Source organism: Seriola dumerili, unplaced genomic scaffold (assembly GCF_002260705.1).
Source record: "Seriola dumerili isolate Sdu_G_001 unplaced genomic scaffold, Sdu_1.0 BDQW01000110.1, whole genome shotgun sequence".
Classification (NCBI taxonomy): Eukaryota; Metazoa; Chordata; class Actinopteri; order Carangiformes; family Carangidae; genus Seriola; species Seriola dumerili.
Window position 1 is genome coordinate 12,467,463 of NW_019174365.1, and position 138,744 is coordinate 12,606,206.

At 43.3% G+C, this 138,744-nt stretch overlaps 13 protein-coding genes across 20 annotated transcripts in view; 4 read left to right on the forward strand and 9 right to left on the reverse strand.

The window, feature by feature from the left end:
* The first annotated feature begins 9,128 nt into the window (after nt 1-9,128).
* lrp12 (LDL receptor related protein 12) lies at nt 9,129-18,783 on the forward strand. Its single transcript, XM_022747208.1, has 11 exons — nt 9,129-10,041; nt 10,484-10,540; nt 10,645-10,780; nt 11,290-11,492; nt 11,841-12,088; nt 12,501-12,650; nt 12,736-12,957; nt 13,489-13,755; nt 13,912-14,114; nt 14,207-14,339; nt 14,898-18,783. Exons 1-11 carry the CDS (start codon nt 9,975-9,977, stop codon nt 15,837-15,839), a joined length of 2,628 nt encoding a protein of 875 aa, XP_022602929.1. The 5' UTR covers nt 9,129-9,974; the 3' UTR covers nt 15,840-18,783.
* A 1,094-nt stretch (nt 18,784-19,877) lies between these two features.
* Nucleotides 19,878-55,157, reverse strand: LOC111223508 (regulating synaptic membrane exocytosis protein 2-like). 3 transcript variants are annotated; one of them, XM_022747688.1, is made up of 30 exons: nt 54,948-55,157; nt 54,481-54,641; nt 51,578-51,788; nt 50,618-50,787; nt 48,649-48,829; nt 47,939-48,173; nt 47,560-47,841; nt 42,763-42,827; nt 40,253-40,372; nt 40,069-40,168; nt 39,576-39,699; nt 39,049-39,095; nt 38,826-38,914; nt 37,281-37,411; nt 36,870-37,041; nt 36,583-36,742; nt 36,358-36,381; nt 34,813-34,881; nt 34,338-34,473; nt 31,191-31,358; nt 30,107-30,216; nt 25,652-25,674; nt 25,463-25,560; nt 24,298-24,438; nt 23,832-24,016; nt 23,378-23,513; nt 23,035-23,147; nt 22,324-22,425; nt 21,229-21,368; nt 19,878-20,553 (listed from the first exon to the last, which is right to left on the reverse strand). In XM_022747688.1, exons 2-30 carry the CDS (start codon nt 54,624-54,626, stop codon nt 20,365-20,367), a joined length of 3,867 nt encoding a protein of 1,288 aa, XP_022603409.1. In that variant the 5' UTR covers nt 54,627-54,641; nt 54,948-55,157; the 3' UTR covers nt 19,878-20,364. The 3 variants fall into 3 exon arrangements, with proteins under 3 accessions (XP_022603409.1, XP_022603410.1, XP_022603411.1); XM_022747689.1 differs by lacking the exon at nt 36,358-36,381; XM_022747690.1 differs by lacking the exon at nt 24,298-24,438.
* A 2,634-nt stretch (nt 55,158-57,791) lies between these two features.
* Nucleotides 57,792-60,640, forward strand: LOC111223138 (zinc finger protein 835-like). The gene is made up of 4 exons (XM_022747165.1): nt 57,792-57,954; nt 58,819-58,835; nt 59,010-59,138; nt 59,421-60,640. The coding sequence occupies exons 1-4, from the start codon at nt 57,792-57,794 to the stop codon at nt 60,486-60,488; spliced, it is 1,377 nt and encodes a 458-aa protein (XP_022602886.1). The 3' UTR covers nt 60,489-60,640.
* Nucleotides 60,641-63,018: 2,378 nt separating this feature from the next.
* Nucleotides 63,019-68,072, reverse strand: LOC111223139 (zinc finger protein 3 homolog). Its single transcript, XM_022747166.1, has 4 exons — nt 67,999-68,072; nt 66,714-66,941; nt 64,331-66,007; nt 63,019-63,077 (listed from the first exon to the last, which is right to left on the reverse strand). Exons 1-4 carry the CDS (start codon nt 68,060-68,062, stop codon nt 63,019-63,021), a joined length of 2,028 nt encoding a protein of 675 aa, XP_022602887.1. The 5' UTR covers nt 68,063-68,072.
* A 2,406-nt stretch (nt 68,073-70,478) lies between these two features.
* LOC111223140 lies at nt 70,479-77,198 on the forward strand. Its single transcript, XM_022747168.1, has 8 exons — nt 70,479-70,590; nt 71,570-71,632; nt 73,456-73,540; nt 73,659-73,884; nt 75,081-75,131; nt 75,751-75,849; nt 75,943-75,999; nt 77,193-77,198. The coding sequence occupies exons 1-8, from the start codon at nt 70,479-70,481 to the stop codon at nt 77,196-77,198; spliced, it is 699 nt and encodes a 232-aa protein (XP_022602889.1).
* On the forward strand, nt 77,177-80,966 carry jtb (jumping translocation breakpoint). Of its 2 annotated transcripts, none has more exons than XM_022747439.1 (6): nt 77,177-77,348; nt 78,113-78,369; nt 78,602-78,642; nt 78,824-78,909; nt 78,993-79,072; nt 79,893-80,966. In XM_022747439.1, exons 2-6 carry the CDS (start codon nt 78,281-78,283, stop codon nt 80,047-80,049), a joined length of 453 nt encoding a protein of 150 aa, XP_022603160.1. In that variant the 5' UTR covers nt 77,177-77,348; nt 78,113-78,280; the 3' UTR covers nt 80,050-80,966. The 2 variants fall into 2 exon arrangements, with proteins under 2 accessions (XP_022603160.1, XP_022603161.1); XM_022747440.1 differs by having other exon boundaries at nt 78,827-78,909.
* Nucleotides 80,967-81,053: 87 nt separating this feature from the next.
* On the reverse strand, nt 81,054-86,842 carry glmp (glycosylated lysosomal membrane protein). 2 transcript variants are annotated; one of them, XM_022747427.1, is made up of 7 exons: nt 86,739-86,842; nt 85,678-85,842; nt 85,161-85,259; nt 83,061-83,225; nt 82,657-82,875; nt 81,967-82,235; nt 81,054-81,880 (listed from the first exon to the last, which is right to left on the reverse strand). In XM_022747427.1, exons 1-7 carry the CDS (start codon nt 86,829-86,831, stop codon nt 81,706-81,708), a joined length of 1,185 nt encoding a protein of 394 aa, XP_022603148.1. In that variant the 5' UTR covers nt 86,832-86,842; the 3' UTR covers nt 81,054-81,705. The 2 variants fall into 2 exon arrangements, with proteins under 2 accessions (XP_022603148.1, XP_022603149.1); XM_022747428.1 differs by having other exon boundaries at nt 81,761-81,880; nt 82,023-82,235.
* A 931-nt stretch (nt 86,843-87,773) lies between these two features.
* cct3 (chaperonin containing TCP1 subunit 3) lies at nt 87,774-93,639 on the reverse strand. Its single transcript, XM_022747415.1, has 14 exons — nt 93,550-93,639; nt 92,580-92,641; nt 92,068-92,118; nt 91,742-91,804; nt 91,562-91,658; nt 91,137-91,254; nt 90,406-90,592; nt 90,169-90,318; nt 89,953-90,085; nt 89,528-89,609; nt 88,942-89,122; nt 88,474-88,719; nt 88,122-88,253; nt 87,774-88,030 (listed from the first exon to the last, which is right to left on the reverse strand). The coding sequence occupies exons 1-14, from the start codon at nt 93,575-93,577 to the stop codon at nt 87,938-87,940; spliced, it is 1,623 nt and encodes a 540-aa protein (XP_022603136.1). The 5' UTR covers nt 93,578-93,639; the 3' UTR covers nt 87,774-87,937.
* Nucleotides 93,640-94,350: 711 nt separating this feature from the next.
* Nucleotides 94,351-101,217, reverse strand: LOC111223318 (protein disulfide-isomerase A3-like). 2 transcript variants are annotated; one of them, XM_022747417.1, is made up of 13 exons: nt 100,965-101,217; nt 100,273-100,351; nt 99,936-100,053; nt 99,752-99,859; nt 99,519-99,648; nt 98,755-98,868; nt 98,486-98,611; nt 98,215-98,397; nt 97,952-98,060; nt 97,680-97,808; nt 97,061-97,140; nt 95,997-96,054; nt 94,351-95,908 (listed from the first exon to the last, which is right to left on the reverse strand). In XM_022747417.1, the coding sequence occupies exons 1-13, from the start codon at nt 101,126-101,128 to the stop codon at nt 95,819-95,821; spliced, it is 1,488 nt and encodes a 495-aa protein (XP_022603138.1). In that variant the 5' UTR covers nt 101,129-101,217; the 3' UTR covers nt 94,351-95,818. The 2 variants fall into 2 exon arrangements, with proteins under 2 accessions (XP_022603138.1, XP_022603139.1); XM_022747418.1 differs by lacking the exons at nt 94,351-95,908; nt 95,997-96,054 and adding an exon at nt 96,637-96,802.
* A 703-nt stretch (nt 101,218-101,920) lies between these two features.
* LOC111223302 (GON-4-like protein) lies at nt 101,921-116,382 on the reverse strand. Of its 2 annotated transcripts, XM_022747401.1 has the most exons (26): nt 116,147-116,382; nt 114,443-114,699; nt 113,689-113,924; nt 113,187-113,261; nt 113,017-113,067; nt 112,836-112,889; nt 112,347-112,442; nt 112,141-112,233; nt 111,428-111,589; nt 110,603-110,813; nt 110,412-110,513; nt 110,013-110,053; nt 109,771-109,886; nt 109,492-109,678; nt 109,023-109,109; nt 108,743-108,920; nt 107,773-107,923; nt 107,489-107,636; nt 107,293-107,409; nt 105,879-106,775; nt 105,452-105,547; nt 105,043-105,249; nt 104,818-104,961; nt 103,975-104,237; nt 103,582-103,684; nt 101,921-103,495 (listed from the first exon to the last, which is right to left on the reverse strand). In XM_022747401.1, exons 2-26 carry the CDS (start codon nt 114,672-114,674, stop codon nt 103,382-103,384), a joined length of 4,161 nt encoding a protein of 1,386 aa, XP_022603122.1. In that variant the 5' UTR covers nt 114,675-114,699; nt 116,147-116,382; the 3' UTR covers nt 101,921-103,381. The 2 variants fall into 2 exon arrangements, with proteins under 2 accessions (XP_022603122.1, XP_022603121.1); XM_022747400.1 differs by having other exon boundaries at nt 104,818-105,249.
* Nucleotides 116,383-117,215: 833 nt separating this feature from the next.
* On the reverse strand, nt 117,216-118,584 carry LOC111223333 (C2 calcium-dependent domain-containing protein 4C-like). Its single transcript, XM_022747438.1, has 2 exons — nt 118,120-118,584; nt 117,216-117,906 (listed from the first exon to the last, which is right to left on the reverse strand). Exon 2 carries the CDS (start codon nt 117,893-117,895, stop codon nt 117,269-117,271), a length of 627 nt encoding a protein of 208 aa, XP_022603159.1. The 5' UTR covers nt 117,896-117,906; nt 118,120-118,584; the 3' UTR covers nt 117,216-117,268.
* Nucleotides 118,585-118,659: 75 nt separating this feature from the next.
* Nucleotides 118,660-130,928, reverse strand: ints3 (integrator complex subunit 3). Of its 2 annotated transcripts, XM_022747403.1 has the most exons (29): nt 130,617-130,928; nt 129,943-130,026; nt 129,498-129,581; nt 129,302-129,415; nt 128,788-128,872; nt 128,608-128,674; nt 128,203-128,344; nt 127,996-128,125; nt 127,357-127,454; nt 126,695-126,886; nt 126,523-126,610; nt 125,766-125,845; nt 125,291-125,382; nt 125,100-125,206; nt 124,455-124,574; nt 123,895-124,024; nt 123,675-123,729; nt 123,475-123,578; nt 122,770-122,934; nt 122,339-122,492; nt 122,146-122,214; nt 121,686-121,761; nt 121,482-121,595; nt 121,209-121,257; nt 120,928-121,095; nt 120,252-120,352; nt 120,085-120,157; nt 119,847-120,003; nt 118,660-119,730 (listed from the first exon to the last, which is right to left on the reverse strand). In XM_022747403.1, the coding sequence occupies exons 1-29, from the start codon at nt 130,698-130,700 to the stop codon at nt 119,653-119,655; spliced, it is 3,060 nt and encodes a 1,019-aa protein (XP_022603124.1). In that variant the 5' UTR covers nt 130,701-130,928; the 3' UTR covers nt 118,660-119,652. The 2 variants fall into 2 exon arrangements, with proteins under 2 accessions (XP_022603124.1, XP_022603125.1); XM_022747404.1 differs by lacking the exon at nt 129,943-130,026.
* Nucleotides 130,929-131,584: 656 nt separating this feature from the next.
* npr1 (natriuretic peptide receptor 1) overlaps nt 131,585-138,744 on the reverse strand; it is a 30,084-nt gene continuing 22,924 nt past the window's right edge. The window contains exons 13-22 of the mRNA XM_022747402.1: nt 137,985-138,056; nt 137,083-137,242; nt 135,973-136,128; nt 134,330-134,498; nt 133,903-134,049; nt 133,689-133,812; nt 133,411-133,479; nt 132,913-133,087; nt 132,726-132,824; nt 131,585-132,012 (exon numbers count right to left, since the gene is read on the reverse strand). Coding sequence (XP_022603123.1) covers nt 131,870-132,012; nt 132,726-132,824; nt 132,913-133,087; nt 133,411-133,479; nt 133,689-133,812; nt 133,903-134,049; nt 134,330-134,498; nt 135,973-136,128; nt 137,083-137,242; nt 137,985-138,056 — 1,314 coding nt within the window. The 3' untranslated portion in view covers nt 131,585-131,869. The remainder of the gene's footprint in view (nt 132,013-132,725; nt 132,825-132,912; nt 133,088-133,410; nt 133,480-133,688; nt 133,813-133,902; nt 134,050-134,329; nt 134,499-135,972; nt 136,129-137,082; nt 137,243-137,984; nt 138,057-138,744) is intronic.

The window sequence follows — 138,744 nt, forward strand, 5'->3', positions numbered from 1 at the left end:
ACATTTGCACTTTTAGTGCATCCCACAATGGGGGGTGATTAGTGAAACGACATTTATGTATGTAGTATTTTGTTATGATGACGTAAAGTCAGACACAGTCTACTTCCTGTAGCACCACTGAATTTAGTTTGCCCAAGTCACAGCAGCAGGTTGTTCACACAGCTCACTGCAGTGTTACCTTCAGACTGTTTTAAAAACCGGTTCACCCAGACACCTGTTGTTCACTTCAGTCTGTTCACACCTGACATTATAGGTTCAGGTGTGTGAGGGTAAAGGTCACACAGTGAACACCTGCTGGGGCAACACTTACACAGTTTTTATTTATTTATGGTTCATCCTCTCCTCCTCCTCTTCCTCTTCCTCTCTCTGCTCCTCGTCCTTGTCTACCTCTGACAGCTCAGTTTCTACGAGTGGACACCAACAGCAGAAAGCAGTAAAACACTTTAGTTTGTTATTGTAACAGAAGTCATGTTCAGGTCATATTTTATCCTGTAGATTTCTTGTCTTTTCATCCTCCTGTAACATGGTGATCCTGGTTTTTTATTCTCACATATGACAGCTGTGAGGTCACTGACGCTACAGGAAGTAAACTGTGAGATTTGGCTTCAGTCTTTTTAAACTCCACCCTGCAATCAGCAGCTCAATCAGGTCAGAGTTATAACACTGTTATGATAATGTTCCAATATTCAAAGCTGGTGCTGTGATGCCTTTTACTGCAGCAGCAATTTGTCAGAGGGACTTTGACTTGTAGTGTTGATTCTTTCACTGAAGGAACAGATCAGAGAACCTCCTCCACTGGTAATAAATTCACTCCTCTGTGTCTCTGCAGGACAAGCATGAACAACCTCAACACTGAGGAAGATGGAGGTGAAGTCAGAGGAGGAGGCGGACGAGGATGGTGGACATTCTCCCTCTCTCTGGCAGCGACAGGTGGAGCTGTGGGTGTAGCTGCTCTCTGTAAGTGAAACCCAGCAGCTCTCAGGACTTTGTCGTCATCCCTTACCTGCTCAGATTGATGCTGACTTTAAAGGCCAAGAGTAAAACCAGTGTAAACCTTGCGGGTGTGCCGCCTGACGACCCATCTTTACCTACAGATTATTTACTGTGGAAGAAGCTGTGCCATCAATATATCATATAAATAATTGTACTATCAAAGAGCAAGTTTGTGACTCAAGTTCTTACTAAAATCAAAAGTGTTGAAACGATTATAAAAAACAGTTCAGAGCGTTAACCAGCTCAGTATCTGACCTGAAGCCGTCTAGTGACCCGTCTGCTGCTCTGTGGATTCTGGAGGCCTGCTACAGTATCCATGCCAGACCAGCTGACCCAGGATTATTTGTAGGCATCTTGTCCTCTATATCAGATTTATACTTCTGATTTTCTTTCAGATTTGCATTTTCAGCTCTGTGGTGGCTGTATGCAAATCAGAGCCTCCACCCTGTTTAAAAAACAAGTCTCTTCCTCTGTGTGCTGGACTGAACAGATCATGTCACCCATGGTTTAATGTTAGGGTCAATCTTAACTTGCTGACAGGGAATTATCATGTCCGTACAGACAGGACACCACCACAGGACTCTTTAAACATGTCCCAGTCATAGTGGTCAAAACTCTCCTGCCAGCATAGCACAGATTCTTCTGTCTCTGTGCTTTCTCTCTCCTTCAAACCGACTTATATCTGGGCAGTAAATTCACACAGTGATGATCCACTGAACCCAGCGGGGGCAGTGGGAGTGCTTTATAAGCATCTTTATCTGACCTGTACCAAAGATCTGATGTCTTATCCCGCCTGGTTGGGGACATATTGATAAAATTTTGAAAGTGTCTTTGGTTAAATGGTTAAAATCAGCCAGTATGAAGTTTGGTGCTCCAAGTGAAACTGACTACAGTTTCTGCACTACATCAAATATTGTGCTGGAGGCCTTGGGGTGGATGTACACAATGTACAAAAATGTTAAAATACCATCAGAAGTTCAACATCTGGCGCACAAATGGGTTCTCAGTCACATAGCTGAGTATCGTTTGTCAAGATATAAGCAAATCCCACCATCTTGAGTTTTCCCCCTCATCTCAGCCTTTTGATCCAGATGGAGTGGTGCTCAAACAAGTATTAACACAGTAAAAAAAAGTATGAAAACACTGACACTAGGACGCTAGACTCTCACTGACAGTCGCTACATGCACAAATGCACAACCAAAGGGGGTTTACCTTTGGCATTGGACTGGTTTTCACTAAACCTGTGGATTGTAGTTCTTATAAAGAAACTGACCTGTCTGCTTCCTGTTCTGTCTCATAGTGTGGAGGCTGTAACAATATAAAATCATTGACTCTAAATAGGGACCAGATGTGGGTTCTCATTCTCCTCGGTTTCTCCTGTTCTCTCTCTTGTAGTGTGGAAGATGTACCAGTCGAAGAAGAAGGAGGTGGAGGAGCTGGAGGTGACGGTCAGGATTTATCGCGACTACATCGAGCAGGATCAGCAGGAGAAGCTGACAGAGGTGGAGAACCTGCTGGTGGAACGACAGCATGTGTTCTGCAGTTACAGAAAGCTGTATTCAAAACGCCAACAGCTGGAAGATCAGATCCTGCAGAAAGCGTCGGCATTAGAAAGTCTGATTCCTGACATGAGTAAAACTGTGAAGAGGATCTTCAGTGAAGATTGCCACTGTGGTTCCTCTCTGACCTACATCTGGACCAGAGACAAGAGGAAGAATGGGCGGTTGATGTGGGAGGAGATGAAGAAGTGGAGGAGCATGTTGGAGAACAATGGAAGGTCCTGAGGTAAATATTTAACCTGTGTTCCCAGTTCTGTGTTCTCCAGAGTCAGATGAGGACATTGATATCATCCTTACCTGAAACCTCTTCATGAAACCCTCATAACACCTTTTTGAACCAACCCTGGAACTCCCTCAAAACCTCCTGGAACCTTGTGAATCACACTCAGCTCTCCTCAGTGATCCCAAGAACCTCCTAAAGGATCCATAGAGCCTCCTTAACAACACAAGGAACCTGTCACTGGCACAAAGAACTCCCTTAAAGAAACATAGAAGTCCCTCAACTCTCTTACAACTTCTCAGTGATCTTGAGGATTCCTGGAACCTCTTCAAGGACTCACAGATCTTCCTCAAGGCCCCCTAGAACCACCTCAAAGACTCCCCTCTCAAGGACTCTTCAAACCTTTTCAAGGACTCATGAAGTCTCCTAAAGGATGGAACCTCATCAGTGACAGGAGACAGAGTTGTTGGGAAACTTATTACAGTCATTTCCTCTTTATCCAGATGTCAGGTCAGATGTTTCGTGTACATCACTGGACACACGACATGGAATCACTTGAAATCAGAATCAGGGCTGTAAAGGTCAGATGCCCTGTTCACACCGAATACCTAACGTGTCTTCAGTGATCCGATCACTTGTGATCAGATCTCACTTCCTCGTTTTTAACCAACTCGACAGACTGGTCCGTCGTCAATCTGTGCGAGTGTGTGTGTGTGAGAGAGAGAGCTGTCTACAGAGGACGACTGTTTTTAGTTTCACTTTATATCAAAGACACGTTTACATTTGTCAAACCTGGACTGAACAAGTGGACTCTGGTGAGTGTTTAAAACTGTTTGAGTTGTGAATTTGAAATGAAGTAAAATTAATTGAAATTGTCAAAAACATGTTTTGTGAAGTCACAGTGACCTTGAACATTGACCTTTGACCACCAAATTCTAATTTGTTCATCTTTGACTCCAAGTGAATGTTTGTGCCAAATTTGAAGAAATTCTCTCAAAGCGTTACTGAGATATCACGTTCACAACAATGAGATGGACAACCTGAAAACATGAAGCCTCCACCCACAGCTGTCACCAGAGCAGAGACACAATTGTGACACAGTAACACAGATGTTGTCATGTCCAAGAAGAAACGTTATTGAATTCTGTGTTACATTTTTTGCCATGGTCTTGCTTGATATTATTTTGATACTTAGTCTTTGCCTTTGTCCTGCATCTTTGTTGGTTTTCCTCGAAAGAGTGTTTTTGTGTTCTACAGTTTTTCCTCTCTGTGAGTGATTTTTATTTTGGTACTTTGTTATTAAAATATTGTTAATTTTGTACTTTGTCTCGGAGTCGTGCATTTGGGTTCAAGTCCTAGTTCAGTTGTGATAGATGTCTGATAGGGTAAAATATGAAGTGATGACAACAGAAAACCACATAGCAGCAGAATCAGTACTTTAACTTTTGACCCTTATTGTACAATTTACTGAAAATCCGTTTACTGCAACGGGAGTTTGTCAGTAGGACTTTAACTTGTGGTAATTGATTCTTTTACTGAAGGAAACAACCGGACAACCTCCTCTGCACTGGTCTGACTTCTTTATAATTTGTTTGGTAATAGTGTCACTCTTCTGTGTCTCTGCAGGACAAACATGAACAACTTCAACATTGAGGGAAATGGGGGTAGACGAAGAGGCAACGGAGGAGGAGGAGGAGGAGGAGGAGGAGGAGGAGGAGGAGGAAGAAGAAGAAGAAGAAGAAGAAGAAGAAGTTTTACCCCGTCCTGGCAGGTGGAGCTGTATGTTTAGCAGGTTTCTGTAAGTAAAACCCAGCATCTGTGAGAAATGTTAAAAATAATTACATTGCAAGAGAGTGTTGTTTTTATATTATGATGATTACTGCTGCTATGCATTAGGGGGCGCTAGGATGAAACTCAAGGCAGTCACGCACACATAGGGAGACACCAGAAGAACAGGATGTCATGTGACCACCTCAGCTGCTTGAAGTAAACAATAACTTCTAACATGGCGAAGTGGCGGGTACATGAAAAGGGAGAGTAGGTTTTTCTCCAGGTGCGGACAGATAAGAAGAAGGAGGCACTGTGCCAAGAGGCTGGGACCAGCCTGTGCACCAACGAAGGGAGAGCTGAGTCTAAACCATGGCCTCTCCCCAGCTTTTCACCAATCAGATAGTTACAAAAATATATACAAAACTCTGTGTAACTGCTAAGATAGTCATTCTCTTCTGGGATGTTGGCCACAGCTAACTGCTTGCAGACTATGGTTTTTAGATCGGAGGAGATCCATGTACATGCTGATTTTGATTCTCTAATAGCAAATAAATATTGGTTTTAACTGATGACTTCGACTGGAGAACTCTTATTGCAAATAAACGAATGCGCTGACACAGCTCTCAGGACTTTGTTTCACCTTCACAGATTGATGTAAATAAAAATGGATGACACGGCTTCCAAAAGTGAAGCTAAAACATCATGATTGCCCCCTGGTCGCTGGCTTCAGTATAGATCATGAACTCCTCCCCCTCTATGTTAGGGGATGGGACATGGGGCCAAACTAAAAAAAAACAAATTACACATTAAAACTTTTTTTCCCACAGATGGTTTCTGTCATTCAAGGTCGTTCTTATCACACTGATGTTCAAGTGTTAATTTAACTGATTACTTTGCTTTACATGAGTTACTTGATGCTATAAAACAGGAGTGTGACATCATGATTAATCACCCACTGTGGGTGTATGGGCGGGACATCGATACCATATATCTCCACCCCCTGATCATTACTGAGCAGACTGGCTCCAAATGACGTCACTAGAATGGGATGGCAGTGCTCGTCTCTGGGATATTTTGGCTTCATGTTTGTACAGTGGGAGGAAGAGGAGATGTCATCCATCTTTATCAACAGTCACTGGTTTCAACATGATAAAATTCTGCATTTACAGGTATAAATTCTGTATAAATGCACCTTTAGATATGAATATAACCTGCAGCCTCACGCAGTGACCCTTCATTAAATAATTTAATCAATAATATAAATAATAAGAACCTGAGTTAGAACCTGAAATACCTTCCAGTGCCAGTTAAAACCTATTGCTGTGTTGGAACACGTTAGAACCTGAAAAGGTTTTGGAATGTACCTGTAGTGACTCGGCACCCATTAGAACCCGTGTGATCAGTCTGAGAACAAAATCTCTCAAAGCAGAGAAGTCAGAGAAAATAAACATGATGTTGGTTCTTCTTCTCATCAGAACGTAGATTTACTTTCCAGGTGACCGGCAGAAGGTTGCCCTAAACCTGTGGACTGTGGTTCTAAGAAACTGTTCTGTCTCATAGTGTGGAGGCTGTAACAATATAAAATCATTGACTCTAAAAAGGGACCAGATGTGGGTTCTCATTCTCCTGGGTTCTTCCTGTTCTCTCTCTTGTAGTGTGGAAGATCTACCAGTCGGTGATGAAGGTGGAGAAGCTGGAGGGGGCAGTCAAGATTCATCAGGACTACATCGAGCAGGATCAGCAGGAGAAGCTGACAGAGGTGGAGAACCTGCTGGTGGAACGACAGCATGTGTTCTGCAGTTACAGAAAGCTGTATTCAAAACGCCAACAGCTGGAAGATCAGATCCTGCAGAAAGCGTCGGCATTAGAAAGTCTGATTCCTGACATGAGTAAAACTGTGAAGAGGATCTTCAGTGAAGATTGCCACTGTGGTTCCTCTCTGACCTACATCTGGACCAGAGACAAGAGGAAGAATGGGCGGTTGATGTGGGAGGAGATGAAGAAGTGGAGGAGCATGTTGGAGAACAATGGAAGGTCCTGAGGTAAATATTTAACCTGTGTTCCCAGTTCTGTGTTCTCCAGAGTCAGATAAGGACATTGACAGTGACGTGCAGTCAGGTGAGGCAGGTGAGGCACTGCCTCACCTGCCATCATGGAAAGAAAAAAAAAGTAAAAAGAAAAAAAATTAATTAAATTGTTATATGTATACAGTGATTATACTATAAAGTTATTTTCCATTTAACTTCACCAGTTTTAGATTATTTTTATTCAAAATCGCTGAATTTGACATTTACCGTTCAAATACTGAGAAGAGACTTGCGGTGAGGCAGCAGCCAGCTGAGCCTCACCATGGATTGCGCAATGACTCGGCTAACTGCTGGCCTGCTGTGCAGTGAGACCGTATTGCTATCTCTCTGTATGTCGCTATTAAAATGTTCAAACACTTTTGCTATATGAATTATATTATAAATTTCCATAGTTTAGTTAGCTGAGGTATATAATGTACAGTGTATTTTATCAACAACTGTATGTGTGTACGTGTTTCTTGTGCTGAGCAATCATAAAACGGCTGCGAAGACGCACTGGGTGAGGCACGCAGTTCTCCTGCCTCATGGTAGAGGGCGCTAGTGATGAAGTCAGTGCCTCACCAGCCATGAACCTCACCGCACGTCACTGGACATTGATATCATCCTTACCTGAAACCTCTTCATGAAACCCTCATAACACCTTTTTGAACCAACCCTGGAACTCCCTCAAAACCTCCTGATCCTTGTGAATCATATTCACCTCAAAGACTCCCCTCTCAAGGACTCTTCAAACCTATTCAAGGACTCATGAAGTCTCCTAAAGGATGGAACCTCATCAGTGACAGGAGACAGAGTTGTTGGGAAACTTATTACAGTCATTTCCTCTTTATCCAGATGTCAGGTCAGATGTTTCGTGTACATCACTGGACACACGACATGGAATCACTTGAAATCAGAATCAGGGCTGTAAAGGTCAGATGCCCTGTTCACACCTAACACCTAACGTGTCTTCAGTGATCCAATCGCAGGCGGTCAGCTCTAAGTACGTCAGTTCCCACCTGGCTTCAAAATGCGTCTACAGTGACCACTTGTGATCAGATCTCACTTCCTTGCTTTATATGCAAATAAACACCTATGTGTTTTGTTTTTCGTTTTTAACCAACTCGACAGACTGGTCCGTCGTCAATCTGTGCGAGTGCGAGTGTGTGTGTGTGTGTGTGTGAGAGAGAGAGAGAGAGAGAGAGAGAAAAGAAAGTGGTCAGATGTTAACACCAGGTCTGAACAGGGCCTCCAGGTGTGGTCAGATCAGGTAGAAACACATCTTTAGAATCAGTTCTTATTCTGCTGCATGTGGACCATTTGTTATGGTGGTAGGGGGTGGAGGGGTCGACCTAACTGCAGCAGATGGTGTGTGTGTGTGTAGTTGGGAGGGTTGTGGGGGTTTTGTGGGAAGTGGGGTGTTGGAACAATAGGACAGCTGAACACTGAAACGACAGATGTGCATATTGTTATTAAAACATCGCATGACTGGTTCACATGTTCAATTCACACATCTGAACATGTCCTGGGTCACACATGGATGTCTGGAAGTCATCAGGAAGTCATTGAAAAACTTGTGTTCAGTGTGGTCACAGTCTGTCTCCGACCACCTCCAGAGGTGGTTTGGCCAATTGCATCACAATTCATTCTCAGTGCATTTAGAGTGCACTTACACCTGTACCTTCACGTGGTCATGTGCTATAAACCAACTGCAATCTAATCACCAAAAACACATTTTAATTGGGGGGGGGGGGGGGGGGGGGGTAAACAGGGTGTCACATGACTCAGAACACTGTGGCTTTTGTTATCAGTGTGCTAGGCTAAAATATTGTACTGTTTTACAAATATAAAAAGAACAGAGAACATACCTTGTGTTTGTAATGGTTAAAAAACAACACTTCTGAGCTGAGTTACAATTCAAATAAAGATTTTACACAAACGTCTTCTGGATCACGTTGGTGTAATGTTTGATCTGTGCTGTGAAAATCAATCTGTAAATCTGTGAGAACACGAAAAGATTAGTGAGTAAGTATTCATAAATATCACAGATGATATAAATACAGAATTTATTCTTAGTCTGGATGTTTACAAACATATCTTAACTTGTTTTGTCCAAAACTCAAAAATATTATATTTACTGTCATGTAAGTAAATATTCACTTTATTTCAATGTAGGCCAAAAGCCAAGTCTCCAAATGATTAATCGATAATTAAAATAGTTGCTGATTAATTTTCTGTTGATTGACTAATCAATTATCAGATATCGATTAGATGTCAACAGTGTTTCCAGTGATGTGTGATTGTGATTATATCCTCTGAAACATCTCTTCTATCGTTAAACGTGAAGACCAAACAGTTGAAAAACAAAGATTAAATGTTGATGACAAGTTCATTGCGTCACATAGGGGGCGGGATTACGTGCGCACACACACACACACACACACACACACACACTCTCTCTCTCTCTCTCTCTCTCTCTCTCTCTCTCTCTCTCTCTTTCTGCTGCCTGCGGACTGTTGTTGTTCAGCCCGACACGAAGCTAACAGCTAACACTGACTGTGAAGATGTCGTCAGACCGACACACGGAACGACGCTTGCGCCGCTAACCTCTCACCTGGTTGTCTTAGTTAACTCGGGTTAGCTCTGATAAACCCGGTTTAGCTCTGGGTTAGCTGTCCCGCTCCGGGCTTTATGTCCTTGCTGTTGTGGAGGAGGACGGGCTAGCTCGTCGCTTAGCCCCGTTAGCATGTTCCAGCTAATTGTCCAGTGTTATTAATGTTGGTATCGCTAGCCGAGCTCTGGCTGTTAGCTTCTGGTTAGTGTAATTCTATGGAAGTAGCAGGTTAGATGGGGAGCTAGCCTCTCTTTATTTAATCCTGTTAGCTGCTGGTTGTTGTGGTTAGCTAACTTGTTAGCCTATGTGTTGTTATTTTACATATCCCGGGCTGTTTCCATCATGTGTTGCCGTGTACAGACCACAGAGCTTGTTCCTGTGGCAAAATGTCGCGTTAATGCTTCGGTTCTTTTAGCTAACAGAGCTAAAGTTAGCTGTTGCTAGCGGGAGTCAGATGTCTTTGTTTCCATCTGCAGCTGTTAGTTTATGATGTGAGAGCAGGTTAACTCTGTTAGCTTAGTTAGTAGGTAGACTATAGTAGATAGGACAGTTTGTTCAGGGTTTTACTGTTTGTGAGTGTGGCAGATGCTAAGCTAACAGAAAAATCAGTAACACAGGCCTCAGATCAGTGTTTAGTTTATTATATTTCAGAGTTGTATCTAATGTATGGCTGATATGCAGCTGTCAGTGCACTGACCATCATCATCGCCATCACTAAAGGCCGGCAGCAGGTGGAAATATCAGGGTTACTATGGCCCTCACATCAGGCTGCAGGCAGAGCTGCTCAGCGTGTGTCGTCTACCTGCTTATACTGTCAGGTTAGTTTACTCACTCTGAATCAACTGTTACAAACCTGGACTCTGGTGTGGAGCTGCAACGATTAGTTGAATATATGTGTGTGTCTGTGTGTCATTATAATGCTATATATAACTAGTCATTGCAGCTCTAAATCTGGTTTAATCAACCACATTTTTACTGTGTGAACACTCTGTTAATGACAATTAAATTGCAGTTCTTGTGTATGATGTTGAATAATTCAGTTTATTATTGTAACCAGGTGACTGAACTCTAGTTTAAAAACTGCAGTGGTTCTTTTAAGCTGGTTGGTCAGTTTTTTCTTAATAAATTAGACACAATAGGATGTCAATGAATGTGGTATTTTAATAACACTGTATGTCCCTGTAAATAAAACAGCTTTTAGCTTCAGTGAGCAGTGATATGTAGCATCAGCTGTTAACCATGTGTGTACTCACTCCCCAGGATGCATTGCTGCATCTCAAAGGAACGACAACGTCTATGTATCAGGAATCTCTAGCGGTGAGGTCACGACCACACTGACGACACATCAGAGACACATGAAACACAACCATCAGCACAAACTAAACGTGCAGTCAGACTAACAGCTGTCTCTGTGTGTGCAGCTTGCAGCGACGTCGCAGAGCTCCTGCGGGCGTCCAGTGGTATCATCACCAGCCCTGGCTGGCCCTTCCAGTATCCGGCCAAACTGAACTGCAGCTGGAACATCAGAGCCCGACCCGGAGACACCATCACCATCAGGTAACATGCACATGGGTTTTTTCCATGGTTACATACATGGTCCTCACACCACGTCCACACCAGTCAGCATAAATATTAAAAAGTCATTTTTTACCAAGAACAACCATTGGATGGAGGTGGAGGTTTGTTGTTGTTGACAAAACAGAAAAGATAAATATGGTTTCAGAGAAACTGAGGAGAGGTCACAGTGTTCAGAACCACCCGGAGGAGAAGTCACAGAGTTCAGAACCAGCCAGAGCAGAGGTCACAGGGTTCAGAAACAACCAGAGCAGAGGTCACAGGATTCAGAATCAGCCAGAGGAGAAGTCACAGGGTTCAGAACCAACCAGAGGAGGGGTCACAGGGTTCAGAACCAATCAGAGTAGAGGTCAGAGGGTTCAGAACCAACCAGAGGAGGGGTCACAGGGTTCAGAACCAATCAGAGTAGAGGTCAGAGGGTTCAGAACCAGCCACATGGTCACAGGGTTCCGACCTAGGCTTGACTTGTCTCCACCTCTGTCCTCCGGTAGTTTCCAGGACTTTGAGCTGCAGGGTTCCCATCGTTGCTCCTCAGACTGGATGTCCATCAGCAGCTACAGGAGCCTTGATGGACTGCGGGTTTGTGGGTCCTCCCTGCCGCCACCCTACATCTCGTCTCAGGATCACGTCTGGATCCACTTCCACTCTGATGACAGTCTGACAGGAAAAGGCTTTAGACTGTCGTACATCACTGGTGAGGATGCAGGACTTCCAGGTCCTCTAAATCTAACAGCTTTACTGTGGGAGTTTCAGGTTCCTGATGCTGATCCACAGAGTTCTCAGTGGTTCTCAGAGTAATCAGCAGAGCTGGCACCTCCTCAGGCTGTTACATAACAGTTGTTGACAGAGCAGACGCCGGCGGTGGGATGATGTAACTCTGGATTAGAAGTTGATGTAAACACTCTCAGCTGATCCATCAAACCTGATCTTCTACTGACGTAGACGACTGGTGAAGGATAGAGGGCAAAAACATCATCAGTTTTAGTGAACTGTTATCACATTACCAGTCGTCTAATGAATAACAAATATCACTTTGGTACAGGTAAACCAGAGGCATCCAGCTGTGACGTAGACCAGTTCCACTGCTCTAATGGGAAGTGCATCCCAGACTGGTGGCGCTGTAACTCCATGGATGAGTGTGGTGACAATTCAGATGAGGAGCTGTGTGTGGACTCTCCCTTCTCCTTCCAGCCCTGCAGCCTGAACCAGTTCCCATGTCTGTCCCGCTACACCCGCATCTACACCTGCCTTCCACACAGCCTGCGGTGCGACGGGAGCATCGACTGCCAGGTAACTAAGAGGTTCAATTGCCTTGACCTGGTCCTAGCACCAAACATGACCCTGTGTCACAGTAGCTGATGGCAGCAGTCCTGGGCTCAGATCAGTGAGTGTCTTTATTCAGTCTGTCGTTGAGTCGAGAGTTAGCTAAACATCTGAGTCATCACAGTCCTGTAAACTGCAGCAGGTGCAGAAAGTTGGATATGTATTGTGATGTGAAAAAAGTTTTCACCAGATGACTTGAATACCTGTTTTTGGTCAACATCACTTTGAATCCACAGCTGGTTAGAGTCCCTCAGTGACCTCAGCCAGAGAAATGGACTTCACTGTCCACTAGTATTCTCAGGCTGGGTCAGCCGTGGTGGTAACAGTTTCAACATCATGTACATGTTGATATCGTTGTGTATATGTGATTTTTCTCCAGGATCTTGGTGATGAGATTGACTGTGATGTTCCCACTTGTGGAGAATGGTTGAGGAACTTCTACGGCTCCTTCAGCTCTCCAAACTACCCCGACTTCTACCCTCCAGGAAGTAACTGCACCTGGCTGATCGACACCGGAGATCACAGAAAGGTAACCTCCACCCTCAGCTTGATGACACATTCCTACCTAAATCACTCTTGAGGTTTAACTGACTCCCTCCATTTTGGTCCTGCAGGTCATTCTGAGGTTCACTGACTTTAAACTGGATGGGACGGGTTACGGTGACTACGTGAAGGTCTATGACGGTCTAGAGGAGAACCCTCGCCGTCTCCTCAGGGTGCTGACTGCCTTTGACTCAAGAGCGCCGGTTGCTGTGGTTTCATCATCTGGTCAGCTCCGAGTTCACTTCTATGCGGACAAGATCAACGCTGCCAGAGGATTCAACGTCACCTACCAGGTGTGTTTGATTTGTTAACCCTGATTAACCTGTCACTGTATTTTGGAGGTGGACAACCTGCTCAGTCTGTCTTTATGGTTCTTCATGAATTTCTAAGATCAGTGGATTCTGATAAAACCTGTTTTTATAGCTCCCTCTGTATTTTTTGGTGACCAGGTCCTGTTAAACGTAGGTCTACCATTGTTTTTGACCTGTGTCATGGTTCTTTATGTTGTTGTTTTTTTGTTTGTTTTTGTTTTTGGTTTTTTTTGGTATTTTATGCCTCTATTTGATAGCAACAGCAGAGAGAGAAGAGAAATGTGAGGAAAGAGATTAGGACCAGCAGCAAACAGTCTCAGGGTTTTTGTGGTAGGCACCCTAACTACTGGGCTATTGGGTCGCCCCCATAGTTCTTTTATTTGTAATCTGGATGGTTTCTGTGGTTCTGTTTTTAATATAAGTTGGATCTATTTAACCTTTACTTGCGGTTCTTAATAAATTGTTAATGTGGATGGGTTCTGTTTAACCTATCTCTTTCTCCATGTTCTTAAGGTGGATGGGTTCTGCCTGCCCTGGGAGGTTCCCTGTGGGGGGAACTGGGGCTGTTACACTGAGCAGCAGCGGTGTGATGGATACTGGCACTGCCCCAACGGTCGGGATGAGGTGAATTGTTCCTCGTGTCAGGAGGACGAGTTCCCCTGCTCCAGAAACGGAGCGTGTTACCCTCGATCGGACCGATGCAACTATCAGAACCGCTGCCCCAATGGTTCTGATGAAAAGAACTGCTTTTTCTGCCAGCCTGGGAACTTCCACTGCAAGGTACCAAAACCAGAACCAAGGAAAGAAACAATGTTCAGGGACCAAAACAGAGACCAGAACAGGAAGCAGTCTCTGAGCTGAGCTTCAGATGAAACATGTACTTTCTGTCATTTAACATCAGTTTGACCTCTGACCTCTAACCTCTACCCTCTGCAGAATAATCGCTGTGTGTTTGAGTCGTGGGTCTGTGATGCTCAGGACGACTGTGGTGATGGTAGCGATGAGGAGAGTTGTCCTGTCATTGTTCCCACCAGAGTCATTACTGCCGCTGTTATCGGCAGCCTCATCTGTGGCCTCCTTTTGGTCATCGCCCTCGGCTGCACCTGTAAACTCTACTCACTGCGCATGTTCGAACGCAGGTGAGGATGGAGGGACACCTATGTCCTCAGAGACCTTTATCTGTTACCTCTGATGGCTCTGATGATTCCAGCTCTGTGATTGGTCATTGCAGGTCTTTTGAGACCCAGCTGTCCAGAGTGGAGGCGGAACTACTGAGGCGGGAAGCCCCACCCTCTTATGGTCAGCTCATCGCCCAGGGACTGATCCCACCTGTGGAGGATTTCCCAGTGTGCTCTGGGAGCCAGGTAGTGACACAAAGTCTTTCTCTCTGCAGACTTAAACAGTGGTTTTGAATGTTAAAGACAGATAACTCCTGTCTCCTTCCACCTTCAGTTAGTCCCCTGTCTTTTGTAATGTTTGTCTGAATTCATTTACTCAGTGTTGCGTTGTGTTTGGGTGATTTAACCACCAGTCACACATGCATTTATAACATAACTGTAACTCTAATTTCACTAAAACAACCTTTTCTCCTTGAACTTATTGCAACAGTGGAGGAAAACACTCCTTCTGTGTAGTTCTGTTTCCGTCCTACAGGTACTCTCATTGGACGGTCTGTGATCTATGTCTTTGACCCAAACACTGTATCTAGAATGAACGACTTTACTGTGTACTTAAAGATGGCAGTGAAGCAAGGGTGGTCTATCACATGTGGAGTTTCTGCCTCACTCAGACTCCATCTCCAAAATGTCTCCTTCATGTTGTGGACAGTTGTTGATGTATTACTCCACCACTGCTCTCTGCTGGGACACTGGATGATGTGGTCTGATGATTTTATTTTCATTCTGCTGTCTCTCTGTCCTCAGGCATCTGTCCTGGAAAACCTCCGTCTGGCTGTCCGTTCTCAGCTTGGTTTTACCTCCCTCAGACTCCCTTCCTCCAGTCGTCATAGCAACCTGTGGCGCCGACTCTTCACCTTCTCGCGGTCACGACGGTCCGGTTCTTTGGCTCTGGTCTCTGCAGACCTGGAGGACAGTGCTGGCACTGGGAGCACTGGGAGTTCTGGTTCAGACCTACTCTCTCCGGACTCTGACGACACAGATACAGAGGGGGAGCGGGGGAGGGAGCGAGGCGTGGGCGCAATGGGTGGGCCTGTTGCCCCGCTCCCCCAGAAAACCCCACCTTCCACTGCTGTGGAGGCTGTCGTATCAGTGACGACGTCTGCAACCTCTATGACCCCAACACCAGGCCGAGATCGATGCCGCGACCGGCCCAGGGATGCCCCGCCCCCTTCCAGCCCCATCACCATGGCAACATCCAATCCAGATCCTGAATGTCACAGTGATGCCTCAGAGCTCCAGGCCCTGCCCACCTCTGCCTTGCATCGTCTGGCCCAGAACCTGCACCGTCTTGCGAGGAACCTGACCAGAACCAGTCAGAACCAGCAGAACCAGACCTGGACCAATCACAGCCCACTCCGCCAACTGGAGACAGGAAGAAGCGGGCCCGAAGCTGCAGAGCGACGAGGGAGCAGAGATGAAGAAGAAGATGTGGAGCTTCTGATCCCTGTGTCCGACTCTGACTCTTCCTCATTGATCAGTGATGTCCAACAACCACTGCTGGAGCCACACCCCTCCTCCACTGCAGGCCACGCACCCCGCCATCACAGAGGAAACAGTGGTCGAGGAGGGCGGGATGGCCCATGTGAACACTGCGGGATGGTCCACACAGCACAGATCCCAGATGCCTGTCTGGAGGCCACGGGCAAGACAGAGAGCAGTGACGATGAGCTGCTGCTGCTCTGCTAACAGGCTAACCTGCAGGGCTTACATGCTAACCGACACACTAATAGTACGAATACTACCCTGACCCAACATCTAAAGTTAGCTAACATGCTAGCTGACACGACTTACACTGTTAAGACTATCCTGCCCCTACACCTCCAGTTAGCTAACATGCTAACTGACTGGCTAACAATAATACTGCCCTGGCCCCTACATTTCAAATTTTAGACAGCTAGCCAACATGCTAAGACTTCAGAGTAGACAACTGCTAGCCAACATGCTACCACTTCAGACTGGACGACTGCTAGCCAACATGCTAACACTTAAGACTAGACAACAGTTAGCCAACATGCTAACACTTTATGCTGGGCGACAGCTAGCCAACATGCTAACACTTCAGACTGGACAACAGCTAGCCAACATGCTAACACTTCCGACTGGACAACAGTTCGCTGTAATTTAAAACCTGTTAGCATGTTAGTTGGACTAAAAGTTAGTGCTCAGCAGGTTTTGGCCTTGAGTTATGTAGGAGATAACCAATCAGAGACTGAGGGGAGTGATGTCACTGATTGGATACTGATGTTGGTATGAAAACTCTCCCATGTTGTTCCCCTGGTCCGTCCCTTAAAATGCTCCCCTCCTCCTCGCAGGCGGACGTCCTGCTCGTTGGTACGACTTCCTGAACAATGACTGGTACGACTACAAACTGAGTCCTGACTGAGCAAAGTGAAGATTCCCTGATCATTGATCCAGGAACCTTGTCTGCCTCTGAACTGTCGATGTGCTGGACTCCTGCCCCCCTTTAAAGGAAATGCTTAGAATAACATCATATGACCGATGGAGGTAGCCAAAGATAGTTGCCAGGTGCTACTACACCGAGGTGATTCCCCCCCCAGGTGTAGTAGTTGTGAGTTTAACTACAGGTCTCACTTTGTGCTGTTCTTACCTAAACTGAATTTCATCGCTCTTCTCTGAGCTACATCTCTCTTCCTCCTCCTCCTCCCGAAGTGGTCATCTCTCTGAGCTGGATCACTGTCCTCAGTCTGTCTCTTGGTGGTCCCTCTTCTCTTTTCTCCATGCTCTGTTCTGTCCCTGTTCTCTGACTCCTCAACTTCATCTGTCCTCTTAATAACTTTATAAAAAATCAAACTGGTCCTGAGGAGGGCCAGGCTCTGAAACCATCATCAGATAGGTGAGGTTTTTTTACTCTGTGAAATTATGATTTTCGTTTTTATCCTATTTTGTGATGAAACCACGTTCACATGACACCGCATGACATCACAGCTGGATCTGCCTCACGCTTTCTATTCAGAGTAGTGGCTGGTAAAAGGCTCAGCATCGTACATTTCACAAACCACTCATTTCACTGTTGTTAAGCTTGACCTACAGATACGGTCTGAGCCAGTTAGTCTGAGACCACTGCCTCACCTCAGTGACGTTACTTGTCTGAGGACGAACATTGACATTGATCACACTGACCTGTGAGAAGGCTCATGGCCTAAAGAGGGGGAGTGTTGTCCAGGGTGGAGTCTCATTCTGCAGCAGTGCAGGTGTTGACTGATCACTATCAGATGTCACTGAACGTGGGCAGGAATTATAAATACTAGATTTGCAGGAATTACTCAATCCTGCTCTGAAATTCTAGACCTGGTTCTCAGTCCAGAGCACATGAAATCCAGACTCATGAGGGTTTAAGACTCAAAAATCTCAACTCAATGGTTCTTCTGAGCTTTCACTCGTTTTAACCCTGAGATACTGACACTGTAATGTACCATACATATATATACCACACTATATAATTTTGTTCAGTTTCCATTGAAGAGCGTTGAGGAGGTACAGGATGAGATGAACATTAGTCAATCAGGTGAATCAATACTTGATCACTATAGCAATTGCTAAGCAACCACCTGCAGATGTCAGTGAGCACCTTCCTGCTGACGGCTCCACACCTGATTATTGATCAGCTACAGCTTTGAAAAATCATGTGGTGCGTTTCAGATGTCATGATCAGCTGGAGCTCAAAGATATACATGTACTACAAACTAGAAAATCTACTACATGTTCTGGTTTAACATCCTGTCCCCTCTTCTGTATTAGTTCATGAAGAACATCACAAATGTAATTTTCACTAATCAGTCCTATACTTTATAAAACATTTCAAACCACATCATTGGTACCACTGACACTATTGATATCAGTGAGCTGGTCCCACAGACAGCTGATGTTGGCGTTAGCTGGGCTACCTCTATCAGTCATGTGATCCTGTTCATGTCAATTGTAGCGGTCCCTGCAGTCTTCTGTGCTGTCGGTTCAGGTTCCTATTTGGTTCCCCCTGTTGTTTGATGTTTCTACCTGTTCAGGTTTTTGACTGGTTCTAAAGGGAAGGCAAGGATCTAGATTGACTGTTCTCCAAGACAGAGGTCTAGAGCTGTTGGTTGTACAGGTCCAGGAGTTTTCTTGATCCTGTTACAGAGAACGTTCTAGATCTGATGATCTTAAAATAATCGAGATTATTCCATAAAGAGAGGACGTTTTTATGTTTGAAAAGTCAAAGGTCACGACTTGTTTACATTTATTATTCAACATAAATGAGTCAAAGTTATAATAGACTTTGGAGGAGTCTGGATGAAGGATCAGAACCAGAACAACAGAACCAGATCCAGTCTGGACTCTGAGGTCCTCACCCTCCCCCTCCTCCCTTCTCAGACTGAAGCCATTCAAACTGACCTGTCTGTATTTATGATCTTTGTTACAGTTTTTGGTACTCAGATCTCAGCTGACCTCGTGTGAGTGTGACTGTGTATATTTATTATTATTATTATTAATATGACTGTGTTATTATTGTTACTTTGCTGTTGTGTAGTTGTTTTTCTGACCTGCATGATTCAAGTTGTTTGGTGTTAGTTTTTCTTTGAGTCTGTAAAGTTAAAACTGTTAAACTGCACTAAGATTAAAAGTTCACATTAAAGTCTTGACTCTCTTTTCTACTTGATTTTTATTTTCTGTCACATTTTATTTTTAGTTTTACTTAAATGTGAACAGTGACCTCATATAATGACAGAGATCTGCTTTCCTCTGCTAGTACAGACATGACCTGATCAGGTCTTGTTTGTGCTCCAGATCCTCTGAAGGACATGCGGTGAGTTTAAAGTGTTTTGCCCTAAATCAGTTTTTCAAATCAAGTTTTTGCTCATAATTATTTGTTTGGTCATTACATCCCAAACAGCATTGTTTGTTGTTGCGCCACCATTAGGTGAAGTGTTGGACCTGCAGTCGAGTCTCATCATTCTGACTGAACTGAGCAGAGAAACTGTCAAAATAAAATGAAGGAAGAAAAATGTGTTTGGTAAATTACAAAATAAATGTGATTCATGTGAACCTGGTCTTGAGAGCAATACTCGTGGAACTTCATAGAGCTGGAATGTTGTTGGTGGTGCTAGAACCTTTAAGAATTGGCATTATCTGAGATACCAACAGAACCTAACAACCCCGTCATGTCAGTGATACCAGCAGAATTTAAAATACTGCAATCGTAGTGACACCAGCAGAACCTTTATAGAACCAGATTCATGTCACTTATACCAACAGGACCCTGCAGACCTTAAAATGGCAGTGGAATTAGTAGAACCTTGTTGTACTGAAGTCATGTTACTGACACAAGTAGAACCTTATAGAACCAGAGCTGTGTCAATAATACAAATAAAATGTGAGTTGTCTTAGCGGAACTAGTAGAACCTTACAGCACCAGTCATGTCAAAATGAAGGATGAGATAAAACCTTATAGATCAATCAGTTGTGTCAGTGACACTAGAAAAGCCTTATAGAACCAGAAGAACCCTATAGAACTGTAGATGGGTAAAAGTTACCTGCAGAACCTTTAAGGACCAGCATCATATCCATGGCACTGGTAGAAGCTTATAGAACTGGACATATCAGCTTAATCAGTAGAAGCTTATAGAACCAGAGTCATGACAGTGATACCAGTAGAACCTTATTTGACTAGCGCTGTACAAGGAGAACCAGTCATGCAGAACACATCTTCAGAGAACAACTGAGCGTTGGATCTTTTTTATTTTTCAGGCGATGTTCTCATGTTCTTTAAATTTTTCACAGTTGATGTTTTTTATGTTCTAATCTTTTAATCGTTCCATGCAAAAACATAAAGAACCAGACCTTCGTGTTCCTGCATCTCCATGTAAACTCATGCTTCAAACAGTCACATGACTCCTGAGGAGCTGCTGTGATTGGCTGGCAGCTGGAGGTCACATAGCCTCTCCTGTCTTTTCTTTTCCGAGCATCCTTTGCTGCGTAGCTCTACCCTCAGTGAGAGGGTCTTTTTCCGTGTCACCGTCAGAGGGCGGGGCCTCCCTACTCCTCCTAGTGACATCATCATGACACTGTTACATCATTGCTGTGATGTCATCATGCAGCATGCAACAGCATAGGAGGATCATGGGACTTCTTTCAGCCCCGCCCGGCAACAACTTGTCCCCTCCTCCTCCCTCTTGGCCCATTACTATGATGGTAAAGTCAGTCCCACCTCTTGACACTACGACTTGCCGCCCTCCGTTTCTTTATTGGTCAGTGGGGCCAAGGCAGGGTCCACCAATGAGGTGGCAGGAAACAGTTTAAACCAACCAATCACCATGTTTGATAGGTCCAGGTCATCCAATAGAATCTGAGCGGCGCCCATGAAGGATTTATGATCCATCCGACCGTAGTCCCCCCACACGATGATCTACAGACAGGTAGACAGGTAGGTTAGAACCTTCTGTTCCACACTGGGACAACACCACGACACAGACACTCAAAACTGTGGAAACATGGCAGACACCACAAGACTCAGAGAAAACAGAAATTACTACAATAAAACGACTCCATCTGCTGACGAAGATCATGTGATCAAAAGAGTCGCTACAGGACAACTACTAAATGGACATGGCAGTTACATTGTGAGATTTAAGACACTTGAACAATTATTTGATCGGATAACAACAGAGGTCACTGCTGCTGGAGGAGCAGATCCTTAAGATCCTGGGAGTTTGAAGGTTCTGCACAGTATCTTAGTTCTTCTGTACAGAGACCTCAGATGTTGAACCTGGAGTCTGATTTAGCCACTCTCCCAGTATGTGGGAGCCCCTGATGCTCCTGTTACCGCTGTGACCACTTTGGACTTTACATTCCACATTTGCTCCAGTTGTTCTACTGCTCATCAACCACCATGATGTCTGATTGGTTAGTCAGCAGCTGTTTGTCAGTCTGGAACTTGAAGTCCCACAGGATCTCAGCTCTGTTGTTCTCAACCTCTTTTGATGGTGTGTCCCTACAGGACTTGGAGACTTCACACACACACACACACTACACACACACACACACACACACACTACACACACATAGTACACTATGTATTCACCTGCAGGACTTTCCCCTCTGGATTCTCCTCAAACTGGAGCTGCTGTTGATAAAGAGGGTCGAGTGTTTTTCTCGCCAGACGAGTTCTCCTCTTCAACACACACTTCCCGTTGTCCATCAGATACACCTTCACGTAGGGAGCTACACAGCAACACAGACACACACGTTTAGTTTGGGAGAAGTGTGAACAGGTGAAACCAGGATCAGTTGGTTCTACACTTCGACTCGGAAGGAATCAAAGTCTGTTTGTGTGTCAAGTGGTTTTATCTTCAGAGGATCAGTTCTCTGTAAGCTCTCTCTCTCTCTCATGTGTTTAAGGATACATTTCTGATGTTTTGATGTCTAGCCTGCTATCATTATGTGTTCGAACTGCAGCTCATAACTCATCCACCAGGTGCTGCTGTTAATCTCATTATCTGCCTGAACTCATGTAGCTAATGGATGGAGTGGTTTTGTGGTACTGATTAATTCCAGTCTGCTGCTCGTTTATGTTCATGTAAAGATGTTCATGTCGTTCTTCTCTCATGTGATTTATATGAAATCTGCTGAAGACATAAGCCTACAAACTGATCTGATTACAGCTGATGTGACGACAGAGACAATACTGATTAAATCTGTTGGTAACACTTTATCTGAACCCCCAACTTCCTGTTTACCATTCATAGTCACTGTAGTTATAAACACATGTGTATATATATAGTTAACATATTCCTCTGTAACTGATAAAGACATACATAATAATAATAATAATAACAATAATAATGATAATATCATTTGGCATCTAAATGATATGACAGAAGAAATCGGGCAAATGTAAGTGTTTATAAACAGTATCAAAGCTGCCTGTTAATGATGTTAGTGATGTCAGTCACCTGTCATAAACACTTCATATGAGGAGTTTAAGTTAGAATATATTAAGCTCTTATACTATAATTATGTAGTGATATAAACTGTTTATGAATGAGTTACGTTCAGTTTATAGATTAAACTCTATCCAACAGTGTAGTACAGTACTCTACAGTACAGTATGGTAGTGTGTATTAGTGTGTAATATACCGCTATTACAGTAATGTGTAGTTTGGTGTAGTATTTTCACCTGGAGTGTTCTTGTTGCCTTGTTTACCCACAAGCCCCCGGGCTCGAATCACCTCCACATCCAGGCGCTCCTTTCTGTACACCATCCCGATCTGGATGTCACCTGATCAACAAACAGCCAATCAAAGGAGCTAGTGTTAGATGATGTCACAGATGACAGATAGTTTCCTCAGGTGTTTCATTGTGTTACTGATTAAAAATAAAAACAGTTCAGTGTCTCAGACCAATCACAGTCTTGATCTGTCAATTCCAACCAATCAGAGAGGAGCATTGGTGTCAGCTGGTAAAGTATAAATGAATACAAAAGGTACGTATAAATACTGATGTATAAATGTCACTATTATGAATATAAATGTTGTATGGAATGTAAACACTGAAATATATACTGGATTAAGTATAAATGTAAAAACTGATGTATCAGTATAAACCCTACATAATCACTGATGTATGCATGTAACCACAACATTTAAATGATCAAATAAATAAAACACTAATGTACAATTGTTACCACCAATATATGAATACTGATTTTACTAATGCTAATATTTAAACATAAACACTGATGCAACAATCGATGGGAAAAGTCCAACACTCAGCCGACCAATTGTGTAACTTCATCACTCACTCACATTATTTTGGAAATTGAATAATGATAAATAAATATAAGTAATAAATATAAACAGATTTGAATAACGTTTTGATTGGTCGTTACCCATGGGGGGCGTGGCCAGAGTCTGTCGTCCAGCCAGCTGGGCGGGGCCTAATCCCTCTAGGAAGCCAGTGAACTGTTGGTCTGATGCCAATTTCACTCCTGGAAATATCAAACTGAAGTGACGAGAGTGAGGAAAAAAAAATCAATAAATATAATTACAGAGAGAAAACGTAATTATTATACAGAGAAAAAAATTTATATTAAAGACAAATTACTACAGATGTCTTACAGCAGATTAAAAATAAATAGATGAATAAATAAATAAAGGAGAACCAGAGCAGTGAAAAGAGGAATGACACATTTAAAAGAGGAGTGACAGGTTAGAAAGAGGAGTTATTCATACGCTCCAGGTTTGGGGTCCTCGGCGTCGGGGTCACGACTCGGCTGTCGAGTAAAACGAGATTTAAACTCAACAGCCAAACCGGTTTCTACACTCCTTTGGACAGGAAGTCTGATCACCTTTTTCTTCTTCTCCTCCTCTGGATGGATAGAGAGAAGATGATTTTAATACAAGTCCATCAACACTGAGTATCTGCAGTTACTTCATCCTGCCTGCAGAGGGCAACAGAGAATTGTGTGAGTTGGTTTGTTGCAGTGGCTGCAGTTATGATTGTTGGTGCTCATTGTAGGACAATCTACTCTCTAACCGAACTCCTCAGTACTTATAATGCTGAACTGTATCTATTAGATTTCCAAGCGTATAGATTGCACCAGGAACATCAAAGCTCTGTGCTGTGAATGAAAACATTTTGTGTTTTTGAAGTTTAAAACAAGGTAGTCGGTGGTTTCACACTTACCCTCAGGGTTGAGCTGGGAGGCGCTCTGACTCTTCTTTCCCAGTCCGACCATTCCCATCATCCTCGCTCCAAAGCTCGAGCGTCTTTTCTTCTCATCGTCATCATCATCGTTTCTCCCCAGCGAACAGATTTCTCCACCGACACTTGAGGACTTTGTGAGAGGAGCTCCAGATGCTGGCGCCGGCCTGCAGGAGGTGAAAGAAGCAACCATACCTGTCAATCACCTGGAGGGGGAGGGGCATGAACAGACCTGTTACTCACTTGAGGGCGAGGGCCATAGACAACCGCACCTGTCAGGTACCTGATGGTGAGTTGCAAACACACACCTGTCAATCATTTAAGGTGGAGTGGGGCATAAAGGTAGGGGGAATAGATCACAGTAGTTCACAGAGGAAGTGGCTGGCGTTATACTGTTGCTATGACGACTTGTCTGACCCCTGTCGCAGCTCATTGGTTGGTCTCTTACTTTGGAGGCTCAGGCTGCTCCTCCACCTCCTCTCCCTCCTCCACTGATTCGGTCTTCTGCAACGAGGCTCCGCCTTCTGCTGCTACTTCCTGTGTTCCCGCCACCAACTCCACTGATTGGCCTTCTAGAGCCTCAGCCCGACTGTCTCAGCCAATGAGAGGATAGCACAGGAGCATGCGGACAGAAACGTGCAGCAAGAGACAGAATGATGAAGAGTAATGTATGCTAACATGCAAATTTAAAGAAACATGCTAACATAAACAGCATGTTGAAGTAACATGCATGATAATTTAAACACGAAACGCAGACATAAACATAAATAACACAAATCAATATGTTTAGAGGGAGACATGCAAGTAACATTCATCAGTGTTTAGTTATGAAGGGATAAAGAGAGACAACATGCAACAAAGACCAAACTGAAGTGTGGACGTTGTGGTTATATAGTTTATACTTATAGTTAACCATTAGGTCACCAGGACACTCAGGTCATTCCTTTTTTAACATAAATTTATTCATAAATATGCATTATGTCTCTATCAAGGAAGTATTAAAGGTATTATAACAAAATTTCGATGCATACAACCAAACTGGTATTAACCTACCCAGTTTAACCAGCCTTGACTGGGATAGTTTGTCTTTAGCAAACTACACTACTGTTGCTATATCCTGACATGTTGTGGTTGTCATGACTACATGGTGAGCCAGTTGAAAAGGTTGAAAACTCAGTAGCTCCCTCTTTCCTCACTTCTGCTGTCATGTTTACACTGGAGGCGGCGACCTCTTGTCGCCTGAAAGCATCTTAACCCTTGTTTACTGTTATTGTTATTATTATTATTTCAGCCATTTTATGCCTGTCACACACCCAACAGTGGAGCTGACAGGAGGCAACAGGAAAGAAACGGCCAGCAACATGTGGCAAAAGTTTGCATCTGGCCGGGACCCTGCAGTTTGTTGTTGGTGCTTTAACCTTTAGGGTCCTCAGAGGTTGGTTTTTTATTTTTTCAGAAGTATTCAGCAGCTTTGTGTGCATTATAAAACAATCTGTATTATTTTTATTTCATTTTTCTTTGCTGAATAACATAGACTGACAAACTAACAGTACAACAGGACAAGAGGGCATATCAACAAAATAAGCTGCTCTGTTATTGGTTCCTGGTCTCACCTGATTCTGCGGATAGATCGAGTGTCGGAGGCATTAGACATGGCCGATACATCACTGACATCACTGTCTGATGATTTAAAGGACAGGCTGTCCCTCATCTGGACAGACAGAGGACAGGTGAGCAGGTGTGTGACATCATCAGCGGTATCTGTACAGTATTGTGTAATATGTTGATGATATGTTGTTCACCTTCGATGGATCCTTCATCACAGCTGCAAAGACAGAACAGCAGAGTAAGTTTATCACAACACTCATAGTGTGTCATAGTTTCAGGTTTCAGATCAGTGATGTCACCGTTTTGAACAGTGATGCCACTGAATCCTGTGGTGATGTGTTTCAATATATTTAGATTCTCAGTTTTTGCTCAGGTACAAAAAATTCTCTTATAAAAGTGACATCAAAACATTTCTGTCCTGAACAACAGGCTGACCTAATGACAACTGATAACTTCACGTTCCTGACATCACAGAGAGTAATGACCAAACAGAAAGATCAACCAACAGTAGAGCAGAGTTTCAGCTTCACTCTCTGCTTCACATTCAAACTGACTCTGAAGACATCTGTGAAAAAACAACTGAATTGAAAGAAAAACAGAAAACATTTGCTGACCAGATGAAAATCACCTGCAACAAGCCAAAACAGGCACTTTAGTCGAAGTGGAAATTAAGTTTCAATTCAAAACAGTGGCTCAGATAGAAAATAAAAAAAGAGATAAAGTCAGGACCTCTACCTTCTCTGCTCAGTGGTAACACCTCCCCTTCACATGACAACGATGGACAGATAGATGATGGATGGATGTAAAACGAAAGAAGAAATTCAACCAAACAAGAAATGATTCACAAACAATACACTTCACACAAACCAGGACAGGAGAGAGGAAAGGATGAATAGATGGAGGGATGGGACAGATGGGTAAAACAATGTATGGATGAGGGCTGGGTATCAAACAACAGGCTTAAGTTTGGTTACATGAGTCGAGTCTACAATGACAATGCCCATTTAACAGTAATAAATCCGACATTAAAAGAGGCAGTAGGGGCGTCGCGTGGCGCAGTGGGTTACGCAGGCGCCCCATATATAGAGGCTACAGTCCTCGCTGCAGCTGGCCCCCGGATCGACTCCCGCTTCGGACGGCCCTTTCCTGCGTGTCATTCCCCCTCTCTCTGCCTCCCCATTTCCTGTCTCTCTACTGTCCTGTCCATTAAAGGCACAAAAGCCCAAAAAAAAAAAAAAAAAAAAAGGCAGTAATTTAGCATAAACCTGCAGAAATGCAACATCTATCTTCATCCACAGTCAGTATGTTTTATATCTACACTACATATATCTTGTCTTTATGCAGATGATCCACAGTTGTATCTTCCTGTCAACTCTACTGACATCAGCAGTCTGACTAAAGGACTTCTTAGAAGTGTTGGATGACTTGTAATTTTTCCATTTTAATCACTCACACACTAATATCACTATCATTATGTTTCAATTAAAAAAACACTAAATTCTCTGCACTTTGTACAAAATGCAGCTGCAAAGCTTTAAATGATTCCAGTTTACTATCCCATCATTGGGTTCCAGCTGCTCCAATAATACAGTTCAGTTCACTTATAAAGGATATTTTATTGACTCCAAGCAAAACTTCTGACCTCTTGAGGTGAAACATGCAAGGCTGCCCACTCACATCGACTCGACCGAAAAATCCCCTTTTGCAACTGTGTATTTATGCAAAATCCTCACCTAAACTGTGAAACATTAGCTAAAACACACCCTTTTATACTGCCTTTAACTGACCTGTATGAGTTATATATCTTTTACAATACTGAATTATTTTTATTTTTTTATGTAATTCATCCCAAACTACTTTTTATTCTTGCTTTTTGTTAAAATTATCACATTCTTTAATTTAGCTCTTTGTAACCATGTTCAGAAAAGCATTTTACAAATAGAGTTAATGTGTTAATAAGTTATTATTATTATTATTATCATTATTATTATTATTATTATCATACCCCAGCCCTTGGACATATGGATGGATAAAAGTAAAATCAAACCAACAAGTAACGAGTCACACAGACCAGGAGAGGAAGGTTTGGAAGAATAACTGCATGAACCAATGAACAGCAGGATGGATGTCTGACTAAATGTGTATATGAATTAAAAGTGGCACAGACCAGAAATTCAAACCAACTCTAACTACTGCACTTCCTCTAATCAACATCTCTCAGGCGACAAACATGTCACTTTCTCTACGAGCTACCTGTCTGCCCCTAGGTGGGTGTGGCTAACAGCTGGTACATTACCGTTGGCAGTTTTTTTCTGCTGGTCCTCCCATGTGACCTCTACATTACGACAGACAGAGAGAGGTGATTGGTCAGACTACAGCAGCACTCTGAACACTCACTCTGTTCAGGTGATCCATCTGACACTAAACCAGTTAAACCGTCAGGGGTCAAATCCCAGTACTCAACAACACCGGATCAGTTTACGAGCTGACAAGGATCACTTGAACGCACCATCAGATCAAGCTGAGACTGACTTGCCTTTTCTGGTCCCTCCAGGTGTCGCTGAACGTCTGTCTGGCTCTGACACGCACAGGTGTGATGACATCAGCATGATGTAACCAAGATGAACACATGAATGAATGAACAATGATGATGAGGACTGAGATATCCAAATGTGACTGCAGAATTATCAGCTGGACTGATCTAGTTGACAGACTGGTTCATCACTATACACACCAAACTTGTGATGTACACACCTGGAGTCTGAGGGGGCGGGCCTGGTGAGGGGGCAGGTGAGGGGGCAGGGGTAGGTGTGGGGGCAGGTGTTGGAGCAGGTGTAGGGGGAGGGTCTGGTTGAAGAGGTGGCTGTGATTGGACTACAGGAGCTGGCGGTGGGGCTGGAGCAGTTGTTGCAGCTGGGGGTGGGGCTGCAGCAGGTGCTGGGGGCAGGACTTTGACTTGGACCGGAAGTGGGGGAGGGGATGCCACAGATGCAGGTGCAGTTACAGGCGCAGGTACGGGTGCAGGCACAGGTGCGGGTACAGGTGCAGGTGCACGTGCAGGGGCAGGGGCAGGGGCAGGGGCAGGGGCNTGCAGCAGGTGCTGGGGGCAGGACTTTGACTTGGACCGGAAGTGGGGGAGGGGATGCCACAGATGCAGGTGCAGTTACAGGCGCAGGTACGGGTGCAGGCACAGGTGCGGGTACAGGTGCAGGTGCACGTGCAGGGGCAGGGGCAGGGGCAGGGGCAGGGGCAAGGGCAGGGGCAGGGGCAGGTGCAGGTGCAGGTGCAGGGGCAGGGGCAGGGGGTTGGTGAGGTTGGATGGGTCCAGGAGGAGGCGGGGCTTGGATTCGTATAAGAGGAGGTGGTTGGTGATTGACAGGGGGAGGGGCTTGTTTGTGGGTAGTGGGAGGGACTAGAGCTGCAGTTGGTGCTCCTGTGGTGGGCGTTGCCAAAACTGATGGACAGTGAAAGATTAAATAGAAAATGAAAAAGAAAAGATGATGAAAAATGAATGAAAACAGACAGTGAGGTGAAGAATGATGACCTGTTTCAACAGCTAACCAATCACATGGCACAATCCCTGAGAGGGCCCTGATCTCTCTAATCCTTCTTTCTAAAGTTGTTACTTTAATAGGGTTCTGGACTTGCTCCCAATCTGTCAACCCATCTAGGATGAGTTTGTCTAGTAGCAAAACTAACAACAATTGCCAACGACAACATAGCTCCCAAGGTCATGGAGCTACTCAAAACCCTCTACCACATTAAAGTGGTGATTCTTGGAGGGATCCCCCAGGAGGAGCAGGAGGATTTGGTTAATAAAAATCATGTATGTGCTACTTTTCTTAGCCAGCTAACCATCAGGACCAGGATCTCTTAAAGTGGCTAAAAATAGGTGACTGTATGAAAAGAGATCAGGTAGTGGGATGCAGCCAGGAGGACAATGATGGAAGTGGAGTTTAAAGTAGACAGAGATAAGATATCCTGGGACAGAAACCTGGACCTGCTGGAGGGACTACATCTACCAGCATGCCAGAGGATCACATAAGAGACACATAATGTGATGAATAAGTAGAATATTCCTTAAACAAATCCCAACCTGTTACCTCCAGTCAATAGTTTGATATCAGATCAGTACATGACTACAAATACTATAAAGTCTTACAGAGAAGCAAGGCTGTTCTAGTTCTATGCTGAAGGAACTAAGAGCAGGTGAACTGTTACACACAGATCGCAGATCTCTGTACCTGTTTGCACAATGTCAGAGGGTTCTCCTCCATCTGAAAGACACAACTCACTGTTAGACCACTACAACCACCAGGGAGCCATCTCTTTCCGTCTTTATGCCGAGGATACACAGTTATATGTCACAGTAAACCCCAATAGACTGTCCACCATAATAGACAAAATCCTCATCATTTGCCCTAACACTCTGCATTAAGATTTTACTTGTTACCTTTAGAGCAGTTTGCCGCTCCTGACTGTTTCATTATAAACCTGAGGTTGTAAGGTAGAAACCTGTTCACCTGTCAGACTGAAGAGGACCAAGCTTTTACTGATAAACCCTGAAAAACCTGCCCAATGAACTCAGTAGCTGTCTGGTTGGTTGGAGATATCACCTGACAAGTAACTAATATCTCTAACAGACATACTTCTGTCCAGAGCTCCTTTGGGCGGGACAGCAGGCAACTGGCGTCCTCGGCGGCTGCAGACCGGCGTTCCTGATGGACTCGTCTGGGTAGATCCGCCTCGAGGGTTAGCCCTGTTGGACAAAGACAGAAATCAAACTACCAACCTGACAGGAGGGAAGTAAGGTCAAAGGTCAGAGGTCAAAGTGGTTGTAGTCATTAGTAATGTAAGATTAAGGCTTTTATTTATGTAGGTTTGTGCTGGACCATGCTACACTGTTTGCTGCAGGTGAGTGGCTATAACATACTCTGTGGCCCTGAGAGGTGTCTCCATGGTTACAGGGACTGATTTGATGAGCAGGGTATTTGGCACAAAGAATCTGCACTGTTCTCCATGTCTTGTCCATTTAGCTGATGAAGAACCAGGACTGATTTAAGTCAGTCAGAACTGTGAGCCATGTTGTCCTGTTGCTGCAGTTTCAGGCTGAATTCAAAACGTCCAGACTTCTCTGAGCCTGCAAACTCACAGAGTGACAGTCATGTTCCCACAAATGCACAAATTAATTTCCACTTCCTGCTCTGACCACTTCTTTTAATTAATTTCCATGGAAACAATTCAGGTCAAAAGGAAGAGAGACCGTCTGCAGGGGCTCAGTCTTTAAGTCTGCAGGTCTAGATTCAGCCTGACTTCACTGCAGGACAACGACCTGACTACAAAAGTTTAGTCTAGTCTAATCTCTTCAGAGACTCATGCAGTGTAACAACAAACAAGCAACCAACAAATAAACAACAAACACCAGCATGCTGTTAAAAAAACATGAATAGGAGCAAGAAACAAAAATAATATGAAGGTGAACATGTGCAAAAGAAAAGATTAATTCAACCCAACAGAAAAGAAATCATGTGACTGAGAATCGAAGACAATGACAGGTTTTCAGTGGTGTGATGTCACTGTGAGCCAACCAGGAAGTAGGACGAGGGGTTAAGACACAAGGGGTGTGGCCAGTCTTCAGACTGACGTCATGCCTCTCTTTGAGGATAAAAAAAACCACAGTTGGCAAACACCATGGAGACGGAGGTGGTTTCTGATCGATCAGTTGTCGGTCACCTGGTAAGGGCAGGTGAGGAGGGGGCAGAGCGTCTGGGCCTCAGGTGGACAGAGTCAGCTCGGTCCGTGGAGTGCGAGCGTGTGTAGACGGGTCGGTCCACCATCGCTCGCTGGTCAGCTGACCGAGAGCGACTATAGTAATCCCGCCGGTCCATCCCCCGACTATACCTGCACATCACCATGACAACCATCACCCACCGTCACCATGACAACCACTGCACCTGCAAGACGGGTTAATTAGTCACATCTCTGTGAGAATCAGGCTGCTGTCAGCAGATCAGCTGGTTGTACTGTACCTGAGGAGGGTTAGGGTAAACAGGAAGTGTAAGGCATTGAAGGCTGGAAATCAAAAACCCAAGAAGAAGAAAACTGAACACTACATTTCCCATCATCCATGGTCATCATCCTAGGGTGAACAGTGTGAGGTCAGCAGCATGTTCCCCTGAGAATAAATTGTAGTTACAATGACACCCTCACAGAGCTGTTCTTTAGACCAGACCATCTTCTAGACGAACCAGGTCTTTGATCCTGTAAGGGATCTTTGAGTTGAGTTACTGAGCCTAGCTCAGATGGAGATACCACCAGAACTCTGGTCTCAGTTACAAACTGGACACACTGTGTCCTCTTGATATCAAGAGTTTGGACTACAGATAAACCCAGAGAGCAGATTTGAACTTGGTGTACTCTGGACTGAGAAAGAACTGTAGGTTGGATGGAGGGGCGGAGGAGGAGGAGGTGACACTGAAAAACTACATTTACACCTGAAAACTGTCTGTCAGTCAAGTTACCTCAGCAGTTCTTCGTCGTAGGCGTCAGGTTCGTAGGGGAAGTCTGGGATGAAGTCCTGACTGAAGAACAGAAAGACGTCACAACTCTAGAACATAATGAACTTAAAAACTTTATCCTCTACACTACATTACCCATAAACCCCGAGGCTCACCTGTAGTCCTCACAGCTCCCATTCATCATGTGGTTTGTCCAGGGAGTGTGGTTCGGACCATTAAAATATCTAACGTGTGGAGACGAGAATGTGATGACTTATCCAACAATTACTGCAACTGATGACACTGATGATAGGTACTACTACCACCACCACCACTACTACTACTGCTACTACTACAATTCTTCATCCAGAAGCTGCATTACCTGTCATGAGAATCAAGAGAGTTGGCAACAGACATTCTCCTCAGTGATCTCCTGAATACACAGAAACAGACAGTCAAAAACAACTGTACTACAAACTGTGTACAACCAGGAATAGAACCTGGATTCAAACCAGCACTATAACCAATACAAGCAGTATTACTCCAACAAGTAGCCGTAGTATAAACAATGATGAAACTATAACCTGCATCATTACCTGTACTAATACCTGAATGACTTGAACTACACACAGTACTGAAACCAGTGCCAAGACTAGAAGTACAACTAGGAATGCAACCAGGACTAAAACTAGTACCATATCCAGTAATCAAACCACTACTACAAGCATTACTAACCAGTATTACATCCTGTAGTAGTAGAATAGCCAGTACTGAAAACCAGTACTAAAACCTGTACTTTGATCAGGTCTACAACCAGCACTAGTACCAGTATGACCATTACTAAAACCAGCAGTACAACCAGAACTAAAACTACTGCTGTGTCTCTGTTCATGTTCTGCAACATGCAGTGAACTACAGGTACCTGGATGGTTCACTCAAAACAAACAGTTGAGTGAAAACGACTCACCCCCAATGGTCGCCATCTCGGCTACATAGCAGAAGGCTAGGGGCCACCAACGTGTTTTCAAACTAAACAGTGAGTGTATTTTTGTACACAGTGTACTACATGTCAGTATAATGTGTACACAGCATACTACATGTGAGTGTACTCACTGTATTTGAGACACAGCACTGGAGAACAACTAGCACTAAACGGTATTACGAGTACTAAAACCAGCAGTACTACCAATATTAGTAGTAATTGTATAACAAGTGCTATAACTAGTATACAATGTATACGACAAGTACTAGACTTGTACTAAAACCAGTTCTACAACAGAACTACAACCAGTCCTAGAACCAGAACTACAACACAACACCTAGTCCTGACCTGGGACCTGGTTCATACCTGGGTCAGACCAGTTCATACAGTCTTTGCTGCATATTGTTTGATTGGTCCTGCTGTAGCAAAGGGGCGGGGTTTATCTTACAGATGTATCTGATACTGACTCCCTGCTGCGATCTGATAAGATGATATTCTCCTTGCACACATTATCATACAGTGTCCTACAGTGGCTGTGTGCTGGTTGGCTGATGTCCAGGTGACCCAGGTCAGGTGTTGTGCTGTGTGTTGCCATGGTTACCTGTTCAGGCTGCTGTACTGGCCGGCATCAGAGTATGCTCGGCTCAGTTTGGAGCCTCGCAACAGCCGCACGGCATCTTCCCGGTACAACGGGTACAGAGGGTTGCCACTGGCAACCACAGGTTGCAGGTCAGCAAAGGTCAAAAGAGATCAGTGGGCAAAGAGGGTCAGAGATCAGCAGAGGTCAGAGTGGTCAGAGAGGTCAGAGGTCAGGGTCAGGAGGTGAGTAAAATGAAGACCTTTCAGAAGGCTGATTGGATGCCTGGACACTATCAGGTAAATCAATTCAAATGCATAAAGTTTTTTCACGTTTCAGTCAAACTGGAAGAAACACATTTAAACCCAATAATAAAGTCCCTGTCAGGTCCCAGTAACCTAATCTCATTTCATCCTCTCATTGGTCCCCTCTGGTCTCATCTCAGTTTATCATCTTATTTAATCTCTTTTATATCTGGTTTTACCTACACCTATCTCCTCTCACCTCGTCTCCTCTAACTTCTTCTGGTCTCATTTGATTTTACATATAATCTAATATCTACTCATTGCATATTCTCATCTCATTTCCTTTCACTCAATATCATATTGTCTTATTTCATTGCATCGTTGTTTTATTTTTATATTAACTCGTTACGGTCTCTCACCTCAACCTCATGTCATCTGGTCGTCTGGTGTTTTCTCTCATTCTTATCTCAATTCATATCATCCTAATCTCTCCCCATCTCTCATTATCATAAATTATATATACTATATATATTATATTAAACACACTCACACAGAATGCGCTCAGTAGCGGCTGGTTACCTGTGAGGAGGCGGTTGGCTCGGTGACCGAGACCTCATCCTGACCATATCCGATCGAGAGCAGTGATTGGACGACATCACCTGCTCCGGCACTGAGAGGGTGGAACTGTGGAAGTCTCGCCCGTTCTGTCTGTAGTCTGCACACAAAGAAACAGAGCGGGAGCTCAACCATCAACCCTGACTGAGTGCTTTGCAGGACCCAGTCAGACCAGCTTTTATCACAGTCAAACTTCAGGGTGAAGTCAGTTAATTTCAGCAGAAACACCATGAGCACTTTTATTATCCAGGAGAACACTGAGAACACTGATCAGATCATTAAAGGTAATATTTTAAATGGGAATTTAAAGTGACAGTTCTAAAACTAGCTCTGTTTCACCAGGACATGCAAATGAATTTCACTTTGATGTCGTCTGTTCAGACTGGGCTTTAACAATAAGCTGCAGGTGTTGCAGTGTATGATGGGACATGAAGTTCACCTGAAATCACCCCGATGCCGTCTTCACAGTCGTAATCTGAAAACTCACTGTCACTGATCCTCTGAGACCCTGCAGAAAGAACGAAAGGTAGAGATACACAGAGACACAGAGAGAGAGAGAGAGAGAGAGGATGTTTAAGCCTGTAAGCAGCTCCTCTGTAATCCTCTACAGGAAGGTCAACTAATCTGACACAGAAACAGAAACAGTACAAGGAGATAAGAAACAACTGAGTTTACACATCAACATTAAAAGGACAGATACACACATTTCACTTGAGTTTACCCCTCAGACTCCCCTGAAACCTTTCAGAGATCCTTTGGACCACATCAAGGACTACTGAAATACCCCTAACCACTTCTAGGACCTTTTAAGAACTACTGGACTGGAGCTACTTAAAGATTGGTGAAATGGCAACAAGCACCTTCAGAACTCCTAACAAGGATTCCTAGATCCCCAACCAAGACCACTGACTTTAAATAGTCCCTTCGATACCATCTACCTCTCAAATATCCACATGAACGCCTACAAGACACATGGAAACCCCTATGGATTATTGGGGAATTTAGAATTAAAAAAAACTGGGCCACTTCAAGGATTACAGACCCCTGACACTGATTTCTAGAATCCCAACAAGGACCTGTGAAACTCAGTAGTCGCTTGGATCCTCTCAAGGACCTCTGAAGTCCATATAAATCCTTCTGAAGGACTCAAGCCCCCTTAAAGATGGTTACGGTCTGAATTTCCATCAGTCTTTCTGAGAACACTGGCCCACCTTAAAAACTACTACTTCTAGAAACTTTTAAGAACTTCTGACATTGCATTTGTAGGGTTTCTGCATGCACATCAATCTCTCAAACCCCCTGGTGTTGTCTTGGAGACAGCTGGAATACTTGGACCCTAAGACCTCTAGGATACTGTCAGTCATCTGCAAAACCGCCACAATGATCTCTCCAATGAACATCTCCAAGACACTTATAAAGTTTCTAAAAGATTTGTGAAAATCTAAAATGAAACACTGGGAACCTCTCAAGCACATCCAGAAGCTCAATACAAAAAATCTGGAGGCCCCATCAAGAACCACTGAGACCTTACTAAGGAACTTGAAATCCCAACAACCCCACAAAGACCCCCCAGTCTTTAAGACAACTGCAAACCCATTAAGGAATCCTAGAACCAATTCGAGGATTCTCAAGAACATCAAAGACTGGTAGTGTTCCACCTTAGTGTCCGCACAAGTACCTGTGAATTTCTATTCAAAACCACTTGGATCCTCTCGTGGACCTTTGAATTAAAATTAAGGAGACCTGGTCAGTTCTGTCACTGCAGTTTGAGAACAAATGGAGATAGATTATATTACTGAATGGTTCCAAACATGAAAATTCAGAGGTGTACATATCCTGCCAAACACAATGAATCCTCCTTTCAGCACGGTTTACAGAAGAAGCTTGTTAATTTAGCATCACATGGGGAAAAGCCATAGGAGTTAGCATTAGCTACAGTTGGTCAGTAGCCACAACACAAAAGCATACACAGAGCTGTTGTTACCTGAGTTATAGTAAGGACCTTTGTCTGGAAAAGCATCACGGGAGGAAAGTAAAACAAATCAACAGATGAGTCAAAATTAAAAACAAACAAATGAAAGAGAAAAACACACAAACAAAAACTTTACAGAGGCAGTTATAGATTAAACACAGCTGTTGTTGAAAATGTATTCATGTTGTCAGAGTTACACAGAGGATCAGTGTGTATTATCAGAGTGTGCGTTCTCACTCTGCAGCCTCCTGCTGGGCTGACTGTGTTCAGGCTGCAGTCCTCTCCTCTGCAGGTAGGGGGAGGCACTGGGCAGCGGCAAAGAGGAAACATCATGAAGCTGCAGTTTGTACCAGTGAGGCTGATCGTCTAACAGAGCCGACTCCAGTTCTATCAGCACCTAAAGAGACAGAGAACATACAGAGAGAACACATGCAAACTGGTTCTTAGAAGATTCTCATTTAAGATGACTACATCTGAAGCATGAAATGCTCTATGTTTTCTGAATGTTCTACATGTGTTCTGACCTCTCCCAGGAACTGGCTCTCCTCCTCCCGCACCCGGGCCTGATCCCAGACCGTCAGCTCCAACATCCGTTCTCTGAAGTCCCGCTGGTGGACCGGAGAGTACATGAAAGTCTGGTTCCAACGAGGCTCCACCGACTTCTTTACTGTCTTCGTCCTCCGCTTACTCTTATCACTGCAAGGAAAGGAAGGGGCAATTAACAGCCAATCATAGAGCAGCAACCACTTTTAGTTATAAAGAACCAGACAAGAGGTTCTGCACGTTATACAGCAGAACCAGATCAAACTGGGCCTAGGAGAATAATATCTTTGGACATGTCACATATACCTAAACCAACACATGTTCTTATCATCAGCTGACATGTCCTGGTCCATTAAATCTCTGGACTCTGACTCACTCTTTTTTTTTTTTACCTTCTGTCTGGCAGGAAGTAGATCTTGACATAGGGGTTTCTGGGTCGGCCGTCATCTTGGACAGGAAGTTCTTTGGCTCCAAGAACCGTGACGATCAGCTGATGACCGACTTTATCATACCAGAGCTTCACCTGTAAAAACAGATTTTAAATCAACAACAGCATTAAACACAAACCCCAAATAGCTGTAGAGGAACCCAGTAGACCAACACAGGAACCCACGGCAACAGGAGGAGAACTCAGCAGAACAGTGAAGAGTTCAACCGTGCAGAAAGGTGCAGACTTCGATACAACCAAGGGAACCCAAAGAGTACAATAGCACCAAATAAGATAGCGTAATAGAACAAAGTAGAACCCTGTTTAACTGCAACAGAACCCTCAGAATTAGAATAATGCTATAGCATCAAGGTGCATCCTGTAGAACAAATAAATCTATACCCAGAAAAAACCCATAATGTAGAGCCCTGTAGAACAGTGGGAGAACCCTTGACAACAGCAGATGAATGCAAAAGAACAGTAAAGGAGCCACAAAAGAAAAAAGGTGAACACAATCAAACAGAACCATAGAGAACCATAGAGAACCTTATAGAACACAAGCCCTATCATTTGGAACAGTGGCTGAGGTCAATGAAACAGCAAAAGAAACCCAGAAAACTGAAGTAAAACCACATAGAACAGAAGCAGAAACCCTGGTAACAAGAGAGGAGCCCTACAGAACATCAGAGAACCACAGAGAACAGATGTGGAACCTAACACAATATTAGGAGTCTGTGGAAAAGAGAAAAAAAGGGAACCTTCTTGACCAGAACTTTTAGAAAACAAGCAAAGTCCAACATACCCTCATCAGGATAGAACATAGAACACTATAGAATGATAGAAGGAAGCAGAGAACTGCAGAACAGAGGAGAAACCAAAGAGAACAGTGTTGAAACCTATAGAGTACCAAAGGTCTGGGAACAGAAACTGAATAGTTATGGAAGCCAGCAGGAAAGCATAAAAACTATTTGCTGTCCCTAGGGGTTCTGGCTCTGTTCCAGAGGAACCCTATAGAGCAGAACATTGAGAACAGAACCAAATCCCTTCAGAGCAGTCCTAGAACCATGTAATACCTGAGATGGATCATTTGAACAGTGGCACAGCCTGACCCAGAACCCTCAGAACTTAAGTAGAACCCAAAAGATGAGAGGAAGAAACCCTGATAACAACATAGGAGCCCTACAGAACAGGAAAGCTCAGTGGAACAGAAATAGATCCTTATTCAACCGTGACAGAACCTTCTACTACTGACACCAGGTCCTTTGTCACCAGTACGGGGGGACGGAGCTATGACATCACTAACACTAATTAAAAACTAAGGACTCTACAAGGGCTCAATTACTAACAGTATCTAGCTGCTCTGTGTTCTACAGTTTACCTGAATTCGAGGAACCAGAGGACGCCTGTTCACAGTCTGAAACACACACACATCACCATGGAGATGGCTGTCAACTGACTGCTGATAGGCTGTGGACTATGTGGCAATGCAGTGCATGATGGGCAAACTTACAGAGACTTGTCCGGACAGCATACTGGGGCTCATGGGAGATGTAACAGAGATGGACGGACCAATTTTCTGAGAGTCGAAGGAACTGGAACCTGAACATAGAACATACAGAATAACTCATTTATTTTATAAAACAGAGAACAGGTCCAGTTCTTACAGACTAAGATTGGTTTTGAGTCTGTGGTGGTTTTGAGTTTGCAGTAGTTTTGTTGTGTATTAAACTCACTGGAGTCCAGCTGGACATGGGAGCTCTCTGTTGTTCTGGAAACATCTCTGAGGAACAAAAATCACAATGTGTTAACATGATGTTCTAACAGAACTAATCAGGATTGTTTCTGAATGTATTTGAGGTTGTTTCTACTGACTGATCGGCAGATCCAGATGTATTAAGTCTGTGGGGTGGATGTGGGTCAGTTTAGGATTCATGTTCATAGTGAACAGTCCGCAGAGCTCTTACTCAGGTAAATATGTTTGTTTCCTGTCTCCCTCTCTGATTAACCACATCTGGAGATCTGACAACATTTTCTCTCATAGTTTCAAAACCCCAAGAATCCTCAGTTTAACTCTATTTGGATTTTCCTCCGACAGAGTATTTACAGAGTATTTCTAACATTTTGTCAATTTGTGAATACTCAACAAACAGCAGGTAAACCATTTAATGGTTGGGGTTAGTGAAACAGTTGAATTGTTGAATCTCAACTAGGAAGTGTTACTGAATCCTCATTAATATAACCTGTGTGACCTTTGACCCACCCGATGAGTCGGGACACCACCAGTTCCACCTGTGGTTCTGGTTTGGACTCCAGGATGATGTTATATACTTCGTTAAACGAGGCTCCCTGAAGAGCCCGACCATTCCACTCCAGAACCTGATCACCTGAACCACAGAGAGGAAGAATAAGACGGAGATCGTGTCACATGTGATTGGCTATAATTAACATGTGATGCACTAAAGGCATTTTCTCTCTCAGGGCCTGTTCCACAAAGACAGATCATCACCATGGTAGCCGGGGTAGATCCCCATGGTAACCTGTGCTGCAGGTTGAGCACAGAGGTTCAGATCAAAACCTGACGTCTATATCTTCTGCTCTTTCTGTCTATTGTAAACTCTTTTGTCCCTGTCAGCTTCCTGTAAGATCTACCCCGGTTACCATGGTGATCTACCCAAGTTAAAAGTGAGCCAGCTCCATGATACAGGAAAACCAAAGAGAGCTTGATCCACGCCCCTGGAGTCCAGCATGTATACCTGGTCTCAGGTGTCCCACGGTGTCAGCCAGACTTCCTCTCTTCACCTTGGTGATGAATGCACAGAGACGACCGGACTCCGTCATCTTCCCACCGACAACCTGAAAACACTCTGCCCATGAGCAAGGCATGAAACTCAACACTGAGGTCAGAGGTGCATAAACAGGAAGAAGAGATTTCATCACCTTGAGTCCCAGCAGCGCCCCTGTATCCGCGGGAACTGTCCCATCCTTCATCCTCTTGTTCAGCAGAATTCGACCAATTAGACGCTCTCCATCCTTGGATGGTTGCCATGTGACTGGTTGCTGAGGAGTCACAGCGGTAAACATGTGTGGTTGCTTAGCAACAGCAATAATATCAAACAACAAAAGTTTAGTCCAATCAGCTTTAAGATGAATCTGATCAGATTGATTGAATTAATATTCAATACATTTATCATAAAGAGAAAACCATACATACATACACACACACACACACACACGCACACACACACACACGCACACACACACACACGTAGAGAGAAAATGTTTCTGTCTTCTTCCCAATCATATCAAACTCAAGTTGATTCAAGTCGTGCGAGTGAGGGAGTGTTCAGACCACATACACACTAATGTTGAGTGATCTGTGAGATTGCAGCAGGTGATAATATCACCTGAGATTGTGTACAGTTGTCTGCAAAAGTTTCCACCCTGCAGCTGCAGTCGTCATGGGGTGGGGGGCTTTGTCAGACCTGCAGTTTTTTCAGAGTACATAAATCTGCTATCAGTCCGCCTCTCTTGGTAGTCTTCCTTTTGTGTCCTTTCCTTTTGTTGGGGACACTGTTGATGTACTAAATACTATTATAAATTCAGATAAGAACAAAGTGACATCCTGGTCACCTCTGATGTGCAGAACCTGTGTACATGCATATGTGATCTCTCAGCCATTACTTCATCAAATACCCAGACAGGATTTAACCTCCTCGTGAGTTTATCTTACAGTCTCACCATGAACTTCTTTAAGTACTTGGATTCATATCACTTGTGATCCTACGGTACAGCTGTGGGCAGTGCACCATCCTGTTTGTTTTGTTATGAGTCTATAGAAGAGAACTTCATTTATAACCCAAAACACATTTCTGTCTAAGACTGGTTTACATGTAGAGGTGATAGAGGAGACTGTCTGTCTTTCACTGTGGACCAGCAGGAAACCTTTGTCCACGTTCTCTACCTTACACTTGACAGAGGAAACAACATGACTATAGAGACTACTGTCTGTCCTAAACCCTGAGGCAGAACCACACTTCTAAAGCTGAGTGAGACCATCCTAAACAGTCAATGACAATATTCCTATTGTTCAGTTCATGAGATCACACAGAAACTGCAGCACTGTAACAGATTTACAGTGAAGGGTTAATCTCCATCATGTATCTCTCAACCTTTCAGACGGCTCTACCTATACAGAGGAACTCTGCTACAGTCACCACCACTCCCTCTCTCCTCTGACAGGCAGGGTCAGAAACATTCATGTCCTCAAGGTGACCCATCTCTAAATGATATCAGCTCTGAGCCTCCACTGATCACCTTTAAACATGACCTACAGTTTTAACTCAACCCAATAACTCAACAGACACCAAAAGACTTAACACATCCTCACGCTACAACAAACACTCCATGAACTCCTTCATTAACTGCAGCAGCACTCATGTAGTCTGTATGTTGTGGTGTGGTTCATGTCTGACGAACAAAAATATTCACATGTCTCAACATAAGAACACAGCATAACACATGGATGTTGCACACAGGCTGAGCTCGGTTCTGCAGTGTCACTGAGGTTATATGTCCTCTGGAAAACAGTGGAGTCCTCTGGACCTGAATCTGGTTCCTGTGATTTCTCATACTGACAGATGTTTGCACTTTATCTTTATGACTGTCAGTGTTACAGGTCTGTGCTGGTGTTGGGGGTGTGGCACTCAGACACTATGGTAACTCACACCTTTGGATTCAGTAACCAATAGATTTGAAACATGTTCAACCTGTGCTCTCATTGGCTCCTCACGTCTTCATCCACTGTGACTCTGATGAAGACACAATGTTGTTGAAGTGTTACAGCCTGTGAATGACTGTTTGAACCACTGAGAACCACCTGATTCAGCTGAACCTGGTTTCATTATTATTATTATTTTATATATATTATTTTATTATTTATAATTTTTAAATATTTCAAATATGAAATTTTCCCAAACTTTTGCAGACCCTTGTACCTGTCAGGTTCTAGAGAAAACCAGTGATGCTACACAGGTGAAGAAGGTGGACTAAGGAGAAACCAGAGAATCTGAATCTATAGCTCTAAACCCCAAGATGCTGACTGGTGACAAGCAGTGCAGAGTCCTGATTCGCCCTCTAAGCTGTGACATCATCATTCAAGGGAGGAGAACAGAGTAGAACCTCGTCGTCCTCACCTGTACCTATTCTTCGCTCAGCGCGGTGCCACTGCAGCCAATCAGCTTCCTCCTCTGACCTACACACCCCGCCCATCTCACTCTGCTGCAGCTTCTATGATTGGTTCGGAGTAGGCGACAGGAAAAAAGCTGTCACCTCATTGGCTAGTTTCCTATTTCTCCTCCTACTGTTGCCTGATAGGGTGTGTGTGTGTGTGTGTGTGTGAGTGTGTATGTGTGTGTGCGTGGGGGGGGGGGGGGGGGGGTTAGTCCTACCATAGACATGGGCGCAGGCTCGCCATGCCAGGAACCATGATCCCACCATTGGCTGTCCATGTCTCCTGGCAACGAGACATCCAGAAGGAGAGGTCAGAGGTCAGATATGATTAAAAACATAAAGTTGGACTGAGTTCATCAGAGACTTTTGCTTCCTGCCACTGTCTCAGTTCTCTGCAGATACAGTCTGTTTAAAGGACATCTGTGTGACATTTCAACCTGGTATAGTTCACCTGTGTCTGATGCGGACATGTCACAGTATAGAAAACATTGACAAACCAGGTCATAAATTCATGACAACACCAGTGTTACTGATACAGCGGACACTTCACGAGAAAACGTGTGTCAGCTCTGTATCTGCTGAGCTTTTCCCTTCGACACCAGATCCTCCATCACAGTCCTGTTGGTCGTCACGTGATCAGACTCGGCCCCTCTGTGATGAGATGGAGACACTTTCGGGTTATAAATTTTGATAACTAGTCTTTTTTGGATGAACGTGGACAAAAATTAACCAAATTGGTTTTATGTCTGAACACTGAGTAACATTGTGTAACACCGAATACCATGGCAACCTGAGTCAGTTGTAGAGATTCAAGGAGACAAGGACTCACACAAGACAACGTACATCAAAGCAAGCAGATCCAAACAAATCATTGACTCTGAGTCCAACCAACAGTAAACACGGACTGAAGAAGCCCATGTTGCCATGTTGGCTGAAACTACAACACATGTCCTGATGGTAAAATCACCACCTTGTAATTTTGCGCTCTAAAAACAACTAAATTACACAAACTAGGATGAAATCACTGAATTTCATATCCCACAATGCAACACTCAACAGAAATGAAGGAGCTGGGTTCTGGATGAGGGTCTAGACAATTAGGAGGAGGGGTTCTGGATCTTGGGGGGTCTGAAGCGTCCACCACAGAGTCCCAACATATCAGCTGTAATCCGTCTTTACACTGAGTCAAAGCAGCTTTAGACACTCACACTCTTCAGTACTCACAGGTCTGACTGAACGCCATGAAGGAGGAGGCTTCAGCAGAGGAAGAGGAGGAGGATGAAAAGGAGGAGATGAACCTGCAGCTCCTCCTCCTCACTGTATCTGTGGGTGCTGTTTGCCCTGAGCTCTGCCTGCAGGCTGCAGAGCTGTTCATTCCTGTCTGTAATCAGATTAACTGAGTCAAAACACCAAGTCCATCTTTTGTCTATGATTTCATTGTTAACTTGTTAGAGAGCTAGCTTCACTCTCACTCAGACAGCTGATAGTTCAGAGTTAGCCTGGTGTTAGCCTGGTGTTAGCCTGAGCTGCAGCTTGGCGTGCAATTAGTCTGGAGGTCTGAAAATGATCTGGTTAGTCAAACTGTAAACTGAAAGCTGGTGGAGGTTAGCAGGTTGGGGCCAACACTGCACCCTCAACCCTGCTACTTTCCTCCCACCTTTCTACCAGATCAGAGTTGCTGAAATCCAGCAGATCACCAAGAAGTCCAGAAGATCATCAAGAAGTCCAGAAGATCACCAAGAAGTCCAGAAGATCACCAGATCACCAGGGATCCAGCAGTTGCAGAGACGTTGATCAACGCTCTCTATCAAGTGTGCAGACATATTGTTGTCTGGTTGGTCAACAGTTGCGTTGCCTCCTGCAGTCTGTGCTTCTATTCTTATGTCCGCAGTGATTCCTGAGGCAGGCTGGTAATCCACACTCTCCTCTTTTAATCCAATTGAACAGAAGTAGAGACAGTGATTCTGCAGCCCAGCAGTACAAGAGCAGCCAGGTGAAGGTGTTCCTCTCTAATCTGGATCAGACATTCAGACCAGTTCTCCAGGATCCTCCAAGGTTCTCTGGGCCTGGACCAGTCAGGTTTGATGGTCTGTTGAAGGTCTCCTGGTTCTTGTTTAAGACTAGGTGTATTCAGGGCAGTGGCAGCAGAGACTCTGAGCTGCTCTGTCACCTCCAGACCTGAGAGGAGGAGCCAGGAACCCTCTGAGCCAATCAAAGCTCATAATCTCTGACCAGGTGACATCTGGTCCAATGACATGGAGGCAGCAGATTAACTCGTCAGCATGACGTCTGATTTCCTGAGAGATGACCTGCAGCAACTGCAACACGTTCAGAAGCTTTATCTACATCACGTTAAGCAACTTCATCTGCAACACATTCAGCAACTTCACCTGCAACACATTCAGCAGCTTCATCTGCAACACGTTTAGCAACTTCATCTGCAACACGTTAAGCAACTTCATCTGCAACACATTCAGCAACTTCACCTGCAACACATTCAGCAACTTCATCTGCAACACATTCAGCAGCTTCATCTGCAACACGTTTAGCAACTTCATCTGCAACACGTTAAGCAACTTCATCTGCAACACATTCAGCAGCTTTAACTGCAACACGTTAAGCAACTTCATCTGCAACACGTTCAGAAACTTCATCTGCAACACGTTCAGCAACTATATCTGCAACACGTTAAGCAACTTCATCTGCAACACATTCAGCAACTTCATCTGCAACACGTTAAGCTACTTCATCTGCAACACATTCAGCAACTATATCTGCAACACGTTCAGCAACTTCATCTGCAACACATTCAGCAGCTTTAACTGCAACACATTTAGCAACTTCATCTGCAACACATTAAGCTACTTCATCTGCAACACGTTCAGCAACTATATCTGCAACACGTTCAGCAACTTCATCTGCAACACGTTAAGCTACTTCATCTGCAACACATTCAGCAACTATATCTGCAACACGTTAAGCAACTTCATCTGCAACACGTTCAGCAACTTCATCTGCAACACATTCAGCAACTTCATCTGCAACACGTTTAGCAACTTCATCTGCAACACGTTAAGCAACTTCATCTGCAACACGTTAAGCAATTTCATCTGCAACACATTCAGCAACTTCATCTGCAACACGTTCAGCAACTTCATCTGCAACACATTCAGCAACTTCATCTGCAACACATTCAGCAACTTCATCTGCAACACGTTAAGCTACTTCATCTGCAACACATTCAGCAACTATATCTGCAACACGTTAAGCAACTTCATCTGCAACACGTTCAGCAACTTCATCTGCAACACATTCAGCAACTTCATCTGCAACACATTCAGCAACTTCATCTGCAACACATTCAGCAACTTCACCTGCAACACATTCAGCAACTTCATCTGCAACACATTCAGCAACTTCATCTGCAACACGTTTAGCAACTTCATCTGCAACACGTTAAGCAACTTCATCTGCAACACGTTCAGCAACGTTATCTGCAACACGTTAAGCAACAGAACAGAGGCAGTACTCATTACCAGACCATAACAGAACAAGGTAGACATCTTACAGAACAGTAACAGAACCTTGTTCTGAAATGTAATAATAAAACAAATAAAACAGAGCATTCAAAAAGTCAGCAGGATCCTGCACAACACTAGGAGAACCAAATAGAACATGTACTGAATTGTAAGGAACAGTAGCTGAGATCAATGGAACAGCAGAAGAAAGCAACAGAACAGGAGCAGAACCTTAGAATACAGACAGAACACACTGCGAAATGAGCAGAGCATCACAGGGAACAGTTGTGGAACACTACAGAACAGCAGGACTCTGTGGAACTTATTAACCCAACTTTACAACCTAAAAATGTAACCGTATGTGATTGGATTGTTTATAATAAACACAAGAATATATAAGTGTATACTTCCCCTCTTTTTTTTATATTTCATGTTCAAAATAAATAAAATTCATTCAGCCTTTTGCTAACTGCATGCACATTTATTTACATGGTGATTAATGTACACTTTTAAAAACTGAAGAGTAAAGGAACCACACATACCAGGGCTTTTAGCACAGAAGTCATATACACCACGGTTCGAACCATGCAGAACATGGAACCCAGCTGAACACATAACCTGTTTAAGTGTTTTTCTCTCTTAAGGTAAAGTTAGACCCTCAGAGGGCTGTTTTGATCCGTCAGTGTTTGGTTCTCCAAGTTCTAGTAGGAACCCTCTGGTGTCAGTTGGAGGAAGTGCAGGGTAAAGCTGCTCAGACTGGGTGTGGAGGTGAACATGGAGTTCAGCTGTAAGAAGATTATCACACTGAGCTAATTACTGTCAGAGAGAGAGAGAACACAAACTCTGTGTCTCTCTCTCACTGTCTCCTGTTCCTGTTTCCACTCACGTGCTCTGACACTGTATAAAACGTCATTAGCATGCGTCATCCACCTGCACCACTGCAGTGGTAAAAAGCAAGGATGGAGTCCTTGAAATAGTGGTATTAATGTCTATGGAAAACAATCCAAAGAACACAAGGAGGAGGCGAATGTGGACCTGTTTGTAGCTCAGGAAAACAGAACTTGAGATAAGTACTTTTTAGCATAGATAAACATACGTAGCTATTGTTCCATGCTGCATTCCTCTTGGTTGGTTAGTAGACACACAGGTTGTAGCAGCAGTCACAGTGTGAGGACCACCGTTTTGGAGCAACAATCAAAGATATCACTACGTTTCTTTCATGTTGGTCATTTTTCCTCTGTGACAGCCCGGAATCACACAGGCTAACCTGCCTTTACGCAGCTGTTAACATGTACCAACCTAGCCTCATGTAGCTAGCAGTTAGCATACAGTCATCTAGCCTGATTTACATACCCTCATTTATTTAGCTGTTAGCATGTAGGCACCTAGCCTCATGTAGTTAGCAGTTAGCATGAAGCCATTTAGCTTCATTTATGTGGTAGTTAGCGTGTAGCCACATAGCCTAATGTAGTTGGTAGGTAGCACTTAGTCACTCACTGTCAGGCTCGTCACAGCTGGTGTACTCAGGTGTGGTCACTAGATCCTCCTCAGAGCTGCTGAAGCTACCAATCACATGCATCTTCCCCATCCTCCGTGCCCTCTGCGCTGTGCTCTCATTGGCTGGCTTCCTCTTGTGGGCGGAACTCGGGTCCAGGTGTTGCTGCAATAACGGACTGCGGCGGGGAGAAGTGGGGCTGGCATGATTGGCTGCCCGGTCCACAGAGAATGACCTCTGACCTCCAGATCCGACCAATCCCTGAGGCCGATTCTGATGGAGAGCTGAGAGGAAAAATAGAAGTCAGACTGAGGCACCAACAGGTTGATGATTCTATACTCTGTGATTGAGGCACCAACAGGTAGATGGTTCTATTCTTACCTGTGTGTCTCAGGGTCAAGTGGTCGGGCTCGGCGGCTGCCAGGGAGACATCACTGTGGCGACGTTGGTGGCGGACCCTGCCAACTTGAGCTAACATCCTCATGGCCTCCTCACTCGGCTGTGGCTTCACCGGGTAACGAGCCAGGTTTGGGTCACTACGGTAACGGGCCTGAAACTCCTCTTCTTGCCGCCGCTGCAGCTCACGCTCATCCAGAACCTGGTCCAGAGGATGGTCCTGATCCAGGAGAGGAGATGAAGATCAACGTCATCATCAGAGTAAAGACTGGCTGCAGTGTTTATTACAGGAACAATATGAAAGATGAAAATGACCAATTAAAGTGGTATTATGAAAATTATATTAACAGTAATTAATTATAATTATCATTATTATTATTATTAATAATAATAATAATAATAATAATAATAATAATAATAATAATAAATAACATTCATAGGTTTTAGTGCAGGACCCCACAGATATCATGTCATTAATGTTTCACTTGTAGTTTTAAATGTTTTAGATTAAAAACTGGACAAAACAATAACAATAATAACAAAATCAAATCTAAATAAAATCAAATTAACAATTATTGATTTGACTTTATTTTAAATTTGTTTTAATTTTCATTGTGGTTCTTTGAGTAGTTGTGTCACTGTTGATTCAACAGCAGCTTCAAACACCTGTTTCCTACTTGTCCTATAAGACTCACCTGTGAGTGCCAGCGGCCCCGTCCATCTCTGATTGGTCGCCTCCGGCTCCGCAGATCCTCCTCCCCACTGCCATGGTAGCCATGTGGCGAGCGAACACGGCAGTCCAGACCGAGGTCGGAGGGTGAGTGAAGCATCCTGCCCCCCCCACCATCATAATATGACCCTGAGGGGCTCCGCCTCCTGTCAGTCACACAGAATGAGCCGGTCAACAGAGAAGAGGAGCCTCTGTGTGTTGCCTGGTTTTATACAGAACCTGAACTTTGTGAGGTTCTTCCTGTGTTTCTAATGGGACATTATTATCATTACAGGAGCAGTTCATCATTTTGGGGAATGAGTCCAGTTAAACAGAAACTATATCAGTTTCTGTCTCTGTTCAAACTAAAATTGTTTTCTTCTCAACACAGTTCACACCGAAGTCACAAAGTTAAAAACTGGCCCGGGTTGATATGCACTGGTACCATGATGGGTTAATTTCACCCAGTACAGCCACGTACTGATCCAAAGACCAACCAGTTAACTCACCATGAATCCTGAATCAGATTAAATTAACAAAAGGTGGAAGCTAAAACAGAACCAAACAAAAAGCTCTGTCCTGATTAGTCCTCAACTGATCCACACCTGAACCTGAACCTGATCCTGGTCTCCAACAGCACCGCAACAATCAGAATACATCATATTAATAAAAGCTTCAGTCTCAGTCATTAATCTGACTCATAAATAAACACATGAGTGTAAACGAGAAGACAGGTGAACCTCAGTGTGAAGAAACCGTCGCTCTACAAACACACACAAGAAAAAAAGTTTCTTACACTTTGTCCTTCAGCTGTCGGAGGTTTGAAGCTTCATATCGACTCAACACACGACACATTCAACCTCCACACACACACACAACCACACACAGTCAGCAGGTTTATAACTGATATCTGGATCATAACTGAAGCTCTGCCCACTTTGTGACAGGTCCCTCCCCCCTGCCTTATATCCTCCACCTTCGTCACCCTCCCATTTCCTCATCCTTCTCTCTCTGGCTCCACCCACACTGGAAATTACATCACAGTGTGTGTGAGTGTATGTGCTGTTAGCCTGTTAGCTTCTGTTAGCAGCAGTAAGCCTCTGTGAACTGCAGGATTATTCATCTGTTAATCTGATTACAATTGTGTGTGTGTGTGTGTGTGTGTGTGTGTGTGTGTGTGTGTGTGTATGTGTGTGTGTGTGTGTGTGTGGTGGGGGGTCACACACTCTAATTAACAACAAACCAAACTCATTAACAGTCTGTCTGACTTTAAAGGAGCAGTCTGAGGTTTAACTTTTTGTTCCAGTATAAATGTTTCCGAGTCTCAGTGTTTCATAAAGAAGCAGATTGTTCCTGCAGCTTTAGAACCAGGAGAACTACGGGTTTATTCCTGTGTGAGGTCAGAGGTCAGACTGATGAAGACTGTGGAGCTCCTCAGTGTCTCCACACTTTGATAGTTTCATCACAGCTCTCTCTGTTTCTTCAAAACAAGGTGTTGACATTAATAATAAACCGTATTCATACGTTTTCATCATGTTGTTTGAAGCTTTCTCGTTTGTCTTGTTGTGAGCACTGTGAAGACTCTTGACTGCCACCTGTTTCTCTGTAGAAGCAGAGCAGATTTTAACAACATGCTAAACTGTTTATTAATGCCGTTGTTTCCCGTGTTCGGAGCGATGGTAGAGTTTCTCTCCTGTGTGGGAAATCTGAGAATCAGCCTCAGCCTGAGCTACAACAGATCAAAGGTGAAGTGTTTGTGTGTTTTTCTGTGTGGTTCTCTATGGTTCTAATGTGGTTTTCTTTATGAGGGTCTTTGCTGTTCTCTGATGTTGTGTCAGCTTCATGTTCTCTCAGATATTCCTCAGGTTCTTCTGCCTTTAAAAGTTGGACTGTGTGAACTGGTCCTCATGAATTCTGCTGTATAAACAATAATCAGTGAAGATAAAGGTACTCACCGCTCAGTGGCTCCATTGCTCAGGGGCCCCGTGGCCATCGGCGACCCCTGCATTGATGGGTGTGGAACCCCATGAGAGGTGTGGTCGACAGACAGTGTGTTGGAGTGAAACTCCCCCGAGCGAGTAAGAATCTCCTGCTTCCTCCTGCACACGTTACAAACCCACATCACCTGAAACATGACACACACACACACACATTCAACATATCACACATTCTCATATATATGACAAATAAAAACTGTGACCTCAGATTATTTAAAAAAGTATTTCACCAATTTGATTGGTGCTGTTATTCACTGTGGTTGGGCAGGTGGGGGTGGGGGGGGGCTACAACAACTATTAGGCTCCTGCTGAACCTGAATAATTTACCATTTAAGGACATCATTAATTTGTTGTAATTGCATAAAAGGAGATAATTAATTTCATTCATGTAACAGATTGTAAAAAGAAAAGGTGTGTGTGGAACCAACAGTCCAGGTGAACACGCTCATCTTCACTTGTTAAACCAGGTGTGTGTGTGTGTGTGTGTGTGTGTGTGTGTGTGTGTGTGTGTGTGTGTGTGTGTGTTTGTGTGTGTGTGTGTGTGTGTGTGTGTGTGTGTGTGTGTGTGTGTGTGTGTGTGTGTGTGTGTGTGTGTGTGTGTCCTGATTTCTCTGGCTGTGGTGACCCCTCCTGTTCATACTGGACATTAATAGAAGTCTTGACAGAGACAAAGTCCACAGTCCACAGGTGCAGATCCTGTTTCACTGTTGAGGTCCAGTGGAGGGAAATAGGAAAGTAAGTAGTGAAATGATTCCCATTGATATGATTCAGTTCAGTGTGAACAGGAGGAATCACTGCACGGGAAACAACAACTCTAACTCCTCACTCTAACTCCTGACATGGAGCATCTTAAAGGTTTGTAGTCCTCTCTTAGTGTGTCACAGTGCACTCACTAGAATCAACGCTGAGAACACTCACCTTATTGGCTCTCAGAGGGACACGCCCCCCACAGCGGGCACAGAAGCGACTCTGGCAGTAGCAGCAGGCTCGCCCACAACCGTCAGCGAACTTCGTCTTGCGACAGATGCCGCATGTCGGAGACTCTGCCCTCGCCGTTTGAGCTGCTTGAGGCTCCTCCCCCAGCTTCTTCACCTGGTCCTTGTACATCTCAAACTGCTGATGTAACTTCCTGTGTGGGGACATGGAGCGGACAGAGGTTAAAGAGGTTGCTATTCCTTCAGCTCTGCTGCTGCAGGAGACTGTTGACCAGTCTTACCTGCAACGTGAGGATCATCAGACCTACAGCATTAGCTGAACTAGCATTACTGCTAGCAAGCTTGAAGAGGTGTGCGTTTCAAAATCTAAATGAATCATGTTAAGTAGAAGTCAGGTATGTACAGTATACTTTCTCTTACAGTACAAACTAACAAACCCAACAAATAACCAACTGACACTGTCAGCTGTCACCGTTGGTCATGACCCTCACTCTGCAGATTAAGGTGGTCCATCAGGAGTCTGTTTCCTCAAAATTTCCTGTTTTCACTTTACCTGTATCCACCTGCACACAGGTAACAGGATCTGACGTGACAGAATGATGACTGACTGACTCCACCTGTTTGTCTCCTCCAGGGGAGAAGCAGTCTAGTATCAATCTGGATCAGAGTTCCTGGTCTGATGAAACAGACCAGAACCACCAGGTACCATCAGATCTTTGTTTTCCTTCGGTCTGGACCCAATGACCTGAACCACGGGTGAGACACACACCTGATCTATCTCTGGTTTTTACTCACGTCTGCGACCCGTCGTCAGTCGGACTTTTAACCTGCAGAACTTCCGACACATTGGCGGCAACGTCATTGACCAACTGACTGAACCCCGAGAACAGATTCCACCTGTCCAGGTAACACAGAGAATCAGCTGACAGGAAGGAGATTCTCTGGAGGGGGAGGGGGAGGGGCAATTTGGAAAACAGGAAGTAATTCAATAAGGTTTGGGAAAGAGATGTGGCCAGGACAGGTGCACTCAGGGAGATGTAGTTCAGACTGAGGTACTTACGAGGTTGGTTTCACTTCCTCCTGATCCCTGAAGACACACATGATGACGATGATGTGGATGATGATGATAATGAAATAAAAATAAAAATGACATCAGAACAGAAACAAACTGAAGTAACAACTAATAGAAAACATGAAGAGACATAGAGGAAGCTGCTCATGTTCATCAGGGTCAGATTTTATACGTCACGCTGTCGTACAGATGAGCCTCAGTCTCAGTTTACCTGTGTGTGTGTGTGTGTGTGTGTGTGTGTATTTTTAAACTATTCATACTCTGAAACACTAAAAGTCTCTAAATATTATTCAGCTTTTTAAAGTGTTCACCATCTCTGTTGGACATTGTCATAAATCACTCTGCTGACGTCATTTCACAACCTGATTTCATTCATCTAATTCAGACTAATTTAGTGCAGCAGCTCTTATTTTGAAAATCATAAGGTTCAACATAAATAAATGACAAAAAGTAAAAAGACAATCAGACAGGAAACACGTCAAAATAAAATCACAAACATCACATGATCAACCTCCGCACTGAACAAGGCACCAGGTCAGAACTGTCCGTCATGATGCATCCCTGGCCACATGCCCAGCCAGTGATGTCACGGCAGCTGTTTTTGATGGAATGAGCCTTTAATAACAGGAGTTGCTGGCTCATATCCCGGGGCTGATGGGTAATGAGGAACGAGAGACTTCCTGTCAGCACATTCTCCGCATGTTTCACCAAAAAAACTCTTTTGTCAAAACCTGAGGCCTGCATTACCCACAATTCAGATGGACCTCTGACAGGTGGGTGGTGGGTTGGGATGAGTTATGCTAGTAGCAGCTAATGTAGCCTGGAGCAGAGATGGGGGGGGGGTGTCATCATTGTCATAGTCCCCAACACCTGGACACACCTGCTGATGTGGAAACACCAGTCCATTTAGTTCTGGACTAAACTAAGAATATATGATATACAGTACGAGTCAAAAGTTTGGACACACTTTCCCATTCACGTGAATGGTATTCGTGTCATTGCTCACTAGTCGTTACTATATAATCACATCAGTACTCAGTAGTCATTACTACAGTAGTCATGAGTTGGACCCATCTTTGTACTTGACCTTCATTCTGATGTCAACTACACATCTGTTAAGTTTTGTGACTGTGTCTTACACAGTTGTAACACTGTCATGGTGATAAAATCTGTCCACAGACAGACAGACAGACCTACTAAAGTCCTCAAAACCACCTCTGTGGTAGTTCCCTCTACAGTACGGTCAGTAGGTGTCTCCAGGACCACATTTTTCCATGAACCTGACATGCTGTCTGCTGGTAATCAGAGATCAGTCACAGTTCAGACAGTTCGGTGCACAATGAAGTAGGCTACTTTTACTGTGATACTTTAAATACATGAAGATGATAATTTATTACTTGAGTGGGGATTTAAACTGTGGACTCAGTATGTTTACTTCAGTAAAGGATCTGAGTACTTCCACCATCACTACATGAATGACACCTAAAGTTGTAGTTTTTTAAAACCTTTATTTAACCTGAATTATGTTGTGTGCTCATCAGCTGATGTCTGACAGTATGAGCTTTTCACAGCTTCAGAGAAAATCATCAATAATTCTGATGGAAATATTGCTTCCTGTGTGAAACCTGTCCTTCAATTCAGTGACAGCAGCTCTGACCTGCAGTCAGCAGGATATTTGCTCATCAACAGAAAATATGTCACTCAGACCAATTAACTTTCTTCACTGATTATTGATTATCATCACCTGGCTGGAGGGCACTACCATGATCAGTCAGTGATTCGGCCTACTGATTATTGAGACTTCCCCCCCTTACTTGAGCATGCTCTGCTCCTTCTCCTCCTCCTTCTTCTGTCTCTCCATCACCGACAGGATGATGCTCCGCTCCTCCTCTGTCAGGTGGCTCAGGTCCGGCAGCTCCGGCTCCGAACCGGGCGATGCAGGTCCGGCCGGGCCAGACATCCCGACTGTGAGCCGCTAAAAAATCAGGACGCAGTCAGTCAGTCCCGGCCATGTGACGGAGGGCCCGCCAGTGTAACACCAATAAATGTAAATGATGATGATGGTGATGAAAGCCATAGAAATGTAGGGTGTTCATATTTTTTTGTCCACCTCTAGGTGGATCCAGCGGGTGAAGCCTCGAGTGGCGGACACAGCACCGGTCAGAGCCACTCCGTCTGCACCTTCACCCGCCATCAGATCATCCACACATCCACCTGTTTATCCATCCATCCATCCATCCATCCATCCATCCTTCCATCCATCCATCCTTCCACCTCTCACCGACAGACGCAGCGGCGTCCTTTCGCCTGTTTACTCCGCAGTCATGTCGCCTCCTCCGGGGTTCAGCGGCGGCGGCTCCGGACGGCTCTCCGTCCTGGCGGCGGCTCTCATCCTCCGCTACACCCCGGCGCTCAGGCCTGCTGTTGTCGCGGAGTCCCGCCGCAGTTCCTCGGTTCTTCACGGTGATAATGGACGCAGCAGCAGCGCAGGAGGAGGAGGAGGAGACGAAGGGAAAATAAATAAATCCTCCATAGACTGAGGAGGAGGGGACGGGGGCAGGGCCACGGCGTGACGGCGTTACGCACAGCAAAGATCAGCTAGTCACGGGGTGGAGTGGAGGGGGGGTGGGGGGAGGCAGGTGGGTCTGCTAAGGGAGCTAAACATAGGCCTGCCGCCAAAGATAGACACACAAACAGCCAGATTAACAAATATATAACACATAAACCAATAGATACAGTGATTGATCACTAGTAACCTACAGTCCTGTAAGTGTTTCTTATGCGGATTCAGGATTAGATAGTGGGTGAGATATGAGATTATAGTGGTGCAACTTTTCAAAATTAAAGCCCTGTAAGGAATAAAAAGGAAAACAGTCAATGACTGTGACCAAACAGAATATTTATTTTCCAGTATAGAAACATTAAATCAATCACAGGTGTATCTGTGACATCAGAAGGAGCACAAACATCTCTAAAACTTCATGACCACTAGAACCTCTATGGACATGAATTTGTCTCAATATTATTTGTGGGAATAGATTGAGAGTCCCTGTGTAAATGTGTAATCTGTAAATATAAAACACCTCCCACAAATACAAAAAATAAATTTATAAACTCACAAAAATATCTTGCAGATAGAACTTGGATCTGCAAATACACAAACAAATTCCACGAATAAAAACATGTCTGTGAATACATTCAATTAAGCAGCTAGCTTGCCCCCAGGGGGCCATGCCCCATGCCTGAACAATTTACTTCCCAACTTAGTCCCCCGATTTAGATATAGGTTCAAATTAGGATCAAAATGATTTTAAGTTTGTAAACTAATGTTTACAAATAATTCCAAAGTTTGTAGTTGTAAATCGACCTTTGTAAACCTGTAAAATAAATCTGCATGAGAAATTCAAGTTTGTGCCTGTGAAAAAAGTTGTGCTTGTAGCAAAGAGATTTTTATTTGTAAAAAAAACTAAACTGAATCAAAACTGAACAATTGTGGTGAGGTTAAACAAAGACACAGGGAAAGGAGAAATGCTTTTGTGGATGTCTGTGTAGAGATAAAGTGCAGGAAACTGTAAAACTCAGTGTGCAACATTCCCAATGTTTTCATCCTTGTAGCTTCAGTGTCTCACACTGTGAGAGTAGATAGTGCTACAGTTTTCTGCCCTGTGTCAGGACACAGATGTTGACATAACTATTTCTTCTTTTGCAGTGTCTTTGTGTAACCTCGACACTGATCATTTGTTCATAGTGTTGTTTCAGTCTTTTAACAAATACAAATACAGATCCCTGTACTCCTCTTCCTACCCGTTCCTGATACATGCCACGATAGCTGTGTCATCTGAGTATTTCTGGACGTGGCAGGACTCAGATTTGTATTTAAAGTCCCCTGTGGAGCCCCAGTGCTGCTCATCACTGTCCCTGAGACACAGTTACCCAGCCCGACATACTGTGGCCGTCTTGTCATGTAATCCACATTCCAGGATGTGAAGCAGGACAGCAGAACAAGACATAATGTTTTCCACAGGACCGGGACCCTCCCTGTTTGTAGACCTAAGTTAAAGATCCTCTGGACAGGCTCAGCCAGCTGGGCTGCACCGTCCTTTAACAGCCTCAGACACACACCATCCGGGCCTGTTGCCTTTCCAGGACGTAGCCTCTTGAGCTCCGCCCTCACCTCCTCCGCTGTAAAGGACAGGAGACCTGACCCCAGTGTGGAGGGAGTTGCAGCTGCAGTGTCGGGTTGTGAAGGAGATGCTGTAGGAGAAGCTGCAGCTGAAGCAGTGGGAGAGAGAACAGGTGAGGCTGTGTCAAAGCTGTTGTAGAACAGGTTGAACTCATTGGCCTTGTCCACATCACCTGATGTTGCTGTTCTTCTGTTTATAGCCAGTGACAGTCCTCATCCCCTTCCACACCTCTCTGGTGTTGTTGTGCTGCAGCTTCCTCTCTACTTCTTTCTTTTTGTAGTCCTCCTTCACCTGCTTTAATCTCCTCTTCAGCTCATGTTGCACACACCTAAGCTTCTCCCTGTCTCCATCCCTGAAGGTCTCCTTTTTCTGGTTGAGGAGGGTTCTTGATGTCACTGGTGATCCAGGGTTTGTTGTTTGGAAAGCAGTGTACAGTCCTTGTTGGTCTTACAGTGTCCATACAGAAGTTAATGTAGTCTGTGGTGCATTCAACCATTCTATCAGGTCAGTGACCTTGGATGTTGTCATTTTCATTTTATGATAAACATGTGGCTCTAATCCTCTTCTGTAATTTCCGTTTTATATTTTCAAGATATTTTTATGAGTTTATAAAAGTTTTTTTTGTATTTGTGGAAGGTGTTCTATATATACAGATTACACATTTACACAGGGACTCTCAATCTGTTCACACAAATAATACTGATTCAAATCCACCTCCATAAACCTCCTAAAGAACCTCGAGAACGTCCTCAGTCATATTTTAGAACAACTGCACCGTGCTTTAGTTGTATCTTAAGACCCATTGTGTCAATCTCTCCTGGAGCAGGTCGGCCATCACTCCTCCACCCAGCAGATGGAGGTAGAGCTCCATGTGAAAAAGAAGAGGGGTGAACGGCTGGGGTTGGCGCCATCACAGGGTTTTTAGGTTGGAAATGTCCAAAATGAGTGAGTTGCAGGTCTTGGTGAGACGCAGACTGACGGCTGCTGCGGAGGAGATCTGCGGGGTTCTGGATCTCACTCTGGGGGGTCTGGAGGAGGAAGTCCGCCGCCAGCAGAGACTGCTGCACTCCGTGCTCAACCCAGAGATCCGTCCGCAGAGAGGCGGTGAGCGACCGCATGTTGAACTCTGGCATTTTAAAAGTTAACTACTTTACAAGCAGCATGCCCACAGGATATCACGTTAAAAACGACCCTACTACAGTTAGAAGTTTGTTCTAGGTAATTCGGCAGGTAGACAATTCACCAAGAAGGTACTTCTGATACAAAAACGTCAACTTTATTAATTGTGATTACTGCTCGCTGTTAATGACAGTGTGTGTGCAGATGGATAAACGTCACAACTGTCGAGTGGAGTCAGGTGTGATGTTGCTCCAGTTTGTGCCTCTCATGTGTTACCGCTGTCCTCCAGTCACAGAGCCCAACATCTGCTTCTCTGAAACACCTGAGACCGTTTAACAACACGTGCTGCTGTTGTGAAGATTGATCAAATCATTTAAACTAAATTTTAAAAAAAAAAACTGGAAATTATCCTCTGACTTTTCACTGAGCATCACCAACACATGCAGCACCTTAGTTCATGACATGAGACAGATTACATGATGAAGCCTCCAGCTGACTCATTTTAAAATGAGAAATTGTTGGATATGCACTTGGCTACAAACATGATATAATGGTAACAGGTGACACAGAGGTTATATTTCTGCTTTATTGTTTGTATTTTTAAGCAACATGTTTAACTTCTATCAGAGAAAACTCAGACCCAAGAATCTCCCTGACCAGAATATTTCACACAAGCTGAATCATGTCCAGCTCATACAGATACACAGGTCAATCTACGTTTGTTTTTGTCCAAGAAGAAGCAGTCCTCCTCCTCTGGTAGTCATCCAGCACTGAAAGTCCTACAGGGCTGACATAGGGAGTCAAGTTCAGTCATTGTGTCCTAATGTCTTAATTTACTGTTCCCTGCAGACGTCCAGCAGTTGTTGGTGAAGAAAGAGGAGCAGCAGGAGTGGAGCTCCAGTCTGGACCAGGAGGACCCAGAGCCCCCACACATTAAAGAGGAACAGGAGGAACTCTGGACCAGTCAGGAGGGAGAGCAGCTTCAAGGACTGGAGGAGGCTGATATCACCAAGTTCACATTCACTCCTGTCCCTGTGAAGAGTGAGGATGATGATGATGAAGAGAAACCTCAGTCTTCACAGCTTCATCAGAGTCAGACTGAGGAAAACGGAGACTTTGAGGCAGGAGAGGACTGTGAAGGACCAGGACAAGCCAGGAACTTAGTCCTTGTAAAGGCTGAGCGATGTAAAGATGAAAAAAAAACCTCTTGTTGTTTTTGTTGCTCTGAGTGTGGGAAAACATATTTCTACAGTTACCTTCTGGAGAGACACATGAGAACTCACACAGGAGAGAAACCGTTTAGCTGCCCTTTGTGTGGTAAAAGATTTATACAAAAGGGACGTTTGGCGCAACATATGGCCATCCACTCAGGAGAGAAACCGTTCAGTCACAAAAGATTTACCTGCTGTGCACAGGTCAAAAACCATGAATGTGTTCACAAGTCCTCACAGCTTCATCACAGTCAGACTGAGCCTCCAGCACCAGAACCAGACAGGATCTCAGTTCCAGATGGTTGTTTACAGCCAGTTAGTGATGACAACACGTCAGAGTGTTCTGAACCTGAGTGTGAAGATGATGATGATGAAGAAGAGAAACCTCAGTCCTCACAGCTTCATCAGAGTCAGACTGAGGAGAACAGAGAGGCAGAGCCTCCAGCCAGCAGCTCAACTGAACACATGGAGACAGAAGCTGATGGAGAGGACTGTGGAGGACCAGGACCAGACAGGAACTCAGATCCAGACAGACATTTAGAACCAGGTTCTGATGACAAGACTTCGGGGTCTTATGAACCAGAGATGGAAGACAGTGATGATGGTTGGACAGAGACGCAGAAATCATTTAGCTGCTCAGACTGTGGGAAAAGATTTGGCCGAAAGGGAAATCTGCAGACTCACTTGAGAACTCATACAGGAGAGAAACCATTCAGCTGCTCAGTTTGTAAGAAATGCTTTGGATGCCGCTCAACCTTGACAAAACACATGCTAACTCACACAGGGGAGAAACCATTTGGTTGCTCATTTTGTGGAAAGAAATTTCATATCAAGGGAACTCTGGTGAGACACATGGAAACCCACAGAACAAGAGAGAAAGAATTCAGTTGTTCAGTTTGTGTAAAGAAGTTTTATGATAAGTCGACTCTGGTAAGACACACGAGAACCCACATAATAACAGACAAAACTCCCAGCTGTTCATTCTGTAGAAAAAATTTTTATGACAAGTCATCTCTGGAAAAACACAAAGCGACCCACACAGCACGAGAGAAGACGTTTAGCTGTTCAGAATGTGAGAGGAAATTTTATTTAGAGGCACATTTAAAAGGTCACATGAGAATCCACACAAAAGGAGAGAAACCATTCAGCTGTCCCGTTTGTCCAAAGACATTTAAATTAAATGATTATCTGAAGAAACACATGAAAGTGCACACAGGAGAGAAACCCTTCAACTGTCGTGTTTGTGACAAAAGATTCACATGGTACCCACAGCTGAAAGCCCATCAGTGTGGTGGGGAGACCAGCTGAAGCAGACTGCCTTCTTTCAGTGGTGGTAGCAGGGAGAGGCGACAGCCAATGAGAGTGGAGCCCCAGCTGAGCTGACTTCACACTTAAAGTTTCTTTAAATGACGTACAGAGTCTCTGTGGTTTAGACAGGACCAATATGGACAAGTATGAAATATGAGGAGATATAATAATTGACTTGTAGCTGTTTCTAGTTGTCTTCAGAAATCATTTTGTAAAATGTATCAGCCTCTTTGCCACTCCATGTTTAAAAAACCCATTGACACCATGACAAAAATTATTCGCTTTGTTTCTTCGTCATGTTTTAACAACACTGTTTTCACATTATAACTTGTAATTACGTTCAGATTCTTCTCCATCATCAGGAGGCCACTGATTGGTCCAGATTCTGCAGGACAAACGCAGCCATAACTTGGAAACCATCTTATTAAAACTCAGTAAACATCAGGTGCACCAGTAGCTCAACTGGTTAAACATGTCTGACATATGAAGTCCTGAGTCCTTGCTGCAGGGACCTGGGTGTGAATGCAGCCTGGACTCTTTTACCTCCTTCTCTCTACTGACTGTTGAAGGTAAGACTTTAAACAAGAAAAAAAAAACATGTCATGGTGGCAGTGATACCGTGCTGTGATGACAGAAACATCTGCACAGAGTTAGAAGAACTGCTGTTCACACTGCTTCAATCAGTAATTAATACATTTGGGTATATTTCTCGATTCGTCATCAAACCTCTAATGAACCTCTGATTCATCAAACCAACTGATCTTATTTTGTTTGAATTTCCTCATTAAAGCTTTTGCATTTAAAAAAAAATATTTTTATTTTGTTCCACTTTGACAGTTTAAATGAATTTGTTAGAACCAAATAAAAATCCATTTTAATTGAATTTTGAAACCATGTTACTGTCTGTAGAGTTGTAATTAAAGTTTTGGAAATTTACTCTTTCTTTGTAACTTTCTCTTTATCTACTTATTTCAGAACACAATATGACCAGTAGAACCTCATAAAGAGATCCTAGAACCTTTTATAACTATTATATTATATTGTCCTCAGTGACAACAAAAACCTCAAACAGCTTCCCCTGTGAGCACGAGAACCCCATACAGGATCCCTAGAACCGCTTTAGTGATCACCAGAAACATATTAAGATCCTAAGAACATCTTCAGAGATCACTGGAACTTCTAGAACCTAGTTAATGATATTAGAACATCTGAATGGATCCCCATAGGACCCCTAAAACTTTTTAAATTCTGTATAAGACCCATAAACTCAGTGATCACTAGAACCTGATGTGACCTCTAGAATCCTAACCCCCACCCACCCACCACCACCACCACCAAAAAAAAAGTTTTAGTGACAACTCTGATGTCAGGAGGTTTCTTCATACTGTGTATAATCCTAAAAAACGCCTCTTAAGAAATTAGAGACTGAGATCTCCAGGTTTGTGGAAGCAAAACAAACAGAATTTACTGAAGACACTAATTGATCTCATTCAACACAGAAGGCTGAGGCTTCCAGACTTAGGGCGAGTCAGAGGACTTTGGATTTCAACAAACCTCCTGTTACGAAACAGAGAGAGGCAGCGATATTCAGGTGACGTGCCACTGATAGGTTCCCTTTAATGAAGATACACCACATATTTCATGTCACAATCATGTTGATGATGATATTAATAAAAATAATGAGTCTCTTCGTTTAAGAACTGGATAAATCTCCCTTAACATGTTCAACAGTTTTCTCTTTCTTGTATTTTTTTCCCTTTAACTAATGATATTCATTCATAAAATGGATGCTTAGCTTAGCACAAACACTGGAAGCAGGGGTTAACTGTTAGCTGTTGGTATGATGTTGCTGTGACAGGTAACATAAAATGACTGCAGAGAAAATCTTTAAATTAAACTTTAATGACCAAAAACCTTCAACAATGACAAACATTAACCTTTTTCTTCCACTGAATCCAAACTGGTCCTTCATCAGACACTGTTAATGTAGTTCAACATGTCCACATTCAGTTAATGGTCAGAGCAACAATACGAACAACATTTATACTTTTAAATAAACTTTGAAATTAAAAATTTACATTTAATTTAAAATGAAAAAGAAGTAACTTCATACATTTATGTTTTTTATGTAAAAACTGGATAATTAACAATAATATTAATCCTGAAATCAGAAATAGCAGCAAAAAATCATTAAATAATTGATTGAAATCTAATGAGACAAACTCTTTTCCGAAACTCTGTGCAATAAAAAGCAAGATACTTTTTCTTCAGTGAAACAGAGCAGGACGTAAATGAACATCACATCTGTTTACCTGTTCACTCTGCCACACTCTTTTCCATGAACACACACACTGTAGTTAACTTTGACTCAATCAACAAATACAGCAACATCATAGTCCAGTAAACTCTCTGTCAGGTGATCGTCAGAAGTCTGACCCCTCAGACAACAGCATCAAAACTGAACTCCTCACTGCTTCCTGAACCTAAATCTGTGCTCTGCTCAGGACAAATCTCTGACCCCTGATTTCTCTCAGGGGTCTGGACTCTTTCTATCAACACAGACATCTGCAAAGAAAATATCGTCACAACCTGAAAGATACAGGTATAGAACTTAACAGTGTGTAGTTGAGATCAAAATGAATGTTGAGTTCAACCCATGAGCACTGAGTTCTCATGTAATGATGTCATAGTGACTACGTCATGTAATAATGTTAGCTCTGTCCCAATTCAGGGGCCACATCCCTCAGAGGACGTGGTCTATGAAGGTGTGGCCTTTCGTAGCCGCCACAGACCTCAAAGGCCAAACCAAGATGAGACGGTCTGGCCAATGGACAATTTTCTCTTTGCATTACCAACTGTGACCACCCTTACCATTGTGTTGAAAGCATGGCTCCTGTCGCCTAGCAACCTTGAAAAGACGTAACTTTTCACAAAAACTTAAACTGAGCTGAAACCCAATACTTACATTTAAAAGTGAAATCATCAGGGTCTCTGTCTATGTTGTTTGCCATATTATTTTCATTACCGGTACGCAATGAATCTTGGGACAGGTAGGGCCCTGAAGGATCCACCTGTTGGAGCATTCGTTGTCCAGGAAAAGAAGGAAGCATTCGAAGGAGCCTTTGAAATGGGACAGTCTAGCCGCACCTCTGTGACAGTTGGTCTTTAAATGCAGCCTCTGAAGGATAAAACCCCTGAACTGGGACAAAGCTGTAGTTATGACCGTAGAGTACTGATGGCTTATAACGTCAACATGTTGACGGGTGTGTGTGATGGTGTCACCCCATGATAGATGACCTCTAAGTTAGTGCACGTATTCTTATTAACCAAGTTAAAATAAATTCAAAGCTCTGATACAATAAAATACAGTTAATATAAATATGTGCTCTGAGTTGTCAGGTGGTTTCAGTCAGTGACAGTTTGAACTCCTTCAGTCATCAGCTGACTCTTGGTTTCATCCTGCTGATTCTCTCTCAGGTCTGGACTATCTGTTTCCTGTGACTGACTTGTTTCAGTCACAGTGTGTTGCACCATGTGTCGTTTCATATTTGATACTTGTGTAAAGCTTTTACCACAGACTGAGCAGCAAAACGGTTTCTTTCGTGTTTCCCCGGTGTGCTGTGCCATGTGTCGTTTCAGATTTCCTCCTTGTGTAAATCTTATGCCACAAACTTGGCAGCTGAATGGTTTCTCTCCTGAGTGAGTCCTCAGGTGTTTCTTCAGAGCTCCACTTGCAATAAAGCCTTTGCCACAAACAGAGCAACTGAACGGTTTCTCTCCTGTGTGAATTCTCATATGAGCTTTCAGGTTGTGTTTGTGATTAAATCTGTTCCCACACTCACGGCAGCGGAACGGTTTATCGCCCGGTTCCACCTCTGAGTTCTCCTCAGTGTCCTCCAGCTCTGACTGCTCACTGCCACACTTGTGTCGTCTGAACCCCGACAGCCACGTGAACTTTTTGTCACAGATACTACAGCTGAACTGTTTCTCTCCCGTGTGGACAGCCATGTGTTGAGTCATGTGCACCTTCTGTGTGAAACCTTTACCACAAAATGGACAACTGAACGGTCTCTCTCCTGTGTGAAGTCTCTCATGTGTCTTTAGATTGACCATGCGGCCAAATCTTTTCCCACACTGAGAACAGCTGAATGGTTTCTCTCCGGTGTGACTTGTCATGTGGCCCAGCAGAGACCTCTTACAGCCGAATGTTTTACCACAGTCGGAGCAGCTAAACGGTCTCTCTCCTGTATGAATCCTCACATGTGTCTGCAGATGTTCTTTGCGGCCAAATATTTTCCCACATTCAGAGCAGCTGAATGATTTCTTGACAGTGTTACATCCTGAATCAATTCCAGGCACTTTTACAGACTCATGTTCATGAGTTTCTTTCCAACCAAAATCTTTGGTCTTATCATCAGTATCTGACTGTAAATGTCTTGCTGGATCTGAGTTCCTGGCTGGTCCTGGTCCTCCACAGTCCTCTCCTCCCACAAAGTCTCTGTTCTCCTCAGTCTGACTCTGATGAAGCTGTGAGGGCTGAGGTTTCTCCTCTTCATCATCATCATCTTCACTCTTCACAGGGACAGGAGTGAATGTGAACTTAGTGATATCAGCCTCCTCCTGACTAGTCCAGAGATCATGAAGCTGTGAGGACTCACCGCCACACTTGTGTCTTTTAAGCTGATAGAGCCACGTGAATCTTTTGTCACAAACACTGCAGCTAAACCTGTTCTCCTTTGTGTGGACAGACATGTGTTGTGTCAGATGTCCTCCATGTTTAAAGCTTTTCCCACACACTGTGCAGCTGAATGGTCTCTCTCCTGTGTGGATTCTCATGTGAATGTTCAGATTGTCCTTGCGGCTGAAGATTTTCCCACACTCAGAGCAGCTGAATGATTTCTCACCTGGCTCTGCATCTCTGTTCTCCTCAATCTCACTTTGATGAAGCTGTGAGGACTCACAAACACACTGGTGGCTTTTGAGCTGCGTATACCAAGTGAACCTTTGGTCACAAAAACGGCAGCTGAATCTTTTCTCTCCTGTGTGGACGGACATGTGATACGTCAGATTTACCTTCTGTGTGAAACTTTTAGCACAAAAGGGGCAGCTGAATGGTTTCTCTCCTGTGTGAGTCCTCATGTGAATCTTCAGATGTGGGCTGCGGCCAAAAATTTTTCCACACTCGGAGCAGCTGTATGTTTTCTTGCCTGTGCTACATCTCACATCATTTGCAGGGACTTCAATAATTTTCAGGGAGTTTAAAACTGACTGAGGTTCCCTGGTCTCCATCCAATCACCTTCAGTCTTACAGTCTGTGGAGTCTGACACCCTATTGTCGGGATACAGCTGTAAAGGACGATCTGGATTTAAGTTACAGACTGATTCTGACTGACTGGTCCAGAGTTCCTCCTGTTCCTTTTTAATGTGTGGGGGCTCTGGGTCCTCCTGGTCCAGAGTTGAGCTCCACTCCTGCTGCTCAGGGGGAAGCTCCTCTGTCCTCACCAACAGCTGCTGGACGTCTGCAGGACAGAGTTAACACACAGAGACAAGTGGTCAATTGTGTTTTACGTGTCACTACAAAACCTCCCACAGAGGTTCCACCATTTGATAGAACGTCTGACAACCTCCTAAAGCACCACTAGAACCACATACAGGAACCACAGAACTTTATAAAACATGGAAGAACCATTTCCAGGACTACAAGAATCCTCTAAATCTTCTCACAACCTGACAGGAAAACAGGAAAACTAGAACCTACTAAAGAAAACCAAGAACTTCCTTAAGGACCACAAGTACCATCTAAAGGATTGTAGAATGAAGAATGTTCTAAGGGACCACCACGTTCACTTACAGGGCAACAAAGACCACCCAAAAACCTGCTTAATGACTGACAAACATCCCTTAAAGGACTTCTAGAACATAATGAAGGACCATTGCATCCATCTAAAGGACTAATAAAATCCTCTCATCGTCCACAATCATAGCCTAAAGATAAACTACAACCTCCTAAAAGAAAACTAGAACGACCTAAAGATAAACTAGAACCTCATAAAGCACCTAAAGCATCATGGCTCCTTTAATGTACAGACAGGTGACAGATGAAAGTAAAATCCCACATACGGGTTCTCTGAAGTTTTTTTCATGCTCAGTTGTCACTTCAAATAAACAAGGGTTCCTCTCTTCTCTCTAAAAACTGTTCAATGAACAGATCCATGTTGTTCCCACCTGATTCTTCATCATCATCTTCACTCTTCACAGGGTCAGGAGTGAATGTGAACTTGGTGATATCAGTCTCCTCCAGTCCTTGAAGCTGCTCTCCCTCCTGACTGGTCCAGAGTTCCTCCTGTTCCTCTTTAATGTGAGGGCACTCTGGGTCCTCCTGGTCCAGACTGGAGCTCCACTCCTGCTGCTCACAGGGAACCTCCTCTGTCCTCACCAACAGCTGCTGGATGTCTGCGGAGAACAGTAAACACACAAACATCAGGAAACTGAAGCCAAGAAAGCCAAATGACTGATGGAACATGACTACAAACACTTAATGACCTCTACAACCTCCAAACAGACTATAACCTCCAAGAGGTCCCCTAGAACATCTTCAGTGACCACTAGAACCTCTTACAAGAGAACTCGAACCACATTAAGGAACCGTAAATGCTCATCAGTCGCCACAGGCATCATCTCAAGAACCACAAGAGCCTCCAAATGGACCCAATGCCCTCCTTAATAAAAATCAAGCTCTACCTTAAATATACCCCAGGAACCCTACAACCTCCATAATAATGACCTGCACTGTGGGCTAGGTTTTACCCAGACAATATTTTATATTCACCATCACATGTGATGAGAAACGGCAAACGCCAGCTTTTATTATCAACTAATCTATTGATTGTTTTTGTGATTAATAATTAGTCTAATCAATACTAAGAAATAGTGACGTCTTCAATGTCTTTTGTCCAACCAAAAACAACCAGAAAATCAGAGGTTTTTGACGTTTCTTACAAATAAAAAAAGATGAATTATTGAACAGTTGTCGATTATTTTTTTTCACAAGTGTATAACATTTTTATTGGTTGCTTTTTAACCTTTTGAAGTTGTTCGTGCAGCTCAGGTTACCATGGTGATGCAACCCGGTTGCCACGGGGACACAGCGGGGTGAAAGGTGAGCTAGCTTCTTTATAACATAGAGAGTCAAGAGAGCTGCAAACCTGCGATGCTAACGCGAGCTCGGTGGAGCTAGAGTTGTAGATGTTCGGGCTCGTGTTCAGTTCGGGTTCGGGTTTGGGTTCGGGTTCGGGTTCAGGTTCAGGTTCAGCCAGCTGTTACAGCTGGAACTGACTCAATGTGAATCCTTTCAGTAATAAAACACACAGCTGCACGTTAACTACTACCCAGTAGATCATTAACGAACAGACCAACAGCTCTATAAGTCCTGGAGGCAAATCACCTGACCAACACCAGCTAACGTTAACTTAGCAACGTTAGCACAACAGTCAGCAGAAATAAAGCAAACCTGCTTTTCTCAGTTTCGTTTCAGGTTTTAGCAGCAAACCAGGAAGATTTCCGGCTTGATCCATCTCTGATCCGTTTACAAAACGGAACTCTGACGGTTTAAGTACCGTTGTTAGGTTCAGCTAACGGTTTACTCTGCTAACCGCTGCTAACCGCTATCACTGTCAAACCACCTACAATTTCAATTGTCACTTCCGGGACCGGTTTCAAAATAAAACTCAATATGTACTCGGGATTGTGTTCAGACAGGTTTATGGTGTCAGGTCCATCACTCTTGGATGTTACAGCCACTCTCTAAAGAAAAGATCGGGATTCGCCTAAGAGAGCGAATCTATGGGTTAGCCACAATAGCCGTGAGCGCTTCCAGTGAAACTTGGTTATCGCACGATTTTCCCACCTGTTAACCGGTTCAGGTTACAGGGTCAAGTGGACGTCAGAAGGTTTGATAATGATTAATGTGCTGTGTTTACTTTGCGTCAGTAAAAATCAGGTTTATGTGGAAGATGTTACCAAAGACATCATCACGGATGAAGCTTTGATTTCTGAAGCACCTGTGATTTGGTTTATTTGCACTAATTTGTTTTAGTCTAATACTAGTCAGTTCATAATCATCATCCGATGCAACTGCTTAGAAAATATTATTAAAATAATACACTAACTGTATATAAAAAAAAATAAATAAAAAAAAACTACAGAGCCCCGAGATGTTTATTCCTGTTTGTATTCCTAGAGCAGAAGTTCTCCGTTTGGTTTCCTTTTTGTTTTTATTTAATCTATATTTATATATTATATTAACTAAGATCACAGATTATTTATACCATAATGATAAATACAGGGCTCTGAAGCACAGCAGGTGATGGTAACGCACCTTAAACTCCAGGTGCCACCCGCCATGCAAGAAGAAGAAGAAGAAGAAGAAGAAGAAGAAGAAGAAGAAGAAGAAGAAGAAGAAGGAGAAGGAGAAGGAGAAGAAGGCGAAGAAGGCGAAGAAGAAGAAGGAGAAGAAGGAGAAGAAGGCGAAGGAGAAGAAGGAGAAGAAGGAGAAGAAGGAGAAGAAGAAGAAGAAGAAGAAGGAGAAGGAGAAAAAGAAGAAGGAGAAGGAGAAAGAGAAGGAGAAAGAGAAGGAGAAAGAGAAGGAGGAGAAGAAGAAGAAGAAGAAGGAGAAGAAGAAGAAGAAGAAGAAGAAGGGGAAGAAGGCGAAGGAGAAGAAGGAGAAGAAGAAGAAGAAGAAGAACAACAACAACAACAACAACAACAACAACAACAGTAGTTAGCCCAACAACGACAGAACAGACGTGGTGTGAACAGATCAGAGATGGACCTACACCGGAAGCCGCTAGATTTGGATTCAGGAGACCCTGAACCGAAGCACAGTGGAGCAGGTTTGTTTTACTTCTGCTGCTGGAAACACGTTTACTGCTGTAGTATTGTTGCTAAGCTAACGTTAGCTGTTAGCTGCAGCTAGCTGGTTTATGATGAACGTTTACTTTATGTTGAATGTTAATTATTACTGGCGGGAAGATAAAGCTTTAGCTTGAGGTCGCAGCAGGAGACTTCAGGTGAGGCCATCTGCCGGACGGGAAGAAACACCTGAACACAACAAACAGTTAAAAACTGAATCCCTCAACGTTTTACTTTAACAATAACATTAACTTGATGATCATGTAATTAAGGTATTAATGGGCTCTAATAGCAGCAAAAAAAACCATGTCAGTTTCAGTTTAATAAATCTATCTGAAAAACCAATATCATTAGAAGTGTATGTTATATTTTGGATAGGTTCACTTTATCTGTAGTCAAACATCTGTTTACTTTGGCACTACATTTTCTCAACCATTGAACTATTGTATTCCTACGCATATGTCTACTTACATGACTGTATTATGCAGATCAGCTGTTTGTTGGAGAGACACATAAATTCAGTCCATTTACCATTTTACCATTCAAACCTTTTCATCTACTAATTAGTTCACTCAGGTTTATGAAATGTGAAGGCAAAGATATTTCATTACTTGACTAACTCATTGTGTTATTTATTAAACTTTATACAGATTAATTTCTATTGTATAGAAAATGTGATGAATAAAAAACATGACAGTACAACAACAAAAGAGAAGAATGAAGAAAGAAAGTTATGAGATACTCTGTCATTATTTTGAGTCTGTGAATATTTTTTATTAAAATATATCTGAACATTTCTGGTCTCACTGTCAATTAATAATGTTATCCAGCACAGATTAATAATAACACCTGTGTGTCTTACAGTTTTACCTCCAGACATCCACAAAGTGATTGTTGTTAAAGAAGAGAAGCAGGAGTGGAGCTCCAGTCTGGACCAGGAGGACCCAGAGCCTAAATAAATTGCACCGGAAGTGACTGTTCTTCCTGTTGCTAAATTGTGACAACACAGCACCTGATAGCGGCTTCGCTGGTCAGAGTGAAACCGCAGAGGTGTGACAGAGTGTGTGTGGTTGTGTGAACATGTCTAAAATCTACAAGCTGAGAGCTCTGGTGAAGCAGATACTGACCGCGGCTGCTGAAGAGATCTTTGTTCTGTTCGAAAGAACTGTAGCGGAGTACGAGGAGGAACTATGTCGTTCAGAACAGAACCAGCAACAGCATAAACTACTGGACACTGTTTTCAGCCCCTAAGGTTTTTTTACACAGAGCAGGTTAGCTCTCCTCTTATTTTCGCACAGTCAGATTCCCAGGCTCGAGTACCGTCACCCCTTTATCTGAACTAAACCTTATACCAAACCCAACCATGTCTGCATTTGCTTTTTCTCCCAGAGGCCAAGGGATGCCAGGCTTCCCATTCTTGTCTTGTTAATAAATAACATTCGGACTACTCCATCCCACTCTCATTTAGGTAAACAGTCTAACTAATGCATGGTGAAACAACGGTGGCCTTGATCAATAAACTCCTTCTGTAGACTGATGTCATGTCTCGGGGGGGACGCCAGGTCGGAGTTGGCATCCCTTGATGAAATAAACGAATGATTAACCAATCAGATGAAGCTATTGTCATGCCAATGCCAAACTGTGATTAGTCAGGACTAGCTGCCCTCTTGCCTCACAACAACCAAATCATAGAATATTTATAACACCAGGGAGATACCAGCTAACCCAACAACACTGTAAGTGCAGTTACAGAGTTTAGGTCCAATTAAACAATAAGAAAGTATGCCAAGTATTTGTATATGTCAAGCATATAAAACGGTTTCAGTTTGTAATTCATGTGTTTGCCTGTGCAAGCCCCAGCCCCCACCCCTCATATAGAGTCTAAATTGGCTTGCTCAATCATTTTTCCCACGCCACGCCACTGCATGTTTGTCTACTCTGAGCCTCAGAAGAGTTTTCTGTCACCTGATGTGATACATGATGAAGCTTCTCAGATTTCATTTTAACTAGTTTTCCAAAATTAAAACTAACAATGAGGACATGCCTGTAAAAGTATTTTATTTATAAGGAATATTGTAACTGGTTTGAGCAACTACGGTTGAACTTAAGTCTGGACATGAAACCATTGGTTATGTAATGTCTATGTGTCTGTATTTCACTCTGTCCTGCAGACGTCCAGCAGCTGCTGGTGAGGAGAGAGGAACGTCCCTCTGAGCAGCAGGCGTGGATCTTCAGTCTGGACCAGGAGGACCCAGAGCCCCCACACATTAAAGAGGAACAGGAGGAACTCTGGACCAGTCAGGAGGGAGAGCAGCTTCAAGGACTGGAGGAGGCTGATATCACCAAGTTCACATTCACTCCTGACCCTGTGAAGAGTGAAGATGATGATGATGAAGAGAAACCTCAGTCTTCACAGCTTCATCAGTCAGACTCAGGAGAACAGAGAGGCAGAGCCTCCAGCCAGCAGCTCAACTGAACACATGGAGACAGAAGCTGATGGAGAGGACTGTGGAGGACCAGGACCAGACAGGAACTCAGATCCAGACAGACATTTACAACCTGATCCTCATGTCAGGGCTGAAGACTCTTCAGACTTTAAAATTGAAATCAGTGATGATGATGATGATGATGATGATGATGATGAGGATGATGAGGATGATGATGATGATGAGAAAGAGACCAGAGAACCTGAGTATGGGAAAATACTTGGTCACAAAAGAGATCTGAGAAGACACGTCAGAACTCACACAGGAGAGAAACCATTCAGCTGCTCTGTGTGTGGCAAAAGCTTTGCCAGAAAGTCTAGTGAGACAATACACATGAGAACACATACAGGAGAGAAACTATTCCTTTGTCTCGTGTGTGGTAAAAGATTTACACACAAAACAAGTCTAAAACAACACATGACATACCACACGGGAGCCACTGGTGGAACCATTTGGCTGCTCTGAGTGTGGAAAAACATTTGTTCTAAAGTACACTCTGCAGGAACACATGAGAACTCACACAGGAGAGAAACCATTCAGCTGCTCCCAGTGTGGTAAAACCTTTGGCCGTAAAACAAACCTGAAGGCACACATGAGAATCCACACAGGAGAGAAACACTTCAGCTGCAGTGTTTGTGACAAAAGCGTCACTTGGCATCATCAGCTCAAAAACCATCAGTGTGTTGGTCACTCAGCTGATTGTGGAGGATCCACACCAGCCAAAGACCATGTAGCACTCACTGTCACCCACTGACATTCACAGAGACCACAGATTGTTAGTGACGGAGTGTGTGTGGTTGCGTGAACATGTCTAAAGTCTACATGATGACAGCTCTGGTGAAGCAGTGACTAAGTGCAGCTGCTGAAGAGATCTTTGTTCTGTTTGAAAGAGCCGTAGCGGAGTACGAGGAGGAACTATGTCGTTCAGAACAGGAGAACCAGCGACAGCATAAACTACTGGACACTGTTTTCAGCCCCTAAGGTTCTGTTACACAGACCAGGTTAGTTCTCCTCTTATTCTTGCACAGTCAGATTCCCAAGCTCGAGTGCTGTCTCCCACCCCTTTACCTGAACTAAACCTTATACCAAACCCGCCATGTCTGTCTACTCTGAGTTTTCTGTCACCTGACCTGATACATGATTATTTGCTGTAATTTCATTGTTTTCTTTTTAACTGTATGTTGTTTTTATTATTTTTATTGTGTTTTTAATCTTCTGTAAAGTGTCCTTGAGTGCTGTGAAAGGTGCTGCCAAATAAAATGTATTATTATTATTATTATTATTATGATGAAGCTTCTCAGATTTCATTTAAACTTCTGGGATAGTTTTCCAAAATAAAAACTAACAATGAGGACATACAGTACCTGTAAAAGTATTTTATTTATAAGGAATATTGTAACTGTTGTTGATGTAGTTAAAAGTGTGAATTAGATGAATGAATGAATGAATTAATTAATTAATGTGAGGTTCTGAGCCTCTGGTAGAGAAACTCTACATCAGGAACTTAAGTCTGGACATGAAACCATTGGCTACGTAATGTCAATGTGTCTGTATTTCACTCTGTCCTGCAGACGTCCAGCAGCTGCTGGTGAGGAGAGAGGAACCTCCCTCTGAGCAGCAGGCGTGGATCTTCAGTCTGGACCAGGAGGACCCAGAGCCCCCACACATTAAAGAGGAACAGGAGGAACTCTGGACCAGTCAGGAGGGAGAGCAGCTTCAAGGACTGGAGGAGGCTGATATCACCAAGTTCACATTCACTCCTGACCCTGTGAAGAGTGAAGATGATGATGATGAAGAGAAACCTCAGTCCTCACAGCTTCATCAGAGTCAGACTGAGGAGAACAGAGAGGCAGAGCCTCCAGCCAGCAGCTCAACTGAACACATGGAGACAGAAGCTGATGGAGAGGACTGTGGAGGACCAGGACCAGACAGGAACTCAGATCCACATAAACCTGATCCTCATGTCAGGGCCGAAGACTCTTTTGAGACTCAAGATTGAAGTAGGTGATAACTGTATTCACACAGGAGATAAAACATTCAGCTATTCAGTGTTTCAGAAACACTTCAAAACCAGTGAAAATACAAACAGGAGAGAGACCACACAGCCGCTCAGTTCGTGGTCACAGTTTTATCCAGAGATCTAATTTGGTGAAACAGATGACGAACCACTCTCTCTAACTTCTGACAGAAAACACACTGGTGTGTCGAGAAATGAAGGAACCTGAAGTGTCAGCGTTAAGTGTCATATGGCAATGTGATATTTCAATTTTTACTTTTTAATATGTTTGAAAAAAAATTCTACAATTCTGTTCTCACTTTGTCATTATGGAGGATTGATGTAGATTGATGAGGGAAAATAATTTAAATGATTTCATTTTAAAACTGCAACATAACAACATGTGAAACAGTGATGGTCTGAAGACTTAATGATTGAAGTTATGAACACTGACACATGGCAACAGGAAGAACTGATCTACTACAGATAAAACTTTATCATCCAAAAACAAAGATGAAAGTTTCCAGAGTGAAACCGTTCGTTTTCTGTTTGATGTCATAAACTAAAAATATAACCTCAGAGGATTAAGGTGGCCGGCCAGGCGCAGCAGGGTATATTTTTGCTTTTCTACTGCACAGTGGATGATGTGACTCATGAAGATGAGATCAGATCACACAGTGAAGTGATGTGATGATAAGTTTCTGTGGCTGCAACTCTTTTATATTGTGTTTTCTTCTACACACCATAATAACCTTTGTTAAACCTATTAATCAGTTTGTTAACCAGTTCACCAGTTTAACCAGTGACCTGCCTGCACATGATAATTTGTCTGTTCATGAAGAGAAGAAGGAAAGCTGCATTAACTCTGCAGGGTCAACACGTTGACCTCAGAGCGTTCCCTGCTTTCCAGTATAAAGCTCTTACTATGATGTGTCAGTCACATATTGGAGGAGCTCAGTGTGATGTCATCGTCTGGTCATGTGACTCCTAAACCAAACTAAGAGGATTACTGTTTCCTCTTCAGTCCGTGATTCCTACTTCATCTGTTGTTTTTATTCATACAGAGGAAGAAACAAGCCTGTGGACAAACTGCTTGCTTGATTGATAGATTGATTGATTGATTGATTGATTGATTGATTGATTGATTGACAGATGAAGCTGAATGTGTTTCTGCTGCTGATCTGTTGCGTCTGTCTGCAGAGAGTCGACTGCAGTCTGCCCAACTTCACACCTGCAACGCCTCAGCTGCAGGTAGGACATTTGCATGCTGGGAAAAAATTAAACCATGATCAAAAACACAAACTACACGTAAGTGCTGTTGAAATTCAGTGGATTACTATTATCAGGCCTTCTATGTTTAATACATTACATACTTTTATCATTCGTGTGTTGTTTCTGTCCTGTTGTCAATAATGTTATCTCAGTGGGCCAACCAGGCACCAGGTCCAGGGGGTCAGGGGGCTCCTGGTCCAGATCCTCTAGTTGAAGTGACTTCATATTTACTGTTGGAAAGTGACAGAACTCAGTTTAAAGTAGAGATGTCCTGAATCTAATCAGTTTAATGATGAACAAACAAATCCAGTATTTGATCTAGTTCATTTCTCATTTCATGCAACATTTAGGTTCACACTGACACAGCTCTGCTTTAACAAAATAAAAGCTGCAGGTCAGGCTTTCTTTGACAGTTTACTACTCTACCTATTGACCACAGAGACTCAAAACCACCACAAAGAGATTCACAAACACCAGAGATTCAACACAACCACTAAAACAGATATCATTCACAGAGACATGTTTCAGTTCTGACATTGAGCAGCTGAAACACTTTATTCTCTACTTGTTGTAATGTTGGTCTTGTTCTTTGTGTCAGATTGAAGTGACGGTGAACTCAAACACTGACATCAAGAACGGGTTCAGTCGACTTCCTGGACTCTGTCGACGCCTGAAGAGACGCAGAGTCACTGTCCTGGTAAGACCTCACATCTCAACAGAGATCGTGAGAAATTACTTGCAGAGAGTATGATAGAGGGCCACCTGTCTAACCTTATTTTATTTATGTCAGTGTAATCTGGAGAAGTTCTGCTGGCGGCGGCGGGGTCAGAAGAAACAGTCCGGTCAGGTGTGTCGTTGTCCATGGGGCTCCAGGTGTTTGCATTTCTATGTCCACAGTCTCTGAACCACCTTTAAATAATAGAAATGACGTCACTCGGAGGGCGAACAACGTCACTAACCTTCAACCTGCTGGGATGAACTTCAGCAATCCAGAGGTTTTCCATGAACACTTCCATTTTAACACTTAAATAACGGTCAGAAAATTAATCTTCTGTGCTGTTGCTATAAAACATGACATCACATATAGGTTTTAATACATAATATAATTTTTTTAATTATTTAAATATTTTTTATTTTATATATTTTATATATTAGGACAATAACTTCAGTAAAAAACAAACAATATGTTAAAACTGTGAGACTGCACACCAATTTTAATGTTTTCACTTCCTATTCATTTATGTTGGCTCCTGAAATATTTTATTTTATTTTGTATAGAATTATTATTTTCTTAAATGTATTTATTAGTAACATTTGTAAAATTAAATTTTTATTGAAATTCAACAAAAATTGAAAATAAAGTGTGAATTAAGTTTGACCTGTTTATTAATTTATTTTTCAACTAATACAGTCATTGATTCCATCATTCTTGTCACCGTCCAACGTGTACATCTCCAACACAACAAAACTAAGAAGACGACGTCAGGAAGTGACGCATTTAGACCTTCAAAATAATGGTATTTTATTACATTCGCACACAGCGGCTTGTACAAACACAGTAGTCAAATCAATCAAAAACATCAAACAATATATTCTATGACTTGTTACATTATTTAGTTATATTCACAGATACAGTGTATACCGCATAATATATTCACCCTAGACAATATGTAACACTGCTGCATAGTTTTTGGTGGATATTTCATATGTGTACCTATAGAACTATACATGTTCATACAATATAGATATCCAAACTTCACTATGACTCTTTAAAGTATGTTTCAAACGATTGTAAAACATAAACTTTATTGATATGAAGTATTTTCCCTTTCCTTTTTTTATTTATATTTAAAAAGCGTTTACTACAGACAGATTCTGACATGTATTTGTTGCAGTAGTATTTCCTGTGTTGCTATACACTTCATTGTAAATTAAAACATTCATACATCTAGAATCAGGATTTAGTGATGTGATTTGGTGCTTTTATTTTGAAGAAACCATACCGGAATTATTCCTGTGTTATTTGACGTCAACCTGTAGGTCTAAGGCCGCGGACAAATTCAGTAACAGTCGATGGTTTAATCAGATCTCCTTTACTCGGTAGATTTAACTATTAGATTGTGTCTCTCCGCCGGTAATCAACGGTTGTCTATTCTTATCGGTTCCCGCGCTGATTTTGAAATGGCGACTGTTACGGTGAGTGTGGAGCTAAGATAGCTAACGTTAGCATGTATCTGTAAGTGAATACAATGCTAGCAGGGTATCTGTTAGCATTAGTAAGCAAACAACTGGACTGTTGTCTGACTGGTTTATTTAACGTCGTTACTCATCGTGAATGTATTCGGTTCTTCGTGTCGTCACTCAGATTGGCAATTAGAGTTAAATCATTAACTTTGTTAGCTAGCCTGCTAACGACGTATCTTTGTTTTGAGTCTGCACAGAAACGTCAGAGAGAAACGACAGATTCAAGAAACGGTTTATAAAACTACTCGGTATTATTGAATGATTACCTGCTGTCAGCTGATTGATTAACTCAAAATACATGCTTTATTATCCGTTAGTAACAGCAGCTCGGGACTTATTCTCCAGATCATAAACTCTACATTAAACGTACCATGTACAAGATTCTGTGACCTTAAACGATTTGTCAGTCTCCAGAAAATTAATTAGTTGATAAAACTTTACTTTTGATAGTTTTTTTTAAAAGCATAAATGCAAAGTATTTGATCGCAGCAACCCAGATATGAGATGTTGCTTTTTCTTGACTCACATTCAAGTAAAGCAAATCTCTGGGTTTCGACTGATGGCCAGACCAAATCAGACTTTTGAGAAACTGAGATGAACATTTTTCATTATTGTCTAGACAAGAAAATAACCGTCAGATTAGTTAAAGTTAAAACTCTGACGACAGACTGATCCTGATTGATTGACTGATTGATCTGCTCTCTTTTATCTTTTAGGTTTCAGCAGCCTGGAGTCTTAAAAAAAGTCTGTTCAGTTGAATCACAATGTAAACAGACAGACAGTAAACCAGCAGCGAGTCAGGCAAGAAACAGGACAGAACCAGTCAGGAGCCAGTATCCAGGGTCAGGGTGGCTGTGGTGTCGTCCTGGTGGAGGAGTAAGCTGATGGAGAGTGACTGTCGGATCCCCGTGGCATGCTGTCGGCCTCGAGTCCTTGTCCTTCATGCCCTGTTCTGGGGCCTCGTCTCGCTCAGGTTAGTCTCTACACTGAGGTGACAGGTCAGTCTAGATTTTAAAGTCAGAGAGCAGCTGGTGAACATAATGGAGCATTCAGCAGTGCAAGAGCCGGATATTTCACTCAGGAGCAGGAGGAGACCAAACACAGAGATTAAAGAAAATAAATAGGTTACTGACAGAAACCTGAAACTGTCTCAGTCCAGGACCAGAATCCTGTGTGATACTCTTTAATGTTTTGTTGTCTTTCAGAGTCTTTGGAGCAGCTCTGCTGAGTGAAGAGAAAACTACAGGTACTAACACCTGCATACAGTTTCATCAAAAATAAAACATGTCTCAAAACAGCAGCAGCAAGGTCTCCTGGGAAAGTGATCCCCTGGCTGTCAGGCTGGTGATGCTGCTGTTTTCAGAAGGTGATGTGAGAAATGAAGGCTGTTCTTCTCAGTCTGAGCTCTGACCTCTGTTCTTCTGCAGCAGTGAAGCCTGTGGTCACCCCCTGCTGGCTGCTGGAGGAGTTCGTAGTGACGACAGTGTGTTCACAGTGCAACGCCTTCCAAACTGTAAGTGTTCAAAAATAAAAAATAAAAAGTTTTGTCCGTGTGTAGATCTGTTAAGTGATAGATTTGTGTTTGTTGTGTTACAGAAGTCGTGGTCGGCCTGTGGACTGACGGGATACGTGGAGAGAGTCAACTGTACCAAATCCAACAGAGACGAGTACAAGAGGTCAGACTGTCACACTGTGACCATCATGAGTCATTAGATCGAGATCCAGGTTGAAAAGAAAAAATGCACAAGCGGAAAATTATTTTCTTTACAGTTAATAGTCAGAAAGACAAATGAACATGAATGAGAGGAAGAAAACAGTTTCTTCTCAGATTCACGTTGGAACCAGTCGTTCAAACACTCGTTCTTAACATAGACGTCACCAGTATTATTGTAGATGAAGTACCTGTTGTCAGACCTGTTGTCACTCACCAGTGGAAGTCTTAATATGAATGAATTAGGTGAAATCTGATGCAGAAATCAACTTAAATAAAATATAGAACTAAAAACAGATGTCACTGTCCCGTCAATGTCTTTTATCATCTCACTTCATGTTAAACTGCCCTGAATATGTTGTATAGTTAAGTTATTAGCGGCTCTATTATTCATGTTTTCTAATGGTTTAAACTTCTCTAATAAGAATACTGACACTGATCAAAAAGGCTTTAATTTTGACATGATGTTTGGACCCGTGGAAAGGATTGAAAGTCTTTGTACTGAGTTTAGGGCTTTATGTCTGACCTAGTTCTTCACAGGCCCGGTAGATAACAGGGTCTGGGATGTAAACACAGATGATGCTAAGTGAATGACTTGTGAAACATTCTAGTGCTTTACAACCTGAAGTCTCACATCTTTATTTTGTGATTATCAACAGTTAAATTTAATTAGCATTAAACTTTCTGATTTTTTAATATGTCATACAGAAGTTTTTGGAGATAGTTTTAAATGTTTGAAAAATATTGATTGCCCAGCCCTAAAATGTGCCCTCCCACCCCGACAGCTGCCGCTCTGCAGTGATGGAGGAGCATCTCTTCTGGAAGTTTGAGGCAGCCATGTTAGCTCTGACGGTTGCCTTTGCTGTCCTGGTGGTCATCCGTCAGCGCTGGCTCGACCGCCTCGCTTCTGAGAAGGTCCGTCGTCAGATTGAGTCCATCTAGGACACCAGAGACACCAGGACCTGGACCTGGATTGAGGGGTTTTTCCCTGCAGCATTATTTTAACAAGTGGAGTTTAAACTGATCCAGATTCAGAGTTTGGACTGAAGACAGACTGCGATGGATCAGGGAACAGCACTAAAGAAAGCTGCGGGAAACTAGACTTTTTGTTCGCGGCAGAGGTGTAAAGTCTGAGCTGTTCTAACTCTTGTTTTCTTTCCTTCATCAACGATTAAATCTTCATTAAAATTCATTAAAGGTCAAATTCTCCATTAAGAGTCTGTTTTCAAATTTTCCTCACAGATGTAAACACGTTGGAGATTTGTGGTTTTCCTGGGACAGTAACATCATCACATTACAGTTGCATACTGAACTAAATCTTGTTGTCAGTTAAGGAATTAAATCTTTATGGAGAATTTAACTTTTTTTAATCAACAACTGTTTTTAAACTGAATTTGTTCAAACTTTGTTTTTGAAGGAAGAAAAGGAAACCTTAAAACCAGACCTGAACCAGGTTGGAGCTGGACCTCAGTGGTCCTCGTTCTCATTTTAAATACTCCCACAGTGTTTTGTTTTGAATCTGTCCTTCACCTGATTGGGCAATCTCACCAGTGGATGGGCTCTGATTGGTCCCTGCCTCAGCGTTTCAGCCTGAACAACCAATGATGGCAGCAGATACGTCATCATCTGAGCATCTGATAGGTCGGAACAGATCTGACGAGCTCAGAGGTTCAGTCGACAAGCTGATGAAGACGATCAAACTTTTCTCCATTGTTCAGCTGCTGTGTCTTTAAGCATCAGGTGGATCGTTTGATTTTCTGTTGAAGTTCAGATGATTTTTATTCATTATAGGGTTCAACTGTAAATATGTTTAGTTTTGTTTTTCTGTGAAGTTTAAGACAAATAAACTTAAGAGGTAACTGATGAGTCTGAGCCACAGTTTGTTTTTAAAGGAACTAAACATTTATCCTCACGTCAGACTTTTAAAACAAAGACTCCAGAGCCTCAGATGACAGACATTTTTATTCAAGTAAAAAACTTTTTTTTAATTTATACAGAATTTGGCAGAATCCATAAAAACCTGGATTTGAACCATTTAAACATTTTAAAAGAAAAGTTACAAACTAAAAAAACAAGTTACAAGATCATCATTTGTTCCAACACATCAGTGTAAAAACAAAATGAAGGTACAGACGCACTCCACCCCACCCTGTCTGTTTCTCCTCTTTAAGTCAAAACATGAATCTGACAAAGAGAACCCTGTCAGTGGTTTTGTCCCACTGTTGTGTTGTGTGTCTGTATGTGATGGTGTGTTATATCCCTCTTTATATTTCTTTCCTCGTTTTCCTTCCCCAATTAAAAATAAAAACAGTCAGCTGACAGAAATGTATTCAGAGGTTTAAAATCAAAACTGCTGATTCAATGATTAAAAATCTAAAACAATAAAAATCAGCTCCAACATGTAGAAACTTTTCTTCACTATTAAAAACAAAAACAGGTTGTAGAAAATAAAAATCTTAATAAATACCCTCGGTCCTGATTGGCTGACTGAACCGCAAGGGGGAGGTCTTCAGGACAGTGATGTCATCTGTCCTTTAGCAAGTCTTTAAAAACAAAATTAAAACCATCTCTGTCATCTCATTGGCTGGGACCCAGCTGTTAGTTGATTGGCTCATAGGCTGTCGTCGAGTCTGCCGCTCTCTTACGTATGCAGACCCAGAGTCCACCCAGCAGCAGGAAGACCACAGGAGTTCCCAGACCAACCGCCATGATGGCGACAACCAGTGGAGAGAAGGAGTCAACAGGTGGAGAGCCGACACCCACCAGCACAGTCCTAAAGGACAGGAAGTAGAAGTTAATCTACAGGACTACTACACTGATCAGAAGTCATCAATATGGATCATTAACCAGACCACAGACCAGCTGAGGAACTGAGTGCTGTTGTAGAACGGTTCTCCTGCGAGGCCGAAGCTCACGTTGAGTGCAAACGTATCAGGTTCTGAGTAAAACGCTCGGATCAGACCAGATGATGCCGCTGTCTTCTCACTGCTCTGAGGCCTAGGGTCGGAGTGACGGCATGGCGTGGCGTCCTCCAGAGCTGGATTAGACTGACGGTACGCCACCGGCTTCCACTGCACGAAACCCAGAACGTCAGAGCTGCCGTTCACCGACGAAACCCACTGTGACACCTGAGGGGTCAGAGGTCAGAAAGGGCAGGGTTAACCCAGTAAGACACCTGAGAGGTCAGTTTGGTTGATTATCTTTAAACACTTGATGATCTTCAGAGCTGCTACATTTTTTTTCATTATCAAACAATCTGACTAATTTTTCCTGATAAATCGATTGATTGACGAGGTTACAAAACGCCAAACATGTCCCTCCTCTTCTCTCAGAGCTCAAGTGACGGCTTCAGGTGTCCTGTTGGACCGACCAGAACACAAACAAAACAAATGTTCTGACTGAAATGATCAATCGATCAGTTGCAGATTATCCTTCTGTTGATTGATTAACCAACTGATTGTTTCACCCAGTTACTGATGCCCTGTGTGTACTGAAGATCTTTTTTCTGTTGTATAAATAAAACATTTGATTCGTCGAATTACTGATTACCTTGAATATTGATGGTGTGTACTCGTCATCGATCGATCGATGAACCTCCACTCTGCTCAGAGGATATGCCCCACTAACTGCCTGTAGCTCCAGTAGGAACCTGGAACGATTTGCCCGTGGCAACATACCATCAAGCCACACCCCCATCTGGGAGGAGTTAGCTGTGTGTATGAGGCGGGGCCACAACTCACCACGTCCCTCCGACTGAAACACTGACAACTGGGGGGGAAAAAACAGAGGGCTGAAAGAATCTATAACTAAAGATTTGTCTTATTGATTATTTGAATCACTTCACTAAAATCAATACAACACAGACAAACAGATTGGTGACTGGAGGTCAAAGGTCATGTGACGCTGGTGTCACCGTGAAGGCAGTCAGCTGTAGCTGTATGTGGACAACTGACCTGCAGGCAGAGCGATCCATTCGTGAAGTTTGAGGCGGCTCCACAGAGCAGAGCAACTGGACCCGACAGGTTGAGACGAGACCAGGTGAAGTTCTGCAGCTCGTATGGAGGGAAAGGGTCAGAGGTCGGATCAGCCGTGTCGTTAACGTCATCGTACTCCAACAACTGAGAGAGAAACAATGAAAACGTCAGAGATCCAGATTTTATTTTCCTCTTTTTACATCAAATTCTTCTTCATCAACTTCCTGTTACTTGTCCAAACCCAACACACAGAAAAAAAAATTCTGTATTCTGTACTCTATGACCAATCAGAGCACACTGGGCTCTGATTGGTCAGCTTGCCAGCAAGGACCATGGCAATAACATGTCCTGCATGTCTCGTGTAAACAAACGGTTGTGGCGGCTTCGGTCCTGTTTATCATTTTGAGCAATGGTCCGATTCTGAACCAGAAGATGACAGACCTGATCCACCTTCACAAGCTGGACTGGAGCAGAAAACGAGTGTACTCACTGTCAGGCAGCCGCAGCGCTGCAAATGAAGATGCTGGACAGTCTGCAAAGACTTCGGATGACATTATTCATAACTTGGAATACTTTTATGTGTGGACACCTCCGGGCTAAAGGAATGTAAATAATGGAGGAACAGACAGACAGTCGACAGATAGGGAATCTCTACCGCTTCACCTCCTGCTGGTTTATGATGCCAAAAATCTGATTGAATTTAACTTTAAGGTGCATAGCTTCTGAAAAACAAACTCAGCGGTTAAATTATGGATAATTTATCTGAGCTAAGGAGGTGCAGCATCAACACTGACAAATGTTTATATCTTTGCTGTGGCTTCTTACTAATGTGATCAGGTCGCGGTGACACAGTTAAACATCACAGATCCACAATAACTACACAGACTGTAGGCTGTGAGCCTGAGTCCCCTGCTCGGCCACATTAAGTGTGAACTACAGAAATAACTGAAAATGAAACATCTAACTGTGGGTGTTTTCTGAAGCAGTCCTCCTTGAAGTGCAGGATCACACTATAATGTTTGGAGCAGTGGAGAACCGCGGAAAGATGAAGTAGATTTCTGCAGGAAATTGAGAACACTGTCTTTTCGGCATTGGCTACAAAACTAAAGAAAAGTCTTCATTATAAATAGTTATGTGCTGTGCCTTGTGTGGGGGCATGCCAGGCTTGCAGGGGGTGTCCAGGTGGCAACAAGAGATATATTGAAGTCACTAGGACCAGGAAGTAATGTCTGGACCCCCAACGAGGCTTTTCTTACAAAGGAGAAAATTGGGTTTTTATCCTGACAGAGTTTCTCACTTTGATGTAAACTTTGATCCATATGACTCTGTAGACCATTTACATGCACAAAAACCTATATAACACACTATAAGTAAGGGAAAACTCGGAAAAGCATAATAGGTTCCCTTTAAAGTTATATTTAGTTTCAAAGTTTAGTAAAAACACAGTAAAGGTGAACAGAGCCTTTGGGAGGAACAAGTCTACGTTCTGTTTAGGCAACATTAATGTCTATGTCTTTCACTAAAATGTCGTCCTTCAGTTTAACCTCAGTAGGACCTCATCTCTGGTGCTCCAGTGATGGTTTGATCCATGTGCACAGACTTATGATCGAGGATAACGTGACCCAGTACCTCACACAGACCAGTTCACATGTTTTAAAATCATTCATAAACAGCCTTTTGTTTAATGGCGATGACCAGATGTTCCTCCTGTTGAGACTGAATAGATATTACTGCAAAGAGGAGGAGGAGGAGGAGGAGGAGTCTAAAAGGGCGAGGGGTGTGTATTTTTCCTTTTCACTGAAGGGACAAAGTCTTCTACAACAATCTTTTAACTTTTAACTCATTTCAAATTTATATTTTATTTCATCTTCTCTTTCTGTCTGCAGATTTAAGGTGGACAGACTGATTTAATGTGGACAGACTAATTTAAAGTGGACAGTCTAATTTAATGTGGACAGACTGATTAAAGGTGGACAAAGTCATTAAAGGCAGACAGACTGACTTAAGGTGGACAGTCTGATTTAATGTGGACAAACTGATTTAATGTGGACAAACTGATTTAAGGTGGATGTTTCTGACCCTGCTGAAGACAACGGCAGTGCTGTACAGGATGCTACTCTCTGGCTCCACCCTCAGGCTACCGCTGGTGTTACGAGCCAAAAACAGAGGCCAGTCCACCTGAGAGAAAGAATACACAACACACATCATGGTCAGAATATTAGGAACACTTGTGAACATAAAGCAGCATCAGTGACTCTGAGCTCAGCAATAAAAGACTCAAGTTATGAACAAGAATAACTGATCATTAGAGGAATCTTAGACGTTGTCCTGATGTCCGAACAGCTGGATTAGATTGTGCAGGTGTACCTAATAAAGCGGTCAATAATACACAATGAATAATACTGAATAAATAATATACATGGATTCACTACATAGTTGTTGTCGTTTACATATTTTTCACTGAGCTGCTGAACTGTGACTACACAGACATTCGAAATAAGTGATGACAGAAACAACAAAAAAGTCATCTTGTCTGTTTTAAATCAACGATTAGAAATATTTTCTGAACTGTGTTTCTGTGGTTGAAGGTTTTTACCTTCACAGTAGAAGAAGAAGAGTTGGTGTGGACGAGCAGCAGCGTCGGCGCCCCCTGACTGCAGAACAGGAAGTGCAGCGTATCATTGTCTCCCACAGCTCTCACATGCAGCAGGTCACCACCAGGAGGTGTCACGGTCAAGCCAGGGTTCAGCTCTACCGACACCTGAAGGAGAGAAGAATCAGGTCATCATCCGTCAATCATCAGTGATCAAAGGCTGACACTGATTGATTGATCAGTGGCTCCTTTTACAGAAGAAAATCTAAATCAGTGTCTTTAACTTTGTCGAGTTACATTAAAATATTTCTCTTTAAATAAACTTATTAATGCAAGAGTCAAGTAAAACTTCTGTCATTCTCATGTTTAATATTTTCCTCTGAAGAAAAACAAACATAAACTAAACAGAAGGTTCAATCTTTCACTCCAGGATAAAAACTTTCAGAATACATCAAATGTCAATAATCTGCTTTAAAGTGAATATTGAACTGCATCTAAATGTTTTTGTTTTATTTACTGTGGATCATATTTAACTCCATGTGTTACACTGTTCCACTGCTGTATTAGTTTACCATGAATTTTATCACATATTAGTGGATTATTCTTTATTTGGGCTTTTTGAGCTTGATCAGAGATACATTGAATATCAACCTTCTACACTTCTTTCTGTTTGTAAGAGTTTAAACATTTCAGAGTTTTCCTGTTTGTTTCAAATATAAAAAGTCAAATATTTCTCTTTGAAATGATAGTAGCAAATTAAACTAAATGGAATCATAGGCATCAAATGAAACTTTTTTCTGTAATGTTACAAGAAAATAATCTGCATTAAACACAAGAATAAAACACTAAGAAAACAAAAGTCTCAACAGTTTTACACCTGAATTTAAAGTGGATATCATTTAACTGCATAAACCCGTTTAGACTTTTAATGTGGAGACTGTGTGCAGCCTGTCTGAACTGTAGGGAAATAAAATGTATCACTTTCACTTCCTCTGCTCTGTTTAACTCGATGTTTTCACACACTTCCAGGTTCCAGGTTCGCTTTAATTTTTTAATTTTCTCACCTGTCGTTTGAATGTTTCTCCTCCGCTGAACAAACCGAGACACGAAGTAAAAACATAAAACAGAAGAAACACAGAAGAAACTCCACAGCTCATCGCAGTCGCCATCTTTGTTGTGACTGAGCCGCGAATCACATGACCTCTATCTTCATATGTCAGCTGACTACTGAGAAGCCCCGCCCTTCGAGCTTTTTTTTTTTTTTTTACTTTTTAATCTTTATTAACAAAGTCTGTTACCTTAGATACAGTTTAGATACTGTACCTGTTCATCTACAGTCACAGGTCAAAGAACATTTTACTAGTGTATTTTTACAGCAAAGGTATCTTTTTATATTCATGATTGAGACTAATCTGTCAGTTTAGCTGATTATTAAAATTATGGTAGTTGTTGTAGCCAGTTAGTTAAATAAACAAATCCTCCAGTTTAAGATGTAATTAAAATTTTTCTAAATTATTTTCCATATAATCAAAATCTTTAAACAATATAAACAAATTAAACCACTGTAGATACTTACTCCACTCAAAGAATAAACTAAAGTAGTTTTTTGTTTTCCTCAAATATTTGTTTTGTCATCAAACTTTGATTTTTTTCCTCAGTATGTTAAACATGTTCTTTGTCGTAATTCCTGGTTTGTATCATGTTGTTTGTTTCCTGTATTCAACAATAAGTCCACAGTTTAAATGAACCAAATTAAATTCAAGGAATTTATTCATTAAAACTTTAGTTAAGGCAACATCGTTAATCATCTCTCCTTGATCCCAGATATGATATTTGGTCTTTATGATCCTGATTATTAAATTAATTTAACTATTTTCAATGAACTAAATGTCACATCACACTGTCATCAGTTCTCAGATTTCACCCTCTCTCACTGATAGGACTTGTTTTCATTTTGTTTTTACAGACATTTCAAACAGTAAAAACCACAAGCATCTGCAGGTCACACAAAGGTGGGTGGTTCAGCTTCAGGTGAGTTTGACAGGTGAACAGGTGTGAAGATGTCAGACATATGAGGAAGAATGAGAACAGGTCAGAAACGTGTTTCTAAGTGACTTTATTGGCGCTTTTATTAAGTTTCAGTGAGTCGTCGCGTCCCCACACACACACACACACACACACACACACATACATACACACACACAAACAGACAAACACACAGACTGTCGGAGTGACTCTGATGCTGATCTGGATCAATGTAGATCTACTCGGCTCCCTGTCCTCCCATCTGCTCATCTTTGTCTTTCTTCTTGTGACCAGAGACAATGTCATCAATGCGCAGCAACAAGATGGCCGTCTGAAAAATACAAGTCCATATCTGTCAGTGAGCATCATCAGTATCAATCAGTATTGATCAGTATTGATCAGTATTACGTTTTTGTCCTCACCTCGACGGCAGTCTTGTACGTCTGAGCTTTAACAGCAAGCGGCTCCCAGATCCCCAGAGACGACATGTCAGACAGAGAACCAGTCTCTCCGTCCACACCCCAACACACACTGTTGTCCTGAGTGTGTTTGGCCTGAACACAGAGATACAAAGAGAAAGAGACGGAGAGGGACATGGACAAGAGACACAGAGACAGAGACACAGAGAGATAGAGACATGGGGAGACAGAGGGAGACGCAGGATGAAATCATTCGTAACACTAGAAATACACAAGAAATTTAAATTAAGTTTTGCATCCTGAAAACCCTCATTTTAAGAAGGTAATTGACATTATAAATAAAGTTTTATTGTACCCTCAGTGAGGTGAGCACTCGGATGGTGGAGGCTCCACAGTTCTGGATCAGGGTTCGGGGGATGACCTCTAGAGCCTGGGCCACAGCGCGGTAAGGCCACTGTTCGATGCCGGTCAGAGCGCGAGAACGCTCCGTCAGACGCTTCGACACCGCCATCTCCACAGCGCCGCCACCTGGCAACAGGAAGGGGTCCAGCAGCACATTACGACACACCTGCATGGCATCCTGCAGGTTCCTCTCAACCTCCTGCAGATCAGAGACATGGGTCAGTAAGTGGTCCACTGTGACAACACCGTGAGTCGATGTGAGAACAACACGTGACCTGTGACCACAGGAAACTGAAAGAAGTGTGAACAGCTGATAAAGTTCATATGTGAAGAAGCTTCTGGATCACAGTATGAAGAAGCAGGAAGAGACAGATCGTTAAAGGTTTTATAAATAATGATAAGTAAGATGGCGGATGCTCACAGCGAGGATCTCCTTGCTCGCTCCTCTCAGCAGGATGGTGCAGGCTTTTGGATCTTTACACTCAGTGACAAAGGTGAAATACTCATCACCGATCTTCTTCACCTCAAACAGGCCTGCCCCCAAACCAACGTCTTCCTCACGCAGCTCGTCAGTCCGACTGACGATACGAGCACCACATGCCCTGGGAGAGAGAGAGAGCGTGAGAGAGTGAGAGAGAGAATTCACTATCTGGACTGGAGTCACAGGGACCACGACCTGTGGTACGAGTCACAGCAGGACAGAGGTTTTCTCAGAGTACTTTCCTCGCTCTCTGCAGAGAGGTTTTCATCATAAACATCTTGGTAGGAAAAAAGTTTGTTTCTCAACAGCTCATTGAGCTCTCACTAGTTTTCAGTGTTACTGTGTAAATGATCAGCATCATGACAGGTCATCCTGAGAAGAACATGAACCAAAAACCCTCACTGCAGCTAAAGATGACAAGTGACTACACAAGGAATAACAGTTTAGAAGCCACTGTTCCTGCTGTGTCACATCATATCCATTTGAGAGCTGATTGGACAGTCAACATCATTAACAGTTGGTTTACCTGGCGATGCGGTTGTTGTCGGTTTTCCTCACACGGCGGATGGCGGTGATATTTGCCTTCACCAGGTAGTGCTGAGCCAGATCTGGAGACACACAGAAGCTGTTGTTGGTGTTGTGTTGTGAGATTTAATTATTATTTGTTTTTTTGGTCTTCGTATCTTTATGTATCTGCATAATAAAATTTTTTTTACATTCAGCGGCCAGCTGACCTGGTTAGGGTTAGGTCAGGACTGAATCACGGTGAACTCTTGATTATAGACAATAATCATAAATTTATTAATGTGAATGTGACTCATTAGGAAACATAAACATGATGTGATGATGAAGTTCATGTTTGAGATAAAACATGTTGCAAATTATTTAAGGAGTGAGTGAAGTCATGTTGTAGTTCAGAACCAGATGTGGTCCAGGTGTGCTGTGTGATACCTGATATGCCCTTCTCAGTGAAGATCAGGTCTGGTTTGAGGCGGATGATGTCCTCGCAGATCTGCTGGATGTACTCTTCCTCCATCTGCAGGATCCTGGCGAAGTCCTCCTCCTTACTGATCTCTATGTCGGTCTACAGGGGGTCAGTAGGACAAGTGTTGAGTACAGGTACAGCACCGCGTCTGAGTGTGACATCATGTTAGTGTGATCGAGTACCTGGCTCTCTCCCTTCTTGTACTCCAGAGAACAGTCCAGCAGGACGATCCGAGGGTCTTTGATCATGCGTCTCATCCTGGGATGGGTCACGTCTTTGTTGACCATCACTCCTTTCAGGACATACGAGTCCTCAATGATGCCCCCTGGAACCTGGATCAAAGGAAGAGGATCGACAGAATTAGCAGAGTCAGGATGGATCTGAGTCATCAGTGCAGATCAAAGTCTTTGGACTCGTACCTTCTCAACCTTGGCGTACTTCTTAATGTCTATCTCTTTGCGTCCATTGTCCTCCAGCTCCACAGTACGAACTGCGTCCAGAGCGATGCTGCAGGCCAGTTCAGACCAGCGGCTCAGAGCTTTGGTGTTGATGGCAGAGTGGACAATCTTCAGCATCATGGAGCGGTCTGCCGTGTCCACGGGAGTGCTGGAGGGGGTCAAAGGTCAGTCAGTAACCTGATGAACTCCTGTCTAAATGAGGTACAATCTGTCAGTCTGGGTCAAAGGTGAGTCTCTGAGTTTGGTGTGAAGACATCACTGAGCTGTGATCAGAGAGCTTCACTGTTCCTCATGCAAAAAACAATCAGCAGATTAAACATCATGAACCGGTCAGTCAGTCACAGCTCCAGTTCAACATATTCAATCAGAGAGGATTCACTGAGAGTACGGAGCCAGAGGTGGTGTTTTCAGATTCACCGCTGTGCCAAGCCGTTATTTTATTTTTTTTAATCATTTATTTTAAACCGTCTTCCCTGGCCTGTAAATAAGGTGAAATCTTCCACTTGCAACATTCACAGAAACGACATCACACTGCTCTTATAGAGCTGTTTGTGTCAGGAGCATGTGGTCTTCAGTCCTGTAAGAAACCATCCCTCTGTCAAATTCCTACCGAAATTCAGGACTATCAGTTCTGGTTCTCAAGTCTCATTAAAACCCCCAGAGACTGGTCTGATCACAGATTTAGAGCATACCTGATCTCCTTCAGAGTGTCCAGCATGTCCTCCAGGGCCTGTCTATAGGCGCTGATGATGATGGTCGGGTGCATCTGCTGCTCCAGAAACTGCTCCGCTACAGACAACATCTCCCCAGCTGAGCAGACACAGACAGACAGAGACAGGCCCATGAACAGTGTCTGTGATTTGATCTACAGCAGCTGACTGAGGACAGAATCTGACAGGTTCAGTTCAAAACTGCCAAAGTAGCTCATGTTCTCATCTCTCCTTATCTTATAATAAGATAAAAACTTCTAGTTCCATTTCCAAAACAGAAACTGATGTAAAGGTGAAAAACGTTCAGTTCATCTTCCTGACATGAAATCACTGACAACGTTCTACTCGGTTCCTGAACCTGACAGGAAAAGCCACTGAACCAGCTGCTCTGAGGGTTCAGTTCTCACCCAGTATGATGACAGACGTGGTCCCGTCTCCCACCTCCTCATCCTGAGTACGGCTGATCTCTATCATCGACTTGGCTGCAGGATGCTGAACCTGGATCTGTTACCATGGAAACACACGATTTGTTTCATGTAATGCTTTAAATCACCACTACAAAGCAAAACTAAGCAAGTTCCCCTCACCTCTCTGAGGATGGCATTTCCATCGTTAGTCATCACAATTCCTCCTGTGGGGTCGAGCAACATCTACACACAGACACACACACAGTCACTTAAGTCACTTTATAAAGAAAAAGACCAAACCTCTGTCCACTGAGGATTAACTGTAATAAACTGTTGACCTGAGGTGACCAACTACAGATGAAACACCAGTGTCATTTCAGACTGGACTGTGTAACACTGTGACTGAGTAATATCCAGTATACAATAATGTTATCTATTACCACATCCTTCAGCCTCAGGATGTTTTTTTTAACTTTCTGTGCCGTGATTGGACGACAATGTCTCACCTTCATCATGGCCCGCGGGCCGAGGCAGGTCCTGATCACATCTGCGATCGTCTGAAAAACAAAGAGGCTGGTTACAGACCTGACGGTTAAAATGCTGTTCCAGTATCACACCCAGAGAGACCCATTATTCAGTTTGGTCCCACTTCACACAAATCTACACACCTGGAGCCTCCAGTCTGTCCATCAGGTCAACAAGCACAAACAATGATCATCAGACAGAGGAGATGAACGAACAGGGAGACACAGGGAAAGTTTCTGTCTCTCTATCAGTTGTTGCATTTTTTCTCCTGATGAAGTTGACTGCAGCTCCAGACTTCTACCACCTGAACATTTGAAATGAAGCTGTGTCTGATCCTTTCATCACCGCTACAACTGAACCAACATGGTTGTTCCATTTGAAGATGTTTAGGAAGAAACTAAATGATCGTTAGAGGAAAGTTTGTGTGTGAAACCTTTTTATTCATCCGACTTATCTTGTGACCCTTGTGGGGGGGCCCGACCCCCAGGTTTACCTTTGCAGCATTGATGTTCCCGGTCTGGACTTTACGTCCTGACTCTCTCTTCACGTTCTGGTCTGCATGGGGTAAAAAGTAAACAGACAGGAAGTTAATGACACAACACACTTTTGAGTTTATTATGAAACTCAGACAAACAGATCAGAACATAAATGTTGTATGGATATTGATATCGATTATTATTTCTGATGTGAAATCTTCAGATCAGGAGTGGTGATCAATAATGTGTCAATATAGAAACAAAACATATGAACTGAGTGGAAACTAAATTCTGCTGCTGGGGGAGAGGAACTTCAGAGAACACAGATCATACAGAGAACGTAGATCCACACTGAGGTGAACTGTGAAGATGTGTGATGATAAGATGAATGATTTATTCTGGTTGCTGCATTAACATCCAGTCAGTGAGACTAGCAACACACAAAAATAATAAAAAATAAAATCAGTAACAAACTGAACGCAGAGGATTTTAACTTTAACCGATGCCTCCAGATTGAGACTTTATCTAGTTTTGGAGGATCCGTATCAGTGAGGGTGTGGCTGCTTCAACAAAACATCTCATCATTTACACTTTAACACCGTTAGCCGGCATTAGCAGTTAACACAGTGACGAAGCTTTCTACCAGCCGTGAAGACTTCATCTTCCCACTGTTAACCGAACACATAGATGATAAATGGTGGAAGAAGCTAACTGCTAACCAGCTATTTGTCTATTTATGCTGAGTAACGGGGACATAGTCATTAGTTTAGCTTAGCATGTCGACGTGCTCTACCGATGAGCTTGTCAAGCTAACGATGCTAACAGTTAGCTTGGCTAGCACACCGGAGGAAGCACGTGCTGTGCCGGGCCTCTGTGACGGTAAACAACCACAAAGCGGAGACCGTAACGGCACCGAGCTGCCCCTGTGTCCTGGTTAACAGTTTATAGCTGTACAGAGTAAAGTGTGAGCGTGTTGGAGACACTTACTGAGCACTAAGACCTGCTGGCCGATCATTCTGACTGCGAGACCCGGACCACAGCCACCTAGAAGCTTCTGAGAGGCACGAGGAGAGGGAGGGCTCAATCCGCAGGGGCGGCAAAACCAGCACAGACAGACCAATCAGCTGACAGGAACAATATGACAGACAGATTTTTCACCAATCGAGTCAATAAGCTGAAAGCGTTAAAGCGATCACTAGGAAACAAAGCTCGGCCTTTTATGGCGAAAACCAACCAGACTTTATTTAAATTTTTCATGATTGTAGACAATGACAGTGAGTTAAGGGGGTTTTTATTCTTTCTTCTAAATTTAAAACGTTAATGTTGATGGATCCATATAAACTGTCTGTAATGACAAACTATTTCTAAAAATAAATATATTTGTACTGGATATCCTTAAAATACCATTAAAAAGGCATAGATAAAAATGAATTATTTTCAAACGAGAATTGGTGATGTATTTTAAACACAAATATATTTCAGACATGTTTTTACCCATCTCGTCACATTTCTTTCATGTTATATGTTCTTGGTAACAATTTAATTTAAGACAACTGGATATCTGTTGAATAATCAATAATGATTTAATAATTAGTTTATTGGTTGTATAATCAGTTTATAAAGGAGTAATAACTGGTAACAGGGCTAACATAACTTATGTGCCCACAGGAAATAATAAATTACAATAATCATGGAAAAAGAATTAGTCACATGGTAAATAAAAAACACACACACACACAAAGCTGTATTCAAAACTGTGCAAAGTTTTTTACGTCATTTTTTATTTGATGATTTTTATGATTTCACCTCTGTATTAATTATTAGTCTGGCTGAGGTCAAATTTCATGTGGTGATAGTGAAGTAAACAGCAGAGTCTATCAGTCAATTTATCTTTATTAAATTTTCTCAGCTCCTCTTCAGTGTAAACAGTAAATAATTTCTTCTGACAGTCATAAGGCTCAGAATACATGTTTGCATCAGTAAACAAAGAGACTTCATATACATCCAAAAAATAAAGTCTGTCATTCAGAAACAAATATAAAATCCACAGATGAGATTAACAAAAAAGTTCCACTGCTTTTGTGCATAAAATCAAAATAAATATTCATCATTGCTCAGAACCACATGACAGGAAAATATCTAAGGTTTTATTTTGAAATGAAATTATACAGTAAGATAAAATCTCTTCTTCTGTGTTTTATTTGAACTCAGAAGCCTTAGACTTTACAAACAGGAGTGTGACGACAACCTGAGCAACAAAGTTTTCACATGTATGCATCTGAAAAGTGTCAGCAGGTGATTTAACGAGTCGATCGACGACCGGCTTGATTATCTGTTTATGATTCCTCAGCTGCAGCCAGAGGTTTGAGTTTTAACCAACAGTGAGGTGAAACTGTCAATTAGCCTGTCAGATAATGATTTTGATGACGGAGAAATAATCTGAACCATTTGTGACACAAACCTCCACCATCAGTGTCTCATGTTTTCTGTCTCAGTAACTGAAGATCTTTGGGTTTCAGACACAATAAAACATTTTAAGACGTCACCTTTGAAAAAACGAATTGATTAAAATCAATCTGAAAATTAATCAATGGCTAAAATGTCAGTTAGTCTTATTCTAATCTGAAGGCAACAGGAGAAGAGTTGGTACTTTAAAAAACCACCTAATCTGTAATTTATGAACTAACATTTAAAACCAAACGTTTTGTTGTGTGAACTCATTGCATCTTATTATTTATTTATGTTGTGATATTGAAATTTGCCAAATTCTGACTTATTTTATGTCATTAAATCACAGCTGTTTTTGTTTTTTACAGTATCGGCCTCACACATCCAGTATCAGTTGTGCTCAATCACTTATTCACTACGTTTCCCAGAATGCCCTTTAGGAGTCACCAAAAAAGTCACCATGGGTGAGCACTGACCGTGCCCTCTGTCCCACATGACCCATGAAATAAATAAACAAAACTAATAAATAACTTCAAAATTAATCAGCTGACAGTCACATGGCAGCACACAGTCTGATGATGTCATGTGATGGCAAATTCATCATGATGGACAGGTTTTTTGTGGTATCTGGGGTATCTGGTAAAACCAGCAGCTGTCCTTTCATCAATGACTGTCTCTGGATCAGGTCCAGATTCAGGATCAGCCAGGATCAGGACTCCTTTTTCGCCCTCCCCCTGCATGTTCATTGTCATGGAAACCAGTTGGTTGCATCCCTGTAATCAGACCTGATTGGTGGACAATGGATGTGTCAGAGTTCGTCCTTGGACCCGCTGAAGACCAGACTGTGACTCGCCTCGCGCTTCAGGAACTTCAGGAAGTCTTTGAGCTCTCGACCCCCCTGAGAACAGAGAGATGTCACCTGATCAGCTGACCCCGCGAGGCCAGAGTTAGAATAAAGCTTCTGATACACAGGAGTTGTGCATTACCTCGTATCGTATGGGCTCGTCCTTTTTACCCACTGGAGCAAAGTAAATGGTTGGAAACCTGAAGACAGAGACCAAGGGAGGTTAAAAAAAAACAAGATCTGAGTCTTTGATTTGATGGTTCACGAGTCCTGGTGTAAAGGAGCTACATGTAAGTTTTTGCTATTGCTACATAGTCAACGTTAGCATTATCAGCTGCAGCTAGTTTAGCATCAAACCTCATTCCTTTACTCACCAACAGCTGTCTCCAGAGGTGGAAAGAAACACCAATGTTAAATCGTTTTGTTTCTATTTCTATCACTTCTTTTCTTCTACTGAAGTTAGCATGTTAACAAGCTAGCTTTCAGATACAGTCACTGTAGCCTCCAGTCTGTCCTGAAGACGTAGCTGCTCAGAAGACACATTATAACCTCTCGTATTATAACAACGTCACTGCACATCATTAAAAAAACAGTGTTATTGCTGAACTTGATCATCATTTAATGGAAAAAATCTGGTTTAAACTACTTTTTATATAAAACTTCTGTGGAAAAAGAAGAATGACATCATGCGTGTAACACTACAGACACACAAAATCCACAAATTCACATACATGAAGAGAATTTAATTTGAAAAACCTGATTCAGCTCTTTATTACACCTGATACAAAAAACAACCAGCTGCTGAGGCAACAATCATCTGGAGGCCACACAGAGTCAACAATACACATCTGCTGGAGTCATGTTGACAGAGTGAACTCAGGATATACAAGTGATTCATTTTATAGCTGGGAAACAGAACTACAGAGCTGCTGAAGATTCTGCTTACAGCTGGATACACAGACAGAACAGACACAGAACAGAAAGTGACTTATTCTCTAAGACTGACAGAAGAGTTAACTGAAAATGGATTAACTATAAAGATAAAGACATCGTCACATGTATGATTGTTTCTGGCAACAATGTAAATCATTGTACAAGAATTTAATAACAGTTCTGTGAAATGTGACCTCTGTGTGGTTGTGTGTTCTGATGTTGTATTTGTTTTATTTGTGTAAAGATAAAAAAGCAAATAAAAACTCTGCTCACCCTTGAACATCGTAGCCCAGCGGGACATCGTTATCAATGGCATTCATCTTGGCGATGACAATGTCTGAATCAGAAAACAGCTGAGAGGCAGAGAGAGAGAGGGAGGGAGTTTCAAAATTTACTTTAAGACCAGACTGAGACCAGGACTGAGACCTGGACTAGAGGAGTCGACCAAAGTACAACACAAAGACAGTCACCTCACAAACTATAACACAACATTATCTGGACCATTGTGATAACCTAGCTGACCTGTTAGTCTGATGTTAGCCTGGCCACAGAAAAGAGCAAGTACAAGAAAACAATGAGAAGGAGCTCCTGTGCTCAAAGACAAAACTAAAACTTTAACAAACTTTATTTGATTTTTAATGTGTCGCTACAGCAACAATCCACAGCAGCACCGGGTCTGACTTCAAGGTAAATCAGCTGATCATGTGATCTCAGACAGATGAAAATTTTAATTTATTCTGTTGATGGGCTGAAGGGAAGCAACAGGGCTGATGGATAATGTGGTCTTACAGCCCTTGAAAAGGCATGTTCACTAACTGATGCTGCTGATGCTGCTGATGATGATGATGATGATGATGATGATGATGATGATGATGATGATGTATGTACGTACCGTGTCAGCCAGCTCTTTGTAGACCGGCTCCAGTTTCTTGCAGTGTGGACAGGATGGAGAGTAAAACTCTATCAGAACATCTTTATTTGGATCATTAACGACGTCATCGAAGGTCTCAGCAACAACTAGCTGCGGCACAGAACCAGAGAGGTCAGAGGTCACAGGGAGGAGGTCAGAGGTCACACTCTGCACAATCTGATTTCTACTGGACCTGACTGAATTAAGGCAGAACAGACTCAAAAACATGAAACCGTCTCTCAGTCTGGTCTCACCTTGACAGCAGCGGAGTTTCTCTCAGGTATGGGTTCAGACTTGACGTAACGTTTGAGTCGACCTGTGAAGTAATCATCCAAAAATCTCTCCAAGGACTGACCGTCCCTCCTGAAACACACACATTACCTCGGCTCAGCATGTATGAGGTCACAAAAGGTGAGCAGAGTGGCACAGATATGTTTTAAATATTTCATGTGTTCAGACACATTAACAAATATGTTAAGGCACATTCAACTTAGCCCAGTTCAGCCTGGTTACGTACGTGAACTCCTCTCTCATTGTGTACTTGTGGCCCAGTTTGGTCCGGATCGTGACGAATGGCAGCTCTCCTCCGTCTGACATCCCCAACCCGAAGTCTTCCTCCAGCTCAGACAGGAAGTCCTTCTTATTGGCTACTGAGAACGTCAAGCCCCGCCCAGTGTATTTTGCCGCCACCTTCATTACCCTGGCAATAAAACACAGGGGAGGGGCTTAAACCGCCCTGTCCTCAGGTAATAGAGGTTGTATGTGTCTATTACCTGTATGTGTGTTACCTGTTCCTCCAGTAGTTGGACCCTCTGGTGTTGTGATGGTAGTCAAGGTCATAGTACGCTGTCAGCAGGTCACGAACTCTCAGACGATCCCTGTTCTCCAGAGTCATGTGAGGACACAGACCATAACTACAGACAGGAAGAGACAGGTAGGAACAGGTAAACAGACAGGACATCGAAAAGGTAGAGACAAGTAAGTAGAGACAGGTAAACAGATGGGTAGACTGACTTCCATCAGATGCTGCTGTACTGAGGTGAATGAGGAAACTCACATGTGGTCTCTGATGAAGCGTCTCAGAGATCCGATGGTCAGGTAATCTCTGAAGACCACGACGCTGTCCTCAAACTTGTTGGTCAGTCTGGGAGGTCTGAACAACAACACACTCCTACAGGACAGGTGAGAGATGACCTTTGAACTCTGAGTCACTGACTGTCACTGTTTTCTGACCTCTGGATAAAGATAAATCAACAAGCAGGTATTTCTTTAAATATTACACCAGAGTGGAGGTTCTTTTAGACCTCAGGAACTCAAAGTCACACAACACAGAGGAACATGACAAAGGAATGTCGTACAGGAACTAGTGTAAAGGAAAGCGTCGTAAAGGAACATGACGTAAAGGAACATGATGTAAAGGAATGTGTCATAAAGGAGCGTGTTGTAAAGGAATGTTTTGTAAAGGAATGTGTCGTTAAGGAACGTGACTTAAAAGAACGTGTTGTAAAGGAACGTGACGTAAAGGAACGTGACATAGAGGAACGTGTCACAAGGAGAACGCATACTGTAATAAAAACATTTAACTCAAGGTACACTCATTCACCTGAATCCCTTTGCCTTCTTCAGCAGGTGTAACTTATATAACCTGTCATGTGACAAAGGTATGGAACTTGATTCAAGTACAGGGCCTGTTGAAAAACTGACCAAAGTTAGCTGAACAAGTTCCACCTGCTGAAGAAGGCCATGGGATGCGGCCAAAAGCCTGTGTGGACTGAGGTGACCCTCAGCAAGTAACAAGTAAGAGAATCATTTCAAACTCACTCAGAGTGAACTCCGTGCCCCTCCCCCAGCTTCAGGTCAGTGGTGTGAGCAAATCTGAACTGTTCTCTGAGCAGACCTGCAGCTTTCAGAAACTCTGACAGATGAGAGCTGTCTGCACCTGAAAACACACCTGGTTCACAGGAACACAGGTTGGGCCACATCATGTTACACAGTTAACATAAAGTCATGTAATGTAACATGACATAAAGTAACAGAACATCATGTTGTCTCACCTATGATACTGGCATCATAGTGGTTAATGAAGGTCTGGAGGTCTTCCTCTGTCTTCAGGTGAACTGAGTCTGGACCGGTTTGCTTCTTCATGTAGTGATAGATTCCGTCTGAACACACATTTACACAGTGTCAAATTCTGTTTGTGTATTTATCTTATTAGTGTGTGTGTCTTATTTTTGTTACCTGCTGTGCGAGGTCCGTCGTAGGGGGCAGAGTCTCTTCCACTCCTAAAAATCTTAAGAGTGGGATAACCGGAGACCCCAAAACGACCACAGGTCTCTGAGTGAGCGGTACAGTCTACCTGAAACAGGTGAGGAGAGACAGGTGACACAGATAGGTGAGGAGAGACAGGTGACACAGATGGGTGAGGCGAGAAGGTGAAACAGATGTGAGGAGAGAAAGGAAACCAGCAACTCAACTGTTTTAGACCAGTTTCAATCTGATTCACAGAATCATTGTTTCTCTTGAAGGTCCAACTCTTCTCATTTAATTGACAGTGTTAGCATGTGCTTAATGTTACCTTTGCTAACTGGACAGTTCCCTTCAGTCTGGTCGCTGCTTTCTCAAATTCTGGAGCCAATTTCTTACAGTGACCACACCTGAGAGGAAGAGGAGAGATGAAGACAAGAGAGGGAAGAAAATGAAGAAATGGTCGGGGCAGATTAAAGATAGGAAGAAAAGAAGAATGGGAAATGGGGAGGAAGGAGATATAGCAATTAAAGTGGAAGGAAAAATTGAAGGTGATGAAGAAGTGTAGGAGAGGGGAGAAAGGAGGGGAGATGAAGAAGTGAAATAGAAAAGGGGAGAAGGGGAGGAGGAGGCATGGTGGGAGATAAAATAAAACGAAATAAAAAAAAGGGGATAAGGATAGAAGAGGGAATGGAGATGAAGAAATGGAGGAGGGAAGGATGCATGGAAGTAGAAAAGGTTACAAATGAGGAAAGAGGTAATCAAGGAGGGAAGGATGTAAATATGGAGATAAAGTGATGATGAAAAGAATTAAAAAGAGAAATAGATGGAAGGAGAAGAGTGGAGGTCAGAGGGATGAAAGAGTGAGAAGTGGTGAACGGCAGAGGAGGATGGATAGAGGGATGAAGGAGGACAGGTTAACACAGCAGTTTATCAGTCCGCCATTCTCTACTTCACAACAGAAACGCATTAAAACCGTATTTTCTGAGCTAAAGATGCTAATGCTAATATGCCCTCCGTTACCACGGAGCGTAGAATTTCACCAGCATGGTCTCGTGTTCCGTTGCCAGGTAGTCGAAGTCCGCGTCACCGAGCTCGAGCACGTCTCTGCGCGAGGACAACGCGGCGGGTAAACAGGACATCAGCGCCAACGTGACGACGGGAAGGAGGCGGACAGCGGCCGCCATAATGGTGGGAAAAGATGAATGATTCCAGACGTAAAATAAAAAAAATATGACGGAGATGGTGACCGTTACAGACCGAGAAAGACCCTCTTCATCACACCGAGGGTTAAGGTAGACTAAAGCACTTACGTTTCCGGTCAGGACTTTCAAACTAAAATCATTATTGGTACCAGACATTGAGCAGGGCTATTTCAAAGTCTAAAAAAGAAACAGTAATACACATTTAAAGACAAACTCGAACACATCATAATGTATAGCTTCTCCATACACCCGACACGCTAAATGAACCTATTCTAACTCACTATTTAGTACTTTTATACTGAATATCAGATCAGTTTATATCCGGTATTAACATGTCTAACTGAAGCTAACTTGACTAATCTCTGCTCTCGCTGTCCACCTGTCAGAGGAAGGGCGGGACCTACAGAGAAAATACCGAACAGCTGCGTTGTGGTTAGCGGTGATGTGATGTAATCGTCTCATTGGTCCAATGACCTGTCAAACACAACGGATCTACCACTGCCCATGTACGGAGTTTTTAATGAACTCCTAAGAGGATACTGTGATTAATGGCTGCCTCCTTTTGAAAAAGTCATCCCACAATTTTTGACAACAGTTTTTAAATTACACGTAGACGTTATCTAAAAGTGGGAGAAGTGTTCGTGACAGATATTGTATAAGGTTTTAAACTGGACGAAAGAGGAAACCTCAGTCATCAATTGATCTGATTATGAATGAAAATCAACAAATCAGTTTGAAAAACATAAAAAATGTTTTTATTGAAAAACAGTGGACCTTCATTCAGTTGTATTCAATATGAATACACAAACATTTTCGACAAAACCTTCACAGAACATCGGGACATCCTTCACTAACATATGTAAGGCCGCTTGGAATCATGGGAGTGATCAGGTAGGTTAACCCTGATGCATCTTGGGAAGACTCAAAAATATATATTAAAAAAAGATTCAGAAGCTGCAGGGTTACTTTTCAGTGCTTGAAGCATTTTAGGATGACTTAGAAACAGTCTTTAAGACACAGCGTGGACAGGGCTTCATATATACTGAGTCTGAGTTGTGACCAGAACACGCTGAACCTCATTCACACCTGTGTCATGTGACTGGTTCACGCTGCAAATCTTCACTGTAGTGTTTCCTCCTTGTTTTGGAGACCTCTGACCTCACTGAGTCACTGAGACTCTCCTACCTGACACACCCACAAAAGGCAAAGTCTTGATGAAGTCAGAGCAGATAAATTAAAAATAAATAATAAATATAAATAAAACATTTGTGAGCAGCCTGAACTGAACTATGCACTCTGATTCATTTTCATACAGACTGTGTTCTGTAATGACATTCCTTCAATGCTCCAACAGACAGAGAAACAAACTGCAGAAGAAACGTTCTGGATAAATTCCACAACTGAAACCTTCAGGAAGTGTGAAACAATCAGAACACCCACTCCTGGGTGAACTGGATCAGAGACGTTCTGAGTGACTTCAGGAGAACAAATCTGAACACAGACAATTCTGGTTCTAGACACCTAGAGTTCAAGGGTCACGTTCCTCAAACTGATATCAATCAAGTTTGTGAAAACTCCTGAACCCTCTGAAGAACTTTAGAAAGACTAATATGTTCTAGCTGCACACAGTGAAATATAGAACAGCTGATGTAAACATTGCCGCTGTATGAAGAACTCTAGGATCATTCCGAACAAGCTGTAAAATGAAAACTATAGAACATCCTGAAGAATTCAAAGTGATTAATGTAATCTAAAATTCGTCCTCACCACTCTGGAATTGTTTTCCGACTCTGAAACAAATCTGTTCTAGAGTGAGATTTTTGAAGCCAGAACACATCTCTAGAGTCACATCTTGAGAACTGTATTAAACCTTTCAGTTATTTTGAAATATCACTTAAAGAATCTTTGAACTGAAAAAAAATTGCTTCAAACTCTGGAACCCCCTGAAGAGCATGTTCTACAAACAGTCAGTGTGGAACCATCAACCACTCAGAATTAGAATCAGTCATGTTCCTTTGTGTTTTAGAATAATTCTGATGAATTCTAGAATCAACAGATCTGATTCGAGGATGGTGGTCCTTGACTGAAGAGTTTAAACCAGTTCTGGGGTCTTTTCTGCTGAACTTCAGGAGACTTTAATGAATTGTGTCCCAAAGCAGCAGATCTGGATTAGACTCTTAACTCTGAAGTCAACTCTGTGGTTGGTTGCAGACTCGTCTGTGACAGGTCCAGCGATTAGTCAGGGGCTGCCTCCTGTCTGTTGATTGGCTGGCCCTCAGAGGAACAGGAAGTGGACTTTTGGGATGCAGACTGGAAAAGATTCATCAGGTCATGGAAACGAAGACTCACCTGGAGGAAACAGAGACAAAGTGACTACTACTCTGAAAATCCTCCACAGCTCTGCCCTTGGACAGTGAAGCCCAACCCCCTCTCACCTGTTGGGTGGTTTTGTTTCCCAGGTGGGCGGACACCTGTCTGAATGTTTTCCTGTTGGCTCCTCTCTGCTGACAGGCAGTCAGGATGGCACGGTCCGCCTCCCTGAAACAAAACATGATGGTTTATGTGGTTTTCATGTTTTATAATGTGATGTTTTCTATAATGTGTCTGTAACGTTGTTATAAATATAATATTGTTATGATTTATCTTTGATGTTTTTATGATGTGTATGGACATAAGCCCTGACACTATGGCACTGGCTGTCAGCTGAGCCTCCTCTTCCTCTGATGAAGACTATGTCAAAACCTGTTGCACCTCATTAAAAATCAGCTCAGACCCTCTCAAACATTAGTGACCTGATCATCTGCGTGTGTCTGTGTGTTTGTTCTGACCGGGTCCAAACGACGACCTTTTCTCCGGTGGAGCTCATCGAGATGTTTTTAGCACAAACTGGTTGTTTCTCTTCCTCTCTGTCACTTCCTGTCTCACTCTCTCCAGACATCTGATGGTCGACTCCCTTCTTGTTTCTGTCACAGTTCTGGAAAACTAAGTCCGCCTTTGTGGTCTCTGGACTGGTTCCTGTGGGCAATGAGTGGGCATGAAGCTGCTGGAAACACTCCTGCAGGTCAGGATGCTGTTTGAGGAGAGACGCAATCTGAGAAAAGAAAACAGAGTCAGACAAACTAGGAAAAAAAAGACTGATTTAAACTTTTAGCATTTAATCTGAGTTTCACATAAAGACCTGAATCTATTAATCAAACCTGTTGGAGTTTGAAGTTAACAAACTTTGTCTGGATTCTATTTTAATGGAGCTATTTGTAAGCTATTGCTACATAGCTAATGTTAGCATTAACAGCTGTTCAATCTCACCAAGAGCTTCAGCCATTGTTGTGTTTACCTTACAAGAGGTTATAATGCGTCCTCTGGGCAGCTACTTCTGGACAGACTGGATGCTACATCGACTCAGTACCAGAAAGCTAGCTGTTTAACATGCTAACTTCAGTAGAAGAAAAGATGTGATAGTAACAAGAGTTAACATTGATGCTTTCCACCTCTGGAGACAGCTCTTTGTGAGTAAAGGAATGAAGTTTGATGCTGAACTCACAATGTTTCTTCTAGACTGGTAAGTAAACAGCTATTAATGCTAACATTAGCTATGTAGCAATAGCAAAAACCTACATATATTAAAAGTAATGATCAGCTGATTTGTGAGGCTGTCAATGGTCATCATCTACCTTTTCCATGTCCTCACGTGGGGGGGTGGGGCTTCCCTGCAGTAGTGACACCACCTGTTGGTAGAGGGATGAGCTTTCTCCCAGGCTTTGCCCCAGTTGCCGTAGGAACCGTCGGCTGCGTTCAAACATCTGTTGCTCCAACAACTGGCAGAGAAATACAACAGAGGAAGAGAGTTCACACAGGTTCAGGTTGAACCTGAGTGATGTCAGAGTGATGTCACTCACCAGTCCACAGCGACGGGCCTGTCCTCGGTTCAGGAAGGCAGCAAAGTCTCTGAGCAGCTGAGGCCAGGGCTGCAGCACACAGCTCAGTCTGTCATACAGAAGCTCTGGGGCCCCAGAGGTCCCAAGGGGCCCTGTTGATGAAAATTGATCCAACACCTGCAGCAGCTGCTCAGAGAGGCCCGGAGACACCTGCACCACTTCACACATCTGCACAGAAAACAGGAAGTACAAACCAAAACATGATGATGATAACAGTGATAGGAACACATCATCAGTTCTCTGGACCAATCAGGAACTACCTGAAATAATCTATCTATCTATCTATCTATCTATCTATCTATCTATCTATCTATCTATCTATCTATCTAATTTTTACACTGACAGAGACAGTCACAATTGTTGTTCTTACTCTGTGGAGATAGTCCTGAGCAAACACCACGTCCTCCACCTCTCTCTGATCTTCATCCTCCTCTTCCTCCTCACTTCCTTCTGATGACAGCTTCTCCTGCACATCCAAAGACACAATATTAATATTTTTGTAGAACTGATTTATTATCAATTAATCTGCTGATTATTTCATTAATCAAACAATTAATCATTTTGTCAATAAAATATTGATTTAGTTTCACAAGGTGGAATCTTCAAACGACACATGAACATATTCAGTTTACTGATCAGATCAGGGTTGATTGATTGAATGTCTTTATGTCTTTATATCTATTACGTGTCAGATCTTCACTTTCAAACGTCCATGTTGTAAACAACTGAAAACACTAACACTCACAGACGAACACACACACACACATTCTCACTGTTTGTGAGATACTGGGACAGACCTGAGGTTCGAGGACTGACACTCTGGATTCATCTGAAGACGTCTCTCCGTCATCATCATCATCATCATCATCACCTTCTTCTTCTGCTGCTGCTCTCGATGGCACCAGTGTCACTTCCTGTTCACTCTCTGACTCCGCCTCTTCATGGTCGGCCGGGTCGTCGTCATGGGCGACACTTCCCGCAGAGCTGGATGATGATTCCGACAGGGCCAGGAGGACCTCGCTCTCCTCTTCCTCCTCCTCTTCTTCCTTTCTCTCCTCCTCATTAATCCTGATGACATCATTGTCTACTTCCACCTGAGAGGAGCCAGGGCCTTCAGGAGGAGGAGTCAGTGCCTCTTCATCACTCCTCACTCCGCCTCCATTCGAGGTGCGTTTCTCTTTTTCAGGAGGTGAAGAAGATGACCTCTTCTTCCTCATCTTCCTCAGGCCAGCAAGGGTCTGATAGTGGCATCTGATTTGCTCTGTGGTTTTCATGGAGACAGTGGAGGAGGTGATAATGTCGGTGGGGGTGTCAGTCCTGGTCAGGAGGAGTCGGTGGAGGAGGACTCGTGGAGGACTGAGAGCTCGGGGGCAGCAGGGTTTGTGAGGAGAAGGAGGTGAGCAGGAGGAGGAGAGGTCCACCTGTCCATCAGGTAGGGGGGAGGAGTAAGCAGGAGGAGGGGGGAGGGGCTTCTGCAGCAGGACAAAGCCAATGCGCCTGAAGTCAAGGTTTTCAGGGAGGCGGGGGGGATATCGTGTCCCGGGGGGGAAGCTGTAGGTGTCGGAGGCGGAGCGGAGGAAGGTCAGGTGACTCTGACGGGTTCGAACCCCCCTGCACGGGGGTGGGGTCTTCGGAGCGGAGCCAAGTGGGGTGTTATAGTGTTTAATGGTCGGGTGGATGACAGGAAGACTCCTCTGTTTGTGTGTTGTGCGGGTGTGGTGTGTGCGTGTGTGTGTGGGGGGTGAGGGGGTGGGGGTGGTTGGGGGGAGATAATTTTATTTAGTTGAAAATATGATGCTGAGTATTTTTAAAACATGTAAACCTGATTATAACAGACTTGACTCCATTCTGACAGCAGTATACAGTACAGTATACTTCCTGCAGTACAGTGTTCTGATGATCAGAGGGTGTAGTGACACTGTTTGTACAAACAGGGACAGGTCATCAACCTGGAGGAAGTGTTCAGCAGGTTCTTCATCCCTGATGAAGACCTGTTTTCTATCACATCTACAGGAGGAATCAGTTTCTGGTGAGCTGAACTTTTTATTTACCTTGGTCAGTTGACCTCTGACCTTTGAACCACTGAAGGTTTTTCACTGAGCTGTTGAACCTTTGATAACAACCAGACACATGATCCAAACCTTACATATGTTAATATATATGTATATTACAATTACATGAAGTGTATTCCTGACGTCTACCATCACCTACCACCAGCCACAGAGGCATGATGCTCTCCTCTCTCTCCACCGGGGGACGTCGCTCTGCTGGATGAACAGGACGACAGGCCACCGGCATCGGCCATAGCACCCGCTGATACCTGAACACCTACAGAGGACGTACCAGGTGAACACGAATCTGACAGAGATTTGAAATCAGCTGTTTGACTATGTCATCACTGTGTTACCTTGACAACGTTGTCAGGGAAACCAGGTCTGCAGCACTGCAGGATTCTTCGTCGGACCTGGACCAGAGTCTTCCTCAGCAGGAACTGAGACACCAGCTTAGTCGGGTCACATGACCCCTCCATGTTCCTGAGACCCAGAACCAGGAGGCTGGGAAGACACACATAGAAACACACAAACACACACAGAAACAAACACACAGAGAAACACACACAGTAAAACACAGTCACAACAGAATGTCAAACAGTGGTCTGAGGTGTTAGTGTGTTTCCCTATGTGTGTTTACCAGTCCTCAGCTGCAGTGAAAGCAGCCGACCTGCGGGGGCAGTACAGAGCCGGGTCCAGGCTGGCACAGGGCAGCAGCTCTGGGTAGAGGAAGACTGGACGAGTGGCAAAGAGCCAGGCCAGTTCAGCCGGCATCACTGGGTAACACCGCACTGGATTTATAGAGACACATAATGGACACACCTCAGTGTTTGCACCAGCTGTTACCAGCTGATTCACTTCACACATGAAGCTGCTATAAAATGAGTTCACTTCACTTTCATTGGTGAAACATTTGAATTCTCTGTTGTTGGACTCCTGGTGAAGATACAGATTTCCTTAAGTCCTGAATGACAATATCATATTTAGTACCGCCCCTTAGTAGTCCAACAAGTTTTGATTGGTCGGTTAGTCACAGGAAAATAAAATCAAAAGGAAGTGGCGACATCAGTCAGTCAGTGACAGATGGTTCCTGCGGTTATTAGACAGTCATGGTTCAACTAAGTGGACATATTTAGTGATAAAATAATAAATAGGACATGGAGATGTACAACTAACACATGTGAGGACTCCAACAACTCCTGCCTTACAGCAACTCTGAGCAAACAAAAAACCTCACATATGAAAACAACCTGTAAACACAGTGTGTTACAGTCATCACCACCAGTGTGTCGGCAGGAAATCAAAGAGTGGATCCGGACGCTGAATGACGACACCAAGAAGGTGACATGTAAACTCTGCAGGCAAACACCCACCTGTCACTCATCAACATCAAACATGACTTATCATCAAAAACATGTCAGTAGGCTAACATTAGCCACTTAGCATGGCCGCTCACTCTGAGGTTCTCCTGCTAGGTGTTCAGACACATTCAGAGTCATTACACTGTTGTTAACAGGCGGATCGCTACATTTACACGGCAGTAACATTCAAATTTTAAAGGCTCATTATTATGATATATTTAACTAATTAAATTAAAATCATAGACTCACTGTGTCCTCTGGCGTCAGGTGGGTGGTGTTGTGGTTGGTAGCTGATGGGAGTGTGTCGCAGCTCCTCCAGCAGCTGCAGTGCCCCCTGCAGGTTGGAGGATCTGAAGACGCTGCAGAAACCAGGACGAGCTGAAGACATGAGCAACTCTGATCGCTGAGCCAGCACATCCAGCTCGAACTGAGGGAGGGTGGGGGGTTTCGCGTTATTATCAAATGATTACACATTTAATTATGTGTTTATTAAACTGTGTGTGTGTGTGTGTGTGTGTGTGTGTGTTACCAGGAACTGTCTGGTTGTCTCAGCCTCACTCTGCAGTTTGGCCACAGGTGAAGTCAGCAGGTGGATCTGAGTCAGCAGCTGGACATGCTGAAGGACACACACATCAACCTCAACACACAGGTCACATGCACATGTCACACTGAACACCTGATCTTAGACTGACACGGACTCATCCTGGATCAGACACCTGAGACCTATAGCAACACAACAGGACATACAAGACAATCTGGATCCCCCTGGTCCCAGGTCTTGGCACTGAGGAACCAAAGGGACCTGACCTATGAAGACTGACCACTGACCAAAGGCAGCACTCTTTCTGACCCACACACACTATGTGTGTCAGTATTAATGTCAGCTGATGTGTAGTCACACAACAGGTGTGTACTGTGTGACCTGGATGCATATGTGTGTGTGTGTGTGTGTGTGTGTGTGTGTGTGTGTGTGTGTGTGTGTGTGTGTGTGTGTTTACCTGTTGTAGCTGCTGCTGCAGTCTGATCTTCTGCTGTCTGTCAAGCTTCAGTGTGTATGGCTCAGCATACAGTGAGTGTGTGTTACACATTGTATGTGTCTGCTGTCTCTTCCTGATCAGAGCCAGCTGCTGCTTCACTGTACGCAGCTCTGTGATTGGTCCGTCCGAGTCATCATCACCCAGCTCTCTGTGAAATACACACATAGAGTCACTTTGTGTGTGTGTGTGTGTGTGTGTGTGTGTGTGTGTGTATGTGTGTGTGTGTATTGTGTTACATACGGGCTGTGCTGCTCTGGAGGAGCGTGTGTCTGAACAGTGGGTGTTTCTTCCTGTGGCTCCTCCTCTTCCTCATGGCCTTCATCATCCACTTCCTGTCCTGCAAGGTCTTCTTTCAACTGACACACACACACACACACACACACACACACACACACACACACACACACACACACACACACGTTTAGTGGGCAACATGTGGTCATGTGACAATGTTCAGTCAGACAGAGTTCAGTGTGACTCACCGTCTCAAACAGCTCCTCCATCAGCTCATTCACCTCCTTCTCTGGACGACAAACACAACAACATCAGCAGAGACACACAAACATTAAGATACTTGTTTTTATTTTGTACGACATGGAAATTAACTCATCACCCTGAAGAGAAAAGTTTGTACCAGTCCTCATAGAGACGACCTTCAGTCGTCATGTGACACATCTGGATCAAACCGAGTGAAGAAGATTCACCTTTCCTCAGGTCTACGGCTCCTGACTCTCCTGATCCACGTCACATACCTGGTTCAGACTGACACTCTGGCTACAGGCCTCATGTTCCCTCTTACACTTCTCTCCTCTTACCCGTGTGTGTGTGTGTGTGTGTGTGTGTGTGTGTGTGTGTGTGTGTGTGTGTGTGTGTGTTCTGACTGGTGATGCGGACAGCCTTGTCGTCACGGTAATCCTCAAGGTCGGGTTCATCAGTATCGGCCAGGAAGTTATACTCTGGATCATCTTCATCATCACACTCCTCTGAGAGAAAGAGACATACAGTCATACAGAGAAGCACACGCGCGTGCGCACACACACACACACACACACACACACACACCTGTCCTCACCTTCGTTGTCCATTTCGGAGGTCATTAGGCCTCTCAGCCAATCAGTCCATTCCCTGTCCTCGTGGGTAGAGCTGGAATCATACATATCAGGTGTGATGTCAGGAGCTCGGAGCTCCGCCTCCAGCCGGCCCAGCGGGACGTCACGTAGAGGACGCTTGGACCGAGTCCGGTACGCCATCAGACCCACCTCATCCCCCGACTCCGACAGAGGCTGAGAGAGAAACAGTTTTTTTATTTGTTTATTTATTTGTTTATTTAGTTAGTCCATTAGTGAGTCACACACATTGACTGAGTTACGTTTGATATGTATATATATACACAACAGGAATCTTAAATCTCTATGAATATTAGATAATATAGAGCTGCAACCACTCTTTATCATTTTTTTAATTTGACAGATTTGAGAGAAAGACAGAGGCTGACATCCTGTGTTTTGATAATTCTTTAAATAAATATTTGCTGGTGGCAATGAAAATATTTTTTGTGATCATGTTTTTTTTCTCTTTTTTTCATCTGTGAAAAAGTCCTTAAAGCCAAGTTGTTTGTTTTTGTAATACTCATTTTGGCCACAAGACGCTGAAGTGCACCACTACCCCAGTTTAAATAGGACTAAAACCTTTCATGTTTTCTTTTCTAATGTCTTCATGTACTCTAAACACAAGATACATTTAGTATATTGTGTATAAGCCAGTAAATGAACTGTCATGTGTTTATTTTGACTAGAAATATATTTAATCAGCGATGTCTCTCTGAACTCCTCATACGTACTGTGATGTTTGAATCTGTTCTGTATTAACTAACAGTGTGTTTTCAAGTGTTTCTTACCTGGAAGGGCTCCATACACACCGCCAGCTCCTCCTCCACAGCATGGAGTTTCTCCAGAAAGGTGCTGTCAGTCACTGCTTTGGGAGGCAGGGCTTTGGGGGGTGGGGGGGGTCCCATTGAGACAGACACCGGCCTCAAATTCCTAGATCGGCTCCGAGAAATCTGAAGGAGGGAGCGGGTAAGTCTTTAGGGTTTCCTGTATATTATGCTGTCATTTGACCACATATCAGTGTACTACAGTATAGTATAGTATAGTATAGTATAGTATAGTATAGTATAGTATAGTGTAGTATAGTAAAGGATAGTATAGTATAGTATAGTATAGTATAGTATAGTATAGTATAGTATAGGATAGTATAGTATAGTGTAGTATAGTATAGTGTAGTATAGTATAGTATAGTGTAGTATAGTATAGGATAGTATAGTATAGTATAGTATAGGATAGTATAGTATAGTGTAGTACAGTAAAGGATAGTATAGTATAGTATAGTATAGTATAGTATAGTGTAGTACAGTAAAGGATAGTATAGTATAGTATAGTATAGTATAGTATAGTATAGTATAGTATAGTATAGTATAGTATAGTATAGTGTAGTGTAGTATAGTAAAGGATAGTATAGTATAGTATAGTATAGTATAGTGTAGTATATAATGTGAATGTAAAAACTCCACTCAGCAGGAACAGTGTTGGTGCAGTAATTCTATAGTTGTACCTGCCAGGGGCTGCAGCTGTCCTCCTCCACTCTGACCAGTCGACTCCCTCTGGGAGATGAAGCTGTGCTCTCCATGTCGCTCTCCTGAAACGTCTACACACACACCGATAACCAATAATCAATCATCAGGCATCAATACCTCAACACAAACCAATAATCAATCATGAGTATGAAACTGCACTGCAGCAATCAGAACAGAGTCTTACATCTTCAGCCGTCTCATCCTCCTCTTCCTCATCAGGACGATACTCTTCATCAGAGGAGTCTTCCTCAGCCAGAGGGATGTCCACAAACTGAGGAGCCTGAAGACAAACAAACAACTGGAGCTGTGAAAGTTCCTGATGTTCTACACAGAACTTTACTCTTCAGTTTCACCTGTTCCCAAAAAGGTTTGAAAATGTTTCAAATCAGTTTAATCTGTTAAATCTATTTGAAAGTTTTTTTTTTAAATGCATAGTCATGCATGTTTTTTAAGGTTTTTAATTGAGTTGCCTTAAAATTTAAAAAAATTATGCTGAACTGGTTGAAAAATGGTTTTAATAAAATAGAATGTGTTTTAAAAAAATTCCAACATTAGCCTCAAATGTTAAAAAAACATTGCTTTGATGTTTAAATGTTAATGTTTAAGAAAGTTTGTGTGAGACTGTACACTACAAAAACAAAAAAACATGGGGATGTTTGACTTTGACCTTCACCTTGTTAACATCACTGGTTTTCTTGATGGGAGAGATGTTCCAGGCTGGAATCACCTGACAGGTTACACAAGAACATCAAGAATATCATCGTCTGTCTATGGAGAACTTTATTATTCAGTCTTCAGACTGATACAAACATAAATAGATGTTATACAGATGTTAAACAGATGTTGTGTCTCACCACTCCTTTCTCCACAACTTCTTTAAACTTGGATCGAGTCATTTTCGGCTCCTTAACAAACAAAAAAACACTGATCAGTGGAAACAGATCAATGAAGACATCTTGAGGAATGAAAATGTTAACAATCTCCAACCCTGCGTTCTGATTGGACGACAGACAGACAGACTCACAAATGGAGGGACGGCCTCGGTCTCATTGATGGCAGCTTTCATCATCGCCACCACATGTTCGTTAGTAATCACTTCCTGTAGGTCAGAGGTCAGATTTACTTGTACAACATTTAGCTAACAATATTTTTTCAGTTGTTTTTGTTCTTTTTTTATTTATTATGTTTGTGTGAAGCTGATTCAACAACAACAACACTGACCCTCAGACAGTCAAGTACACAGACAAACTGTATTTAAACAAAAATATTTTTTTTCAAATTTGAGCAAAAGGTTTAAATTAGTTCAAATGTTTACAACTGTTTTAAAGTTTAGTTTTAAAATCTTACAAAATAAAGATTTTTGACAAAAAATGAAATGTTGATGACAGCATCACATGAGGAACCTGCCGCTGGTCTGAGGTCAGCACGAAACTGGACTACTTCCAGTGTGTTCAGGTGTATACAAGTATGTTGTCAGGTGTGTTCAGGTGCGTTCAGGTCTGTTAAGTGTGTTCAGGTGAACTCACGTGGATGATGTTTCTGACATTCACTGTGGTCAGGTTGTGTTGTTTGGACTTGGTCTCTAGTGATTGGTCCAGCTGTCTGTCAATCTCCACCTCTGCTGCCGCTTCCTCCTCTTCTTCCTCATCTTCGTCACTCTCTGAGGCTCTGCCCCTCTGCTCCTCTTCCTCCTCAGTCAGTTTTCCCCTCCTTTTCCTCACTGCTCTCCTCCTTGCTGCCTTCACCTCTACCTGACTGTCCTCTGAAAAACACACACATATAATGTGAACCTTCAGGACTCTGTACAGATCACTGATTCCATTCTGGATCTGGTTCCTGGATTTGTTCTGACACTCAACAACAACAACAACAACAAATCTCTTAATGGACCTTGATCATATCTGCTGTAGATAATTCATGTTAATTAATGTGAAGTCAGTAGGTTAATGAACCGCTGACAGGGCTGTGCCAAAGTCTCTGTACCATCTCTCTACGACCGCCGGTTTTTGTAGTTCAGAGTGGAGACTCTTCTCCAGAGAAATGATCAACTGATTGCAGTTCATTAAGCACAGCAGAGTCATCAGATCAATTCAATCAATAATCAATATTTCAGATCTTTTTCAGGTTGGAGCTACACGTTGTCAACATTAATTAGGATTTCAGCTGATCCCAAATCTGAGCTGAAACTATATTAATAACTTTAGTTAATGACAAATGGAAGATGTACTTCATGAGGTTCAGACTCAGTAACATTTCTTCTTCTGTGTGTGTGTGTGTTACCCATGGTGATGATCAGGCTGGAGTCGGTGGTATCTTCCTCCACCAGCAGGTAACCTTCCTCCTCCTCCTCAGCTCCACCTCCAGCAGGAATTGGAGGTGGGGGCAGTAGCAATGCATCATGGGAGAGGAGCTGAGAACTGGATGGAGGCAGCCGAAGGCTCCGGGTGGGGGAGGGGGCAGCAGGTTGTGGTGTGGACGGGCTGAGCCTCAGACGTTTGCGGACTGGGTTCATTGTGCAGAACCATGACCTCTGACCTCTGCAGACACATGAGGTCATACACTGATCAATAACTGATAAACATCTCCCTGAGTGTCTGTGTCAGATCTCCTCTGATCTCAGATCCAGACAGGTCTTGCTGACAGGAACACTGATTCATGGGAATGTCCTGCTATCTATCAATCAATCTATCTATCTATCTATAAAACCATTAGTTGATCAATCGATCAGTTGATCGATGGATAAATAATCACATTATTTTTGTCTCCATGAGGATGACTGATTAAAGACAATGATTAAAACTGAGTCCAAACGTCCACTGTGGAGATTCAGTTCAAAGAAACCAAAGCAGAGAAACTGAGCATCAACCACCTTCATCTTACTTCAACTGTCAATCATTGATTCTGATAATCAATCAATCATTTTAGAACTATGAGGAAACGAAGCCTGAGCTCTGTGCTACGAAGCAGGACTTGAGGTTAGTGAGGTAATTTCAGGTTTAACTCTGGGTTTGCAGGGCCACTTCTTACTCGAGTACATCGCCATGGTAACATGCTGAACTTATGTTGAATACAACAGATCAACATGTATAAAACCTCTGCCTACTGAGCAATCACTGCTCTTGGAAAATTACATCACCATTTGTAGAAGATCCTGTGAAGATCGGTGTGCGGATAATGAAAGGGTCTGTGTTCAGACATCTTTGTCCCTGATGATGTTTATATGAGTGGTCGTCACTACTGCACAGGGCCCCTCCACAGCGGGAGTGGACCCCTATGTAGGAGGGCCTTTTGTGTGACATCATCCTACAGGAGAAATTTAATGAGGCACTGAAGTCTGGTACTGACTACTACTGGTGGTATTAATAGGACATTAAAGTTAAGCCTGAAAGCAGCCGTCTGACAGCTGAAGAATGAGGATAAAACTACATCTAACTAATTTAATGAAATACAGACGTGATTACAGTTAGCTCTAATGATCAGCAGTGATATTAACTCATTCACAATGTTTTACCAGCTGTTGCTTTTATCCTGGGTCACGTGTTTAACATCTTTATCTTGTCTAATATTATAGTTCCTTCTATTGCAAAACATGTTGCTCCGTTGTCAGGATACCTGTCTGTGATTGGTCACAGGCTGCAAACTCCACCCCTTTATGTGAACGTGCTAAGGTAAATCAGAGTTGACTCACCGAGCTGTTTAGATCCGGTTAAGTGGAGTTAGATAACTAAAAGATCCTGGATATGTTGAACCTACTTTGTGATGCAGTGCCCGTGTCTACAGTCCGGTATCAGGGGTCTCTCTAACCGCTGTCCTCCGCCGCTAACATGCTAACAGCTAATATGCTAACACTCTCTACGTCTGATAGCCGCTAACGTTAGCTTGAAGACCCGGTCTCTATCCGGTCCGACTCACGCTAACGATCCGGTAACGGTCACTTTAAAACGGTTTAACGTAAACGCTTCGGTACAACACAGACTCACTTACCCGCCACAACGATCAGACGCTTCTGACGTCAAAAAACTACATTTCCGGGTGTGCGTCACGACGTAACTGTGACTTCAGCGGGAGCAGCGACATGACGGTGCGATTAAATCAATGAAGACAAAACTGGCTTCAATGAAAATGAAATGCAACTCCTGAGATGTAAGGTGGACTCCTGCAGTGTGACACTGTGACATCACAACAACACAAAAAAGCCGTCACAAAGTCACTCCAGGAAGAACGATGATGATGCCCGGTGAAAACTAGTAATGTGTTCCTTGGCCTGCTATTTACCTCATCTGTTATGTAAAAGTCAGACACGGGTCACGTGATAAACTTCATTACTAAATATATTCCCTATACAGAAGACAAGTGCTGCCTGTTTTTATGTGGTGAAAGCATGTTTTGTTCTGAAAAACATTTTGGCAAAGAAATTATACAAGAGAATGAAAATACCAAGTTACATCTCCAAACTTATATTAAAACAAAAATATCATGTATCTTCGACTTTCTCTTGATGTAATAATATAGCATACCGTTGCACTGTGTTCCCTGAAGATAGTCACTTTGATAAATGTTTGTTTTGTTCACAGAACTTTATCAGCTGTTACTTCAGTTCTTTTTGGGAACCTGATGTTAAACACATTTTCACTTCTAATTAGCAAACAAGTCCACAGTGAAGACGTTTGAAACCTTAAGACAGTGATGACTCTGAAACAGGAAGTGTTTACCAATGACTCTGCAGCTGGTCAGTGAAGTCGTCAGATCATAGTCGAGCGTCCCCCAGACCCCAGTCTGTCCCTCTTCATCAGAACCACCAACAGTCTGCAGAGAACACTCAGACCTGCGGCTCAGCTGCTGCAGTCTCAGGCGGGAACAGACAGCACCCCTGTCCACAAGGTCACAACTCAACTGATATTTTGAACAGTTTGTATCATGAAGGCGAGTCTGCAGTTACCATGGAAACCGCCACATGTTGCTTAGGATGATTCAGTCATTTAACACACGAAGCTTCGATAAAATAATTTATTTCAAACATTTCATTAAAATCTATGAACCCAGTGACCAGACCTGCTGCACTGACAGTCTGGTCCACCTGCCAGGTGTGATTACATTCATGCGATGTCAGCGGGTCTTCCTTGCTCCGGGACTCAGAGCCTTCAGAGAGGCTGCAGGTCTCTTCAGCTCCCTCATCACCTGCAGACCCAGAGCTTTAATGGGCCGCAGACAGATCCGGGACCTGCCGGGAAGGGGAGGTGGGTCTGACGGGTCCCTCAGACCCGGATCCTGCTGTTCGTTGTCTGTGACCGTCACGGTCACTGGTTTGTTCCGGTGAAACATGGACTCCCGCCGGTGCGTGCACGGACTTGCGGCCAGCACAGCGCGGAAGCCATAGGGCGTGGTCACCTTCTCCACGTGAGGCAGAGACATTGCCGCGCGCGTCGTCAGGTCTGTGTCCGCATTCGCATCCTCTGCCGCTGCAGCGGCAGCGCGGCGGGGATCTTTGATCCGCGGCGGCAGGCGGAGCAGGAACCGAGGGGAGGCCGCGGGGCTGAGTGGGACCTCGGGGGGACTCCCTCCTGGACTGTCCTCATCATGGTCAGACAGCAGTCTGGTCCGATCCAGGGAGCTCCGGTATGGCCGCGGGGAGAGGGTGAAGAGCGGACTGCGGGATGGGATGAGGAAGTCTGGGATCCGCTCCGGGGTCAGAAGCAGACTCCGCAGAGACGATCCGGATTTAACAGCCGACATGATGCCTGAGGCTGCAGAGAGGGAAGAGGTTTCAGTTCAGACTCAGAGACGTTTGTCTTCCAGGCGGATCACCAAGTCAGAAAAAAAAAACAGTCTTAGCAGGGTCAGGGTTCAGTCCGGACGACTGACAGAGACAAAAACAAACTGGGGCTAAGAAGAGCTGGACTAACAGCCATCGCTGCTGCTGACTGAACTCAAACTCTGGATCAGTAGAGTCAACTTACCTTTAGTCTCACCTGGTCTGAAGCAGGCCTGTCTCTGATGACCTGGTTTTATATCAGCAGCAGCAGGTGGATCCAATCAGACTGATCCGACATTAGTCCTTCAGAGTCCAGAATCACTGAATTAACCACTCAGATGTTTACAGGACGAAAAATCACAGGCGGCTTTTAAGTGATTGGCCCACAGACGTGTTCACGTGATGACTTAAGGGAACATGTTAAGGTGTAAATATAAACGTGTTTTTGTAAACATCCTCCTCTGTGAATGAGAAGAAACTACTGGATCCAGACTGATGATGTTCACCGACTGGATAGAGATGAATTTTAGTGCTGAAAAACAGCTGTTCAGATTTCATTAATTCCCCAAACCATTTTCAACCATCACATTTATTATGTAACTATTAATAATTAAGGTATGTTAGGCTCAAATTCAGATGTCACTTTCACAGTGGAGTTTGTTTGACCCATAAAACTGAATCCACAGAAAACCATTAATGACCTCTTAATATTCAATAATTCATTCATTATTAAAATGAATTCACATTCATTTAATTACTTCAATTTAATTGAACTCTTACCAGGCAACAAAGCAACACCTGAATTTGTAGCTTGACATAATCATTGTAAGTGTGATTTTCATAATAAAAAGATCAACACCCCTGGACAGATAAGAGTATATTATGGGGTGGTGGCAGTAATGAAAGTGATGTCATCTGAATCACCTGAGAAGACAGAAAACACAGGATTTACCTACATGTTTCTGTGAATCTGTATATTTTACGAATTCATTTATTTCTATTTCACTAAAAGTCAAAAGTTCTGTTGAACAGAAACAGACCTGCCCACACCAAACTCTTTTTCATGTTTTTAACCGCACTGGTAAAAAAAAAAACAAAAAAAAAACTGTGGAGTGGTTCTTTCCTGACTGCAGCGCCACATGTGCGGCATCAAAACCTTAGCCCCTCACCCCCCACCAGCAGCAGACATGACAACCTGAAACAAGCATCAGTTTTTATATGAAGAATTCATCCAACATGATGTTCAGAACAGACGAGGAGCTTTTACTGCAGCCAGACAAACAGGAAGGAGCTGCTAAAAACAGCAGGAAGTCAGGATCCTCCACAATAAGAGTTCAAAATCCCCCCGCCTTTGGGGAAAAAAAAAAAGCCCAAACAACCGCACCCATCTTCATCATTATTCCTATCATCATCATCATGTTCCCTGTATTAAAAACGTCGTCGTTTCATTCTCAGAGTTTGTGATTTCCTCCTCCCAGTGCATCATGGGAGTTAAGCCACACTATGACCTTTGATCAGGTCAGTCCTCGTCTCCATGGAAACAGCGACAGTCCCATCATGTGAAAGTCAGTTCACCACATGGATTTAAAGTCCGTGGCGTCTCAGAGCCCTGCCCCACCCGCGGCGGTCAGTGCATGTCTTATCGGGAGGGGGCGGGGCCTCTTCCAGTGGTCAGAGCGGCTGGTTGGCTGGCGGTCTCTGTGGCAGCTGGCATGTGATTAGTCAGAGGATCAGTCCATCAGTCGCTGTCAGAGCCAACGGCTGACGAGCCTTTCCTCTTCCTTTTGGGAGCTTTGGGCTTCGAGTCTTCCTCCTCCTAAAGCAGATGGAAAATGAAGCAGATTAACTAACGGTTCCAGATTTTCAACAATATATGAAAAATAAAACACAGGCTTCAGGATGGGACTGAAGCATAACGTGGATGGTACTTGCCGAGGCGCTGCTGGAGGCACTCTCCTCTTCGTTGTTGGTGGGCGGGGCTGCTCCTTTCCTTGAGCGAGGCGAAGAGGCTGGAGCTTTACGACGAGACTTTGGAGGCTTGGACTGAGAGTCTTCGTATTCCTCCGCCAGGGCGAATAGGTCACTGAACCTGCAGGAGAAAGGGATGTCATCAGCATCTGTTGTGAAGTCATCGGTCAGTTTGTGTGTGTGTGTGTTTGTGCACGTGTACCTCATCTTGTGTGCTTCGTCACAGCTGGCCTGAACGTGCTGCAGAGCCTGGAGGATCGGAGTCTGAGTGAAAACTGACAGACAGACACAACCAATAACTTATCAATTGATACATCATCAATAACTGATATCTCATCAATAATAATCAATCACTATGTGTGTACTTACAGTTGTTCTTGGTGTTGCTCAGACTCAGTCTCAGGTTGTCCATGTGCTCCAAGATCTGTTCCAGGGTCAGCTGAGCCAGTTTACTGCTGGAACTACGAAGACTGAAGACAGAGAACTGGTTTAGTCAGGGAACTGTCCCTGTTTGCACTGTCTGAGGACAACCTGACCAACCAGACCCAGGACTGGTTGTCCTCACCTCCGTCTCTCTGTGTGTCCTCACATCTGTTTCTGTGTCCTCGCCTGTCTGTCTGTGTGTCCTAACCTCAGTCTGTCTGTGTCCTCACATCCGTCTGTCTCTGTGTCCTCACTGTCTCTGTGTCCTCACCTCGCCTTTTTCCTCGCTTCTGTCTGTCTCTGTGTCCTCACCTCTGCCTGTCTCTGTGTCCTCACCTCTGTCTGTCTCTGTGTCCTCACCTCTGCCTGTCTCTGTGTCCTCACCTCGCCTCTGTGTCCTCGCTTCTGTCTGTCTCTGTGTCCTCACTGTCTCTGTGTCCTCACCTCTGTCTCTGTGACCTCACCGTCTCTGTGTCCTCACTGTCTCTGTGTCCTCACCTCGCCTCTGTGTCTTCGCTTCTGTCTGTCTCTGTGTCCTCACTGTCTCTGTGTCCTCACCTCTGCCTGTCTCTGTGTCCTCACCTCTGTCTCTGTGTCCTCACCTCTGTCTCCGTGTCCTCACCTCTGTCTCTTACGGGGCTGGTTGTTGTTCTTGATCAGCTGGGCCTTGATGTGCTCTCCCAGCGTGTCGTCGTATTTGGATGCCCAGTGTCTCAGGATGCTGGTGGTGAACTGGTCTTCAGGGTGACAGGGTCGACTCAGAACCATCTTCACCATCTCCTCACTCGGCCTGGGGCACACACAGAGACAGACATTAACAGGGGCAAAGAACCTGGAATATAAAGGAATAAATCATTCTGTTATGAGTGTGTTTGTCTTTTCCTGGCTGTATGTTTGTCGTACTTCTCTCGGCGCAGCTGCAGCAGCAGACAGGATAAGGCCTCTGGATGTTCTGGCAAACATGAAGTCACAAAACCAAAGATACAAGAATCAGAAAAAAACACAAAAAAGTTTCAGGTCACTCTGTGCTCATTTCATGTCATGCCTTGTAGTTTTGAGTCTTGTTGTGGTGGTTTGATTCACATTCCAATAACAAATCTTATCAGAAACTTCACATAGGACCCAGTAAGATCATTCATTAATTCACCATTGCTGTTAGATTGTGTCAGTACTCACCTTTGTATTTGAGGTGTTGCAGTATGGGGATAATAGTTTCCAGAGGGATACTGTGAGCCAGAAACAGCTGCCAGGTGCTGTACTGCTCAAAAGTCTCCCAGTCCAGAGACTGAACTGTTTATAAAGAACAAGAAGAAATACAGTCAGCTGCTGTCCAGCACCAACACAGTATACTGTATTCTGTTCTGTGTGAAGGCTTCTCACTGAGGATGTTGAGCACTGAGTCTTTCCTGAACATCACCAGGTTTCCCATCATCACATGACACATCAGCTCCTGTAACTACACACACACACACACACACACACACACACACACACACACACACACACACACACACACACACACACACACACACACACACACACACAAAGTCATCTTCACTGAGGTTTGAAGTCAGCTAATTTTTATTTATTACCAGCTGCAACAGTGTGGCTGGTGTTGTTTTCACCTTGTGAGTCTGTGTGGTGTGTGTTCATGGCAAAATGTGGTCCTGGCGTCCCACAGCAGGATTTACCAGATGTGGTTTTGAGGACTTTGTTAGGTGTTTAGAGTCAGGAAACTTGTGAAAATGGTGAAAATGAAGGTCGAGTTCAAAGATGGTCGAGTCCAACCCATGACTACAGAGTACTGATGTGACTAAAGTTACCTGAGTCAGTGAGTTACCTGTGTGGAGTCGATAACAGCGACGATCATGTTAAGCAGCTCACCGCTTCTCAACGTTTCATCTGGAAACTGAACAAACAACAAATTCAGGTGAGTTTGACACATGACAGCAGAGAGGGTGTGTGTGTGTGTGTGTGTGTGTGTGTGTGTGTGTGTGTGTGTGTGTGAGAGTATGTGTATGTGTGTTGTGTACCTCAGAGTATATGGAGGGAGTGAGGTAGCAGAGCAGCCGGACATCGTCCTCCTGACATGCCTTCATGTCCATCATCAGACAGGTGTGCAGGTCGCCGAGAGCTGTCGCCTGTGCAAAAGACTCGTACAGCATCATCTTCCCATTCGCTGCTTTACTGTTGACACAAACACACACAGACATTTTAATGATTGTACTGATGTTCACATCTGACTATGAATCTCTGTATCTTTCTGTATTAACGATGATGATACATGAATAAAGATGAACGTAATGATGTCACATAAACTGTGATGTCATCAGTATTGTTGTGTAACTAGTGTCCATTACTCCCATCAGGCACATTTTGAATAAGCACTGATCATGTTTCTACTGTCAGTTTAAGCTAAGCTACAAACAGCAGCTCTGACATCATCTCTGAGGTCACAGGTCACCTTGCTTTGAGGTAGTACAGCAGGTGGTATCCGATCTTGGGTTGTTTCTGGTAAAGTTCAGCCAACATGTCGAGCAGAACCGAGAACCCACTGTTATCCTCCTGCATGGTGACCAGGTTCCTGAAGATCAGACAGACGGGTTTACACACCGACTCCTCCAGGGACCTGAGGGAGAGAAAGACAGGTGATCAGAGACAGAGTGAGACAGGTGATTGAGACAGGTGATCAGAGACAGAGAGAGACAGGTGATCAGAGACAGAGAGGTAGGTGATCAGAGACAGAGAGAGACAGGTGATCAGAGACAGAGAAAGACGGGTGATCGGAGACAGAGAGGTAGGTGATCAGACACAGAGAGGTAGGTGATCAGAGACAGAGAGAGACAGGTGATCGGAGACAGAGAGAGACAGGTGATCAGAGACAGAGAGAGACAAGTGATCAGAGACAGAGAGGTAGGTGATCAGAGACAGAGACTGAGGTGATCAGAGACGGAGAGAGACAGGTGATCAGAGACAGAGAGAGAGACAGGTGGTCAAAGACAAAAAGAGACAGGTGATCAGAGACAGAGAGGGGTAGGTGATCAGAGACAGAGAGAGACAGGTGATCAGAGCCAGAGAGAGACAGGTGATCAGAGACAAAGAGAGACAGGTGTTCAGAGACAGAGAGAGGTCATTAGAGAAACATGCAGACAGGTACAATCAGTCTTACTCTTCAGTGATCTCCTCTGGCAGAACGTCTCCTCTAAAATGATCTTTAAACAGTTCAGACAGACAGGAAGCCATAGCTGACATCTGCTCTGTGTCAAAGTCCTCCTGCAACACAAGACAGCATCAGAGAACCCAGTGGAACCCAGGAGAACACAGGGGAATACAGGATACAGTAGAGTTTGAGTACATGTTGATCTTTACCTCCAGTATCAGATCCACGATCTCCTGCATCACCTCACACTGAGTCTCTGTGTCACTGAGGAAAGACCATGTTATTATTAGTATTGTCGTTACTATTATTATTAAAACAAGGTGACAAAAACATCAGATATTAACTGATTAATGATCAATAAACTCAGAGTGAGCTCAGCTGTGACCCTAGGCTGATCTGAGGACCTGAAGGAGGACTGCAGGGTCTCACCTGGTTTTCTGCAGTTGCAACACTTTCTCCTTCATGGTGTCGTCTAATTGGTCCAGCCAGGGTGTGATGTCAGCAGGCTCCTCCATCACAGCCTCTTTGATTGGGTGGAACCTGAACTCACGTTTCTTTCCTGCACAGTGATTGGTCGATAGGCAGTGGGACGTAAAAGATTGAGTTTCTATGAATTGCCATGTAAACCCAAGGTGTTTACCTGCAGCAGGTAGACTCAATGACACCTGGCTTAACCTGATTCTCACTGGCTCCAACCTGGTTAAACTGGTCTCATTAAGTTTATCCCAGTTTAAAGTAATTTAATCTAAACAATTTAATCCAGTTTTAAATGATCCACAATAAACTGGATTAATGTGGTCTAAAACAATCAACAATAAACTGGATTTATCTGGTTTAAAATGATCCACATTAAACTGGTTGACTCTGGTTTAAACTGGTAAAATCTGGTATATTCATATGTAAGCCGACTTGTTCTTGTTACCAATAAAACAATTATTCTGGTTTAAGCAATGTCATTCTGGTTTATCCAGGTCTCGTCTCGTCATCACCTTTGTTGTTGACTTCCTCCTCGTCGTCGCTGAAGGCAGCCTCTGTGTTGTCATAGCAACCCTCCTCCTTGTCCAACACGTGGTTGTCCATCTCCAAGGAGACGGCCTCCTCCATTTTCACTGCAGGACACAGAAGTTTTCTGATCTGTTACAGGTTTTTAATTGTCTGAGTAACGTGCGTTGTTACCTCTGACAATAAAGTTGTGTGTAAAGAGTCCACTGAAATGGTTCTGGTTAAAACATGGTCTGAACTGGTCTCAACTAAATTAGCGTGTTTGAGTTTATGATGAAAATGTCCTGTGCTGTGTTTGTTTTTGGGGTTTGTGTTGCTTTGTTTGGTGTTTCTGTTGTGTTGTCATGGATGGTTGCTACTCTTTTTTTTTATTACTATATGCACTGATTTTAAACTGCATCATATAATGTTGGTGATCGCTTCACCTATCAAGGCACCAGTGTTAGAAATTTGCTTCAGGTATAGACTCATAAACGTCACACTCTGCTCCTGTAACTGTTAATGTTCTTCTGTACATGACACTTAAAAATGACCCAAATAAATAAACAAAAGGAGAAATAAGGGTTAGGCAATCAGACACACAAGTTGTTGTGACTTACAACAACTTGTGTGTGTGTGTGTGAGTGTGTTACCTTCAGTTGGGGGGGAAGGTGAACTGCAGAACTCGGGGAATCTTTCTCTGAGCATCGATCGAAGCTCTCGGTCTAACTTTGGATTATCAAACAGCGGAGCGAGGTGACTGAGAGACAGAGATCAATAATCAGTAATCAATAATCAATACAATATGGAGCATCACAGTGAACACAGTGTGTTTGTTTCTTACGCCAGCACTCTCTTCTCCATGATAAAGGTGAGCGAGTTGAAGACGCCCTGACGGACCTGAGACTCCAATGGAGGAAAGAAGTGAGGGATGATCTAAAGAGGGAAGGACACAAGGAGATAAAGTAGAGAGGGCAGCAGGACAGAGGGAAAGATGGACAGAGAAACAGAATAAAAAAACTAAGAAAACAAACAGCTTCAATCTGTCGCTGAGGAACTGGACAAAACTATTCTGTTTTTATTAGTGCGATTCATTCTACGGTGTGTGTCCATGTTTCACACTGAGTTTATTCTGTTGTTTTCTGTGTGTATTTTCTTTTATGAAAAATAAAAACAAAGCAAAGTCTCAGTTTCAGTTTGTGAAAAACTTCCAAGTTTCCACAGGATGAAGTTCAGAGGAGGAGGAGGGAAGATTCATCTACACAACAGTGAGTATGTGTGTGTGTGTGTGTGTGTGTGTGTGTGTCAGTGCGTGTTACCCTGCACATGAAGTCCAGCAGTGTGGCAGTGATGGCAGGATGAGGCTTCATGGAGTGATGCATCACCAGGATGGCTGGTTCTGATACACAACAACAACAGATAGGATCAGACATTGATCCAACAACCAACTTTTAATCTGTGACATCAACTGTATTTATTATTGTCTGTTATTAAAGGTGCTATATGTAAGTTTTTGCTACATAGCTAATGTTTGCATTAGCAGCTGTTTTCTTACCAGTCTAGAAGAAACATTATGAGTTCAGCAAAGAAAGACCTTGTTTTTTTATTTCTACCACTTTTCTTCTACTAAAGTTAGCATGCTAACCAGCTAGCTCCTATCTCGCCACTTTCTGAAACTGAGTCACTGTAGCGTGCAGTCTGTCCTGAGGGAGTAGCTGCTCAGAGGACGTATTGTAATCTAATGCTAATGTTAGCTATGTAGCAATACCAAAACGTACAGATAGCTCCTTTTGACCTGACATCAACTCTGGGGCTGTCTTATGCAAAATTTGTTATACAGTGCTATACAGTGTCCTTTATAGACTCAAATTTGTGTGTGTGATCTTATACATATATCTTTGTTAGGACTACTTCTGTTTTAAACCATTGTAGTGAGGACTTGTCTGAAGGTTCAGATCTGGTTTTAGGGTGCAGGTTAGACTCAGGTCTAGGTCTGGAGCCTGGGAACACATGAGATCAACGAGGGTCCTCAAAAGTATAGAAAGACAATTAAGTGCTTGTGCATGTGTGTGTCACCTATGTTCATGATGCTGTCTTTCTCTGGATTGAAGAACAGCCAATCATAGAAGAGAGCCAGCTTGGCGTTGGAAGCAGCCACATTTGACTGGAGACACAAATTAATAAATCAGTTATTGATTTTAATTGACTAAAACATCCAGATTGACATTCTGAGGCCACGCCCCCTTACCGTGCAGGTGGTAAGCAACCAGCCAATGATTGCCCAGCGAGGCAGGATGTCAGAGCTCAACACCTCATTGGACGGATGGACCACTCCACAGATGTATCGAATAAGATCGCAGCGCAGTGATTGGCTCTCTGCTGTGGACAGGTACTGTCTCTGAAACCAGTCCTGGTACCGCTTCTGCTGCCCGAAGCGCACCTGAGCACACAGGTGAAGATGCAGTGAGAGATTTACCTGAGTTGATGTGTGGATACTGTTTTCAGTTGTTACGTGAACATGATTACAACATCAAACCTCTGAACAGAGCTAAAAGTAAACACTAGCAACTAGTTTTACTGCTAACTCAGTGAGCTTTAACGATCACATGATTAATTTATTAGATGAAAGACAGAATGTGAAGATGTGTGTTTGTTTTGACCTGTTGAAACAATAGAAGTAGGGTAAACAAAGTTTGAAAGCAGCTTATTAATCAATAAAATAATTGGTAGATTGATTAATACAAACAGAAATCACTAGTGGCAGAACGTAAGTGTGACAGTGTGCAGACTGATGTACCACAGTGTACTACTTAAACCACATCGGACTGCAGGGCCTGTCGGTGGATCCTCACAGTTCGATGAGGTCTGAGTACTGCAGACATTGACAAAGAAACTATATGTTGTCTTTACCCTGGAGGTCATGAACAGCAGCTTGGTCTCCATGTCTGGTGTGAGTCGACAGGCCAGAAACTTCCTGGATGTCCGAGCCGTCAGGAGCTGGAGGACACCTGCAACACACACATGAAGACACACAACAATTAAACACATACTCATCAGAAACATTGTGTAACATCATATGTGTTTAAACAACAACGTCAGCAAGGGTGGATTATATCAAATCTAGTGTATTGTGTCTGTTAGTTAATGAGCTCTCCACAAGTCACTGACTGGACTCTGCCAGAGATTGTTTGTGAGTGAAGACACATCACTCTGTAACATCTCTCAAATTAGGCTTGTTTAGGCTAACGTTGGCTTGTCAAGGCTAGCATAGCGACAGCTCATAACACAAGCCGGTGCTCACAACATAAGCAGGCTACAGTCATGGCTGTTCAGTCTGTCAGAATATTTTTATATTTATAACACCATGGGTCTATTAGTCAATTTAAACTACTCTCTAGCTAGCCTCTGTCGTTTTGTGTTTTTTGCTATGGGAATTGGTATCAGAATTGTGGTATCATGAGTTCTGGTATCATGACATCCCTTCCTCAAACACACTAATGAGATTTACTAGTGAACTAAGAACTGAGGATTGTGGGTAGTGTAGTTTACCTGTGAACTGAGGACTGAGGACTTGTGGGTTGTGCAGCAGGTCTCTCCACAGCAGCTCCATCTCTGGGATCCGAGCCACATTCTGCAGCAGACGAACCAGATCTCTGCCGATGATCAGACACTCCATGAACTATAGATAAAAAGACAGGGTTATGAGGGTAACCACTCGGGCACAAAGCTAACTTCCCTCTGTCCTTCCTTCCTTACCTTCTCCCTCAGCATGCTGATGCAGAAGTCCACCTCTTTCTGGCGGAGAGGAAGCAGGTTTGGGGCTCCATGGTCCACGATCAGGCGGAGGTAGGTGTAGACTGACATCGCTATCAGCATCCCGCTCTTTAATACCCACTCCCTAGAGAGAAAAAATATTCAGCTGCTTCACAGTAAAAAGCCCATCGATATCTTCACATTAAAAGCCCAATGCTACCTTCAAAATAAAAGCACTACAGCTGCTTAACAATAGCTTTTACTGTGAAGAAAACTACTCCCTTGTTTATATCACAGCAAAAACTTGTTTGTTCTTGCTGGAAGTACATTCAGAAACACTAACATTTTCTCTACACGGTGCAGTCTGATTAAAAGGTTTTTTATAAATAGATGAATAGTGAAACATACTTTTGCTCCAGCAGAATGTCTAGGACACTCTCAGCCAACCACAGATTCTTAGTGGAGATATCTCCACCTAAACATCAACACAATAAAAATACAGTGTTACTTTGAGTGAAATCACAGTTGTGATTCCTGCTGATGTTTCACATGATGAAAATGAACTCTGTGTGAGTGAAAGGTTCTGACCTGCAATCTGTTTCAGCAGAGTCATGACGACTCCGTCAGCTCCCATTACCCCACTCTTCACCAGCTCTCTGACCAGCCACACCAGCTGTACACACATCAACTCAATCAGTATCACATGACATTCAGTTCACAAAGGATTTATTCATTCGGGTGAGAACTGCTTCCTGCTGCCAGGTGTGTTTCCTGTTCTTCTTCCCTGAGTCTGATCTGTCAGCCATCACTGACACTAATGACATGTTTGTGACTCAGCAGCATGTTGAACTTTCAGATTTAAACTCAGGTGTCAGAGAGTTAATCTACTCCTGGGAGCGAACACAACAAGAACTGTGATTGGTCTGTTTGGACTCCTCGTCGTTATCATCACTCAAAAAGTGAATGAAACAATGTCAACAGTAAATTTGGGTAAACAGTGACAACTTGGCAGTAGGAGGGATAATCTTATACACAGGTGTGTTTAATATAGTATATTATATACCTTTAGATATGCCTGAGTGTGTACCTGGAGTTTGTTTACCTGAGTTCTCGGGACATCTTGCAGTTTGAGGAACTTCTCCATCAGGATCTGGTTGATCTTCACCAAGATCACATTCATCCCATCTCTGTTGACCAGCGTCAGGTCTCTGTAACACTGTCCCCCCACACACACACAGCGATGTCAGAGTGATGTCACAGTGATGTCAAACAATAACAATGATGCAGTGGTGTCTCACCCTCTGGGCCTGGGTCGGTTCTGTGAGGACCAGAGTGAACAGACCCAGACACACTTCCTCATGCTGCTGCTGACCTTTACACACCTGAGGGACAGGTAAACAGTAAGTCAGACAGAGACATTTAGTTTCCAAGTTTTGCACAAGTACAAGAACAGATGTAATACAAAAGCAGAATACATTATCAGCATCTACAGTACACAAAGCAAACACATGGGAATACTACACAACACACGATATACCACACATACAAAACATAATATACTACACACACACACACACACACACACAACAAATAAAATACTACACACACACAAAACACATAATAAAATACAAACAGCAACTATAAAATTATGACACTGAGCAGCAACTCTGTTGATAACGGATTAATGGTTTTATTTTGATAATGACACCCAACATCAGCATCAAAACAGTGTGTGTTTCTTACATTAGCAGTGAGCGCATCGTTGGCCTCTCTCTCCGACAGCCCATTGGTCAACGACTGGATGATCCCAACACAACGCTCCAGTCTCTGCACACACAGATACACAACACACACAGCAACAAACACACACACACAACAACAACCACCACCACACAGAGATCCACACGACAGACAGGGTGTTTCGTTATACGCTGATAAACCTTCAAAGTATAAAACACATTAACGCGTCACATAGGTATAACTGTCTTACCTGTCTTCGTCTCACTACTTTTGACATGTGAAACACAACCACGGCGCATGCGCACCTGTCACTTTTCATCCATATGTTTACGTATGGTTAGCATGCTAGGCTAACAGTCGGTCAGGTCTGACTTTAAATCACCGCCGTGACGTCTTTCAGGGCTCACTAACACCTGAGACCCCTAACCTGTCTCACACCGCGGGGTTAAACCAGCTACAACATGTTTACACAAGCTCCTGTGCGGCTGTGCTATGCTAACACTGCTAGCCCCCTGCTAGCGGTGCTAACTAGCCTAGCCTGGGTGATAAAATGGTTCCATGTCTTTGTTTTAAACAAAACTGTCCTCAAATTGCTCGTATTCACCGATAAACTGCCTCTGACCGGGGTTATCCCGGGTTATACCTGCTCTCTGAGCCGTTAGCCCGGGTCAGCCTACCTCCTCCAGCTCGTCTTTGGCGTCCAGCGGGGTAGACACCAGTAGCCGGCCCTGCGGCTTCGCCTTCGCCGGTGCAGGCTCCATCTGCTCCCGCCGCGCCTCGCCTGGCCCCGCGGAGCTGAGAAGGGTTGGAGTCCCGGTTCTCACGGGTTCTGAATGTTCGTGTCGGTGTACTGGAGAGTGTGGTGCTGCCGTCAGTGACGCAGCATGTGTGTGACACAGTCCGGTCGGTAAATATGGGTTTTTAAAACTTATTTCAGGTCAACGGTGACTCTCAGTCCCGCTCTAAGACTCTGTCCGACCACAGCAACATAACGGACATCCGCACCGACCGACCGGAGGGACGGGGGCGGGACCACAGGCCTGCTGACCAATCATTTTACCGAGGCCTCTGAGTGATGCGAGTGAGGGCCAATGACAGGAGAGACAATCTGGAGCCAAACCCGGCCTCCTGTACCATTAGAACAGGTTTATCAATAACGCCAATGCTATCAATATTAGTTTGAGATCAGAACCAGGGACGCAGCTTTATAATTTTGTCCCATGAAAACAGACAAGAAACTAATCAAAACTAAACCACAATGATGAGTGAATTATTTAATGACTCTCTGTAACTTCACATCAGTGTTTTATTCTTTTTTTACTTTGATGTGTTAAAGTATAAAGTGTTAAAGCTCAACACCAACCAGAGTTAATAAACTTCATTAACTTTATTAATGAAGACGTTAAATGTAGTCTGTGTGGACTCATGTAGCCCTCTTCCGGTTGTACATAAAAAATTCAGGTAAAAAGCTCAGGTTCTGTCTGGGTTTTGTCATGAACAGGAAAAGTATAAAGATTTATACTGTCTACATAGCCCAGAAAGTTATTTTGACCTTTAATATAAAGTTTACGGAGTTTACAGTTTAAACAATAACGAGACAGATAATAAAACACACACAGTTTATTTTGTATTTACACATCTAACTTTAAATGATTTATTATTACAGTGAAACATTCATCTGTCTGTGTTTTCTGTACAGTTCATTTATGGGTGAAACTTTTCTCAAAGTTCCCAACAGGAAAGTTCAAACTGTCACTTTAAGTGATGTCAGAGGTAAACGTCCAATCAGAGAGGAGGGTTTTAAAACCTGCTGGTTGTTTCTGATGTCTGCCAGTCTGTCTGTTCCTTGTTTCTTTATTTCTCTTTCTTTCTTTCTTCTATCGGTTAGTGTTGTCCATTACTCTGTCAATTGTTGGTGTCCTCTCCTCTGTCAGTTGCTGCCCTCTCCCAGCAGCCAGTATGTCCTCATGCGTCCCTTCCCCTTCATCTCAATCTCTCCTCTGAGCTGCAGCTGGAAGCAGCTGAACTCCTGCAGAACCTGACGAGTCGCCTCCGACACGTGAATCTTCAAAGCTGCAGAGAAACAGCATAAACATGAGAATCAGAACTTTAACACAGACCTATTAAACGTTCCCCTCTTTTCAGAAAAACACTCCAATCAGACAGAGGAGGGGCTCTGTACAGAACATAGAAAAAAACATCATCCTGTTTATACCAGTTTATCTTTATCTGTGACATCAACACCTGCTGTCAGTCACCACAGTATGATTGTCCTCTGTGGGTTCATAGCTCTTATGGTGCAGGATGACATTACCTACATCGTCCAATCAACGGTTATCTGTCAGTCCATGTGACTTCATGAGACTTGTTTATCTGGATCTGAGTCCCTTGGGGGTTCTGATCCTCCACAGACCGTAAGGTCACAGTGAACATGAACCAGACCAAAACTAAGAGACAATAATGGACCTTCTTTTGATTTGCAGTGAAACAGAGTTCTTGTTGTGAACAGTTGTTGTGAACGTGGCATTAAAGGGAAGTTCACAACACAAAGGGACAGGAGGTAAAAGGTTATTATACAGTAGTCATTTGTAGTTGTGTGTAGTTGTGTACTTTGTCTTCCTGTCTGTGTTTGTGTTTGTTACTGCAGTGTGGATTCAAAGATTAATTTCATTACCTCACAGCCACATTAAAGGACATTTGATTCTGTATTATTTCTGGTGTGTGTGTGTGTGTGTGTGTGTGTGTGTGTGTGTGTGTGTGTGTGTGTGTGTATGTATGTGTTTTACCTTCTCCGTTGGACTCCATGCGTGACGCTGTGTTGACTGTGTCTCCAAACAGACAGTACCTGGGCATCTTCAGCCCAACTACACCTGCACACACTGGACCTGAACACACAAAACAAACCAGTTATTTTGTAGAATCATCTAACACTAATACTGAAAGACACACACACACACACACACACACACTGACCGCTGTGTATGCCAATGCGTAGCCGGAGCTGCTGGTTGGGTCGGTGTCGGATCCTAAAGCTCTTGACGGCATCCAGCAGGGCAAGTGACATGCGGGCCACCTCTCGACCATGGAGTTTACCATTCCTCCCTGGCAGACCTGACACCACCATGTAGGCGTCCCCGATGGTTTCAACCTGAGGGTAGCATTCAGGAGTCTTCAAACATTTACCTTTTACTTTTCATGTAGACTTTAAGGTCTGACAAAGTCTTAGATGATCTGGCTTTTTCAGAGGAGAGACAAACCAGTAGTCACAAAGTAGATCTATGCTTTGCTGAGTGTAAATATGACACACAGACTACCACTGAGTGTGTGGCTGTCATTCAGTGACACAGAACAGGGTTCAGCTGGCCCTAACAATCACTAACACTTGGTGCTTTAGATGAGAAGGGGTAAACTGCTAGCATAGCTTAGCACAAAGTCTGGAGGCAGGGTAAACAGAGGTGAGGAACGTGTTACCTTGTAAACATCAAAGTTGTCAATGATGGCATCAAAGCAGGTGTAGAGGTCATTCAACAAGGTCACAACCTGGAGGAAGAAGAACACATTTAAACCTCCCATTGTCACTTTATACAACACATGAGTTACAGTTAAAAGTGAGTTAGAAAATGTGTTTTGTTGTGGTAATAACATATTACACCACTAGATGGAGCACTTGTAGTTTCAGGTTCATGTTTACATGGAGGATGTGCTGGTGTAGAAACCAGTTTTAGTATGTTCTACTGAGTTTTACTGACCTGCAGTGGCGTGCTCTCAGCTGACAGGGCAGTGAAGCCCACGATGTCACTGAAGTAAATGGTAACTGAGTCAAAAGCTTCAGCCTGAACCGTCTCACCTCGTTTCAACTGCTCAGCTACTGAACTGAAACACAAACAGACAGAAATGAGGTAAAAGTACTGAAAACAATAAGTTTATGCAGTACTTGATGCAGTTTTACTGCAGTATATTTACTGTGGTAGTATCTGGTAGAGAAGGGCCTCAGCCTTGCGTTTCTCCTCATGGTACGCCTGCGTTCTTTCTTCCACCAGCTCCTCCAGGTTGTTTGCATACTGCTCCATCCGAGACAGAAGGTTGTCGAGGATGTTTGAACCATAACCTCTACACAGACAGACAGGTGGACAGAATGTTCAGTTTTAGATTTCCACGTCGGTCCAGAACAGTGGTGCCTCTTGTTGTTATTGGAGAGAAGATAATGAATATAAATGCAGATTTTTCTTTATCAGACAGATGTTTCAGATGTTGTGAATAAAACTACAGCTCTGTTCTAAGTAGGAGAACACACACACACACACACACACACACACACACACACACACACACACACACACACACACACACACACACACACACACACACACACACACACACACACACACACCTGTGTTGTTTCCTCAGCAGGATCTTGATGGTGTTGAAGTCGGGTCGTTCGCTGGGTTCTTCGCTCCAGCAGCGCTGCATCAGGACTCCGAGCTCCTCGCTGTGACTGTGGAAGCAGAGGGAGGGACGGAGGGGAGGGACGCCACCCTGACACACCGTCTGGACGATCTCTGAGGGGGGAGGACAAATGGGGACATCATCTTTAAAACAAGATGTAATGTGTTGTTGAGGCACTACAACAAACCGTCAGTCTTTTATCTTATAGTGCGGTACGCAGTCGTCACCTCTGTGACTGATGAAACCGCAGGTTGATGTGATGACTCGACCTGCTGCAGCTGCTGGACGAGTCCTGTTCCTCTCATTAGATGCTGATTCCAGGATTTATGTTACAGCTGACTGTAGCTGCTGATCAGTGATCAGTTGACTCAGGGTAACATGAACCAGCCTTTGTAGCAGTTTTTTTGTGGTTTTCATTTGAACTGGGGCGACCCATCTAACCAGCATGCATCAGTCTGTGCTGTGCTGCATGAAGTCTTAAGAGCCTTTTAAGTCATATGAAGTTACATGGACTGACAGGCAACTTGTTGATTGGACAGTTTTGATTATGTCATCATGCATAGTCAGGAAACAGGAAACTGGACCCATGTGAAGAAGTTAAAATGGTGTCATGCCGCACTTTGAAGACACAGTTGATTAATGGTGGTGATGAACATAGTGGAGGTAGAACAGGTCATTAAAAAAAAGCATCTTGTTCCATAATGTTTTAGGGAGATGTCACTTTGTGATTTGTTCTGTGTGAAGGAAGACAACAGATCAACACCACACAAGTTATTTTTTCGGGCATTTTTGCCTTTATTATAGTTACCGTGACAGAGAGACAGGCAGGTCAGGGACTCAAACCTGGGCCGCTGCAGTAAGGACTGAGCGTAAATGGTAGATGTTCAACCAGAACGCCCCAACACCAAGGTGCTAACTGTGACAATACTAGTATTTTCCTGTACCCTCCTGCAGAGGTTCTCATTGTCACTGGGGTGAGTCTCCTCTGACTTTACTGAAATTTGTCGGTTTTCTACTGAGAACTGACAGCAGACTGAAAACCTGCTTGGAGCTGGTCTGTAGTCTGGACTAGTCCATGTTTCTGTAACACTGATCTGAGAGCAGAAGGAAGTAAGGACACACAACACACTGACATTTGTGTGTGTGTGTGTGTGTGTGTGTGTGTGTGTGTGTGTGTGTGTGTGTGTGTGTGTGTGTGTGTGTGTGTGTGTGTGTGTGTGTGTGTGATGACAGCCATGTGTTGTCAAGCTGACACACTGGAATGTAAAAAACATACACACACACACACCTGAAATCAACAGTTCAACATTCACACCTCCACCTCTGAGTCCTTCAAAACAAAACAAAGTCTGACACCCCCCTTCTCTCCTCTCTCTCTATAATAATTTAAGATCTGGACTGGACTCTGTAAAAAGATGTGAGATCATGTGTGTTGTGATTTGATGCTATACAAATAAAACTGAACTGATACCAATGATAAATACTTTGATTTTAGACGTGGTCGGACACCACACTGAACAATGAGTTCTGTTCCAGTCTAATACGACTCTCAGGTCCTCACATCTTCAGTAAAACCTGACCACTGACCTTTAGGAGTGAGAGTGTGAGTGTCGAGGTAGAAAACTCCTCTGAGTAGAGCCACTTCCTGCAGGATGATCCCAAAGCTGTACACATCTCCTCTCTGAGTCCCACTGGGAGGGGGGCACTCTGACTTCACCAGCTCTGGAGCTGTCCACAGTTTACCTGCAGGGTGGGGGGGGGGTGGAGCGGTCGATCGGCGCCGGGTGGCACCTATACTTATCCTCACCAGTAACACTTGTAATAGACAGCTGACAGGACAGGCGGACTCAAACAGGGGACGTTACATGAAAAACACTTTTATTCCTTAATCTTCGCAAAGTGGCGGGCGTTTCCTTGACTGTAGTTGAACCAGGCCAGATTTTCTGGTGTTAACGTGTGAAGGTTGCTGTGGGGTTCTCTGCTTGTACTCAGCAATCTTACATCCATGTCCCCACTTTGCATCACTGTGGTCGCGTTCATTGATTACGTGCATCGTTAAACGATGTCTGATGTACATTGAGATACAGAGGATGAAACGACGCATTGAAAACATCTGTTCGCATAGGTTGTTCGCTCGACCTATTTCGCTGTGAGATATATGATAAATATGAAATATGCGATTGATATGTTGCGTTACTTTTTGCATTGTTTGGTGATCATGAAAAAGACAATCCCATCCTTCAACACCTGACCAGGTACACAATTTGTTTAATTTAAAAAACTCTGATGTTTTTGGCATAGCAGTTCACTGCTTTGTTCGCTTTATGTTTAAGATTGAACACACACTGAAAACTTATGTTAAAGGTAAGTCTCCTCTCACCCACGCACCAGCTGTACGTATGACTGGTAACACTCTGATTCGACATAATATCCCTGGCCCCGAACGGAACTCGGTTATGCTTCTGTTGTCACAGCCAAATAACCGAACAGCAGTACAACAGTCAGCTCTATACCCTCATGAAACACACGCCGTCCGGTGCCTTATATATATATACACGCTATAGATTATATATATCCCCGCTGGGTACTCTCTCCATATCATACTACCCGCTCCTATATATTACTCGCATTATATACTACTTTATATACGCACTCGATACTATATATATATATATATATTTGTTAATGTTGACATACGTGCGTAGTAAGCATGTGTGTCTTCGGGGCTGCTGGGAGACCGGAGACTCTCCAGACCGAAATCAGTGATCTTCAGGACGAAGCGACTGTCCACCACACAGTTGGACGACTTCAGGTTACCGTGGGAGACGATGACGCTGTTGTGGAGGAACGCCATGCCCTGGACAGAAAAAAAAACATTCAATCAATAAACACTGATTTCACTCCAAAACACCAGTGTCAGCTGTAATTTTGGAAGGACACACTGTCCTCTGATTGACTTTTGGTTAAATGCTGGGAGGATGTTTTCTACTGTTTTTATTTATGGCAGAAACCTAAAGGTCCATATAGTATAAGGTGGATTTCCATGTCTTTTTTAAAAATTATAAAGCAGGTTCTAGGTTCTATATTAATACTGTGAAACTTTGTGATGTCACAACAAAGCAGTCACCACTCTCAGCCATGCCCCAAGGTGGGCGTGGCTTGGGGCTCTCTCTTTTGTTGGGTGAGATCTGCAGTGTGTCTGATGCACTAGATGTAGATATTCAAAAAGATAATAAAAAACCAATAAACACTGAACTAAACAGAAGAAATTCAGATATGATGATTTCTGAAAGAAAATCCAAGAGACCCCACCCCACTGTTTGATTGACAGGTGGTCTCTGAGAGGTGGAGAAGCACGACCCTGATGGAGGATATTACTTAAAATAGTTGTCTGCATCAATAATGTGATGGTGTTAAATCCTTAAGGTAAATAGCAGGTTGAATTTCAAATATCAGCACAATTATGGATAGTTTGGAGTTTTTACAGCCCCCTGGTGGCCACATGAAAAAGTGAAGTAAGTGTGACTGTCTCCATGGAAATAAGGCTGTTCTCTGTAAGCTCCGCCCACCACTGTTCTGCCCCACCCTCAGGTCGTTACCTTGACAATGTCATTGATGAGAGAGTATCTGAACATCCAGTCAAGAGTGATGCCCTCGCTCTCCATCAGGTCCTGGAAGATAAATACACACAAACGTTTGTCACATGTTTATCTTTCTATACTTGTTAGGACCATGACTGATGTAGAGCAATCCCTGGATCCTAACCCTGACATAAACCCGGTTCTAGCCTGACCCTTGAAACTAAGTCCGAACCTTCAAACAGTCCCTAAAATGTCCCCATGATGCAGAAACGGTTAGAGATGGTTAGTGAAGACCAGGAGAACAGTTGTCCTCTGTTGTGTGGGTTGTGCCAATTGCTGAGTCCCTCTCAATCCTGGAGCCTGTGGGTTGTTTCTTCAGGTGTAGCAGATGGTGGTCGTGACTGCTGACATGTTGTAATCAAAAGGTAATAAAATAAATGTGTTGTTGTCCCACTCTTGGTGGAGACGGTTTTCCTGTTTACACTGTTTTGATATCAGTCAGACAGTTTCCTCACTGTCTTCACCAGCTGCACTGATTTCTCACTCCACGCTTCTGTTGTTGGTGGTACAACTGAACAACACACCTGTTAAATGACTGGCAGTTTGTGTCTCTGTTTTTGATGAACATATAAGATGTTACCTGGACACTGTGTCTCAGTCTGTTTCTCATTCTGCTCTTTGGTCAGGTCTCTGGTGAAAACTTTAATCCGAGTCTTTAAAGGAAAATGAATTGAAATAAACTCAGCTCATCACTGCTGCCACTTTCATTGTAAATCCC

What these genes read in the sequence shown, in the direction of transcription:
- lrp12 (XM_022747208.1), top strand. Translation starts at nt 9,975, where the DNA reads ATGGCCCTCACATCAGGCTGCAGGCAGAGCTGCTCAGCGTGTGTCGTC. An exon ending in TAGACTGTCGTACATCACTG is followed by an intron (nt 11,493 to 11,840) that starts GTGAGGATGCAG and finishes ACTTTGGTACAG; the next exon opens with GTAAACCAGAGGCATCCAGC. An exon ending in CTGCGCATGTTCGAACGCAG is followed by an intron (nt 14,115 to 14,206) that starts GTGAGGATGGAG and finishes TGGTCATTGCAG; the next exon opens with GTCTTTTGAGACCCAGCTGT.
- LOC111223508 (XM_022747688.1), bottom strand. Translation starts at nt 54,626, where the DNA reads ATGTCTGGCCCGGCCGGACCTGCATCGCCCGGTTCGGAGCCGGAGCTG. An exon ending in TGCTGTCCGGACAAGTCTCT is followed by an intron (nt 37,412 to 38,825) that starts GTAAGTTTGCCC and finishes CTGTTTTTACAG; the next exon opens with GTGAAGCTCTGGTATGATAA. An exon ending in CTCCCAGCTCAACCCTGAGG is followed by an intron (nt 23,514 to 23,831) that starts GTAAGTGTGAAA and finishes CTATCCATCCAG; the next exon opens with AGGAGGAGAAGAAGAAAAAG.
- LOC111223138 (XM_022747165.1), top strand. Translation starts at nt 57,792, where the DNA reads ATGAGTGAGTTGCAGGTCTTGGTGAGACGCAGACTGACGGCTGCTGCG. An exon ending in AAGCCAGGAACTTAGTCCTT is followed by an intron (nt 59,139 to 59,420) that starts GTAAAGGCTGAG and finishes AAGTCCTCACAG; the next exon opens with CTTCATCACAGTCAGACTGA.
- LOC111223139 (XM_022747166.1), bottom strand. Translation starts at nt 68,062, where the DNA reads ATGGATCAAGCCGGAAATCTTCCTGGTTTGCTGCTAAAACCTGAAACG. An exon ending in AACGAAACTGAGAAAAGCAG is followed by an intron (nt 66,942 to 67,998) that starts GTTTGCTTTATT and finishes TGTTCTCCGCAG; the next exon opens with ACATCCAGCAGCTGTTGGTG. An exon ending in AGATGATGATGAAGAATCAG is followed by an intron (nt 66,008 to 66,713) that starts GTGGGAACAACA and finishes TCTGTCCTGCAG; the next exon opens with ACGTCCAGCAGCTGTTGGTG.
- LOC111223140 (XM_022747168.1), top strand. Translation starts at nt 70,479, where the DNA reads ATGTCTAAAATCTACAAGCTGAGAGCTCTGGTGAAGCAGATACTGACC. An exon ending in CTGGACCAGGAGGACCCAGA is followed by an intron (nt 73,541 to 73,658) that starts GCCCCCACACAT and finishes GACCCTGTGAAG; the next exon opens with AGTGAAGATGATGATGATGA. An exon ending in CTGCAACGCCTCAGCTGCAG is followed by an intron (nt 75,132 to 75,750) that starts GTAGGACATTTG and finishes TCTTTGTGTCAG; the next exon opens with ATTGAAGTGACGGTGAACTC.
- jtb (XM_022747439.1), top strand. Translation starts at nt 78,281, where the DNA reads ATGGAGAGTGACTGTCGGATCCCCGTGGCATGCTGTCGGCCTCGAGTC. An exon ending in AGTGCAACGCCTTCCAAACT is followed by an intron (nt 78,910 to 78,992) that starts GTAAGTGTTCAA and finishes GTTGTGTTACAG; the next exon opens with AAGTCGTGGTCGGCCTGTGG. An exon ending in AACAGAGACGAGTACAAGAG is followed by an intron (nt 79,073 to 79,892) that starts GTCAGACTGTCA and finishes CCACCCCGACAG; the next exon opens with CTGCCGCTCTGCAGTGATGG.
- glmp (XM_022747427.1), bottom strand. Translation starts at nt 86,831, where the DNA reads ATGAGCTGTGGAGTTTCTTCTGTGTTTCTTCTGTTTTATGTTTTTACT. An exon ending in GAGAAACATTCAAACGACAG is followed by an intron (nt 85,843 to 86,738) that starts GTGAGAAAATTA and finishes TCTCTCCTTCAG; the next exon opens with GTGTCGGTAGAGCTGAACCC. An exon ending in ATGGATCGCTCTGCCTGCAG is followed by an intron (nt 82,876 to 83,060) that starts GTCAGTTGTCCA and finishes TTTCCCCCCCAG; the next exon opens with TTGTCAGTGTTTCAGTCGGA.
- cct3 (XM_022747415.1), bottom strand. Translation starts at nt 93,577, where the DNA reads ATGATCGGCCAGCAGGTCTTAGTGCTCA. An exon ending in GACACTCTGAAGGAGATCAG is followed by an intron (nt 90,593 to 91,136) that starts GTATGCTCTAAA and finishes GACCCCCTCCAG; the next exon opens with CACTCCCGTGGACACGGCAG. An exon ending in GACAACAACCGCATCGCCAG is followed by an intron (nt 89,123 to 89,527) that starts GTAAACCAACTG and finishes TCTCTCTCCCAG; the next exon opens with GGCATGTGGTGCTCGTATCG.
- LOC111223318 (XM_022747417.1), bottom strand. Translation starts at nt 101,128, where the DNA reads ATGGCGGCCGCTGTCCGCCTCCTTCCCGTCGTCACGTTGGCGCTGATG. An exon ending in CTATGATGCCAGTATCATAG is followed by an intron (nt 99,649 to 99,751) that starts GTGAGACAACAT and finishes CCTGTGAACCAG; the next exon opens with GTGTGTTTTCAGGTGCAGAC. An exon ending in CGCTTCATCAGAGACCACAT is followed by an intron (nt 98,612 to 98,754) that starts GTGAGTTTCCTC and finishes TCCTGTCTGTAG; the next exon opens with TTATGGTCTGTGTCCTCACA.
- LOC111223302 (XM_022747400.1), bottom strand. Translation starts at nt 114,674, where the DNA reads ATGAACCCAGTCCGCAAACGTCTGAGGCTCAGCCCGTCCACACCACAA. An exon ending in ACAGCTGCAGCCCCTGGCAG is followed by an intron (nt 111,590 to 112,140) that starts GTACAACTATAG and finishes TCCCTCCTTCAG; the next exon opens with ATTTCTCGGAGCCGATCTAG. An exon ending in CTCCGAAATGGACAACGAAG is followed by an intron (nt 110,514 to 110,602) that starts GTGAGGACAGGT and finishes TCTTTCTCTCAG; the next exon opens with AGGAGTGTGATGATGAAGAT.
- LOC111223333 (XM_022747438.1), bottom strand. Translation starts at nt 117,895, where the DNA reads ATGTCGGCTGTTAAATCCGGATCGTCTCTGCGGAGTCTGCTTCTGACC.
- ints3 (XM_022747403.1), bottom strand. Translation starts at nt 130,700, where the DNA reads ATGGAGCCTGCACCGGCGAAGGCGAAGCCGCAGGGCCGGCTACTGGTG. An exon ending in ACCTTCCCCCCCAACTGAAG is followed by an intron (nt 124,575 to 125,099) that starts GTAACACACTCA and finishes TGTGTCCTGCAG; the next exon opens with TGAAAATGGAGGAGGCCGTC. An exon ending in CTCCCTCCATATACTCTGAG is followed by an intron (nt 122,215 to 122,338) that starts GTACACAACACA and finishes TTGTTTGTTCAG; the next exon opens with TTTCCAGATGAAACGTTGAG.